Raw genomic sequence first — 128,155 nt, forward strand, 5'->3', positions numbered from 1 at the left:
TGGTAACCACTCACTCATCACCATGGCAACCACTCACTCATCACCATGGCAACCACTCAACTTCATCACCACGGCAACCACTCAACCTCATCACCACGGTAACCACTCACTCATCACCACGGTAACCACTCACTCGTCACCATGGTAACCACTCACTCATCACCATGGCAACCACTCAACTTCATCACCACGGCAACCACTCAACCTCATCACCACGGTAACCACTCACTCATCACCACGGTAACCACTCACTCGTCACCATGGTAACCACTCACTCATCACCATGGCAACCACTCACTCATCGCCATGGCAACCACTCAGTCATCACCATGGCAACCACTCACTCGTCACCACGGCAACCACTCACTCATCACCATGGCAACCACTCACTCATCACCATGGCAACCACTCATCACCACGGCAACCACTCACTCGTCACCATGGTAACCACTCACTCATCACCATGGCAACCACTCACTCATCACCATGGCAACCACTCACTCATCGCCATGGCAACCACTCAGTCATCACCATGGCAACCACTCACTCGTCACCACGGCAACCACTCACTCATCACAATGGCAACCACTCACTCATCACCATGGCAACCACTCATCACCACGGCAACCACTCATCACCACTCATCACCACGGCAACCGCTCACTCGTCACCATGGTAACCACTCACTCATCACCACGGCAACCACTCGCTCATCACCACGGCGACCACTCACTCATCACCATGGCAACCACTCATCACCACTCATCACCATGGTAACCACTCAGTCATCACCACGGCAACCACTCGCTCATCACCACGGCAACCACTCGCTCATCACCACGGCAACCGCTCGCTCGTCACCACGGCGACGACGATGCCCCTAATGTCGTCCCTCTCCCCCCCCCCCCTCTCTCAGGATCGTAAAATCCGTCTGAACCTCCCTCACGACCAGGGGTGTGACCAGGGGTGTGACCAGGGGGGTGACCAGGGGGGTGAGGACCAGGGGTGTGACCAGGGGTGTGACCAGGGGGGTGAGGACCAGGGGGGTGGACGCTTGCCCCTGCTCAAGGACGGGAGGTTGTGCTGGAGGGTGGCGCTTCTCTACCCTGAGCACAGCTTCTGTGAGGTGGTGACAGCCTTCAGTGAAGACTCCTGGTGGGTGGGTGGTGGGTGGGTGGGTGGTGGGTGGGTGGGTGAGTGGGTGGGTGAGTGGGTGGGTGGGTGAGTGAGTGGGTGAGTGGGTGGGTGGGTGGGTGAGTGAGTGAGTGGGTGAGTGAGTGGGTGAGTGGGTGAGTGGTGAGTGGGTGGGTGAGTGGGTGAGTGAGTGAGTGGGTGGGTGAGTGAGTGAGTGAGTGGGTGGGTGGGTGGGTGAGTGAGTGAGTGGGTGGGTGAGTGAGTGGGTGGGTGGGTGGGTGAGTGGGTGGGTGGTGGGTGGGTGGGTGGGTGAGTGGGTGAGTGAGTGGGTGGGTGGGTGAGTGGGTGAGTGAGTGGGTGGGTGGGTGGGTGAGTGGGTGGGTGCGTGAGTGGGTGGGTGGGTGGGTGAGTGGGTGAGTGGGTGGGTGGGTGGGTGGTGAGTGAGTGAGTGGGTGGGTGAGTGGGTGAGTGAGTGGGTGAGTGAGTGGGTGGGTGAGTGAGTGAGTGGGTGAGTGAGTGGGTGGGTGAGTGAGTGGGTGGGTGGGTGAGTGGGTGAGTGGGTGGGTGGGTGAGTGGGTGAGTGGGTGGGTGGGTGGGTGTGTGAGTGGGTGAGTGAGTGGGTGGGTGAGTGGGTGAGTGAGTGGGTGAGTGGGTGGGTGAGTGAGTGAATGGGTGGGGTGAGTGAGTGGGTGGGTGGGTGGGTGAGTGGGTGGGTGAGTGAGTGAGTGAGTGGGTGGGTGAGTGAGTGGGTGGGTGAGTGAGTGGGTGAGTGGGTGGGTGGGTGAGTGGGTGAGTGGGTGGGTGGGTGAGTGAGTGGGTGGGTGGGTGAGTGAGTGGGTGAGTGGGTGGGTGAGTGGGTGGGTGGGTGGGTGAGTGGGTGAGTGGGTGAGTGAGTGGGTGGGTGAGTGGATGGGTGGGTGGGAGAGTGGGTGAGTGAGTGGGTGAGTGGGTGGGTGAGTGGGTGAGTGGGTGGGTGGGTGAGTGGGTGGGTGGGTGAGTGGGTGAGTGGGTGGGTGGGTGAGTGGGTGGGTGGGTGAGTGGGTGAGTGAGTGGGTGAGTGGGTGGGTGAGTGAGTGAGTGGGTGAGTGGGTGGGTGAGTGAGTGAGTGGGTGGGTGGGTGAGTGAGTGAGTGAGTGGGTGAGTGAGTGAGTGGGTGAGTGGGTGAGTGAGTGAGTGGGTGGGTGAGTGGGTGGGTGGGTGGGTGAGTGGGTGGGTGGGTGGGTGAGTGGGTTGGTGGGAGAGTGGGTGAGTGGGTGGGTGAGTGGGTTAGTGGGTGGGTGAGTGGGTGGGTGAGTGAGTGGGTGGGTGGGTGGGTGAGTGGGTGAGTGGGTGGGTGGGTGGGTGGTGAGTGAGTGGGTGGGTGAGTGGGTGGGTGAGTGGGTGGGTGGGTGAGTGAGTGGGTGAGTGGGTGAGTGAGTGAGTGAGTGGGTGAGTGGGTGGGTGGGTGAGTGGGTGGGTGGGTGAGTGAGTGAGTGGGTGAGTGGGTGGGTAGGTGAGTGAGTGGGTGGGTGAGTGGGTGGGTGAGTGAGTGGGTGGGTGAGTGAGTGGGTGAGTGAGTGGGTGGGTGAGTGGGTGGGTGAGTGAGTGGGTGGGTGAGTGAGTGGGTGGGTGGGTGAGTGGGTGAGTGGGTGAGTGAGTGAGTGAGTGGGTGGGTGAGTGGGTGAGTGAGTGGGTGGGTGAGTGGATGGGTGGGTGGGTGAGTGGGTTGGTGGGAGAGTGGGTGAGTGAGTGGGTGAGTGGGTGGGTGAGTGGGTGAGTGGGTGGGTGAGTGGGTGGGTGGGTGGGTGAGTGAGTGGGTGGGTGGGTGAGTGAGTGAGTGGGTGGGTGGTGGGTGGGTGGGTGAGTGGTGGGTGGGTGGGTGGGTGGGTGAGTGGGTGAGTGAGTGAGTGAGTGGGTGAGTGGGTGAGTGGGTGGGTGGGTGAGTGGGTGGGTGGGTGAGTGAGTGAGTGGGTGAGTGGGTGGGTAGGTGAGTGAGTGGGTGGGTGAGTGGGTGGGTGAGTGAGTGGGTGGGTGAGTGAGTGGGTGGGTGAGTGAGTGGGTGAGTGAGTGGGTGGGTGAGTGGGTGGGTGAGTGAGTGGGTGGGTGGGTGGGTGAGTGAGTGGGTGGGTGGGTGAGTGGGTGAGTGGGTGAGTGAGTGAGTGAGTGGGTGGGTGAGTGGGTGAGTGAGTGGGTGAGTGGGTGGGTGAGTGGGTGAGTGGGTGGGTGGGTGAGTGGGTGGGTGGGTGAGTGGGTGAGTGGGTGGGTGGGTGAGTGGGTGGGTGAGTGAGTGGGTGAGTGAGTGGGTGAGTGGGTGGGTGAGTGAGTGAGTGGGTGAGTGGGTGAGTGAGTGGGTGGGTGAGTGGGTGGGTGGGTGGGTGAGTGGGTGGGTGGGTGGGTGAGTGGGTTGGTGGGAGAGTGGGTGAGTGGGTGGGTGAGTGGGTTAGTGGGTGGGTGAGTGGGTGGGTGAGTGAGTGGGTGGGTGGGTGGGTGAGTGGGTGAGTGGGTGGGTGGGTGGGTGGTGAGTGAGTGGGTGGGTGAGTGGGTGGGTGAGTGGGTGGGTGGGTGAGTGAGTGGGTGAGTGGGTGAGTGAGTGAGTGAGTGGGTGAGTGGGTGGGTGGGTGAGTGGGTGGGTGGGTGAGTGAGTGAGTGGGTGAGTGGGTGGGTAGGTGAGTGAGTGGGTGGGTGAGTGGGTGTGAGTGAGTGGGTGGGTGAGTGAGTGAGTGGGTGAGTGAGTGGGTGGGTGAGTGAGTGGGTGAGTGAGTGGGTGGGTGAGTGAGTGGGTGGGTGGGTGAGTGGGTGAGTGGGTGAGTGAGTGAGTGAGTGGGTGGGTGAGTGGGTGAGTGAGTGGGTGGGTGAGTGGATGGGTGGGTGGGTGAGTGGGTTGGTGGGGAGAGTGGGTGAGTGAGTGGGTGAGTGGGTGGGTGAGTGGGTGAGTGGGTGGGTGAGTGGGTGGGTGGGTGGGTGAGTGAGTGGGTGGGTGGGTGAGTGAGTGAGTGGGTGGGTGGTGGGTGGGTGGGTGAGTGGTGGGTGGGTGGGTGGGTGAGTGGGTGAGTGAGTGAGTGAGTGGGTGAGTGGGTGAGTGGGTGGGTGGGTGAGTGGGTGGGTGGGTGAGTGAGTGAGTGGGTGAGTGGGTGGGTAGGTGAGTGAGTGGGTGGGTGAGTGGGTGGGTGAGTGAGTGGGTGGGTGAGTGAGTGGGTGGGTGAGTGAGTGGGTGAGTGAGTGGGTGGGTGAGTGGGTGGGTGAGTGAGTGGGTGGGTGGGTGGGTGGGTGAGTGAGTGGGTGGGTGGGTGAGTGGGTGAGTGGGTGAGTGAGTGAGTGGGTGAGTGGGTGAGTGAGTGGGTGAGTGGGTGGGTGAGTGGGTGAGTGGGTGGGTGGGTGAGTGGGTGGGTGGGTGAGTGGGTGAGTGGGTGAGTGGGTGGGTGGGTGAGTGGGTGGGTGGGTGAGTTGGTGAGTGAGTGGGTGAGTGGGTGGGTGAGTGAGTGAGTGGGTGAGTGGGTGAGTGAGTGAGTGGGTGGGTGGGTGAGTGAGTGAGTGAGTGGGTGAGTGAGTGAGTGGGTGAGTGGGTGAGTGAGTGAGTGGGTGGGTGAGTGGGTGGGTGGGTGGGTGAGTGGGTGGTGGGTGGGTGAGTGGGTTGGTGGGAGAGTGGGTGAGTGGGTGGGTGAGTGGGTGAGTGGGTGGGTGAGTGGGTGGGTGAGTGAGTGGGTGGGTGGGTGGGTGAGTGGGTGAGTGGGTGGGTGGGTGGGTGGTGAGTGAGGTGGGTGGGTGAGTGGGTGGGTGAGTGGGTGGGTGGGTGAGTGAGTGGGTGAGTGGGTGAGTGAGTGAGTGAGTGGGTGAGTGGGTGAGTGGGTGGGTGGGTGGGTGAGTGGTTGGTGGGAGAGTGGGTGAGTGGGTGGGTGAGTGGGTGAGTGGGTGGGTGAGTGGGTGGGTGAGTGAGTGGGTGGGTGGGTGGGTGAGTGGGTGAGTGGGTGGGTGGGTGGGTGGTGAGTGAGAGGGGTGGGTGAGTGGGTGGGTGAGTGGGTGGGTGGGTGAGTGAGTGGGTGAGTGGGTGGGTAGGTGAGTGAGTGGGTGGGTGAGTGGGTGGGTGAGTGAGTGGGTGGGTGAGTGAGTGGGTGAGTGAGTGGGTGGGTGAGTGGGTGGGTGAGTGAGTGGGTGGGTGGGTGGGTGAGTGAGTGGGTGGGTGGGTGAGTGGGTGAGTGAGTGAGTGAGTGGGTGGGTGAGTGGGTGAGTGAGTGGGTGGGTGAGTGGATGGGTGGGTGGGTGAGTGGGTTGGTGGGAGAGTGGGTGAGTGAGTGGGTGAGTGGGTGGGTGAGTGGGTGAGTGGGTGGGTGAGTGGGTGGGTGGGTGGGTGAGTGAGTGGGTGGGTGGGTGAGTGAGTGAGTGGGTGGGTGGGTGGGTGAGTGAGTGAGTGAGTGGGTGGGTGGGTGGGTGGGTGAGTGGGTGGGTGGGTGGGTGAGTGGGTGAGTGGGTGGGTGAGTGGGTGGGTGAGTGAGTGGGTGGGTGGGTGGGTGAGTGAGTGGGTGGGTGGGTGAGTGAGTGAGTGGGTGGGTGGGTGGGTGAGTGGGTGGGTGGGTGGGTGAGTGAGGGGAGGGGTGGGTGGGTGAGTGGGTGGGTGAGTGGGTGGGTGGGTGGGTGAGTGGGTGAGTGAGTGAGTGGGTGGGTGGGAGAGAGGGTGGGTGAGTGAGTGGGTGGTTGGGTGGGTGAGTGGGTGGGTGAGTGGGTGGGTGGGAGAGAGGGTGGGTGAGTGAGTGGGTGGGTGGGTGGGTGAGTGGGTGAGTGGGTGGGTGAGTGGGTGGGTGGAGAGAGGGTGGGTGAGTGAGTGGGTGGGTGGGTGGGTGAGTGGGTGAGTGAGTGGGTGGGTGAGTGGATGAGTGGGTGAGTGGGTGGGTGAGTGGGTGGGTGGGAGAGAGGGTGGAGGGGTGGGTGGGTGGTGAGTGGGTGAGTGGGTGGGTGAGTGGTGGGTGGGAAGGGTGGGTGAGTGAGTGGGTGGGTGGTTGGGTGAGTGGTGAGTGGGTGGGTGAGTGGGGTGGGTGGGAGAGAGGGTGGGTGAGTGAGTGGGTGGGTGGGTGGGTGGGTGAGTGGGTGGGTGAGTGAGTGGGTGAGTGAGTGAGTGGGTGAGTGAATGGGTGGGTGAGTGAGTGGGTGAGTGAATGGGTGGGTGAGTGAGTGGGTGGGTGGGTGAGTGGGTGGGTGGGTGGGTGAGTGGGTGAGTGGGTGGGTGAGTGGGTGGGGTGAGTGAGTGGGTGAGTGAGTGGGTGGGTGAGTGAGTGGGTGGGTGGGTGGGTGAGTGGGTGAGTGGGTGGGTGAGTGGGTGGGTGAGTGAGTGGGTGAGTGAGTGAGTGGGTGAGTGAGTGGGTGAGTGGGTGGGTGGGTGGGTGAGAGTGGGTGAGTGGGTGGGTGAGTGGGTGGGTGAGTGAGTGGGTGAGTGGAGTGAGTGAGTGGGTGAGTGGGTGGGTGGGTGAGTGAGTGGGTGAGTGGGTGGGTGAGTGGGTGGATGAGTGGGTGGGTGGGTGGGTGAGTGGGTGGGTGGGTTGGGTGAGTGAGTGAGTGGAGGTGTGAGTGGAGGATGAGTGGGTGGGTGGGTGGGTGAGTGGGTGGGTGGGTGGGGGAGTGAGTGAGTGGAGTGGGTGGGTGAGTGGGTGAGTGGTGGGTGAGTGGGTGAGTGAGTGGGTGGGTGAGTGGATGGGTGGGTGGGAGAGTGGGTGAGTGAGTGGGTGAGTGGGTGGGTGAGTGGGTGAGTGGGTGGGTGGGTGAGTGGGTGGGTGGGTGAGTGGGTGAGTGGGTGGGTGGGTGAGTGGGTGGGTGGGTGAGTGGGTGAGTGAGTGGGTGAGTGGGTGGGTGAGTGAGTGAGTGGGTGAGTGGGTGGGTGAGTGAGTGAGTGGGTGGGTGGGTGAGTGGGAGTGAGTGGGTGAGTGAGTGAGTGGGTGAGTGGGTGAGTGAGTGAGTGGGTGGGTGAGTGGGTGTGGTGGGTGGGTGAGTGGGTGGGTGGGTGGGTGAGTGGGTTGGTGGGAGAGTGGGTGAGTGGGTGGGTGAGTGGGTTAGTGGGTGGGTGAGTGGGTGGGTGAGTGAGTGGGTGGGTGGGTGGGGGAGTGGGTGAGTGGGTGGGTGGGTGGGTGGTGAGTGGTGGGGTGGTGAGTGGGTGGGTGAGTGGGTGGGTGGGTGGAGTGAGTGGGTGAGTGGGTGAGTGAGTGAGTGAGTGGGTGAGTGGGTGAGTGGGTGGGTGGGTGAGGTGGGTGGGTGGGTGAGTGAGTGAGAGTGGGTGAGTGGGTGGGTAGGTGAGTGAGGTGGGTGGGTGAGTGGGTGGGTGAGTGAGTGGGTGGGTGAGTGAGTGGGTGAGTGAGTGGGTGGGTGAGTGGGTGGGTGAGTGAGTGGGTGGGTGGGTGGGTGAGTGAGTGGGTGGGTGGGTGAGTGGGTGAGTGGGTGATTGAGTGGGTGGGTGAGTGGATGGGTGGGTGGGTGAGTGGGTTGGTGGGAGAGTGGGTGAGTGAGTGGGTGAGTGGGTGGGTGAGTGGGGTGAGTGGGTGGGTGAGTGGGTGGGTGGGTGGGTGAGTGAGTGGGTGGGTGGGTGAGTGAGAGTGAGTGGGTGGGTGGTGGGTGGTGGGTGAGTGGGTGGGTGGGTGGGTGGGTGAGTGGGTGAGTGAGTGAGTGAGTGGGTGAGTGGGTGAGTGGGTGGGTGGGTGAGTGGGTGGAGGGTGAGTGAGTGAGTGGGTGGGTGAGTGAGTGGGTGAGTGAGTGGGTGGGTGAGTGGGTGGGTGAGTGAGTGGGTGGGTGGGTGGGTGAGTGAGTGGGTGGGTGGGTGAGTGAGTGAGTGGGTGAGTGAGTGAGTGAGTGGGTGAGTGGGTGAGTGAGTGGGTGAGTGGGTGGGTGAGTGGGTGAGTGGGTGGGTGGGTGAGTGGGTGGGTGAGTGGGTGAGTGGGTGAGTGGGTGGGTGGGTGAGTGGGTGGGTGGGTGAGTGAGCTGAGTGAGTGGGTGAGTGGGTGGGTGAGTGGGTGAGTGGGTGGGTGAGTGAGTGAGTGGGTGAGTGGGTGAGTGAGTGAGTGGGTGGGTGGGTGAGTGAGTGAGTGAGTGGGTGAGTGAGTGAGTGGGTGAGTGGGTGAGTGAGTGAGTGGGTGGGTGAGTGGGTGGGTGGGTGGGTGAGTGGGTGGTGGGGTGGGTGAGTGGGTTGGTGGGAGAGTGGGTGAGTGGGTGGGTGAGTGGGTGAGTGGGTGGGTGAGTGGGTGGGTGAGTGAGAGGGTGGGTGGGTGGGTGAGTGGGTGAGTGGGTGGGTGGGTGGGTGGTGAGTGAGTGGGTGGGTGGGTGAGTGGGTGGGTGAGTGGGTGGGTGGGTGAGTGAGTGGGTGAGTGGGTGAGTGAGTGAGTGAGTGGGTGAGTGAGTGAGTGGGTGAGTGGGTGAGTGGGTGGGTGAGAGGTTGAGGTGAGTGAGTGGGTGAGTGGGTGAGGTAGGTGAGTGAGTGGGTGGGTGAGTGGGTGGGTGAGTGAGTGGGTGGGTGAGTGAGTGGGTGGAGTGAGTGGGTGGGTGAGTGGAGTGGGTGAGTGAGTGGGTGGGTGGGTGAGTGAGTGAGTGGGTGGGTGGGTGAGTGGGTGGGTGGGTGTGAGTGGGTGGTGAGTGGGTGAGTGAGTGGGTGGGTGAGTGGATGGGTGGGTGGGTGAGTGGGTTGGTGGGAGAGTGGGTGAGGAGTGGGTGAGTGGGTGGGTGAGTGGGTGAGTGGGTGGGTGAGTGGGTGGGTGGGTGGGTGAGTGAGTGGGTGGGTGGGTGAGTGAGTGAGTGAGTGGGTGGGGTGGGGGTGAGTGAGTGAGTGAGTGGGTGGGTGGGTGGGTGGGTGAGTGGGTGGGTGGGTGGGTGAGTGGGTGGGTGGGTGGGTGAGTGGGTGAGTGGGTGGGTGAGTGGGTGGGTGAGTGAGTGGGTGGGTGGGTGGGTGAGTGAGTGGGTGGGTGGGTGAGTGAGTGAGTGGGTGGGTGGGTGGGTGAGTGGGTGGGTGGGTGGGTGAGTGAGTGAGTGAGTGAGTGGGTGGGTGAGTGGGTGGGTGAGTGGGTGGGTGGGTGGGTGAGTGGGTGAGTGAGTGAGTGGGTGGGTGGGAGAGAGGGTGGGTGAGTGAGTGGGTGGGTGGGTGGGTGAGTGGGTGGGTGAGTGGGTGGGTGGGAGAGAGGGTGGGTGAGTGAGTGGGTGGGTGGGTGGGTGAGTGGGTGAGTGGGTGGGTGAGTGGGTGGGTGGGAGAGGGTGGGTGAGTGAGTGGGTGGGTGGGTGGGTGAGTGGGTGAGTGAGTGGGTGGGTGAGTGGATGAGTGGGTGAGTGGGTGGGTGAGTGGGTGGGTGGGAGAGAGGGTGGGTGAGTGAGTGGGTGGGTGGGTGGGTGAGTGGGTGAGTGGGTGGGTGAGTGGGTGGGTGGGAGAGAGGGTGGGTGAGTGAGTGGGAGTGTGGGGTGAGTGGGTGGAGTGGGTGGGTGGGAGAGGGGGAGGGAGAGTGAGTGGGTGGGGTGGTGGGTGGGTGGGTGGGTGGGTGGGTGAGTGGGTGGGTGAGTGAGTGGGTGAGTGAGTGAGTGGGTGAGTGAATGGGTGGGTGAGTGAGTGGGTGAGTGAATGAATGGGTGGGTGAGTGAGTGGGAGGGTGGGTGAGTGGGTGGGTGGGTGGGTGAGTGGGTGAGTGGGTGGGTGAGTGGGTGGGTGAGTGAGTGGGTGGAGTGAGTGGGTGGGTGAGTGAGTGGGTGGGTGGGTGGGTGAGTGGGTGAGTGGGTGGGTGAGTGGGTGGGTGAGTGAGTGGGTGAGTGAGTGAGTGGGTGAGTGAGTGGGTGAGTGGGTGGGTGGGTGGGTGAGTGGGTGAGTGGGTGGGTGAGTGGGTGGGTGAGTGAGTGGGTGAGTGGGTGAGTGAGTGAGTGGGTGAGTGAGTGGGTGGGTGGGTGAGTGGGTGGGTGGGTGAGTGGGTGAGTGGGTGGGTGAGTGAGTGGGTGAGTGAGTGAGTGGGTGAGTGAATGGGTGGGTGAGTGAGTGGGTGAGTGAATGGGTGGGTGAGTGAGTGGGTGGGTGGGTGAGTGGGTGGGTGGGTGGGTGAGTGGGTGAGTGGGTGGGTGAGTGGGTGGGTGAGTGAGTGGGTGAGTGAGTGGGTGGGTGAGTGAGTGGGTGGGTGGGTGGGTGAGTGGGTGAGTGGGTGGGTGAGTGGGTGGGTGAGTGAGTGGGTGAGTGAGTGAGTGGGTGAGTGAGTGGGTGGGTGGGTGAGTGGGTGGGTGGGTGGGTGAGTGGGTGAGTGGGTGGGTGAGTGGGTGGGTGAGTGAGTGGGTGAGTGAGTGAGTGGGTGAGTGAGTGGGTGGGTGGGTGAGTGGGTGGGTGGGTGGGTGAGTGGGTGAGTGGGTGGGTGAGTGAGTGGGTGAGTGAGTGAGTGGGTGAGTGAATGGGTGGGTGAGTGAGTGGGTGAGTGAATGGGTGGGTGAGTGAGTGGGTGGGTGGGTGAGTGGGTGGGTGGGTGGGTGAGTGGGTGAGTGGGTGGGTGAGTGGGTGGGTGAGTGAGTGGGTGAGTGAGTGGGTGGGTGAGTGAGTGGGTGGGTGGGTGGGTGAGTGGGTGGGTGAGTGGTGGGTGAGTGAGTGGGTGAGTGAGTGAGTGGGTGAGTGAGTGGGTGGGTGCGGTGAGTGGGTGGGTGGGTGGGTGAGTGGGTGGGTGAGTGAGTGGGTGAGTGGGTGAGTGGGTGAGTGAGTGAGTGAGTGGGTGAGTGAGTGGGTGGGTGGGTGGGTGAGTGGTGGGTGGGTGGGGGGATGGGTGGAGTGAGTGAGTGGGTGAGTGAGTGGGTGGGTGGGTGGGTGAGTGGGTGGGTGGGTGGGTGGGTGGGTGAGTGAGTGGGTGAGTGAGTGGGTGGGTGAGTGAGTGGGTGGGTGGGTGGGTGAGTGGGTGAGTGGGTGGGTGAGTGGGTGGGTGAGTGGGTGGGTGAGTGAGTGAGTGGGTGAGTGAGTGGGTGGGTGGGTGGGTGGGTGAGTGGGTGGGTGGGTGGGTGGGTGAGTGGGTGAGTGAGTGAGTGGGTGAGTGAGTGGGTGGGTGGGTGGGTGAGTGGGTGGGTGGGTGAGTGAGTGAGGGGGTGAGTGAGTGGGTGGGTGAGTGAGTGGGTGGGTGGGTGGGTGAGTGGGTGAGTGGGTGGGTGAGTGGGTGGGTGAGTGAGTGGGTGAGTGAGTGAGTGGGTGAGTGAGTGGGTGGGTGGGTGAGTGGGTGGGTGGGTGGGTGAGTGGGTGGGTGAGTGAGTGGGTGAGTGGGTGAGTGGGTGAGTGAGTGAGGTGGGTGAGTGAGTGGGTGGGTGGGTGGGTGAGTGGGTGGGTGGGTGGGTGAGTGGGTGAGTGAGTGAGTGGGATGAGTGAGTGGGTGGGGTGGGTGAGTGGGTGGGTGGGGTGGGTGATTGGGTGAGTGAGTGAGTGGGTGGGTGAGTGGGTGGGTGGTGGGTGAGTGGGTGGGTGGGTGGGTGAGTGGGTGAGTGAGTGAGTGGGTGAGTGATTGGGTGGGTGGGTGGGTGAGTGGGTGGGTGGGTGGGTGAGTGGGTGAGTGAGTGAGTGGGTGGGTGAGTGGGTGGGTGGGTGGGGTGAGTGGGTGGGTGGGTGGGTGAGTGGGTGAGTGAGTGAGTGGGTGGGTGAGTGGGTGGGTGGGTGGGTGAGTGGTGGGGTGAGTGAGTGGGTGAGTGGGTGAGTGAGTGAGTGGGTGAGTGAGTGGGTGGGTGGGTGGGTGGGTGAGTGGGTGGGTGGGTGGGTGAGTGGGTGAGGGAGTGAGTGGGTGAGTGAGTGGGTGGGTGGGTGGGTGAGTGGGTGGGTGGGTGGGTGAGTGGGTGAGTGAGTGAGTGGGTGGGTGAGTGGGTGGGTGGGTGGGTGAGTGGGTGGAGTGAGTGGGTGGGTGAGTGAGTTGAACCTTTATCCCCAAACACCCCCCCGTGTCTCTCTCACCCCCGTGTCTCTCTCCCCGTGTCTCTGTGTCTCTCTCTGTCTCCCTGTGTCTGTGTCTCTCTCCCCCCGTGTCTCTCTTCCCCCGTGTCTCTCTCCGTGTCTCTCCCCATGTCTCTCTCTCCCCGTGTCTCTATCTCTGTGTCTCTCTGTGTCTCTCTGTGTGTCTCTCTGTCTCCCTGTGTCTCTCTGTGTCTCTCTCTCCCCGTGTCTCTCTCTCTGTCTCTCTCTCTGTGTCTCTCTCTGTGTCTCTCTTTGTCTCTCACCGTGTGTCTCTCTGTGTCTCTCTGTGTCTCTCTCTGTGTGTCTCTCTCTCTCTGTGTCTCTCTGTGTCTCTCCCTCTCTCTCCTGTGTTCTCTGTGTGTGTCTCTCTCTCTGTGTCTCTCTGTGTCTCTCTCTCCCCGTGTCTCTCTCTATGTCTCTCTGTGTCTCTCTGTGTCTCTCTCTCACCGTGTGTCTACCTCTGTGTCTCTGTGTCTCTCTCTCACCGTGTGTCTCTCTCTGTGTCTCTCTGTGTCTCTCTCTCACCGTGTCTCTCTCTGTGTCTCTCTGTGTCTCTCTCTCACTGTGTGTCTCTCTCTGTCTCTCTGTGTCTCTCTCTCACCGTGTGTCTCTCTCTGTGTCTCTCTCTCACCGTGTCTCTCTCTGTGTGTCTCTGTGTCTCTCTCTCACCGTGTCTCTCTCTGTGTCTCTCTGTGTCTCTCTCTCTGTGTGTCTCTGTGTCTCTCTCTCACCGTGTGTCTCTCTCTGTGTCTCTCTCTCACCGTGTCTCTCTCTCTGTCTCTCTGTGTCTCTCTCTCACCGTGTCTCTCTCTGTGTCTCTCTCTCACCGTGTCTCTCTCTCTGTCTCTCTGTGTCTCTCTCTCACCGTGTCTCTCTCTGTGTCTCTCTGTGTCTCTCTCTCACCGTGTGTCTCTCTCTGTGTCTCTGTGTCTCTGTGTCTCTCTCTGTCTCTCCCCGTGTGTCTCTCTGTCTCTCTCTCTGTGTCTCTCTGTCTCTCTCCCCGTGTGTCTCTCTGTGTCTCTCTCTCCCCGTGTGTCTCTCTGTGTCTCTCTGTGTCTCTCACCGTGTGTCTCTGTGTCTCTCTGTGTCTCTCCCCGTGTGTCTCTCCCCGTGTGTCTCTCTGTGTGTCTCTCTGTGTTTCTCTGTGTCTCTCACCATGTGTCTCTGTGTGTCTCTGTGTGTCTCTCTGTGTGTCTCTGTGTCTCTGTGTCTCTCTGTGTCTCTCTGTGTCTCTCTCTGTGTCTCTCTGTGTCTCTCTGTGTCTCTCACCGTGTGTCTCTGTGTATCTCTCTGTGTCTCTCTGTGTCTCTCTCTCACCGTGTGTCTCTGTGTGTCTCTCACCGTGTGTCTCTCTGTGTCTCTCTCTGTGTGTCTCTCTGTGTGTCTCCCTGTGTCTCCCTGTGTCTCCCTGTGTCTCTCTGTGTCTCTCTGTGTCTCTCTCTCACCGTGTGTCTCTGTGTGTCTCTCACCGTGTGTCTCTGTGTGTCTCTCTCTGTGTGTCTCTCTCTGTGTGTCTCCCTGTGTCTCCCTGTGTCTCTCTGTGTCTCTCTGTGTCTCTCTCTCACCGTGTGTCTCTGTGTGTCTCTCTGTGTGTCTCTCTGTGTCTCTCTCTGTGTCTCTCTCTGTGTGTCTCCCTGTGTCTCTCTGTGTCTCGCTCTGTGTCTCTCTCTGTGTGTCTCTCTGTGTCTCTGTGTGTCTCTCTGTGTCTCTCTCTGTGTGTCTCCCTGTGTCTCTCTGTGTCTCTCTCTGTGTCTCTGTGTCTCCCCGTGTGTCTCTCTCTGTGTGTCTCTCTGTGTCTCTCTCTGTGTGTCTCTCTCTGTGTGTCTCTCTCTGTGTGTCTCTCTGTGTCTCTGTGTGTCTCTCTGTGTGTCTCTCTGTGTCTCTCTCTCTGTCTCTCTGTGTCTCTCTGTGTCTCGCTCTGTGTCTCTCTCTGTGTGTCTCTCTGTGTCTCTGTGTGTCTCTCTGTGTCTCTCTCTGTGTGTCTCTCTGTGTCTCTCTCTGTGTCTCCCTGTGTCTCTCTGTGTCTCGCTCTGTGTCTCTCTCTGTGTGTCTCTCTGTGTCTCTGTGTGTCTCTCTGTGTCTCTCTCTGTGTGTCTCCATGTGTCTCTCTGTGTCTCGCTCTGTGTCTCTCTCTGTGTCTCCCCGTGTGTCTCTCTCTGTGTGTCTCTCTGTGTGTCTCCCTCTGTCTCTCTGTGTCTCTCTCTGTGTGTCTCTGTGTTTCTCTCTGTCTCTCTCTCACCGTGTGTCTCGGTGTCTCTGTGTGTCTCTCTGTGTCTCTGTCTCTCTCTGTGTGTCTCTCTCTCTCCCCGTGTGTCTCTCTCTGTGTCTCTCTGTGTCTCTGTGTGTCTCTCTGTGTCTCTGTGTCTCTCTGTGTGTCTCTCTGTGTGTCTCTCTGTGTCTCTCTCTCCCCGTGTGTGTCTCTGTGTGTGTCTCTCTGTGTCTCTCTCGGTGTCTCTCTCTCTGTGTCTCTCTGTGTCTCTCTGTGTGTCTCTCTGTGTCTCTCTGTGTCTCTCTCTGTGTCTCTGTCTCTCTCTCTCCCCGTGTGTCTCTCTCTGTGTCTCTCTCTCACCGTGTGTCTCTCTGTGTCTCTCACCGTGTGTCTCTGTGTCTCTCTGTGTCTCTCTTGTGTGTCTCTCTGTGTCTCTCTCTGTGTCTCTCTCTCTGTGTCTCTGTGTCTCTCTCTGTGTGTCTCTCTCTGTGTCTCTCTGTGTGTCTCTCTGTGTCTCTGTGTCTCTCTGTGACTCTCTGTGTGTCTCTCTGTGTCTCTCACCGTGTCTCTCTGTGTGTCTCTGTGTCTCTCTGTGTCTCTCTGTGTGTGTTTCTGTGTGTCTCTCTGTGTCTCTCTCTGTGTGTCTCTCTGTGTCTCTGTGTCTCTCTCTGTGTCTCTCTGTGTCTCTCTGTGTGTCTCTCTGTGTGTCTCTCTCTGTGTCTCTCTCTGTGTCTCTCTCTGTGTCTCTCTGTGTCTCGGTGTCTCTGTGTGTCTCTCTGTGTCTCTCTCTCACCGTGTCTCTCTGTGTCTCTCTGTGTCTCTGTGTGTGTCTCTCTGTGTCTCTCTGTGTCTCTCTCTGTGTCTCTGTGTCTCTCTGTATCTCTCACCGTGTGTGTCTCTCTGTGTGTGTCTCTGTGTGTCTCTCTGTGTCTCTCTCTGTGTGTCTCCCCGTGTCTCTGTGTCTCTCTGTGTCTCTGTGTGTGTCTCCCTGTGTGTCTCTCTCTGTGTCTCTCTGTGTGTCTCTGTGTGTCTCTGTGTCTCTCTGTATCTCTCACCGTGTGTGTCTCTCTGTGTGTCTCTCTCTGTGTGTCTCTCTGTGTGTCTCTGTGTGTCTCTGTGTCTCTCTCTGTGTCTCTCTCTGCGTCTCTCTGTGTCTCTCAGTGTCTCTCTCTGTGTCTCTGTGTGTCTCTGTATCTCCCACCGTGTGTGTCTCTCTGTGTCTCTCTGTGTGTCTCTCACCGTGTGTGTCTCTCTGTGTCTCTGTGTGTCTCTCTGTGTCTCTCTGTGTCTCTCACCGTGTCTCTCTGTGTCTCTCTGTGTGTCTCTCTGTGTCTCTCTCTGTGTCTCTGTGTCTCTCTATCTCTCACCGTGTGTGTCTCTCTGTGTGTCTCTCTGTGTCTCTCTCTGTGTCGCTGTGTCTCTCTCTCACCGTGTGTCTCTCTGTGTGTCTCTCTGTGTCTCTGTGTGTGTAGTTTTCAGGAGCAGCTCTCTGTGATGTTTGAGGAGTCACCTCCTTGGGACTTGGAGCATAAATACTGTCTAGCGAACATTCAGGTGACACACACACAGACACTACACACATACACACAGATACACACACACACAGACACACAGACACACACACAGACACACATAAATACTGTCTAGCGAACATTCAGGTGACACACACACACACAGATACAGACACACACAGATACACACACACATACACACATACACACACACATACACACACACACACAGACACACACAGATACACACACACAGACACAGATACACACATACACACACATAAATACTGTCTAGCGAACATTCATGTGACACACACACACACAGATACACTACACACACACAGATACACACAGACACACACAGATACACACACACATACACACACACATACACACACAGATACACACAGACACACAGATACACACACACAGACACAGATACACACATACACACACATAAATACTGTCTAGCGAACATTCAGGTGACACACAGATAGACACACTACACACACATACACACACACAGATACAGACACACACACACTACACACACAGATACAGACACACACACACACTACACACACACAGACACACACACACTACACACACACACAGTACACACAGACACACACAGACACACACACAGACACACACACACAGACACACACACAGACACACACACATACACACACACACAGACACACACACAGACACACAGACACACACAGACACACACACAGACACACACACACAGACACACACACACAGACACACACAGATACACACAGACACACACACACAGACACACACACACAGTCACACACACAGACACACACACACACAGCCATACACACAGACACACACAGACACACACACAGACATACACACAGACACACACAGACACACACACACAGAGACACACACACAGACACACACACACTCAGACAATGGGTGAGTGAGCATATTGTTGAACCTTTCTCCCCCACCGTCTCTCTCTCCCCGTGTCTCTCCCCGTGTCTCTCTCCCCGTGTCTCTCCCCGTGTCTCTCCCCGTGTCTCTCTCTCCCTGTATCTCTCTCCCCGTGTCTCTCTCCCCGTGTCTCTCTCCCCGTGTCTCTCTCCCTGTGTCTCCCCGTGTCTCTCTCCCCGTGTCTCCCCGTGTCTCCGTGTCTCTCACTGTGTCTCTCCCCGTGTCTCTCCCCGTGTCTCTCCCCGTGTCTCTCTCCCCGTGTCTCCCCGTGTCTCTCTCCCCGTGTCTCTCTCCCCGTGTCTCGCTCCCCGTGTCTCTCCCCGTGTCTCCCCGTGTCTCTCTCCCCGTGTCTCTCTCCCCGTGTCTCTCTCCCCGTGTCTCCGTGTCTCTCACCGTGTCTCTCCCCGTGTCTCTCTCCCTGTGTCTCCCCGTGTCTCTCTCCACGTGTCTCCGTGTCTCTCACTGTGTCTCTCCCCGTGTCTCTCCCCGTGTCTCTCCCCGTGTCTCTCTCCCCGTGTCTCTCTCCCCGTGTCTCTCTCCCCATGTCTCCGTGTCTCTCACCGTCTCTCTCCCCGTGTCTCCGTGTCTCTCCCCGTGTCTCCGTGTCTCTCACCGTCTCTCTCCCCGTGTCTCTCTCTCCCCGTGTCTCTCTCTCTGTGTCTCTCTCCCCGTGTCTCTCTCCCCGTGTCTCTCACCGTCTCTCTCCCCGTGTCTCTCTCTCCCCGTGTCTCTCCCCGTGTCTCTCTCCCCGTGTCTCTCTCTCTCCCCGTGTCTCTCCCCGTGTCTCTCTCCCCGTGTCTCTCTCTCTCCCCGTGTCTCTCTCCCCGTGTCTCTCTGTGTCTCTCCCTGTGTCTCTCCCCGTGTCTCTCTCTGTCTCTCTCCCCGTGTCTCTCCCCGTGTCTCTCTCCCCGTGTCTCTCTCCCCGTGTCTCTCTCCCCGTGTCTCTCTCCCCGTGTCTCTCTCCCCGTGTCTCTCTCCCCGTGTCTCTCCCTGTGTCTCTCTCCCCGTGTCTCCCCGTGTCTCTCTCCCCGTGTCTCTCTCCCCGTGTCTCTCTCCCCGTGTCTCTCCCCGTGTCTCTCTCCCTGTGTCTCTCTCCCCGTGTCCCCGTGTCTCTCCCCGTGTCTCTCCCCGTGTCTCTCCCCGTGTCTCTCTCCCCGTGTCTCTCCCCGTGTCTCCCCGTGTCTCTCTCCCCGTGTCTCTCTCCCCGTGTCTCTCCCCGTGTCTCCGTGTCTCTCCCCGTGTCTCCGTGTCTCTCCCCGTGTCTCCGTGTCTCTCCCCGTGTCTCTCTCCCCGTGTCTCTCCCCGTGTCTCCCCGTGTCTCCCCGTGTCTCTCTCCCCGTGTCTCTCCCCGTGTCTCTCCCCGTGTCTCTCCCCGCGTCTCTCTCTCCCCGTGTCTCTCTCCCCGTGTCTCTCTCCCCGTGTCTCCCCGTGTCTCTCTCCCCGTGTCTCTCCCCGTGTGTCTCCCCGTGTCTCCCCGTGTCTCCCTGTGTCTCTTCCCGTGTCTCTCCCCGTGTCTCTTCCCGTGTCTCTTCCCGTGTCTCTCCCCGAGTCTCTCCCCGTGTCCCCCCATGTCTCCCCGTGTCTCCCCGTGTCTCTCTCCCCATGTCTCTCCCCGTGTCTCTCCCCGTGTCTCTCCCCGTGTGTCTCTCCCCGTGTCTCTCCCCGTGTCTCTTCCCGTGTCTCTTCCCGTGTCTCTCCCCGTGTCTCTCTCCCCGTGTCTCCCCGTGTCTCACCGTGTCTCTCCCCGTGTCTCACCGTGTCTCCCCGTGTCTCACCGTGTCTCTCCCCGTGTTCCCCCGTGTCTCCCCGTGTCTCCCCGTGTCTCCCCGTGTCTCTCTCCCCGTGTCTCCCCGTGTCTCTCTCCCCGTGTCTTTCCCCGTGTCTCTCTCCCCGTGTCTCCCCGTGTCTCTCCCCGTGTCTCTCCCCGTGTCTCCCCGTGTCTCTCACCGTGTCTCCCCGTGTCTCTCACCGTGTCTCCCCGTGTCTCCCCGTCTCTCCCCGTGTCTCACTGTGTCTCTCCCTGTGTCCCCCCGTGTCTCCCCGTGTCTCCCCGTGTCTCCCCGTGTCTCTCTCCCCGTGTCTCTCCCCGTGTCTCTCCCCGTGTCTCTCCCCGTGTCTCTCCCCGTGTCTCTCCCCGTGTGTCTCTCCCCGTGTGTCTCTCCCCGTGTCTCCCCGTGTCTCTCTCCCCGTGTCTCTCTCCCCGTGTCTCTCCCCGTGTCTCTCCCCGTGTCTCTCCCCGTGTCTCCCCCCGTGTCTCCCCCCGTGTCTCTCCCCGTGTCTCTCTCTCCCCGTGTCTCTCTCCCCGTGTCTCTCTCTCCCCGTGTCTCTCCCCGTGTCTCTCTCTCTCTCCCCGTGTCTCTCTCCCCGTGTCTCTCTCCCCGTGTCTCCCCGTGTCTCTCTCCCCGTGTCTCTCCCCGCGTCTCTCCCCGTGTCTCCCCGATGTCCAGGTGCTGTTTGTGGACGAGGAGCATGGATTGTGGGAGGTCGACTTGGAGACTTCACTCATCCACACACTCACTCACCCTCGGTACGCAGATACACACACACACAGAGACACACACACACAGATACACACACACAGATACACACACATACACACACACACAGATACACACAGATACACACACACAGATACACACATATACACACACACAGATACACACACAGATACACACACACACAGATACACACAGACAGATACACACACATACACACACACACAGATACACACAGATACACACACACAGATACACACAGATACACACACACAGATACACACACAGATACACACACACACAGATACACACAGATACACACACACAGATACACACACAGATACACACAGATACACACACAGATACACACACACAGATACACAAACACAGATACACACACACAGATACACACAGATACACACACACAGATACACACAGATACACACACACAGATACACACAGATACACACACACAGATACACACACACAGATACACACAGATACACACACAGATACACACACAGATACACACACACAGATACACACACACAGATACACACACACAGATACACACACACATACACACACACATACACACACAGATACACACAGATACACACAGAGACACACACACAGATACACACACATACACACACACAGATACACACACACACAGATACACACAGATACACACACACATACACACACAGATACACACACACACAGATACACACACACAGACACACACACACAGATACACACACACACACAGATACACACAGAGACACACAGACAGATACACACAGATACACAAACACAGATACACACAGATACACAAACACAGATACACACAGATACACACACACAGATGCACGCACACACAGATACACACACAGATACACACACACACACAGATACACACACACACACAGATACACACAGAGATACACTACACACAGATACACACACAGATACACACAGATGCACACAGAGATACACATACACAGATACACAGATACACACACAGATACACTACACACAGATACACTACACACAGATACACTACACACAGATACACACACACAGATACACACACACAGATACACATTGATACACACAGACACACACATAGACACACACACAGACACAGACACACACAGAGACACACACACACAGAGACACACAGAGACACACACAGAGATACACACAGAGATACACACAGAGACACACAGACCGAGACACACACAGAGACACACAGAGACAGAGACACACACAGAGACACACAGAGACAGAGACACACACAGAGACACACAGACCGAGACACACACAGAGACACACAGAGACAGAGACACACACAGAGACACACACAGAGACACACACAGAGACACACACAGAGATACACACAGAGTTGTTGTTGATGTTGATAATGATGTGGTTGTTGTTGTGGTTGTTGTTGATGATGATGTTGTTGATGTTGTTGTTGTTGTGCAGGTTTGTGGTGCGAGCGTGGACCTTGGAGTTTGTGTTGCTGGCCAGGACCGGAGCGTTCCGCTCCAAGTTTCTAGAATCTCGCAGCGTGCACCCAGCCCGGCACGCACACACTGCACAATAACACACACACACTCACACACATACAGTCACACACACATACACATAGATACACACACACACACAGACACACACAGATACACACTCACATACACACATACACAGTGACACACAGAGACACTCACACACACAGTACACACATACATACACACTCACAGTCTCACACACTCACACACACACACTCACAGAGAGACACACACAGAGACACACACACACACACAGACACTCACACACTCACAGAGACACACACACAGACACATACACTCAGTCACACACTCACATACACTCATACACAGAGACACACAGACACTCACACACACACACACTCACAGAGACACACACACATACACACAGACACACACAGTACACACATACATACACACTCACACACACTCACACACACTCTCACATACAGAGACACTCACACACACAGACACTCACAGAGAGACACACACAGTCACACAGTCACACACAGACACACACACAGATACACACTCACACACATAGAGACACTCACAGAGACACAACAACAACAACAACCGCCATTCGCCACTAAGTGGCGGTGACGTCACCACGACGCTTGTGCCAGGCTATGTGCACCCTGAGGCCACGTGAAGTGTCGAACGCCCGCTGGCAGGAGGTCACGGGGCAGACCCAGGTGCCACGGGTCGACTGACTGAGATGACTGGCTGATGCACCACCTGTGCCCCCTACTGTGCCAACCTGCTGTGCTTTAGCCACCCGGCGCTCCGCTCGCTGTTGTGAGCGTCGCTCCTCCGCCCTCCGTTGTTGTTGGAGGGCGACTGCCTCCAACTGCCCAGTAGCGTCCTTCACGAGCCTCCTCCACAGAAGCCGATCTTGACACCGCTGGTACCAGTCATCGGCAAGTCCACTCAGCTCCACGTCCTCCTGTACCACATCACTCCATCTCTTCTCTAGCCCGTGCCGCGCCCGCTTAGCCCCCTCAATCCGGCCAAACAAAAGCTGTTTCGGCATGCGGTGGCTGGGCATGCGGGCTACATGACCCAGCCATCGCAGCCTTGCCTGCCGGAGGAGCTCACCGATGGGACCCTGCCCAGATCTTTCAAGGATTTGTGAGCTCCTCACACAATCCAGTCTGGTTAAACCCAGGATGGATCGTAGGCAGGTCAGCCTAAATGTTTCTAACCGGCGAAGATGTTCCATTAGGGGGGTCCACGTTTCGCAAGCGTAGAGAAGGGAGAGAATGACCGTGGCCGAGAAGACCTGAAGCTTAGTGCGGAGCGACAGACCAGGTAGCTTCCACACAGCGTTACGCAACCGATGAAAAGATATTGCCGCTCGACTGATTCGGAGTGAGACCTCTGCTGTTAAACTGGAGCCAGTCATAAGCACACTGCCCAGGTATGGGAAACTCTCCACTCTCCCCACAACTGCCCCATCACCGATTGGGAGCCGTGGGGGCGGAGTGTCCGATGGTACAAAATACCCAGGCAGGTGCTTAGTTTTGGTGGGGCTGATGGTAAGGCCCCACCTCTTAGTGGCACGCTCCAGTCTCAGCAGCAGCGTCTCCAACTCCTCCTCTGACTGAGCAGCTATTACCAAGTCATCAGCATACATAACGTGGTTGAGCAATAGGGAGCCATCCCTTGACCGCACCCGGGCATCGATTAGCCTCCCATTATATCTGTACCATATGGAGATTCCCCCGGTACAGCTATTGAAGGCTTCACGAACTACGTGGTCAAAATAGATGTTAAATAATGTGGGAGCCAGAGGACATCCCTGTCGCACCCCAAGGTGTACAGGGAATGGCTCTGACTCCCGGCCACGTAGTTTTACCCGGGCCCGCTCACCATCATGAAGGTCCTTAATGATCGTGAGCAGAGGGTCAGGTACTCCAAAAGCACGAAGAACGACCCAGAGCCCAGGCCTACTGATGGTATCATAGGCCTTGACCAGGTCAATAAAGCAGAGATGTAGGTCTTGTTGGAATTCCCTACACCTCTGCTGTAGCAGACGGACAGAAAATATGGCATCTGTGCAGGACCGCCCTTTCCTGAAACCGCATTGGGGCTCCGCAAGCCTCTCCTCAGCGTGCCTGGCAAGGCGATGCTGAATAATCCTTGCCAGGACCTTTCCCGGCACACTGAGGAGTGAGATGCCCCTGTAGTTGTTACAGTCTGTGCGGTCCCCCTTCTTAAAAAGGGGGACCACCAGGGCATCCTTCCAATCCTGCGGAACCCGTCCAGTGGTCCAGACTGTTGTTATGATGTCATATAGGGCAGTCTGTGCACAAACGCCACCCTCCCTCAGCATTTCGCTTGGGAGATCATCTCTGCCCGCTGCCTTTCCTGGTCTCAGACTCCGGATCGCCTTCAATACTTCCTCAGCAGATGGCACCTCAGCCAGCCACTCACAGGGGGTGACTTCATCCAATATTTGAGGCACCGCAGCCTCAGCAGGGTCATCCTCACTTTGTGCCACGATGTTTTCCTGGCTGTGGGATTTTCCCTCCCCCAGGACCTCACTGAAATGCTCAGCAAATCTGCGAACCTGTTCCTGGGGGTCGGAAATTGGATCACCGTTTTTTCCCCTAATGATGGTAATAGGTGTGGCGCTGCAGGTTACTTTTTTGATGGAGTTAAATAGCGATTTGTGATCACGGGCCACTGAGGCAGACTCCATCTCCTCAGCAACCCGCGACCACCACCCATCCTTGCAGCGCCTCACGGCTCTCCGAACCTCCGAGCGAAGGCTGCGGTAAGCCTCCTCATTCTCTGACGTGGGATTCTGTAGCCGATGACAGTGGGCCTGTCGCTTTTTCTCAACCATCCTGAACAACTCCTCTGTCATCCAGGGTGTCTGGGGAGGTCTGGACCGCGTACCCAAAGCAGCCATTGCAGCTGCATGAGTCACAGTCCTAAACCTCGCCCATTTACCCTCGACATCAGGAGGAGTCGGGGACGATGCCAATCCCAGCCGCAAGCGATGATGAAATTCTCGCTTGCAACTTTCATCAGATAACTGAGACCAGGCCACTTTAGGTTGGAATGGGGTCCTGGGTGTACACCCACCACCGGAGTGGAAGAATGGCAGGCGCATCTTACAGATGACTAGTCGATGGTCAGAGGGCAGATCAGCTCCACGGTAGGTCCTGGTGTCAAGGACATGGGCTCGCATTCGCTGGTCCGTCACTATGTAGTCCAGCAGATGTTCTTGCTTGGACCCGGCATGCATCCATGATGTTGTGTGGATGCGCCGATGCCGGAACAGCGTGTTGGTAATTACAAGCCCATGGGCTGCACAAAAATCTAGCAGCCTCCTACCATTGTTATTGAGCTGATCTGGCCCATGCCCTCCAATCACTCCAGACCAGGTGCCAGTATCATGACCAACTCGGGCATTGAAGTCACCCAACATGATGACTCTATCCCGAGGGGCCACTTTAGCCAGCACCTGTGACAGGAGGTCATAGAAGGCATCTGACTCATCGGCTTTGCCTGCATCCCTCCACGGATGTTCATCTTCGGTGGGGGCATAAGTAACCACGACCACCATTCCTCGCCTCCGGTTGATGGGAAGGCGAGCCCAAAGTAGCCTGGGGCTTACAGCTTCCCACACCTCACCGCCACGCTCCCACGCCCCCTTCATTCTTTTGTTCAAAGGAAGACCCACACCCTGTTGTTTGGCAGTCTGCTGCCCCGAGTAGAGGACTGTCCACCCCTCATGGTGGCAGGAGCCAGAGCCGGTCCACCGGACCTCCTGAATGCCGCATAGATCCAGGCGGTACCGGTCCAGCTCCCGACAGAGGAGTGGCAGCCTCTCCTCTGCAGTGAGCGTTCGAACATTCCACGTGGCCACCCGTAGTGGCTTTTCGTTGTTTCTGGAGTAGCCCCGAGGGTAGGTATTCAATCTCCTGGCTCCGCCAATTGGGGTTTGGCCAGGAGACGTCATAGACGCCTGGCCCCCCGGGGCCTCCGGCACAAGCTTAGTTGTTACATATTTCACACACTCACACACACACAGACACACACAGACACACAGACACACACACACACACAGACACACTCACAGACATCTAAATGAGACAGACACACACACACACAGACACTTACACACACAGACACACACTCACAGACACACACACACACAGACACACACAGACACACACTCACAGACACACACACACACAGACACACACTCACAGACACACACACACACAGACACACACAGACACACACACTACACACACACTACGCACACACTCACACAGACACACACACAGTCACACACAGACACACTCACAGACATCTAAATGAGACAGACACACACACAGACACACACACAGACACAGACACACACAGACACACACACACAGACACACAGACACACACTCACACACACAATCACACACAATCACACACACAGACACAGACACACACAGACACACACACACAGACACACACACACACACACAGACACACACACTCACACACACACAGAGACACACACACACAGTCACAGACACACACAGACACACACTCACACACACACAGACACACTCACAGACACACACACAGACACACACACAGTCACACACACACAGACACACACTCACACACACAATCACACACACACACAGACACACTCACAGACACACACACAGACACACTCACACAGACATCTAAATAAGACAGACACACACACAGACACACACACACAGACACACTCACACACACACACAGACACACACACACAGACACACACACAGACACACACACAGACACACACACAGACACACACACACACAGACAGACACACACAGACACACACACACACACAGACACACACACACACAGACACACAGATACACATACACAGACACACACACACACAGACACACAGACACAGAGACACACACACAGACACACACACAGACACACACACACAGACACACACAGACACACACAGACACACACACACACTCACACACTCACACACTCACACACACAGACACACACACACAGACACACACACAGACACACACACACAGACACACACAGACACTCACACACACACAGACACACACACACAGACACACACACTCACACATCTAACGCCTCCACTCTCTCCTCTTGCCATCGCTGCATCATCGACATCGCTGAAAGAGGCTTTCCACTTTTTTCCGTCAGCAAAACATCGCCATAAAGTTGTCAAAACACAGTCTGTGTGAGTCTGTGTCTGTCTGTGTGTGTCTGTGTGTGTGTCTGTGTGTGTCTGTCTGTGTGTGTGTCTGTGTGTCTGTCTGTGTGTGTGTGTGTCTGTGTGTGTGTCTGTGTGTGTCTGTGTGTCTGTGTGTGTTTGTGTGTGTGTCTGTGTGTGTGTGTCTGTGTGTGTGTGTCTGTGTGTGTCTCTGTGTGTGTCTGTGTGTCTGTCTGTGTGTGTCTGTGTGTGTGTGTCAGTGTGTCTGTGTGTGTCTGTGTCTGTGTGTGTGTGTGTCTGCGTGTCTGTGTGTCTGTGTGTCTGTGTGTCTGCGTGTCTGTGTGTGTGTCTGTGTATCTGTGTCTGTGTGAGTGGGTGGGTGAGTGGATGGGTGAGTGAGTGGATGGGTGAGTGGATGGGTGAGTGAGTGTGAGGGTGTGAGTGGGTGGATAGGTGAGTGGGTGGGTGGATGGGTGAGTAGATTGGTGAGTGAATGGGTGATTGGATGGGTGAGTGGGTGAGTGAGTGGGTGAGTGAGTGAGTGAGTGTGGTGAGTGAGTGGGTGGGTGAGTGAGTGGGTGAGTGACTGAGTGACTGAGTGGGTGAGTGACTGAGTGAGTGAGTGAGTGGGTGAGTGGGTGGGTGAGTGAGTGGGTGAGTGGGTGAGTAGGTGAGTGAGTGAGTGGGTGAGTGAGTGGGTGAGTGAGTGGGTGAGTGGGTGAGTAGGTGAGTGAGTGAGTGGGTGAGTGAGTGGGTGAGTGAGTGGGTGGGTGAGTGAGTGGGTGAGTTAGTGGGTGGGTGAGTGGGCGAGTAGATTGGTGAGCAGGTTCAACACCACACACACCGCTCACTCTCCACAGGAGACACAAAGACATGGTCGCGACCACCAATTATTTTATTTCCGTTATCATCAACATCATCATCAACATCATCATCAACATCATCGACATCATCATCATCATCCTGCTTGAAGGCAGTGCAGCCTAGCAGGGTGTCTAGGAGGGTGGGCGACATTATCTAAGTGGTGGTACTCAATGAATAGGATCAATATCTCTGTATGAACATTGTCTATGTGGGTGGTACTCTATGAATAGGATCAATGTCTCTGTAGGACATTGTCTATATGAGTTGTACCTCTAGGAATAGGATGTCCACGTCTCTATGAATAGGATCAAGATCTCTGTATGAACATTGTCTATGTGGGTGGTACTCTATGAATAGGATCAATATCTCTGTATGAACATTGTCTATGTGGGTGATACTCTAGAAATAGGATCAATATCTCTGTATGAACATTGTGTATGAGTGGTACTCTAGGAATAGGATCAATATCTCTGTATGAACATTGTGTATGTGAGTGGTACCTCTAGGAATAGGATCAATATCTCTGTATGAACATTGTCTATGTAAGTGGTACCTCTAGGAATAGGATCAATATTTCTATAGGACATTGTCTATATGAGTGGTACTTCTACAAATAGGATCAATATCTCTATACAAACATTGTCTACATGGGTGGTACTCTATGAATAGGATCAATATCTCTATAGGACATTGTCTATATGGGTGGTACCTCTAGGAATAGGATCAATATCTCTGTATGAACATTGTCTACATGGGTGGTACTCTATGAATAGGATCAATATCTCTATAGGACATTGTCTATATGGGTGGTACCTCTAGGAATAGGATCAATATCTCTATACAAACATTGTCTACATGGGTGGTACTCTATGAATAGGATCAATATCTCTGTATGAACATTGTGTATGAGTGGTACTCTAGGAATAGGATCAATATCTCTGTATGAACATTGTCTATATGGGTGGTACTCTATGAATAGGATCAATATCTCTGTATGAACATTGTCTGAGTGGTACCTCTAGGAATAGGATCAATATCTCTGTATGAACATTGTCTCTATGAGTGGTACCTCTAGGAATAGGATGTCCATGTCTCTATGAATAGGATCAAGATCTCTATACAAACATTGTCTATATGGGTGAAATCTATAAATAGGATGTCCATGTCTCTATGAATAGGATCAAGATCTCTATACAAACATTGTCTATATGGGTGGTACTCTATGAATAGGATCAATGTCTCTGTAGGACATTGTCTATGAGTGGTACCTCTAGGAATAGGATCAAGATCTCTGTATGAACATTGTCTATATGGGTGGTACTCTAGGAATAGGATCAATATCTCTGTATGAACATTGTCTATTAGTACCTCTAGGAATAGGATCAATATCTCTGTATGAACATTGTCTACATGGGTGGTACTCTATGAATAGGATCAATATCTCTGTATGAACATTGTCTATATGGGTGGTACTCTATGACTAGGATCAATATCTCTATACAAACATTGTCTACATGGGTGGTACTCTATGAATAGGGTCAATATCTCTATACAAACATCGCCTATGAGTAGTACCTCTATGAATGGGATGTCCACGTCTCTATGAATAGGATCAATATCTCTATACAAACATTGTCTATATGAGTGGTACTCTAGGAATAGGATGTTCATGTCTCTATGAATAGGATCAAGATCTCTATACAAACATTGTCTATATGGGTGGTACTCTATGAATAGGATCAATGTCTCTGTAGATCATTGTCTATATGAGTGGTACCTCTAGGAATAGGAACAATATCTCTGTATGAACATTGTCTATATGGGTGGTACTCTAGAAATAGGATCAATATCTCTGTATGAACATTGTTTATGAGTGGTACCTCTAGGAATAGGATCAATATCTCTGTATGAACATTGTCTATATGGGTGGTACTCTAGAAATAGGATCAATATCTCTGTATGAACATTGTCTATGAGTGGTACCTCTAGGAATAGGATCAATATCTCTGTATGAACATTGTCTGAGTGGTACCTCTAGGAATAGGATCAATATCTCTATACAAAATTGTCTATGAGTGGTACCTCTAGGAATAGGATGTCCATGTCTCTATGAATAGGATCAAGATCTCTATACAAACATTGTCTATATGGGTGAAATCTATAAATAGGATGTCCATGTCTCTATGAATAGGATCAAGATCTCTATACAAACATTGTCTATGTGGGTGGTACTCTATGAATAGGATCAATGTCTCTGTAGGACATTGTCTATGAGTGGTACCTCTAGGAATAGGATCAATATCTCTGTATGAATATTGTCTATGAGTGGTACCTCTAGGAATAGGATCAATATGTGTATGAACATTGTCTATGAGTAGTACCTCTATGAATAGGATCAATATCTCTGTATGAACATTGTCTATGAGTGGTACCTCTATGAATAGGATCAATATCTCTGTATGAACATTGTCTATATGGGTGGTACTCTATGACTAGGATCAATATCTCTATACAAACATTGTCTATATGAGTGGTACTCTAGGAATGGGATGTCCACGTCTCTATGAATAGGATCAATATCTCTATACAAACATTGTCTATATGAGTGGTACTCTAGGAATAGGATCAATATCTCTATACAAACATTGTCTATATGGGTGGTACCTCTAGGAATAGGATCAATAACTATAGGACATTGTCTATATGAGTGGTACCTCTAGGAATAGGATCAATATCTCTGTATGAACATTGTGTATGAGTGGTACCTCTAGGAATAGGATGTCCACGTCTCTATGAATAGAATCAATATCTGTATGAACATTGTCTATGAGTGGTACTTCTATGAATAGGATCAATATCTCTGTATGAACATTGTCTATATGGGTGGTACTCTATGAATAGGATCAATGTCTCTGTAGGACATTGTCTATATGGGTGGTACTCTAGAAATAGGATCAATATCTCTGTATGAACATTGTTTATGAGTGGTACCTCTAGGAATAGGATCAATATCTCTGTATGAACATTGTCTATATGGGTGGTACTCTAGAAATAGGATCAATATCTCTGTATGAACATTGTCTATGAGTGGTACCTCTAGGAATAGGATCAATATCTCTGTATGAACATTGTCTGAGTGGTACCTCTAGGAATAGGATCAATATCTCTATACAAAATTGTCTATGAGTGGTACCTCTAGGAATAGGATGTCCATGTCTCTATGAATAGGATCAAGATCTCTATACAAACATTGTCTATATGGGTGAAATCTATAAATAGGATGTCCATGTCTCTATGAATAGGATCAAGATCTCTATACAAACATTGTCTATGTGGGTGGTACTCTATGAATAGGATCAATGTCTCTGTAGGACATTGTCTATGAGTGGTACCTCTAGGAATAGGATCAATATCTCTGTATGAACATTGTTTATGAGTGGTACCTCTAGGAATAGGATCAATATGTGTATGAACATTGTCTATGAGTAGTACCTCTATGAATAGGATCAATATCTCTGTATGAACATTGTCTATGAGTGGTACCTCTATGAATAGGATCAATATCTCTGTATGAACATTGTCTATATGGGTGGTACTCTATGACTAGGATCAATATCTCTATACAAACATTGTCTATATGAGTGGTACTCTAGGAATGGGATGTCCACGTCTCTATGAATAGGATCAATATCTCTATACAAACATTGTCTATATGAGTGGTACTCTAGGAATAGGATCAATATCTCTATACAAACATTGTCTATATGGGTGGTACCTCTAGGAATAGGATCAATAACTATAGGACATTGTCTATATGAGTGTTACCTCTAGGAATAGGATCAATATCTCTGTATGAACATTGTGTATGAGTGGTACCTCTAGGAATAGGATGTCCACGTCTCTATGAATAGAATCAATATCTGTATGAACATTGTCTATGAGTGGTACTTCTATGAATAGGATCAATATCTCTGTATGAACATTGTCTATATGGGTGGTACTCTATGAATAGGATCAATGTCTCTGTAGGACATTGTCTATGAGTGGTACCTCTAGGAATAGGATCAATATCTCTATACAAACATTGTCTATATGGGTGGTACTCTAGGAATAGGATCAATATCTCTGTATGAACATTGTGTATGAGTGGTACCTCTAGGAATAGGATCAATATTTCTATAGGACATTGTCTATAAGTAGTACCTCTATGAATGGGATGTCCACGACTCTATGAATAGGATTAATATCTCTGTATGAACATTGTCTATATGGGTGGTAACTCTATGAATAGGATCAATATATCTGTATGAACATTGTCTGAGTGGTACCTCTAGGAATAAGATGTCCATGTCTATGAATAGGATCAATATCTCTATACAAACATTGTCTATGAGTGGTACCTCTAGGAATAGGATCAATATCTCTATACAAACATTGTCTATATGGGTGATACCTCTAGGAATAGGATCAATATCTCTATGAACATTGTCTATATGGGTGATACCTCTAGAAATAGGATCAATATCTCTATGAACATTGTCTATATGAGTGGTACCTCTGAATAGGATCAATATCTCTATACAAACATTGTCTATGAGTGGTACCTCTGAATAGGATCAATATCTCTGTATGAACATTGTCTATATGGGTGGTACCTCTAGGAATAGGATCAATATCTCTATACAAACATTGTCTATATGGGTGGCACACTAGGAATAGGATCAATATCTCTGTATGAACATTGTCTACATGGGTGATACCTCTATGAATAGGATCAATATCTCCATACAAACATCGCCTATGAGTGGTACCTCTAGGAATGGGATCAATATCTCTATACAAACATCGCCTATGAGTAGTACCTCTAGGAATAGGATCAATATCTCTATACAAACATTGTCTATATGGGTGGTGACTACGAATAGGATGTCCACGTCTATATGAATAGGGTCAATATCTCTATACAAACATTGTCTATATGGGTGGTACTCTAGGAATAGGATCAATATCTCTGTATGAACATTGTCTACATGAGTGGTACCTCTATGACTAGGATCAATGTCTCTGTAGGACATTGTCTATATGAGTTGTACCTCTAGGAATAGGATGTCCACGTCTCTATGAATAGGATCAATATCTCTATAGAAACATTGTCTATATGAGTGGTGACTACGAATAGGATGTCCATGTCTCTATGAATAGGATCAATATCTCTATACAAACATTGTCTATATGGGTGGTACTCTATGACTAGGATCAATGTCTCTGTAGGACATTGTCTATATGAGTGGTACCTCTAGGAATAGAATGTCCACGTCTCTATGAATAGGATCAAGATCTCTGTATGAACATTGTCTACATGAGTGGTACCTCTATGACTAGGATCAATATCTCTGTATGAACATTGTCTATATGGGTGGTACTCTAGGAATAGGATCAATATCTCTGTAGGACATTGTCTATATGAGTGGTACCTCTAGGAATAGGATGTCCACGTCTCTATGAATAGGATCAAGATCTCTATACCAACATTGTCTATATGAGTGGTGACTACGAATAGGATGTCCACGTCTCTATGAATAGGATCAATATCTCTATATGAACATTGTGTATGAGTGGTACCTCTAGGAATAGGATCAATATCTCTATATGAACATTGTCTATATGGGTGGTACTCTAGGAATAGGATCAATATCTCTATAAAAAACATTGTCTATATGAGTGGTGACTACGAATAGGATGTCCATGTCTCTATGAATAGGGTCAATATCTCTATACAAACATCGCCTATGAGTAGTACCTGGGGTGTCCACGTCTCTATGAATAGGATGAATCATCACCCCACCCCAACAGTGAACGACTTAGCACACACACACACATGCCCCGTGTCTACGGATATGTCTATGAGCAGCTACTTACCACACACACACATATATATATACATACACCTCTACTCAGAGTGTGTTTAGTACCACTTCGGCAAACTCAATGTCTATGAGCGTACCAGTTGTGAGTCTGTGTGAGTCTGTGTGTGTGTGTGTCTGTGTGAGTCTGTGTGTGTCTGTGTGTGTGTCTGTGTGTGAGTCTGTGTGTTTCTGTGTGTGTCTGTGTGAGTCTGTGTGTGTCTGTGTGTGTCTGTGTGTATCTGTGTGTGTCTGTGTGTGTGTCTGTGTGTGTCTATGTCTCTGTGTGTGTGTCTGTGTGTGTGTGTGTGTGAGTCTGTGTGTTTCTGTGTGTGTGAGTCTGTGTGTGTCTGTGTGTTTCTGTGTGTGTCTGTGTGAGTCTGTGTGTGTCTGTGTGTGTCTGTGTGTGTCTGTGCGAGTCCGTGTGTGTGAGTCTGTGTGAGTCTGTGTGTGTCTGTGTGAGTCTGTGTGTGTCTGTGTGAGTCTGCGTGTGTGTGTGTCTGTGTGTGTGTGTCTGTGTGTGTCTGTGTGTGTCTGTGTGTGTCTGTGCGAGTCCGTGTGTGTGAGTCTGTGTGTGTGTGTGAGTCTGTGTGTGTCTGTGTGAGTCTGTGTGTGTCTGTGTGTGTGTCTGTGTGTGAGTCTGTGTGTGTCTGTGTGTGTGTGTCTGTGTGTGTGTGTGTCTGTGTGTGTCTGTGCGAGTCCGTGTGTGTGTCTGTGTGTGTGTCTGTGTGAGTCTGTGTTTGTGTGAGTCTGTGTGTGTCTGTGTGTGTGTGTGTGTCTGTGTGTGTCTGTGTGAGTCTGTGTGTGTGTGAGTCTGTTTGTGTCTGTGTGTGTCTGTGTGTGTCTGTGTGTGTCTGTGTGTGTGTGTGTCTGTGTGTGTGTGTGTGTGTCTGTGTGTGTCTGTGTGAGTCTGTGTGTGTGTGAGTCTGTTTGTGTCTGTGTGTGTCTGTGTGTGTCTGTGTGTGTCTGTGTGAGTCTGTGTGTGTGTGTGTCTGTGTGTGTCCGTGTGAGTCCGTGTGAGTCTGTGTGTCTGTGTGAGTCTGTGTGTGTCTGTGTGTATCTATGAGTATTGTAGTGTTTGTGAGTATTGTATCTATGAGTAGTGTATCTATGAGTATTGTAGTGTTTGTGAGTAGTGTATCTATGAGTAGTGTATCTATGAGTATTGTAGTGTTTGTGAGTATTGTATCTATGAGTATTGTAGTGTTTGTGAGTAGTTTATCTATGAGTAGTGTATCTATGAGTAGTGTATCTATGAGTAGTGTATCTATGAGTATTGTAGTGTTTGTGAGTAGTGTATCTATGAGTATTGTAGTGTTTGTGAGTAGTGTATCTATGAGTATTGTAGTGTTTGTGAGTAGTGTATCTATGAGTATTGTAGTGTTTGTGAGTAGTGTATCTATGAGTATTGTAGTGTTTGTGAGTAGTGTATCTATGAGTATTGTAGTGTTTGTGAGTATTGTATCTATGAGTATTGTAGTGTTTGTGAGTAGTGTATCTATGAGTAGTGTATCTATGAGTATTGTAGTGTTTGTGAGTATTGTATCTATGAGTAGTGTATCTATGAGTAGTGTATCTATGAGTATTGTAGTGTTTGTGAGTAGTGTATCTATGAGTATTGTAGTGTTTGTGAGTAGTGTATCTATGAGTATTGTAGTGTTTGTGAGTAGTGTATCTATGAGTATTGTAGTGTTTGTGAGTAGTGTATCTATGAGTATTGTAGTGTTTGTGAGTAGTGTATCTATGAGTATTGTAGTGTTTGTGAGTAGTGTATCTATGAGTATTGTAGTGTTTGTGAGTAGTGTATCTATGAGTATTGTAGTGTTTGTGAGTAGTGTATCTATGAGTATTGTAGTGTTTGTGAGTAGTGTATCTATGAGTATTGTAGTGTTTGTGAGTAGTGTATCTATGAGTATTGTAGTGTTTGTGAGTAGTGTATCTATGAGTAGTGTATCTATGAGTAGTGTATCTATGAGTATTGTAGTGTTTGTGAGTAGTGTATCTATGAGTATTGTAGTGTTTGTGAGTAGTGTATCTATGAGTATTGTAGTGTTTGTGAGTAGTTTATCTATGAGTATTGTAGTGTTTGTGAGTATTGTATCTATGAGTAGTGTATCTATGAGTAGTGTATCTATGAGTATTGTAGTGTTTGTGAGTAGTGTATCTATGAGTATTGTAGTGTTTGTGAGTAGTGTATCTATGAGTATTGTAGTGTTTGTGAGTATTGTATCTATGAGTAGTGTATCTATGAGTAGTGTATCTATGAGTATTGTAGTGTTTGTGAGTAGTGTATCTATGAGTATTGTAGTGTTTGTGAGTAGTGTATCTATGAGTATTGTAGTGTTTGTGAGTAGTGTATCTATGAGTATTGTAGTGTTTGTGAGTAGTGTATCTATGAGTATTGTAGTGTTTGTGAGTAGTGTATCTATGAGTATTGTAGTGTTTGTGAGTATTGTATCTATGAGTATTGTAGTGTTTGTGAGTAGTGTATCTATGAGTATTGTAGTGTTTGTGAGTAGTGTATCTATGAGTAGTGTATCTATGAGTAGTGTATCTATGAGTATTGTAGTGTTTGTGAGTAGTGTATCTATGAGTATTGTAGTGTTTGTGAGTAGTGTATCTATGAGTATTGTAGTGTATCTATGAGTAGTGTATCTATGAGTATTGTAGTGTTTGTGAGTAGTGTATCTATGAGTATTGTAGTGTTTGTGAGTAGTGTATCTATGAGTATTGTAGTGTTTGTGAGTAGTGTATCTATGAGTATTGTAGTGTTTGTGAGTAGTGTATCTATGAGTATTGTAGTGTTTGTGAGTAGTGTATCTATGAGTAGTGTATCTATGAGTAGTGTATCTATGAGTATTGTAGTGTTTGTGAGTATTGTATCTATGAGTATTGTAGTGTTTGTGAGTAGTGTATCTATGAGTATTGTAGTGTATCTATGAGTAGTGTATCTATGAGTATTGTAGTGTTTGTGAGTAGTGTATCTATGAGTATTGTAGTGTTTGTGAGTAGTGTATCTATGAGTATTGTAGTGTTTGTGAGTAGTGTATCTATGAGTATTGTAGTGTTTGTGAGTAGTGTATCTATGAGTAGTGTATCTATGAGTAGTGTATCTATGAGTATTGTAGTGTTTGTGAGTATTGTATCTATGAGTATTGTAGTGTTTGTGAGTAGTGTATCTATGAGTATTGTAGTGTATCTATGAGTAGTGTATCTATGAGTATTGTAGTGTTTGTGAGTAGTGTATCTATGAGTATTGTAGTGTTTGTGAGTATTGTATCTATGAGTAGTGTATCTATGAGTAGTGTATCTATGAGTAGTGTATCTATGAGTAGTGTATCTATGAGTATTGTAGTGTTTGTGAGTAGTGTATCTATGAGTATTGTAGTGTTTGTGAGTATTGTATCTATGAGTAGTGTATCTATGAGTAGTGTATCTATGAGTAGTGTATCTATGAGTAGTGTATCTATGAGTATTGTAGTGTTTGTGAGTATTGTATCTATGAGTATTGTAGTGTTTGTGAGTAGTGTATCTATGAGTATTGTAGTGTATCTATGAGTAGTGTATCTATGAGTATTGTAGTGTTTGTGAGTAGTGTATCTATGAGTATTGTAGTGTTTGTGAGTATTGTATCTATGAGTAGTGTATCTATGAGTAGTGTATCTATGAGTAGTGTATCTATGAGTAGTGTATCTATGAGTATTGTAGTGTTTGTGAGTAGTGTATCTATGAGTATTGTAGTGTTTGTGAGTAGTGTATCTATGAGTATTGTATCTATGAGTAGTGTAGTGTTTGTGAGTAGTGTATCTATGAGTATTGTAGTGTTTGTGAGTATTGTATCTATGAGTAGTGTATCTATGAGTAGTGTATCTATGAGTATTGTAGTGTTTGTGAGTAGTGTATCTATGAGTATTGTAGTGTTTGTGAGTAGTGTATCTATGAGTATTGTATCTATGAGTAGTGTAGTGTTTGTGAGTAGTGTATCTATGAGTATTGTAGTGTTTGTGAGTATTGTATCTATGAGTAGTGTATCTATGAGTAGTGTATCTATGAGTATTGTAGTGTTTGTGAGTATTGTATCTATGAGTAGTGTATCTATGAGTAGTGTATCTATGAGTATTGTAGTGTTTGTGAGTAGTGTATCTATGAGTATTGTAGTGTTTGTGAGTATTGTATCTATGAGTATTGTAGTGTTTGTGAGTAGTGTATCTATGAGTATTGTAGTGTTTGTGAGTAGTGTATCTATGAGTATTGTAGTGTTTGTGAGTATTGTATCTATGAGTAGTGTATCTATGAGTAGTGTATCTATGAGTATTGTAGTGTTTGTGAGTAGTGTATCTATGAGTATTGTAGTGTTTGTGAGTAGTGTATCTATGAGTAGTGTATCTATGAGTATTGTAGTGTTTGTGAGTAGTGTATCTATGAGTATTGTAGTGTTTGTGAGTAGTGTATCTATGAGTAGTGTATCTATGAGTATTGTAGTGTTTGTGAGTAGTGTATCTATGAGTAGTGTATCTATGAGTATTGTAGTGTTTGTGAGTAGTGTATCTATGAGTATTGTAGTGTTTGTGAGTAGTGTATCTATGAGTAGTGTATCTATGAGTATTGTAGTGTTTGTGAGTAGTGTATCTATGAGTAGTGTATCTATGAGTATTGTAGTGTTTGTGAGTAGTGTATCTATGAGTATTGTAGTGTTTGTGAGTATTGTATCTATGAGTAGTGTATCTATGAGTAGTGTATCTATGAGTATTGTAGTGTTTGTGAGTAGTGTATCTATGAGTATTGTAGTGTTTGTGAGTATTGTATCTATGAGTATTGTAGTGTTTGTGAGTAGTGTATCTATGAGTATTGTAGTGTTTGTGAGTATTGTATCTATGAGTACATTGGGTATTGCTGAGATCCGTACGGTAGCTTCATTACTGGTACCAAGATCATTTGCTTCCCAGCCATACCTGAAAAACATCATCATCAACATCATCATCAGCAACATCATCATCAACATTATCAACATCGTCATCAGCAACATCATCATCATCATCAGCAGTGCCATCATCATCAACATCATCAACATCATCATCAGCAACATCATCATCAGCAGTGCCATCAACATCATCAGCAACATCATCATCAGCAGTGCCATCAACATCATCAGCAACATCATCATCAGCAGTGCCATCATCATCAACATCATCAACATCATCATCACTGGTCGTGGCCACGCCCAGTGGGAGGAGGGAGTGTGGTGAGTGAGTGAGTGGGTGAGTGAGTGGGTGAGTGGGTGAGTGAGTGGGTGGGTGAGTGAGTGGGTGAGTGAGTGGGTGAGTGGGTGGGTGAGTGAGTGAGTGAGTGGGTGAGTGAGTGGGTGAGTGGGTGGGTGAGTGGGTGAGTGAGTGGGTGGGTGAGTGAGTGGGTGAGTGGGTGAGTGAGTGGGTGAGTAGGTGAGTGGGTGAGTGGGTGAGTGGGTGAGTGAGTGGGTGGGTGAGTGAGTGAGTGAGTGGGTGAGTGAGTGGATGAGTGGGTGAGTGAGTGGGTGAGTGAGTGGGTGGGTGGGTGAGTGAGTGGGTGAGTGAGTGGGTGAGTGGGTGGGTGGTGAGTGAGTGGGTGAGTGAGTGGGTGAGTGGGTGGGTGAGTGAGTGGGTGAGTGAGTGGGTGAGTGGGTGAGTGGGTGGGTGAGTGAGTGGGTGGGTGAGTGAGTGAGTGAGTGGGTGGGTGAGTGAGTGAGTGGGTGAGTGGGTGAGTGGGTGAGTGAGTGAGTGGGTGAGTGAGTGAGTGTGGTGAGTAAGTGAGTAGGTGGTGAGTGAGTGAGTGGGTGGGTGAGTGAGTGGGTGAGTAGGTGAGTGAGTGAGTGAGTGGGTGGGTGAGTGAGTGAGTGGGTGGGTGAGTGGGTGAGTGGGTGAGTGAGTGAGTGGGTGGGTGAGTGAGTGAGTGGGTGGGTGAGTGGGTGAGTGGGTGAGTGAGTGAGTGAGTGGGTGAGTGAGTGGGTGGGTGAGTGAGTGGGTGGTGAGTGGGTGAGTGAGTGGGTGGGTGAGTGGGTGGGTGAGTAGGTGAGTGAGTGAGTGGGTGAGTGAGTGGGTGAGTGAGTGGGTGAGTGAGTGGGTGAGTGAGTGGGTGAGTGAGTGGGTGAGTGAGTGGGTGGGTGAGTGAGTGGGTGGGTGGGTGAGTGGGTGAGTGGGTGAGTGGGTGGGTGGGTGAGTGAGTGGGTGGGTGAGTGAGTGAGTGAGTGGGTGAGTGAGTGGGTGAGTAGGTGAGTGAGTGAGTGGGTGGGTGAGTGGGTGAGTGGGTGAGTGAGTGAGTGAGTGGTGAGTGAGTGGGTGAGTGGGTGGGTGGGTGGGTGAGTGGGTGAGTGGGTGGGTGGGTGGGTGAGTGGGTGAGTGTGTAGGTGAGTGAGTGAGTGAGTGGGTGAGTGAGTGAGTGGGTGAGTGAGTGGGTGGGTGAGTGGGTGGGTGAGTGGGTGGGTGAGTGGGTGGGTGAGTGGGTGAGTGGGTGGGTGGGTGAGTGGGTGAGTGGGTGAGTGGGTGGGTGGGTGGGTGAGTGAGTGGGTGGGTGAGTTGGTGAGTGAGTGAGTGAGTGGGTGAGTGAGTGGGTGGGTGGGTGAGTGAGTGAGTGGGTGAGTGAGTGAGTGAGTGGGTGGGTGAGTGGGTGAGTGGGTGAGTGGGTGGGTGGGTGAGTGAGTGGGTGGGTGAGTGGGTAGGTGAGTGTGTAGGTGAGTGGCTAGGTGAGTGAGTAGGTGAGTGTGTAGGTGAGTGTGTAGGTGAGTGTGTAGGTGAGTGAGTAGGTGAGTGAGTGTTTAGGTGAGTGTGTAGGTGAGTGTGTAGGTGAGTAGGTGAGTATGTGAGTGTGTAGGTGAGTGGCTAGGTGAGTGTGTAGGTGGGAGTGTAGGTGAGTGAGTGAGTGGGTGAGTGTGTAGGTGAGTGAGTGAGTGAGTTGGTGAGTGAGTGGGTGAGTGAGTGGGTGGGTGAGTGGGTGGGTGAGTGGGTGAGTGAGTGAGTGGGTGAGTGAGTGGGTGGGTGAGTGGGTGGGTGAGTGGGTGGGTGAGTGGGTGAGTGGGTGGGTGGGTGAGTGGGTGGGTGGGTGAGTGGGTGGGTGGGTGGGTGAGTGGGTGGGTGGGTGAGTGAGTGGGTGGGTGAGTGGGTGAGTGAGTGAGTGGGTGACTGAGTGGGTGGGTGGGTGAGTGAGTGAGTGGGTGAGTGGGTGGGTGGGTGAGTGAGTGAGTGGGTGAGTGAGTGGGTGAGTGAGTGAGTGAGTGGGTGAGTGAGTGGGTGAGTGAGTGAGTAGGTGAGTGAGTGTGTAGGTGAGTGAGTAGGTGAGTGTGTAGGTGAGTGGCTAGGTGAGTGTGTAGGTGAGTGTGTAGGTGAGTGAGTAGGTGAGTGTGTAGGTGAGTGAGTGCGTAGGTGAGTGTGTAGGTGAGTGAGTGTGTAGGTGAGTGAGTGTGTGGTTGAGTGAGTGTGTAGGTGAGTGTGTAGGTGAGTGTGTAGGTGAGTGAGTGTGTAGGTGAGTGAGTGTGTAGGTGAGTGTGTAGGTGAGTGTGTATGAGTGAGTGGGTGAGTGTGTAGGTGGGTGTGTAGGTGAGTGTGAAGGTGAGTGTGTAGGTGAGTGAGTAGGTGAGTGGCTAGGTGTGTAGGTGAGTGAGTAGGTGAGTGGCTAGGTGTGTAGGTGAGTGAGTAGGTGAGTGAGTAGGTGAGTGGCTAGGTGTGTAGGTGAGTGAGTAGGTGAGTGGCTAGGTGTGTAGGTGAGTGAGTGAGTGTGTAGGTGAGTGAGTAGGTGAGTGGCTAGGTGTGTAGGTGAGTGAGTAGGTGAGTGGCTAGGTGTGTAGGTGAGTGGGTGAGTGTGTAGGTGAGTGTGTAGGTGAGTGAGTGAGTGTGTAGGTGAGTGAGTGGCTAGGTGAGTGATGTACCAGACACTAAGTAGTACTGCTGGGAGGAGGCTGAGTTGCCACCTTGCTTCACCTGGGGCAGTGTGTAGGTGAGTGTGTAGGTGAGTGTGTAGGTGAGTGTGTAGGTGAGTGTGTAGGTGAGTGTGTAGGTGAGTGAGTGGGTGAGTGAGTAGGTGAGTGAGTGTGTAGGTGAGTGAGTAGGTGAGTGAGTGAGTGTGTAGGTGAGTGTGTAGGTGAGTGTGTAGGTGAGTGAGTAGGTGAGTGTGTAGGTGAGTGAGTAGGTGAGTGTGTAGGTGAGTGAGTGAGTGTGTAGGTGAGTGAGTGTGTGGGTGAGTGTGTAGGTGAGTGTGTAGGTGAGTGAGTGAGTGTGTAGGTGAGTGTGTAGGTGAGTGTGTAGGTGAGTGAGTAGGTGAGTGTGTAGGTGAGTGTGTAGGTGAGTGAGTGAGTGTGTAGGTGAGTGTGTAGGTGAGTGAGTGAGTGGGTGAGTGATGTACATGACACTAAGTAGTACTGCTGGGAGGAGGCTGAGTTGCCACCTTGCTTCACCTGGGGCAGTGTGTAGGTGAGTGTGTAGGTGAGTGTGTAGGTGAGTGAGTGTGTAGGTGAGTGTGTAGGTGAGTGTGTAGGTGAGTGAGTGTGTAGGTGAGTGTGTAGGTGAGTGTGTAGGTGAGTGAGTGTGTGTGTAGGTGAGTGTGTAGGTGAGTGAGTGTGTAGGTGAGTAGGTGAGTGTGTAGGTGAGTGTGTATGTGAGTGTGTAGGTGAGTGTGTAGGTGAGTGAGTGTGTAGGTGAGTGTGTAGGTGAGTGAGTGAGTGTGTAGGTGAGTGAGTGAGTGTGTAGGTGAGTGTGTAGGTGAGTGAGTGTGTAGGTGAGTGTGTAGGTGAGTGTGTAGGTGAGTGTGTAGGTGAGTGTGTAGGTGAGTGTGTAGGTGAGTGAGTGAGTGGGTGAGTGATGTACCAGACACTAAGTAGTACTGCTGGGAGGAGGCTGAGTTGCCACCTTGCTTCACCTGGGGCAGTGTGTAGGTGAGTGTGTAGGTGGGTGAGTAGGTGAGTGTGTAGGTGAGTGTGTAGGTGAGTGAGTGAGTGTGTAGGTGAGTGTGTAGGTGAGTGAGTGAGTGTGTAGGTGAGTGTGTAGGTGAGTGTGTAGGTGAGTGTGTAGGTGAGTGTGTAGGTGAGTGTGTAGGTGAGTGTGTAGGTGAGTGTGTAGGTGAGTGTGTAGGTGAGTGTGTGAGTGAGTGAGTAGGTGAGTAGGTGAGTGTGTAGGTGAGTGTGTGAGTGAGTGAGTAGGTGAGTAGGTGAGTGTGTAGGTGAGTGTGTAGGTGGGTGAGTAGGTGAGTGTGTAGGTGAGTGTGAGTGAGTGGGTGAGTGTGTAGGTGAGTGTGTAGGTGAGTGAGTGAGTGTGTAGGTGAGTGTGTAGGTGAGTGTGTAGGTGAGTGAGTGAGTGTGTAGGTGAGTGTGTAGGTGAGTGTGTAGGTGAGTGAGTGGGTGAGTGTGTAGGTGAGTGTGTAGGTGAGTGTGTAGGTGAGTGAGTGAGTGTGTAGGTGAGTGAGTAGGTGAGTAGGTGAGTGTGTAGGTGAGTGAGTGAGTGTGTAGGTGAGTGAGTGGGTGAGTGTGTAGGTGAGTGTGTAGGTGAGTGAGTGAGTGTGTAGGTGAGTGTGTAGGTGAGTGAGTAGGTGAGTGTGTAGGTGAGTGTGTAGGTGAGTGAGTGAGTGGGTGAGTGATGTACCAGACACTAAGTAGTACTGCTGGGAGGAGGCTGAGTTGCCACCTTGCTTCACCTGGGGCAGTGTGTAGGTGAGTGTGTAGGTGAGTGAGTGAGTGTGTAGGTGAGTGAGTGTGTGGGTGAGTGTGTAGGTGAGTGTGTAGGTGAGTGAGTGAGTGTGTAGGTGAGTGTGTAGGTGAGTGTGTAGGTGAGTGAGTAGGTGAGTGTGTAGGTGAGTGTGTAGGTGAGTGAGTGAGTGTGTAGGTGAGTGTGTAGGTGAGTGAGTGAGTGGGTGAGTGATGTACCAGACACTAAGTAGTACTGCTGGGAGGAGGCTGAGTTGCCACCTTGCTTCACCTGGGGCAGTGTGTAGGTGAGTGTGTAGGTGAGTGAGTGAGTGTGTAGGTGAGTGAGTGTGTGGGTGAGTGTGTAGGTGAGTGTGTAGGTGAGTGAGTGTGTGTGTAGGTGAGTGTGTAGGTGAGTGAGTGTGTAGGTGAGTAGGTGAGTGTGTAGGTGAGTGTGTATGTGAGTGTGTAGGTGAGTGTGTAGGTGAGTGTGTAGGTGAGTGTGTAGGTGAGTGTGTAGGTGAGTGAGTGTGTAGGTGAGTGTGTAGGTGAGTGTGTAGGTGAGTGAGTGTGTAGGTGAGTGTGTAGGTGAGTGTGTAGGTGAGTGAGTGTGTGTGTAGGTGAGTGTGTAGGTGAGTGAGTGTGTAGGTGAGTAGGTGAGTGTGTAGGTGAGTGTGTATGTGAGTGTGTAGGTGAGTGTGTAGGTGAGTGTGTAGGTGAGTGAGTGTGTAGGTGAGTGTGTAGGTGAGTGAGTGAGTGTGTAGGTGAGTGAGTGTGTAGGTGAGTGTGTAGGTGAGTGTGTAGGTGAGTGAGTGAGTGTGTAGGTGAGTGAGTGAGTGGGTGAGTGATGTACCAGACACTAAGTAGTACTGCTGGGAGGAGGCTGAGTTGCCACCTTGCTTCACCTGGGGCAGTGTGTAGGTGAGTGTGTAGGTGAGTGAGTGAGTGTGTAGGTGAGTGTGTAGGTGAGTGTGTAGGTGAGTGTGTAGGTGAGTGAGTGAGTGGGTGAGTGATGTACCAGACACTAAGTAGTACTGCTGGGAGGAGGCTGAGTTGCCACCTTGCTTCACCTGGGGCAGTGTGTAGGTGAGTGTGTAGGTGGGTGAGTAGGTGAGTGTGTAGGTGAGTGTGTAGGTGAGTGAGTGAGTGTGTAGGTGAGTGTGTAGGTGAGTGTGTAGGTGAGTGTGTAGGTGAGTGTGTAGGTGAGTGTGTAGGTGAGTGAGTGAGTGTGTAGGTGAGTGTGTAGGTGAGTGAGTGAGTGTGTAGGTGAGTGTGTAGGTGAGTGTGTAGGTGAGTGTGTAGGTGAGTGTGTAGGTGAGTGTGTAGGTGAGTGTGTGAGTGAGTGAGTAGGTGAGTAGGTGAGTGTGTAGGTGAGTGTGTAGGTGAGTGTGTGAGTGAGTGAGTAGGTGAGTAGGTGAGTGTGTAGGTGAGTGTGTAGGTGAGTGAGTGAGTGGGTGAGTGATGTACCAGACACTAAGTAGTACTGCTGGGAGGAGGCTGAGTTGCCACCTTGCTTCACCTGGGGCAGTGTGTAGGTGAGTGTGTAGGTGAGTGTGTAGGTGAGTGTGTAGGTGGGTGTGTAGGTGAGTGTGTAGGTGGGTGTGTAGGTGAGTGTGTAGGTGAGTGAGTGAGTGTGTAGGTGAGTGTGTAGGTGAGTGTGTAGGTGAGTGTGTAGGTGAGTGAGTGAGTGTGTAGGTGAGTGAGTGAGTGGGTGAGTGATGTACCAGACACTAAGTAGTACTGCTGGGAGGAGGCTGAGTTGCCACCTTGCTTCACCTGGGGCAGTGTGTAGGTGAGTGTGTAGGTGAGTGTGTAGGTGAGTGTGTAGGTGAGTGTGTAGGTGAGTGTGTAGGTGAGTGTGTAGGTGAGTGAGTGTGTAGGTGAGTGTGTAGGTGAGTGTGTAGGTGAGTGAGTGAGTGTGTAGGTGAGTGTGTAGGTGAGTGTGTAGGTGAGTGTGTAGGTGAGTGGCTAGGTGAGTGAGTGATGTACCAGACACTAAGTAGTACTGCTGGGAGGAGGCTGAGTTGCCACCTTGCTTCACCTGGGGCAGTGTGTAGGTGAGTGTGTAGGTGAGTGTGTAGGTGAGTGTGTAGGTGAGTGTGTAGGTGAGTGTGTAGGTGAGTGATGTACCAGACACTAAGTAGTACTGCTGGGAGGAGGCTGAGTTGCCACCTTGCTTCACCTGGGGCAGTGTGTAGGTGAGTGTGTAGGTGAGTGTGTAGGTGAGTGTGTAGGTGAGTGTGTAGGTGAGTGTGTAGGTGAGTGTGTAGGTGAGTGTGTAGGTGAGTGTGTAGGTGAGTGTGTAGGTGAGTGTGTAGGTGAGTGTGTAGGTGAGTGTGTAGGTGAGTGTGTAGGTGAGTGATGTACCAGACACTAAGTAGTACTGCTGGGAGGAGGCTGAGTTGCCACCTTGCTTCACCTGGGGCAGTGTGTAGGTGAGTGTGTAGGTGAGTGTGTAGGTGAGTGTGTAGGTGAGTGTGTAGGTGAGTAGGTGAGTGTGTGGGTGAGTGAGTGAGTAGGTGAGTGAGTGTGTAGGTGAGTGTGTAGGTGAGTGTGTAGGTGAGTGTGTAGGTGAGTGTGTAGGTGAGTGTGTAGGTGAGTGTGTAGGTGAGTGTGTAGGTGAGTGTGTAGGTGAGTGTGTAGGTGAGTGAGTGTGTAGGTGAGTGATGTACCAGACACTAAGTAGTACTGCTGGGAGGAGGCTGAGTTGCCACCTTGCTTCACCTGGGGCAGCTGCCCCGAGGCTTGTGGGAGGAACGCCGCTGCAAGAGCGGAGAGCAGACAGCCGGGTCACGTGACGTGTGTCACGTGGGTGTGACGTGTGTGTGTGTCACGTGGGTGTGTGTGACGTGTGTGTGAGTGTGTGTGTCGTGTGTGTGTGTGACGTGTGTCAGGTGGGTGTGTCACGTGGGTGTGTGACGTGTGTGAATGACGTGTGTGTGACGTGTGTGTGTGTGTCACGTGTGTGTGTGACGTGGGTGTGACGTGGGTGTGACGTGGGTGTGACGTGTGTGTGTGTCACGTGGGTGTGTCACGTGGGTGTGACGTGGGTGTGTGTCACGTGGGTGTGTGTGACGTGTGTGTGAGTGTGTGTGTCGTGTGTGTGTGTGACGTGTGTCAGGTGGGTGTATCACGTGGGTGTGTGACGTGTGTGAATGACGTGTGTGTGACGTGTGTGTGTGTGTCACGTGTGTGTGTGACGTGGGTGTGACGTGGGTGTGACGTGGGTGTGACGTGTGTGTGTGTCACGTGGGTGTGTCACGTGGGTGTGACGTGGGTGTGTGTCACGTGGCTGTGTGTGACGTGTGTGTGAGTGTGTGTGTCGTGTGTGTGTGTGACGTGTGTCAGGTGGGTGTATCACGTGGGTGTGTGACGTGTGTGAATGACGTGTGTGTGACGTGTGTGTGTGTGTCACGTGTGTGTGTGACGTGGGTGTGACGTGGGTGTGACGTGGGTGTGACGTGTGTGTGATGTGTGTGTGTCACGTGGGTGTGACGTGGGTGTGACGTGTGTGACGTGTGTGACGTGTGTGTGTGTGACGTGTGTGTGTCACGTGGGTGTGTGTGACGTGTGTGTGTGTGTCACGTGTGTGTGTGTGTGACGTGTGTGTGTGTGTGACGAATGTGTGACGTGTGTGTGACGTTTGTGTGACGTGTGTGTGACGTGTGTGTGTGTGTAACGTGTGTGTGACGTGTGTGTGACGTGTGTGTGACGTGTGTGTGACGTGGGTGTGACGTGTGTGTGTGACGTGTGTGTGACGTGTGTGTGACGTGTGTGTGTGTGACGTGTGTGTGTGTGACGTGTGTGTGACGTGGGTGTGACGTGTGTGTGACGTGTGTGTGACGTGTGTGTGACATGTGTGTGACGTGTGTGTGTGACGTGTGTCACGTGGGTGTGTGTGACGTCTGTGTGTGTCACGTGGGTGTGACGTGTGTGTGACGTGTGTGTGTGTGTGACGTGTGTGTGTGTGACGTGTGTGTGTGTGTGACGTGTGTGTGTGTGTGACGTGTGTGTGACGTGTGTGTGACGTGTGTGTGAGACGTGTGTGTGTGTAACGTGGGTGTGATGTGTGTGTGTGTGTGACGTGTGTGTGTGTGACGTGTATGTGTGTGACGTGTGTGTGTGTGACGTGTGTGTGTGTGTGTGACGTGTGTGACGTGTGTGACGTGTGTGTGACGTGTGTGTGTGTGTGTGACGTGTGTGTGTGACGTGTGTGTGTGTGTGACGTGTGTGTGTGTGTGACGTGTGTGTGTGACGTGTGTGTGTGACGTGGGTGTGACGTGTGTGTGTGTGTGTGACGTGTGTGTCTGACGTGTGTGTGTGTGAGGTGTGTGTGACGTGTGTGTGTAACGTGTGTGTGACGTGTGTGTGTGACGTGTGTGTGACGTGTGTGTGTAACGTGTGTGTGTGACGTGTGTGTGTCACGTGTGTGTGACGTGTGTGTGTGACGTGTGTGTGTGACGTGTGTGTGACGTGGGTGTGACGTGTGTGTGACGTGTGTGTGTGTGACGTGTGTGTGTGTGTGACGTGTGTGTGTGTCACGTGGGTGTGACGTGTGTGTGACGTGTGTGTGTGTCACGTGGGTGTGTGTCACGTGGGTGTGACGTGTGTGTGACGTGTGTGTGTGTAACGTGTATGTGTGTGACGTGTGTGTGTGTGACGTGTGTGATGTGTGTGTGACTGTGTGTGTGTGTGTGACGTGTGTGTGTGACGTGTGTGTGTGACTGTGTGTGTGTGACGTGTGTGTGTGTGTGACGTGTGTGTGTGTGACGTGTGTGTGACGTGTGTCACGTGGGTGTGTGTGTGACGTGTGTGTGTGACGTGTGTGTGACGTGTGTGTGTGTGACGTGTGTGTGACGTGTGTCACGTGGGTGTGTGTGTGACGTGTGTGTGACGTGTGTGTGTGACGTGTGTGTGACATGGGTGTGACGTGTGTGTGACGTGTGTCACGTGGGTGTGTGTGTAACGTGTGTGTGACGTGTGTGTGACGTGTGTGTGACGTGGGTGTGACGTGTGTGTGTGTGACGTGTGTGTGACGTGTGTGTGACGTGTGTGTGACGTGTGTGTGACGTGTGTGTGTGTGACGTGTGTGTGTGACGTGTGTGTGTTTGACGTGGGTGTGTGACGTGTGTGACGTGGGTGTGACATGTGTGTGACGTGTGTGTGTGACGTGTGTGTGACGTGTGTGTGACGTGTGTGTGTGATGTGTGTTACGTGGGTGTGTGTGACGTCTGTGTGTGTCACGTGGGTGTGACGTGTGTGTGACGTGTGTGTGACGTGTGTGTGTGTGTGACGTGTGTGTGTGACGTGTGTGTGTGTGACGTGTGTGTGTGTGACGTGTGTGTGACGTGTGTGACGTGTGTGTGAGACGTGTGTGTGTGTAACGTGGGTGTGATGTGTGTGTGACGTGTGTGTGTGTGACGTGTGTGTGTGACGTGTATGTGTGTGTGTGTGTGACGTGTGTGTGTGTGTGACGTGTGTGTGTGTGTGACGTGTGTGACGTGTGTGACGTGTGTGTGTGTGTGACGTGTGTGTGACGTGTGTGTGACGTGTGTGTGTGTGTGATGTGTGTGTGTGACGTGTGTGTGTGACGTGTGTGTGTGACGTGGGTGTGATGTGTGTGTGTGTGTGACGTGTGTGTCTGACGTGTGTGTGTGACGTGTGTGTGTGTGACGTGTGTGTGACATGTGTGTGTGTAACGTGTGTGTAACGTGTGTGTGACGTGTGTGTGTGACGTGTGTGTGTGACGTGTGTGTGACGTGTGTGTGTGACGTGTGTGTGACGTGTGTGTGTAACGTGTGTGTGTGACGTGTGTGTGTGTGTGTCACGTGTGTGTGACGTGTGTGTGTGACGTGTGTGTGTGACGTGTGTGTGACGTGGGTGTGACGTGTGTGTGTGACGTGTGTGTGTGTGTGACGTGTGTGTGTGTGTGACGTGTGTGTGTGACGTGTGTGTGTGTGTGACGTGTGTGTGTGTGTGACGTGTGTGTGTGTGACGTGTGTGTGTGTGTGTGTCACGTGGGTGTGACGTGTGTGTGACGTGTGTGTGACGTGTGTGTGACGTGTGTGTGTGTCACGTGGGTGTGACGTGTGTGTGACGTGTGTGTGTGTAACTTGTATGTGTGTGACGTGTGTGTGTGTGTGTGTGTGACGTGTGTGACGTGTGTGTGACTGTGTGTGTAACGTGTGTGTGTGACGTGTGTGTGTGTGTCACGTGTGTGTGACGTGTGTGTGTGACGTGTGTGTGTGACGTGTGTGTGACGTGGGTGTGACGTGTGTGTGTGACGTGTGTGTGTGTGACGTGTGTGTGTGTGTGACGTGTGTGTGTGTCACGTGGGTGTGACGTGTGTGTGACGTGTGTGTGACGTGTGTGTGACGTGTGTGTGTGTCACGTGGGTGTGTGTCACGTGGGTGTGACGTGTGTGTGACGTGTGTGTGTGTAACTTGTATGTGTGTGACGTGTGTGTGTGTGTGACGTGTGTGACGTGTGTGTGACTGTGTGTGTGACGTGTGTGTGTGTGTGACGTGTGTGTGTGTGTGTGTGACGTGTGTGTGTGACGTGTGTGACATGTGACGTGTGTGTGTGACGTGTGTGACGTGTGTGTGTGTGACGTGTGTGTGTGTGTGACGTGTGACGTGTGTGTGTGAAGTGTGTGACGTGTGTGTGTGTGTGTGACATGTGTGACGTGTGTGTGTGACGTGTGTGACGTGTGTGTGTGACGTGTGTGTGTGTGACGTGTGTGTGTGACGTGTGTGACGTGTGTGTGACGTGTGTGTGTGTGACGTGTGTGTGTGTGACGTGTGTGTGTGACGTGTGTGTGAGTGACGCGTCTTTGTGACGTGTGTTTGTGACTGTGTGTGTGACGTGTGTGTGCAGTGTGTGTGTGTGACATGTGTGTGTGACGTGTGTGACGTGTGTGTGAGTGACGTGTGTGTGAGTGTGTGTGTGTGACGTGTGTGTGTGTGACGTGTGTGACGTGTGTGTGACGTGTGTGTGTGTGACGTGTGTGTGAGTGTGTGTGTGTGACGTGTGTGTGTGTGACGTGTGTGACGTGTGTGTGACGTGTGTGTGTGTGACGTGTGTGTGACGTGTGTGTGACGTGTGTGTGTGTGTGACGTGTGTGTGAGTGTGTGTGTGACATGTGTGTGTGACGTGTGTGTGTGACGTGTGTGTGTGACGTGTGTGTGTGTGTGTGAGGTGTGTGTGTGACGTGTGTGTGTGTGACGTGTGTGTGTGACGTGTGTGTGTGACGTGTTTGTGTGACGTGTGTGTGTGACGTGTGTGTGTGACGTGTTTGTGTGACGTGTGTGTGTGTGACGTGTGTGTGTGACGTGTGTCACGTGGGTGTGACGTGTGTGTGTGACGTGTGTGTGTGTGACGTGTGTGTGTGTGTGACGTGTGTGTGTGACGTGTGTGTGTGACGTGTGTCTGTGTGACGTGTGTCTGTGTGACGTGTGTGTGTGACGTGTGTGTGTGACGTGTGTGTGTGTGTGACTTGTGTGTGTGTGTGTCACGTGGGTGTGACGTGTGTGTGTGTGTGACATGTGTGTGTGACGTGTGTGACGTGTGTGTGTGAGACGTGTGTGTGAGTGTGTGTGTGTAACTTGTATGTGTGTGACGTGTGTGTGTGTGTGACGTGTGTGACGTGTGTGTGACTGTGTGTGTGACGTGTGTGTGTGTGTGACGTGTGTGTGTGTGTGACGTGTGTGTGTGACGTGTGTGACATGTGACGTGTGTGTGTGACGTGTGTGACGTGTGTGTGTGTGACGTGTGTGTGTGTGTGACGTGTGACGTGTGTGTGTGAAGTGTGTGACGTGTGTGTGTGTGTGTGACATGTGTGACGTGTGTGTGTGACGTGTGTGACGTGTGTGTGTGACGTGTGTGTGTGTGACGTGTGTGTGTGACGTGTGTGACGTGTGTGTGACGTGTGTGTGTGTGACGTGTGTGTGTGTGACGTGTGTGTGTGACGTGTGTGTGAGTGACGCGTCTTTGTGACGTGTGTTTGTGACTGTGTGTGTGACGTGTGTGTGCAGTGTGTGTGTGTGACATGTGTGTGTGACGTGTGTGACGTGTGTGTGACGTGTGTGTGTGTGTGTGACGTGTGTGTGAGTGTGTGTGTGTGACGTGTGTGTGTGTGACGTGTGTGACGTGTGTGTGACGTGTGTGTGTGTGACGTGTGTGTGACGTGTGTGTGACGTGTGTGTGTGTGTGACGTGTGTGTGAGTGTGTGTGTGACATGTGTGTGTGACGTGTGTGTGTGACGTGTGTGTGTGACGTGTGTGTGTGTGTGTGTGTGTGAGGTGTGTGTGTGACGTGTGTGTGTGTGACGTGTGTGTGTGACGTGTGTGTGTGACGTGTTTGTGTGACGTGTGTGTGTGACGTGTGTGTGTGACGTGTTTGTGTGACGTGTGTGTGTGTGACGTGTGTGTGTGACGTGTGTCACGTGGGTGTGACGTGTGTGTGTGACGTGTGTGTGTGTGACGTGTGTGTGTGTGTGACGTGTGTGTGTGACGTGTGTGTGTGTGACGTGTGTCTGTGTGACGTGTGTCTGTGTGACGTGTGTGTGTGACGTGTGTGTGTGACGTGTGTGTGTGTGACTTGTGTGTGTGTGTGTCACGTGGGTGTGACGTGTGTGTGTGTGTGACGTGTGTGTGTGACGTGTGTGACGTGTGTGTGTGAGACGTGTGTGTGAGTGTGTGTGTGTGACGTGTGTGACGTGTGTGACGTGTGTGTGTGTGACGTGTGTGTGTGTGACGTGTGTGTGACATGTGTGTGTGTGTGTGACGTGTGTGTGACGTGTGTGTGTGACTGTGTGACGTGTGTGTGTGACGTGTGTGTGTGACGTGTGTGTGACGTGTGTGTGTGACGTGTGTGTGTGACTGTGTGTGTGTGTGACGTGTGTGTGACGTGTGTGTGACGTGTGTGTGTGACGTGTGTGTGTGACATGTGTGTGTGTGTGACGTGTGTGTGACGTGTGTGTGTAACGTGTGTGTAACGTGTGTGTGACGTGTGTGTGTGACGTGTGTGTGTGACGTGTGTGTGACGTGTGTGTGTGACGTGTGTGTGACGTGTGTGTGTAACGTGTGTGTGTGACGTGTGTGTGTGTGTCACGTGTGTGTGACGTGTGTGTGTGACGTGTGTGTGTGACGTGGGTGTGACGTGTGTGTGTGACGTGTGTGTGTGTGTGACGTGTGTGTGTGTGTGACGTGTGTGTGTGACGTGTGTGTGTGTGTGACGTGTGTGTGTGTGTGACGTGTGTGTGTGTGTGTGACGTGTGTGTGTGTGTGTCACGTGGGTGTGACGTGTGTGTGACGTGTGTGTGACGTGTGTGTGACGTGTGTGTGTGTCACGTGGGTGTGACGTGTGTGTGACGTGTGTGTGTGTAACTTGTATGTGTGTGACGTGTGTGTGTGTGTGTGACGTGTGTGACGTGTGTGTGACTGTGTGTGTAACGTGTGTGTGTGACGTGTGTGTGTGTGTCACGTGTGTGTGACGTGTGTGTGTGACGTGTGTGTGTGACGTGTGTGTGACGTGGGTGTGACGTGTGTGTGTGACGTGTGTGTGTGTGACGTGTGTGTGTGTGTGACGTGTGTGTGTGTCACGTGGGTGTGACGTGTGTGTGACGTGTGTGTGACGTGTGTGTGTCACGTGGGTGTGTGTCACGTGGGTGTGACGTGTGTGTGACGTGTGTGTGTGTAACTTGTATGTGTGTGACGTGTGTGTGTGTGTGTGTGACGTGTGTGACGTGTGTGTGACTGTGTGTGTGACGTGTGTGTGTGTGTGACGTGTGTGTGTGTGTGACGTGTGTGTGTGACGTGTGTGACATGTGACGTGTGTGTGTGACGTGTGTGACGTGTGTGTGTGTGACGTGTGTGTGTGTGTGACGTGTGACGTGTGTGTGTGAAGTGTGTGACGTGTGTGTGTGACGTGTGTGACGTGTGTGTGTGACGTGTGTGACGTGTGTGTGTGACGTGTGTGTGTGTGACGTGTGTGTGTGTGACGTGTGTGTGTGACGTGTGTGACGTGTGTGTGACGTGTGTGTGTGTGACGTGTGTGTGTGTGACGTGTGTGTGTGACGTGTGTGTGAGTGACGCGTCTTTGTGACGTGTGTTTGTGACTGTGTGTGTGACGTGTGTGTGCAGTGTGTGTGTGTGACATGTGTGTGTGACGTGTGTGACGTGTGTGTGACGTGTGTGTGTGTGTGACGTGTGTGTGAGTGTGTGTGTGTGACGTGTGTGTGTGTGACGTGTGTGACGTGTGTGTGACGTGTGTGTGTGTGACGTGTGTGACGTGTGTGTGACGTGTGTGTGACGTGTGTGTGACGTGTGTGTGTGTGTGACGTGTGTGTGAGTGTGTGTGTGACATGTGTGTGTGACGTGTGTGTGTGACGTGTGTGTGTGTGTGTGTGAGGTGTGTGTGTGACGTGTGTGTGTGACGTGTGTGTGTGACGTGTGTGTGTGACGTGTTTGTGTGACGTGTGTGTGTGACGTGTGTGTGTGACGTGTTTGTGTGACGTGTGTGTGTGTGTGTGTGACGTGTGTGTGTGACGTGTGTCACGTGGGTGTGACGTGTGTGTGTGACATGTGTGTGTGTGACGTGTGTGTGTGTGTGACGTGTGTGTGTGACGTGTGTGTGTGTGACGTGTGTCTGTGTGACGTGTGTCTGTGTGACGTGTGTGTGTGACGTGTGTGTGTGTGACTTGTGTGTGTGTGTCACGTGGGTGTGACGTGTGTGTGTGTGTGACGTGTGTGTGTGTGACGTGTGTGACGTGTGTGTGTGAGACGTGTGTGTGAGTGTGTGTGTGTGACGTGTGTGTGTGTGACGTGTGTGACGTGTGTGACGTGTGTGTGTGACGTGTGTGTGTGTGACGTGTGTGTGTGTGACGTGTGTGTGACATGTGTGTGTGTGTGTGACGTGTGTGTGACGTGTGTGTGTGACTGTGTGACGTGTGTGTGTGACGTGTGTGTGTGACGTGTGTGTGACGTGTGTGTGTGACGTGTGTGTGTGACTGTGTGTGTGTGTGACGTGTGTGTGACGTGTGTGTGACGTGTGTGTGTGACGTGTGTGTGACATGTGTGTGTGACGTGTGTGTGACGTGTGTGTGTGACGTGTGTGTGACGTGTGTGTGACGTGTGTGTGACGTGTGTGTGTGTGACGTGTGTGTGTGACGTGTGTGTGACGTGTGTGTGTGACGTGTGTGTGACATGTGTGTGTGACGTGTGTGTGTGACGTGTGTGTGACGTGTGTGTGACGTGTGTGTGTGACGTGTGTGTGACGTGTGTGTGACGTGTGTGTGTGACGTGTGTCACGTGGGTGTGTGTGACGTCTGTGTGTGTCACGTGGGTGTGACGTGTGTGTGACGTGTGTGTGACGTGTGTGTGTGTGTGACGTGTGTGTGTGACGTGTGTGTGTGTGACGTGTGTGTGTGTGACGTGTGTGTGACGTGTGTGTGACGTGTGTGTGAGATGTGTGTGTGTGTAACGTGGGTGTGATGTGTGTGTGACGTGTGTGTGTGTGACGTGTGTGTGTGTGACGTGTATGTGTGTGTGTGTGTGACGTGTGTGTGTGTGTGACGTGTGTGTGTGTGTGACGTGTGTGACGTGTGTGACGTGTGTGTGTGTGTGTGTGTGACGTGTGTGTGTGACGTGTGTGTGTGACGTGTGTGTGTGTGACGTGTGTGTGTGACGTGTGTGTGTGACGTGGGTGTGACGTGTGTGTGTGTGACGTGTGTGTCTGACGTGTGTGTGTGACGTGTGTGTGACATGTGTGTGTGTAACGTGTGTGTGACGTGTGTGTGACGTGTGTGTGACGTGTGTGTGTAACATGTGTGTGTGACGTGTGTGTGTGTGTGTCACGTGTGTGTGACGTGTGTGTGTGACGTGTGTGTGTGACGTGTGTGACGTGGGTGTGACGTGTGTGTGTGACGTGTGTGTGTGTGACGTGTGTGTGTGTGACGTGTGTGTGACGTGTGTGTGACGTGTGTGTGACGTGTGTGTGACGTGTGTGTGTGTCACGTGGGTGTGTGTCACGTGGGTGTGACGTGTGTGTGACGTGTGTGTGTGTAACGTGTATGTGTGTGACGTGTGTGTGTGTGACGTGTGTGATGTGTGTGTGACTGTGTGTGTGTGTGACGTGTGTGTGTGACGTGTGTGTGTGACTGTGTGTGTGTGACGTGTGTGTGTGTGACGTGTGTGTGTGTGTGACGTGTGTGTGACGTGTGTCACGTGGGTGTGTGACGTGTGTGTGTGACGTGTGTGTGACGTGTGTGTGACGTGTGTCACGTGGGTGTGTGTGTGACGTGTGTGTGACGTGTGTGTGTGACGTGTGTGTGACGTGGGTGTGACGTGTGTGTGACGTGTGTGTGACGTGTGTCACGTGGGTGTGTGTGTGACGTGTGTGTGACGTGTGTGTGACGTGTGTGTGACGTGTGTGTGACGTGGGTGTGACGTGTGTGTGTGTGACGTGTGTGTGACGTGTGTGTGACGTGTGTGTGACGTGTGTGTGTGTGACGTGTGTGTGTGTGACGTGTGTGTGACGTGGGTGTGACATGTGTGTGACGTGTGTGTGTGACGTGTGTGTGACGTGTGTGTGACGTGTGTGTGACGTGTGTGTGTGACGTGTGTGACGTGTGTGTGTGTGACGTGTGTGTGTGTCACGTGTGTGTGACATGTGTGTGTGTGTGTGACGTGTGTGTGACGTGTGTGTGTGACTGTGTGACGTGTGTGTGTGACGTGTGTGTGTGACGTGTGTGTGACGTGTGTGTGTGACGTGTGTGTGTGACTGTGTGTGTGTGTGACGTGTGTGTGACGTGTGTGTGACGTGTGTGTGTGACGTGTGTGTGTGACATGTGTGTGTGTGTGACGTGTGTGTGACGTGTGTGTGTGACGTGTGTGTGACGTGTGTGTGACGTGTGTGTGTGTGACGTGTGTGTGTGTGACGTGTGTGTGACGTGGGTGTGACGTGTGTGTGACGTGTGTGTGTGACGTGTGTGTGACGTGTGTGTGACGTGTGTGTGTGACGTGTGTCACGTGGGTGTGTGTGACGTCTGTGTGTGTCACGTGGGTGTGACGTGTGTGTGACGTGTGTGTGACGTGTGTGTGTGTGTGACGTGTGTGTGTGACGTGTGTGTGTGTGACGTGTGTGTGTGTGACGTGTGTGTGACGTGTGTGTGACGTGTGTGTGACGTGTGTGTGAGACGTGTGTGTGTGTGACTTGTGTGTGTGTGTGTGTGACGTGTGTGTGACGTGTGTCACGTGGGTGTGTGACGTGTGTGTGTGACGTGTGTGTGTGTGACGTGTGTGTGTGTGACGTGTGTGTGACGTGTGTCACGTGGGTGTGTGTGTGACGTGTGTGTGACGTGTGTGTGTGACGTGTGTGTGACGTGGGTGTGACGTGTGTGTGACGTGTGTGTGACGTGTCACGTGGGTGTGTGTGTGACGTGTGTGTGACGTGTGTGTGACGTGTGTGTGACGTGTGTGTGACGTGGGTGTGACGTGTGTGTGTGTGACGTGTGTGTGACGTGTGTGTGACGTGTGTGTGTGTGACGTGTGTGTGTGTGACGTGTGTGTGACGTGGGTGTGACATGTGTGTGACGTGTGTGTGTGACGTGTGTGTGACGTGTGTGTGACGTGTGTGTGACGTGTGTGTGTGACGTGTGTGACGTGTGTGTGTGTGTGACGTGTGTGTGTGTCACGTGTGTGTGACATGTGTGTGTGTGACGTGTGTGTGACGTGTGTGTGTGACTGTGTGACGTGTGTGTGTGACGTGTGTGTGTGACGTGTGTGTGACGTGTGTGTGTGACGTGTGTGTGTGACTGTGTGTGTGTGTGACGTGTGTGTGACGTGTGTGTGACGTGTGTGTGTGACGTGTGTGTGTGACATGTGTGTGTGTGTGACGTGTGTGTGACGTGTGTGTGTGACGTGTGTGTGACGTGTGTGTGACGTGTGTGTGACGTGTGTGTGTGTGACGTGTGTGTGTGTGACGTGTGTGTGACGTGTGTGTGACGTGTGTGTGACGTGTGTGTGTGACGTGTGTGTGACGTGTGTGTGACGTGTGTGTGTGACGTGTGTCACGTGGGTGTGTGTGACGTCTGTGTGTGTCACGTGGGTGTGACGTGTGTGTGACGTGTGTGTGACGTGTGTGTGTGTGTGACGTGTGTGTGTGACGTGTGTGTGTGTGACGTGTGTGTGTGTGACGTGTGTGTGACGTGTGTGTGACGTGTGTGTGACGTGTGTGTGTGTGACGTGTGTGTGTGTGACATGTGTGTGACGTGGGTGTGACGTGTGTGTGACGTGGGTGTGACGTGTGTGTGTGTGACGTGTGTGTCTGACGTGTGTGTGTGTGACGTGTGTGTGACATGTGTGTGTGTAACGTGTGTGTGACGTGTGTGTGACGTGTGTGTGACGTGTGTGTGTAACATGTGTGTGTGACGTGTGTGTGTGTGTCACGTGTGTGTGACGTGTGTGTGTGACGTGTGTGTGTGACGTGTGTGACGTGGGTGTGACGTGTGTGTGTGACGTGTGTGTGTGTGACGTGTGTGTGTGTGACGTGTGTGTGACGTGTGTGTGACGTGTGTGTGACGTGTGTGTGTGTCACGTGGGTGTGTGTGACGTGTGTGTGACGTGTGTGTGTGTAACGTGTATGTGTGTGACGTGTGTGTGTGTGTGACGTGTGTGATGTGTGTGTGACTGTGTGTGTGTGTGACGTGTGTGTGTGACGTGTGTGTGACTGTGTGTGTGTGACGTGTGTGTGTGTGACGTGTGTGTGTGTGTGACGTGTGTGTGACGTGTGTCACGTGGGTGTGTGTGTGACGTGTGTGTGTGACGTGTGTGTGACGTGTGTGTGACGTGGGTGTGATGTGTGTGTGACGTGTGTGTGTGACGTGTGTGACGTGTGTGTGTGTGACGTGTGTGTGTGTCACGTGTGTGTGACATGTGTGTGTGTGTGTGACGTGTGTGTGACGTGTGTGTGTGACTGTGTGACGTGTGTGTGTGACGTGTGTGTGTGACGTGTGTGTGACGTGTGTGTGTGACGTGTGTGTGTGACTGTGTGTGTGTGTGACGTGTGTGTGACGTGTGTGTGACGTGTGTGTGTGACGTGTGTGTGTGACATGTGTGTGTGTGTGACATGTGTGTGACGTGTGTGTGTGACGTGTGTGTGACGTGTGTGTGACGTGTGTGTGTGTGACGTGTGTGTGTGACGTGTGTGTGACGTGGGTGTGACGTGTGTGACGTGTGTGTGTGACGTGTGTGTGACGTGTGTGTGACGTGTGTGTGTGACGTGTGTCACGTGGGTGTGTGTGACGTCTGTGTGTGTCACGTGTGTGTGACGTGTGTGTGACGTGTGTGTGTGACGTGTGTGTGTGACGTGTGTGTGTGTGACGTGTGTGTGTGTGACGTGTGTGTGACGTGTGTGTGACGTGTGTGTGAGACGTGTGTGTGTGTGACTTGTGTGTGTGTGTGACGTGTGTGTGACGTGTGTCACGTGGGTGTGTGACGTGTGTGTGTGACGTGTGTGTGACGTGTGTGTGTGTGACGTGTGTGTGACGTGTGTCACGTGGGTGTGTGTGTGACGTGTGTGTGACGTGTGTGTGACGTGTGTGTGACGTGGGTGTGACGTGTGTGTGACGTGTGTCACGTGGGTGTGTGTGTAACGTGTGTGTGACGTGTGTGTGACGTGTGTGTGACGTGTGTGTGACGTGTGTGTGACGTGGGTGTGACGTGTGTGTGTGTGACGTGTGTGTGACGTGTGTGTGACGTGTGTGTGACGTGTGTGTGTGTGACGTGTGTGTGTGTGACGTGTGTGTGACGTGGGTGTGACATGTGTGTGACGTGTGTGTGTGACGTGTGTGTGACGTGTGTGTGACGTGTGTGTGTGACGTGTGTGACGTGTGTGTGTGTGACGTGTGTGTGACGTGTGTGTGTGACGTGTGTGTGACGTGTGTGTGTGACTGTGTGACGTGTGTGTGTGACGTGTGTGTGTGACGTGTGTGTGACGTGTGTGTGTGACGTGTGTGTGTGTGACGTGTGTGTGTGACTGTGTGTGTGTGTGACGTGTGTGTGACGTGTGTGTGACGTGTGTGTGTGACGTGTGTGTGTAACATGTGTGTGTGTGTGACGTGTGTGTGACGTGTGTGTGTGACGTGTGTGTGACGTGTGTGTGACGTGTGTGTGACGTGTGTGTGTGTGACGTGTGTGTGTGTGACGTGTGTGTGACGTGGGTGTGACGTGTGTGTGACGTGTGTGTGTGACGTGTGTGTGACGTGTGTGTGTGACGTGTGTCACGTGGGTGTGTGTGACGTCTGTGTGTGTCACGTGGGTGTGACGTGTGTGTGACGTGTGTGTGACGTGTGTGTGTGTGTGTGTGTGTGACGTGTGTGTGTGACTTGTGTGTGTGTGACGTGTGTGTGTGTGACGTGTGTGTGACGTGTGTGTGACGTGTGTGTGAGACGTGTGTGTGTGTAACGTGGGTGTGATGTGTGTGTGACGTGTGTGTGTGTGACGTGTGTGTGTGTGACGTGTATGTGTGTGTGTGTGTGACGTGTGTGTGTGTGTGACGTGTGTGTGTGTGACGTGTGTGACGTGTGTGACGTGTGTGTGTGACGTGTGTGTGTGTGATGTGTGTGTGTGTGTGACGTGTGTGTGTGTGACGTGTGTGTGTGACGTGTGTGTGTGACGTGGGTGTGACGTGTGTGTGTGTGACGTGTGTGTCTGACGTGTGTGTGTGTGACGTGTGTGTGACATGTGTGTGTGTAACGTGTGTGTGACGTGTGTGTGACGTGTGTGTGACGTGTGTGTGTAACATGTGTGTGTGACGTGTGTGTGTGTGTGTCACGTGTGTGTGACGTGTGTGTGTGACGTGTGTGTGTGACGTGTGTGACGTGGGTGTGACGTGTGTGTGTGACGTGTGTGTGTGTGACGTGTGTGTGTGTGACGTGTGTGTGACGTGTGTGTGACGTGTGTGTGACGTGTGTGTGTGTCACGTGGGTGTGTGTCACGTGGGTGTGACGTGTGTGTGACGTGTGTGTAACGTGTATGTGTGTGACGTGTGTGTGTGTGACGTGTGTGATGTGTGTGTGACTGTGTGTGTGTGTGACGTGTGTGTGTGACGTGTGTGTGTGACTGTGTGTGTGTGACGTGTGTGTGTGTGACGTGTGTGTGACGTGTGTCACGTGGGTGTGTGTGTGACGTGTGTGTGTGACGTGTGTGTGACGTGTGTGTGTGACGTGTGTGTGACGTGTGTGTGACGTGGGTGTGACGTGTGTGTGACGTGTGTGTGACGTGTGTCACGTGGGTGTGTGTGTGACGTGTGTGTGACGTGTGTGTGACGTGTGTGTGACGTGGGTGTGACGTGTGTGTGTGTGACGTGTGTGTGACGTGTGTGTGACGTGTGTGTGACGTGTGTGTGTGTGACGTGTGTGTGTGTGACGTGTGTGTGACGTGGGTGTGACATGTGTGTGACGTGTGTGTGTGACGTGTGTGTGACGTGTGTGTGACGTGTGTGTGACGTGTGTGTGTGACGTGTGTTACGTGGGTGTGTGTGACGTCTGTGTGTGTCACGTGGGTGTGACGTGTGTGTGACGTGTGTGTGACGTGTGTGTGACGTGTGTGTGACGTGTGTGTGTGTGACGTGTGTGTGACGTGTGTGTGACGTGTGTGACGTGTGTGTGAGACGTGTGTGTGTGTAACGTGGGTGTGATGTGTGTGTGACGTGTGTGTGTGTGACGTGTGTGTGTGTGTGTGACGTGTATGTGTGTGTGTGTGACGTGTGTGTGTGTGTGACGTGTGTGTGTGTGTGTGTGACGTGTGTGACGTGTGTGACGTGTGTGTGACATGTGTGTGTGACGTGTGTTTGTGACGTGTGTGTGTGTGTGTGTGTGATGTGTGTGTGTGACGTGTGTTTGTGACGTGTGTGTGTGACGTGGGTGTGACGTGTGTGTGTGTGTGTGACGTGTGTGTCTGACGTGTGTGTGTGACGTGTGTGTGTGTGACGTGTGTGTGACATGTGTGTGTGTAACGTGTGTGTGACGTGTGTGTGTGACGTGTTAGTGTGACGTGTGTGTGACGTGTGTGTGTGACGTGTGTGTGACGTGTGTGTGTAACGTGTGTGTGTGACGTGTGTGTGTGTGTCACGTGTGTGTGACGTGTGTGTGTGACGTGTGTGTGTGACGTGTGTGTGACGTGGGTGTGACGTGTGTGTGTGACGTGTGTGTGTGTGACGTGTGTGTGTGTCACGTGGGTGTGACGTGTGTGTGACGTGTGTGTGACGTGTGTGTGTGTCACGTGGGTGTGTGTCACGTGGGTGTGACGTGTGTGTGACGTGTGTGTAACTTGTATGTGTGTGACGTGTGTGTGTGTGTGACGTGTGTGACGTGTGTGTGACTGTGTGTGTGACGTGTGTGTGTGACGTGTGTGTGTGTGTGACGTGTGTGTGTGACGTGTGTGACATGTGACGTGTGTGTGTGACGTGTGTGTGTGTGACGTGTGTGTGTGTGTGTGTGACGTGTGACGTGTGTGTGTGAAGTGTGTGACGTGTGTGTGTGTGACGTGTGTGTGTGACGTGTGTGACGTGTGTGTGTGACGTGTGTGTGTGTGACGTGTGTGTGTGTGACGTGTGTGTGTATGTGACGTGTGTGACGTGTGTGACGTGTGTGTGACGTGTGTGTGTGACGTGTGTGTGTGACGTGTGTGTGTGACGTGTGTGTGTGACGTGGGTGTGACGTGTGTGTGTGTGTGTGACGTGTGTGTCTGACGTGTGTGTGTGTGACGTGTGTGTGACATGTGTGTGTGTAACGTGTGTGTGACGTGTGTGTGACGTGTGTGTGTAACGTGTGTGTGTGACGTGTGTGTGTGTGTCACGTGTGTGTGACGTGTGTGTGTGTGTCACGTGTGTGTGACGTGTGTGTGTGACGTGTGTGTGTGACGTGTGTGACGTGGGTGTGACGTGTGTGTGTGACGTGTGTGTGTGTGACGTGTGTGTGTGTCACGTGGGTGTGACGTGTGTGTGACGTGTGTGTGACGTGTGTGTGTCACGTGGGTGTGTGTCACGTGGGTGTGACGTGTGTGTGACGTGTGTGTGTGTAACGTGTATGTGTGTGACGTGTGTGTGTGTGACGTGTGTGATGTGTGTGTGACTGTGTGTGTGTGTGACGTGTGTGTGTGACGTGTGTGTGTGACTGTGTGTGTGTGACGTGTGTGTGTGTGTGACGTGTGTGTGTGTGTGACGTGTGTGTGACGTGTGTCACGTGGGTGTGTGTGTGACGTGTGTGTGTGACGTGTGTGTGACGTGTGTGTGTGTGACGTGTGTGTGACGTGTGTCACGTGGGTGTGTGTGTGACGTGTGTGTGACGTGTGTGTGTGACATGTGTGTGACGTGTGTGTGACGTGTGTGTGACGTGTGTCACGTGGGTGTGTGTGTGACGTGTGTGTGACGTGTGTGTGTGTGACGTGTGTGTGACGTGTGTGTGACGTGTGTGTGACGTGGGTGTGACGTGTGTGTGTGTGACGTGTGTGTGTGTGACGTGTGTGTGACGTGTGTGTGACGTGTGTGTGTGTGACGTGTGTGTGTGACGTGTGTGTGACGTGGGTGTGACATGTGTGTGACGTGTGTGTGTGACGTGTGTGTGACGTGTGTGTGACGTGTGTGTGACGTGTGTTACGTGGGTGTGTGTGACGTCTGTGTGTGTCACGTGGGTGTGACGTGTGTGTGACGTGTGTGTGTGACGTGTGTGTGTGTGACGTGTGTGTGTGTGACGTGTGTGTGTGTGACGTGTGTGTGACGTGTGTGACGTGTGTGTGAGACGTGTGTGTGTGTAACGTGGGTGTGATGTGTGTGTGACGTGTGTGTGTGTGACGTGTGTGTGTGACGTGTATGTGTGTGTGTGTGACGTGTGTGTGTGTGTGACGTGTGTGTGTGTGTGACGTGTGTGACGTGTGTGACGTGTGTGTGACGTGTGTGTGTGTGTGACGTGTGTGTGTGACGTGTGTGTGTGTGTGTGATGTGTGTGTGTGACGTGTGTGTGTGACGTGTGTGTGTGACGTGGGTGTGACGTGTGTGTGTGTGTGACGTGTGTGTCTGACGTGTGTGTGTGACGTGTGTGTGTGTGACGTGTGTGTGACATGTGTGTGTGTAACGTGTGTGTGACGTGTGTGTGTGACGTGTGTATGTGACGTGTGTGTGACGTGTGTGTGTGACGTGTGTGTGACGTGTGTGTGTAACGTGTGTGTGTGACGTGTGTGTGTGTCACGTGTGTGTGACGTGTGTGTGTGACGTGTGTGTGTGACGTGTGTGTGACGTGGGTGTGACGTGTGTGTGACGTGTGTGTGACGTGTGTCACGTGGGTGTGTGACGTGTGTGTGACGTGTGTGTGTGACGTGTGTGTGACGTGTGTGTGACGTGTGTGTGACGTGGGTGTGACGTGTGTGTGTGTGACGTGTGTGTGTGACGTGTGTGTGATGTGTGTGTGACGTGTGTGTGTGTGACGTGTGTGTGTGTGACGTGGGTGTGACATGTGTGTGACGTGTGTGTGTGCCGTGTGTGTGACGTGTGTGTGACGTGTGTGTGACGTGTGTTACGTGGGTGTGTGTGACGTCTGTGTGTGTCACGTGGGTGTGACGTGTGTGTGACGTGTGTGTGTGACGTGTGTGTGTGTGACGTGTGTGTGTGTGACGTGTGTGTGACGTGTGTGACGTGTGTGTGTGTAACGTGGGTGTGATGTGTGTGTGACGTGTGTGTGTGTGACGTGTGTGTGTGACGTGTATGTGTGTGTGTGTGACGTGTGTGTGTGTGTGACGTGTGTGTGTGTGTGACGTGTGTGACGTGTGTGACGTGTGTGTGACGTGTGTGTGTGTGTGTGACGTGTGTGTGTGACGTGTGTGTGTGTGTGTGATGTGTTTGTGTGACGTGTGTGTGTGACGTGTGTGTGTGACGTGGGTGTGACGTGTGTGTGTGTGTGACGTGTGTGTCTGACGTGTGTGTGTGACGTGTGTGTGTGTGACGTGTGTCTGACATGTGTGTGTGTAACGTGTGTGTGACGTGTGTGTGACGTGTGTGTGTGACGTGTGTGTGACGTGTGTGTGTGTGACGTGTGTGTGACGTGTGTGTGTAACGTGTGTGTGTGACGTGTGTGTGTGTGTGTGTCACGTGTGTGTGACGTGTGTGTGTGACGTGTGTGTGTGACGTGTGTGTGACGTGGGTGTGACGTGTGTGTGTGACGTGTGTGTGTGTGTGACGTGTGTGTGTGTGACGTGTGTGTGTGTCACGTGGGTGTGACGTGTGTGTGACGTGTGTGTGACGTGTGTGTGACGTGTGTGTGTGTCACGTGGGTGTGTGTCACGTGGGTGTGACGTGTGTGTGACGTGTGTGTGTGTAACTTGTATGTGTGTGACGTGTGTGTGTGTGTGACGTGTGTGACGTGTGTGTGACTGTGTGTGTGACGTGTGTGTGTGTGTGTGACGTGTGTGTGTGTGTGACGTGTGTGTGTGACGTGTGTGACATGTGACGTGTGTGTGTGACGTGTGTGACGTGTGTGTGTGTGACGTGTGTGTGTGTGTGTGACGTGTGACGTGTGTGTGTGAAGTGTGTGACGTGTGTGTGTGTGACGTGTGTGTGTGACGTGTGTGACGTGTGTGTGTGACGTGTGTGTGTGTGACGTGTGTGACGTGTGTGTGACGTGTGTGTGTGTGACGTGTGTGTGTGTGACGTGTGTGTGTGTGACGTGTGTGCGAGTGACGCGTCTTTGTGACGTGTGTTTGTGACTGTGTGTTTGTGACTGTGTGTGTGACGTGTGTGTGCAGTGTGTGTGTGTGTGACATGTGTGTGTGACGTGTGTGACGTGTGTGTGACGTGTGTGTGTGTGACGTGTGTGTGAGTGTGTGTGTGTGACGTGTGTGTGTGTGACGTGTGTGACGTGTGTGTGACGTGTGTGTGTGTGACGTGTGTGACGTGTGTGTGACGTGTGTGTGTGTGTGACGTGTGTGTGAGTGTGTGTGTGACATGTGTGTGTGACGTGTGTGTGTGACGTGTGTGTGTGTGTGAGGTGTGTGTGTGACGTGTGTGTGTGTGACGTGTGTGTGTGACGTGTGTGTGTGACGTGTGTGTGTGACGTGTTTGTGTGACGTGTGTGTGACGTGTGTGTGACGTGTGTGTGAGACGTGTGTGTGTGTAACGTGGGTGTGATGTGTGTGTGACGTGTGTGTGACGTGTGTGTGTGTGTGACGTGTATGTGTGTGTGTGTGTGATGTGTGTGTGTGTGACGTGTGTGTGTGTGTGTGTGACGTGTGTGACGTGTGTGACGTGTGTGTGACGTGTGTGTGTGTGACGTGTGTGTGTGACGTGTGTGTGTGACGTGTGTGTGTGTGACGTGTGTGTGACGTGTGTGTGTGACGTGGGTGTGACGTGTGTGTGTGTGTGTGACGTGTGTGTCTGACGTGTGTGTGTGTGACGTGTGTGTGACATGTATGTGTGTAACGTGTGTGTGACGTGTGTGTGTGACGTGTGTGTGACGTGTGTGTGTGACGTGTGTGTGTAACGTGTGTGTGTGTGACGTGTGTGTGTGTGTGTGACGTGTGTGTGTGACGTGTGTGTGTGACGTGTGTGACGTGGGTGTGACGTGTGTGTGTGACGTGTGTGTGTGTGACGTGTGTGTGTGACGTGTGTGTGTGTGTGTGTCACGTGGGTGTGACGTGTGTGTGACGTGTGTGTGACGTGTGTGTGACGTGTGTGTGTGTCACGTGGGTGTGTGTCACGTGGGTGTGACGTGTGTGTGACGTGTGTGTGTGTAACGTGTATGTGTGTGACGTGTGTGTGTGTGACGTGTGTGATGTGTGTGTGACTGTGTGTGTGTGTGACGTGTGTGTGTGATGTGTGTGTGTGACTGTGTGTGTTTGACGTGTGTGTGTGTGTGACGTGTGTGTGTGTGACGTGTGTGTGACGTGTGTCACGTGGGTGTGTGTGCTGACGTGTGTGTGTGACATGTGTGTGACGTGTGTGTGTGTGTGACGTGTGTGTGACGTGTGTCACGTGGATGTGTGTGTGACGTGTGTGTGACGTGTGTGTGTGACGTGTGTGTGACGTGGGTGTGACGTGTGTGTGACGTGTGTGTGACGTGTGTCACGTGGGTGTGTGTGTAACGTGTGTGTGACGTGTGTGTGACGTGTGTGTGACGTGGGTGTGACGTGTGTGTGTGTGACGTGTGTGTGACGTGTGTGCGACGTGTGTGTGACGTGTGTGTGTGACGTGTGTGTGTGTGACGTGTGTGTGACGTGTGTGTGACGTGGGTGTGACATGTGTGTGACGTGTGTGTGTGACGTGTGTGTGACGTGTGTGTGACGTGTGTGTGACGTGTGTGTGTGACGTGTGTGTGTGTGTGAGGTGTGTGTGTGACGTGTGTGTGTGTGACGTGTGTGTGTGACGTGTGTGTGTGACGTGTTTGTGTGACGTGTGTGTGATGTGTGTGTGACGTGTGTGTGAGACGTGTGTGTGTGTAACGTGGGTGTGATGTGTGTGTGACGTGTGTGTGTGTGACGTGTGTGTGTGTGTGTGACGTGTATGTGTGTGTGTGTGTGACGTGTGTGTGTGTGTGACGTGTGTGTGTGTGTGTGACGTGTGTGACGTGTGTGACGTGTGTGTGACGTGTGTGTGTGTGAAGTGTGTGTGTGACGTGTGTGTGTGTGACGTGTGTGTGTGTGACGTGTGTGTGTGACGTGTGTGTGTGACGTGGGTGTGACGTGTGTGTGTGACGTGTGTGTCTGACGTGTGTGTGTGTGACGTGTGTGTGACATGTGTGTGTGACATGTGTGTGTGTGTAACGTGTGTGTGACGTGTGTGACGTGTGTGTGACGTGTGTGTGTAACGTGTGTGTGTGACGTGTGTGTGTGTGTCACGTGTGTGTGACGTGTGTGTGTGACGTGTGTGTGTGACGTGTGTGACGTGGGTGTGACGTGTGTGTGTGACGTGTGTGTGTGTGACGTGTGTGTGTGTGACGTGTGTGTGATGTGTGTGTGACGTGTGTGTGATGTGTGTGTGACGTGTGTGTGTGTCACGTGGGTGTGTGTCACGTGGGTGTGACGTGTGTGTGACGTGTGTGTGTGTAACGTGTATGTGTGTGACGTGTGTGTGTGTGACGTGTGTGATGTGTGTGTGACTGTGTGTGTGTGTGACGTGTGTGTGTGACGTGTGTGTGTGACTGTGTGTGTGTGACGTGTGTGTGTGTGTGTGACGTGTGTGTGTGTGACGTGTGTGTGACGTGTGTCACGTGGGTGTGTGTGTGACGTGTGTGTGACGTGTGTGTGTGTGACGTGTGTGTGACGTGTGTCACGTGGGTGTGTGTGTGACGTGTGTGTGTGACGTGTGTGTGACGTGGGTGTGACGTGTGTGTGACGTGTGTGTGACGTGTGTCACGTGGGTGTGTGTGTAACGTGTGTGTGACGTGTGTGTGACGTGTGTGTGACGTGTGTGTGACGTGTGTGTGTGTGACGTGTGTGTGACGTGTGTGTGACGTGTGTGTGACGTGTGTGTGTGTGACGTGTGTGTGTGTGACGTGTGTGTGTGACGTGTGTGTGACGTGTGTGTGACGTGTGTGTGACGTGTGTTACGTGGGTGTGTGTGACGTGTGTGTGACGTGTGTGTGTGACGTGTGTGTGACGTGCGTGTGACGTGTGTGTGACGTGTGTGTGTGACGTGTGTGTGTGTGACGTGTGTGTGTGTGACGTGTGTGTGTGACGTGTGTGTGACGTGTGTGACGTGTGTGTGAGACGTGTGTGTGTGTAACGTGGGTGTGATGTGTGTGTGACGTGTGTGTGACGTGTGTGTGTGTGACGTGTATGTGTGTGTGTGTGACGTGTATGTGTGTGTGTGTGACGTGTGTGTGTGTGTGACGTGTGTGTGTGTGTGACGTGTGTGACGTGTGTGACGTGTGTGTGACGTGTGTGTGTGTGTGTCGTGTGTGTGTAACGTGTGTGTGTGACGTGTGTGTGTGTGTCACGTGTGTGTGACGTGTGTGTGTGACGTGTGTGTGTGACGTGGGTGTGACGTGTGTGTGTGTGACGTGTGTGTCTGACGTGTGTGTGTGACGTGTGTGTGTGTGACGTGTGTGTGACATGTGTGTGTGTAACGTGTGTGTGACGTGTGTGTGTGACGTGTGTGTGTGTGACGTGTGTGTGACGTGTGTGTGTGACGTGTGTGTGACGTGTGTGTGTAACGTGTGTGTGTGACGTGTGTGTGTGTGTCACGTGTGTGTGACGTGTGTGTGTGACGTGTGTGTGTGACGTGTGTGTGACGTGGGTGTGACGTGTGTGTGTGTGACGTGTGTGTGTGACGTGTGTGTGTGTGTCACGTGGGTGTGACGTGTGTGTGACGTGTGTGTGACGTGTGTGTGACGTGTGTGTGTGTCACGTGGGTGTGTGTCACGTGGGTGTGACGTGTGTGTGACGTGTGTGTGTGTAACTTGTATGTGTGTGACGTGTGTGTGTGTGTGTGACGTGTGTGATGTGTGTGTGACTGTGTGTGTGACGTGTGTGTGTGTGTGTGACGTGTGTGTGTGTGTGACGTGTGTGTGTGACGTGTGTGACATGTGACGTGTGTGTGACGTGTGTGACGTGTGTGTGTGTGACGTGTGTGTGTGTGTGACGTGTGACGTGTGTGTGTGAAGTGTGTGACGTGTGTGTGTGTGACGTGTGTGTGTGACGTGTGTGACGTGTGTGTGTGACGTGTGTGTGTGACGTGTGTGTGTGTGACGTGTGTGACGTGTGTGTGACGTGTGTGTGTGTGACGTGTGTGTGTGTGACGTGTGTGTGTGTGACGTGTGTGTGAGTGACGCGTCTTTGTGACGTGTGTTTGTGACTGTGTGTGTGACGTGTGTGTGCAGTGTGTGTGTGTGACATGTGTGTGTGACGTGTGTGACGTGTGTGTGACGTGTGTGTGTGTGACGTGTGTGTGAGTGTGTGTGTGTGACGTGTGTGTGTGTGACGTGTGTGACGTGTGTGTGACGTGTGTGTGTGTGACGTGTGTGACGTGTGTGTGACGTGTGTGTGACGTGTGTGTGTGTGACGTGTGTGTGAGTGTGTGTGTGACATGTGTGTGTGACGTGTGTGTGTGACGTGTGTGTGTGTGTGAGGTGTGTGTGTGACGTGTGTGTGTGTGACGTGTGTGTGTGACGTGTGTGTGTGACGTGTTTGTGTGACGTGTGTGTGTGACGTGTGTGTGTGTGACGTGTTTGTGTGACGTGTGTGTGTGTGACGTGTGTGTGTGACGTGTGTCACGTGGGTGTGACTTGTGTGTGTGACGTGTGTGTGTGTGACGTGTGTGTGTGTGTGTGTGACGTGTGTGTGTGACGTGTGTGTGTGTGTGACGTGTGTCTGTGTGACGTGTGTCTGTGTGACGTGTGTGTGTGACGTGTGTGTGTGACGTGTGTGTGACTTGTGTGTGTGTGTGTGTCACGTGGGTGTGACGTGTGTGTGTGACGTGTGTGTGTGACGTGTGTGTGAGTGTGTGTGTGTGACGTGTGTGTGTGTGACGTGTGTGACGTGTGTGACGTGTGTGTGTGTGACGTGTGTGTGTGACGTGTGTGTGACATGTGTGTGTGTGACGTGTGTGACGTGTGTGTGACTGTGTGACGTGTGTGTGTGACGTGTGTGTGTGACGTGTGTGTGACGTGTGTGTGTGACGTGTGTGTGTGTGACTGTGTGTGTGTGTGTGACGTGTGTGTGACGTGTGTGTGACGTGTGTGTGTGACGTGTGTGTGTGACATGTGTGTGTGTGTGTGTGACGTGTGTGTGACGTGTGTGTGTGACGTGTGTGTGACGTGTGTGTGTGACTGTGTGTGTGTGTGTGACGTGTGTGTGTGTGTGACGTGTGTGACGTGTGTGACGTGTGTGTGTGACGTGTGTGTGTGACTGTGTGTGTGTGACGTGTGTGTGTGTGACGTGTGTGTGTGACGTGTGGGCGCGGCGTGTGTGTGACGTGTGACGTGTGTGTGTGTGACGTGTGTGTGTGTGACGTGTGTGTGACGTGTGTGTGACGTGTGATGTGAGTGTGTGACGTGTGAGTGACGTGTGTGTGTGACGTGTGTGACGTGTGTGTGAGTGTGACGTGTGTGTGTGTGTAACGTGTGTTTGTGACGTGTGTGTGTGTGTGATGTGTGTGAATGACGTATGTGTGACGTGTGTGTGTGTGACGTGTGTGGGTGACGTGTGTGTGTGTGTGACGTGTGTGAATGACGTATGTGTGACGTGTGTGTGTGTGACGTGTGTGTGTAACGTGTGTGTGTGTGTGTGACGTGTGTGTGTGATTTGTGCGTGTGTGACGTGTGTGTGTCGTGTGTGTGTGTGACGTGTGTGACGTGTGTGTGTGTGACGTGTGTGTGTGTGTGACGTGTGTGACGTGTGTGTGACTGTGTGTGTGTGTGACGTGTGTGTGACGTGTGTGACGTGTGTGTGACGTGTGTGACGTGTGTGTGTTTGTGACTTGTGTGTGACGTGTGTGTGACGTGTGTGTGTGTGACGTGTGTGTGTGACGTGTGTGTGTGACATGTGTGAATGACGTATGTGTGATGTGTGTGTGTGTCACGTGTGTGTGACGTGTGTGTGTGACGTGTGTGTGTGACGTGTGTGTGTGTGTGTGTGACGTGTGTGTGTGTGACGTGTGTGTGTGACGTGTGTGACGTGTGTGTGACTGTGTGTGTGTGACGTGTGTGTGTGACGTGTGTGACGTGTGACGTGTGTGTGTGACGTGTTTGTGTGTAGTGTGTGTGTGACGTGTGTGTGACGTGTGTGTGACGTGTGTGTGTGTGACGTGTGTGAGTGACGTGTGACGTGTGTGTGTAGTGTGTGACGTGTGTGTGACGTCTGTGTGTGATATGTGTGTGTGATATGTGTGTGTGACGTGTGTGTGTGACGTGTGTGTGACGTGTGTGTGTGACGTGTGTGTGTGACGTGTGTGACGTGTGTGTGTAACGTCTGTGTGACGTGTGTGTGACGTGTGTGACGTGTGTGTGTGACGTGTGTCACGTGGGTGTGACGTGTGTGTGTGTGACGTGTGTGTGTGACGTGTGTGTGTGACGTGTGTGTGTGTGACGTGTGTGTGACGTGTGTGTGTGTGACGTGGGTGTGACGTGTGTGTGTGTGACGTGTGTGTGTGACGTGTGTGTGTGACGTGTGTGTGTGTGTGACGTGTGTGTGACGTGTGTGTGACATGTGTGTGTGTGTGTGTAACGTGTGTGTGACGTGTGTGTGTGACGTGTGTGTGACGTGTGTGTGACGTGTGTGTGACGTGGGTGTGACGTGTGTGTGACGTGTGTGTGTGTGTGTGACGTGTGTGTGTGTGTGTCACGTGGGTGTGACTTGTGTGTGACGTGTGTGTGACGTGTGTGTGACGTGTGTGTGTGTCACGTGGGTGTGTGTCACGTGGGTGTGACGTGTGTGTGACGTGTGTGTGTGTAACGTGTATGTGTGTGACGTGTGTGTGTGTGACGTGTGTGACGTGTGTGTGACTGTGTGTGTGTGTGACGTGTGTGTGTGTGTGTGTGTGACGTGTGTGTGACGTGTGTGTGTGTGACGTGTGTGTGTGACGTGTGTGTGTGTGTGACGTGTGTGTGACGTGTGTGTGACATGTGTGTGTGTGTGTAACGTGTGTGTGACGTGTGTGTGTGACGTGTTTGTGTGACGTGTGTGTGACGTGTGTGTGACGTGTGTGTGACGTGGGTGTGACGTGTGTGACGTGTGTGTGTGTGTGTGACGTGTGTGTGTGTGTGTCACGTGGGTGTGACGTGTGTGTGACGTGTGTGTGACGTGTGTGTGACGTGTGTGTGTGTCACGTGGGTGTGTGTCACGTGGGTGTGACGTGTGTGTGACGTGTGTGTGTAACGTGTATGTGTGTGACGTGTGTGTGTGTGACGTGTGTGACGTGTGTGTGACTGTGTGTGTGTGTGACGTGTGTGTGTGTGACGTGTGTGTGTGACGTGTGTGACGTGTGACGTGTGTGTGTGACGTGTGTGACGTGTGTGTGTGTGACGTGTGTGTGTGTGTGTGACGTGTGTGTGTGTGTGACGTGTGTGACGTGTGACGTGTGTGTGTGACGTGTGTGACGTGTGTGACGTGTGTGTGTGTGATGTGTGTGTGTGACGTGTGTGTGACGTGTGTGTGTGACGTGTGTGTGTGACGTGTGTGCGTGGCGTGTGTGACGTGTGACGTGTGTGTGTGTGACGTGTGTGTGACGTGTGTGTGTGTGACGCGTCTTTGTGACGTGTGTTTGTGACTGTGTGTGTGACGTGTGTGTGCAGTGTGTGTGTGTGACATGTGTGTGTGTGACGTTTGTGACGTGTGTGTGACGTGTGTGTGTGTGTGTGACGTGTGTGTGAGTGTGTGTGTGACGTGTGTGTGTGTGACGTGTGTGACGTGTGTGTGACGTGTGTGTGTGTGACGTGTGTGACGTGTGTGTGACGTGTGTGTGACGTGTGTGTGTGTGACGTGTGTGACGTGTGTGTGTGACGTGTGTGTGTGTGTGACGTGTGTGACGTGTGTGTGACTGTGTGTGTGTGTGACGTGTGTGACGTGTGTGTGACATGTGTGACGTGTGTGTGACGTGTGTGACGTGTGTGTGTTTGTGACTTGTGTGTGACGTGTGTGTGACGTGTGTGTGTGTGACGTGTGTGTGTGTGACGTGTGTGTGTGACGTGTGTGTGTGACGTGTGTGAATGACGTATGTGTGATGTGTGTGTGTGTGTGTGACGTGTGTGTGTGACGTGTTTGTGTGATTTGTGTGTGTATGACGTGTGTGTGACTTAGGTGTGTGTGACGTGTGTGACGTGTGTGTGTGTGACGTGAGTGTGTGTGACGTGTGTGTGTCGTGTGTGTGTGTGACGTGTGTGACGTGTGTGACGTGTGTGTGTGACGTGTGTGTGTGTGACGTGTGTGTGTGTGTGTGACGTGTGTGACGTGTGTGTGACTGTGTGTGTGTGACGTGTGTGTGTGACGTGTGTGACGTGTGACGTGTGTGTGTGACGTGTGTGACGTGTGTGTGACGTGTGTGTGTGTGACGTGTGTGTGTGTAGTGTGTGTGTGTGTGACATGTGTGTGACGTGTGTGTGACGTGTGTGTGTGTGACATGTGTGTGTGTGACGTGTGTAACGTGTGTGTGACGTGTGTGTGTGTGACGTGTGTGTGAGTGTGTGTGTGACGTGTGTGTGTGTGACGTGTGTGACGTGTGTGTGACGTGTGTGTGTGTGACGTGTGTGTGACGTGTGTGTGACGTGTGTGTGTGTGACGTGTGTGTGAGTGTGTGTGTGTGTGACATGTGTGTGTGACGTGTGTGTGTGACGTGTGTGTGTGTGAGGTGTGTGTGTGACGTGTGTGTGTGACGTGTGTGTGTGACGTGTGTGTGTGACGTGTTTGTGTGACGTGTGTGTGTGACGTGTGTGTGTGACGTGTTTGTGTGACGTGTTTGTGTGACGTGTGTGTGTGACGTGTGTGACGTGTGTCACGTGGGTGTGACGTGTGTGTGACGTGTGTGTGTGTGTGACGTGTGTGTGTGTGACGTGTGTGTGTGTGACGTGTGTGTGTGACGTGTGTCTGTGTGACGTGTGTCTGTGTGACGTGTGTCTGTGTGACGTGTGTGTGTGACGTGTGTGTGTGTGACTTGTGTGTGTGTGTGTCACGTGGGTGTGACGTGTGTGTGTGTGACGTGTGTGTGTGACGTGCGTGTGTGACGTGTGTGTGTGTGACGTGTGTGTGACGTGGGTGTGACGTGTGTGTGTGACGTGTGTGTGTGACGTGTGTGTGTGTGACGTGTGTGTGTGACGTGTGTGACGTGTGTGTGACGTGTGTGTGTGTGACGTGTGTGTGTGTGACGTGTGTGTGAGTGACGCGTCTTTGTGACGTGTGTTTGTGACTGTGTGTGTGACGTGTGTGTGCAGTGTGTGTGTGTGACATGTGTGTGTGACGTGTGTGTGTGTGACGTGTGTGTGAGTGTGTGTGTGTGACGTGTGTGTGTGTGACGTGTGTGACGTGTGTGTGACGTGTGTGTGTGTGACGTGTGTGACGTGTGTGTGACGTGTGTGTGACGTGTGTGTGTGTGTGACGTGTGTGTGAGTGTGTGTGTGTGACATGTGTGTGTGACGTGTGTGTGTGACGTGTGTGTGTGTGTGTGAGGTGTGTGTGTGACGTGTGTGTGTGACGTGTGTGTGTAACGTGTGTGTGTGTGACGTGTTTGTGTGATGTGTGTGTGTGACGTGTGTGTGTGACGTGTTTGTGTGACGTGTGTGTGTGTGACGTGTGTGTGTGACGTGTGTCTGTGTGACGTGTGTCTGTGTGACGTGTGTGTGTGTGACGTGTGTGTGTGACGTGTGTCTGTGTGACGTGTGTCTGTGTGACTTGTGTGTGTGTGTCACGTGGGTGTGACGTGTGTGTGTGTGACGTGTGTGTCTGACGTGTGTGTGTGAGACGTGTGTGTGAGTGTGTGTGTGTGACGTGTGTGTGTGTGACGTGTGTGACGTGTGTGTGTGTGTGACGTGTGTGTGTGACGTGTGTGTGACATGTGTGTGTGTGTGACGTGTGTGTGACGTGTGTGTGTGACTGTGTGACGTGTGTGTGTGACGTGTGTGTGTGACGTGTGTGTGACGTGTGTGTGTGACGTGTGTGTGTGACTGTGTGTGTGTGTGACGTGTGTGTGACGTGTGTGTGACGTGTGTGTGTGACGTGTGTGTGACATGTGTGTGTGTGTGTGACGTGTGTGTGACGTGTGTGTGTGACGTGTGTGTGACGTGTGTGTGTGACGTGTGTGTGTGACTGTGTGTGTGTGTGACGTGTGTGTGTGTGACATGTGTGACGTGTGTGACGTGTGTGTGTAACGTGTGTGTGTGACTGTGTGTGTGTGACGTGTGTGTGTGTGACGTGTGTGTGACATGTGTGTGTGTGTGACGTGTGTGTGTGTGACGTGTGTGTGACATGTGTGTGTGTGTGACGTGTGTGTGACGTGTGTGTGTGACATGTGTGTGTGACGTGTGTGACGTGTGTGTGACGTGTGTGTGTGTGTGTGACGTGTGTGTGAGTGTGTGTGTGTGACGTGTGTGTGTGTGATGTGTGTGACGTGTGTGTGACGTGTGTGTGTGTGACGTGTGTGACGTGTGTGTGACGTGTGTGTGACGTGTGTGTGTGTGTGACGTGTGTGTGAGTGTGTGTGTGTGACATGTGTGTGTGACGTGTGTGTGACGTGTGTGTGTGTGTGAGGCGTGTGTGTGACGTGTGTGTGTGTGTGACGTGTGTGTGACGTGTGTGTGACGTGTGTATGTGACTGTGTGACGTGTGTGTGTGCGACGTGTGTGTGTGTGACGTGTGTGTGTGACGCGTCTTTGTGACGTGTGTGTGTGACGTGTGTGTCGTGTGTGTGTGACGTGTGTGTGTGTGTGTGACGTGCGTGTGACGTGTGTGTGTGACGTGTGTGACGTGTGTGTGTGACGTGTGTGTGACGTGTGTTTGTGACGTGTGTGTGTGACGTCTGTGTGACGTGTGTGTGACGTGTGTGTGACGTGTGTGACGTGTGTGTGTGACGTGTGTGTGACGTGTGTGTGACGTGTGTGTGTGTGACGTGTGTGTGTGACGTGTGTGTGACGTGGGTGTGTGACGTGTGTGTGTGACATGTGTGTGTGTGACGTGTGTGTGTGACGTGTGTGTGTGACGTGTGTGTGACGTGTGTCACGTGGGTGTGACGTGTGTGTGACGTGTGTGTGACGTGTGTCACGTGGGTGTGACGTGTGTGTGTGTGACGTGTGTGTGTGACGTGTATGTGACGTGTGTGTGTGTGACGTGTGTGTGTTTGTGTGACGTGTGTGTGACGTGTGTGTGACGTGTGTGTTTGTGTGACGTGTGTGCGCGGCGTGTGTGACATGTGTGTGTGTGCGACGTGTGTGTGACGTGTGTGTGACGTGTGACGTGAGTGTGTGACGTGTGTGTGTGACGTGTGTGTGTGACGTGTGTGACGTGTGTGTGTGACGTGTGTGTGACGTGTGTGAGTGACGTGTGTGACTATGTGTGTGACGTGTGTGAGTGACGTGTGTGTGTTACGTGTGTGTGTGACGTGTGTGTGTGTGACGTGTGTGTGTGTGTGTGACGTGTGTGTGTGACGTGTGTGTGTGACGTGTGTGTGACGTGTGTGTGTGTGACGTGTGTGTGAGACGTGTGTGTGTGTGACGTGTGTGTGTGTGTGTGACGTGTGTGTGTGTGACGTGTGTGTGACGTGTGTGTGACGTGTGTGTGACGTGTGTTTGTGACTTGTGTGTGACGTGTGTGTGACGTGTGTGTGTGACGTGTGTGTGTGTGATGTGTGTGTGACGTGTGTGTGTGTGACGTGTGTGTGATGTGTGTGACGGGTGTGTGTGTGTGACTGTGTGACGTGTGTGTGTGTGACGTGTGTGTGTGACGTGTGTGTGTGTGTGACGTGTGTGCGCGGCGTGTGTGACATGTGTGACGTGTGTGACGTGTGTGTGTGACGTGTGTGTGTGACGTGTGTGTGTGACGTGTGTGTGACGTGTGTGGATGACGTGTGTGTGTGACGTGTGTGTGTGTGACTGTGTGTGTGTGTGACGTGTGTGTGACGTGTGTGAATGACGTGTGTGTAACGTGTGTGTGTGTGACGTGTGTGTGTGATTTGTGTGTGTGTGACTTAGGTGTGTGTGACGTGTGTGTGACGTGTGTGTGACGTGTGTGTGTGACGTGTGTGTGACGTGTGTGTGATGTGTGTATGTGACTGTGTGACGTGTGTGTGTGCGACGTGTGTGTGTGTGACGTGTGTGTGTGACGCGTCTTTGTGACGTGTGTGTGTGACGTGTGTGTCGTGTGTGTGTGACGTGTGTGTGTGAGGTGCGTGTGACGTGTGTGTGTGACGTGTGTGTGACGTGTGTGTGTGACTGTGTGACGTGTGTGTGTGATGTGTGTGTGTGACGTGTGTGTGTGTGTGTGACGTGTGTGTGTGACGCGTCTTTGTGACGTGTGTGTTTGTGACTGTGTGTGTGTGTGACGTGTGTGTGTGTGACGTGTGTGTGTGTAGTGTGTGTGTGTGACGTGTGTGTGTGACGTGTGTGTGACGTGTGTGTGTGACGTGTGTGTGTGTGACGTGTGTGTGTGACGTGTGTGCGCGGCGTGTGTGACATGTGTGACGTGTGTGTGTGTGACGTGTGTGTGTGTCGTGTGTGTGACGTGTGTGTGTGTGACGTGTGTGACGTGTGTGTGACATGTGTGACGTGTGTGTGTGTGACGTGTGTGTGTGTCGTGTGTGTGACGTGTATGTGTGTGTGACGTGTGTGTGACGTGTGACGTGAGTGTGACGTGTGTGACGTGTGACGTGAGTGTGACGTGTGCGTGACGTGTGTGTGTGACGTGTGTGTGTGACGTGTGTGAATGACGTGTGTGACGTGTGTGTGTGTGACGTGTGTGTGTGTGACGTGTGTGTGTGACGTGTGTGTGACGTGTGTGTGACGTGTGTGTGACGTGTGTGACGTGTGTTTGTGACTTGTGTGTGACGTGTGTGTGACGTGTGTGTGTGACGTGTGTGTGTGTGATGTGTGTGTGACGTGTGTGTGTGTGACGTGTGTGTGATGTGTGTGACGGGTGTGTGTGTGTGACTGTGTGACGTGTGTGTGTGTGACGTGTGTGTGTGACGTGTGTGTGTGTGTGACGTGTGTGCGCGGCGTGTGACATGTGTGACGTGTGTGACGTGTGTGTGTGTGACGTGTGTGTGTGACGTGTGTGTGTGTGACGTGTGTGTGACGTGTGTGGATGACGTGTGTGTGTGACGTGTGTGTGTGACTGTGTGTGTGTGTGACGTGTGTGTGACGTGTGTGAATGACGTGTGTGTAACGTGTGTGTGTGTGACGTGTGTGTGTGATTTGTGTGTGTGTGACTTAGGTGTGTGTGACGTGTGTGTGACGTGTGTGTGACGTGTGTGTGTGACGTGTGTGTGACGTGTGTGTGACGTGTGTATGTGACTGTGTGACGTGTGTGTGTGCGACGTGTGTGTGTGTGACGTGTGTGTGTGACGCGTCTTTGTGACGTGTGTGTGTGACGTGTGTGTCGTGTGTGTGTGACGTGTGTGTGTGTGTGACGTGCGTGTGACGTGTGTGTGTGACGTGTGTGTGACGTGTGTGTGTGACTGTGTGACGTGTGTGTGTGATGTGTGTGTGTGACGTGTGTGTGTGTGACGTGTGTGTGTGTGACGCGTCTTTGTGACGTGTGTGTTTGTGACTGTGTGTGTGTGCCGTGTGTGTGTGTGACGTGTGTGTGTGTAGTGTGTGTGTGTGACGTGTGTGTGTGACGTGTGTGTGTGACGTGTGTGTGTGACGTGTGTGTGTGACGTGTGTGTGTGACGTGTGTGTGTGTGACGTGTGTGTGTGACGTGTGTGCGCGGCGTGTGTGACGTGTGTGCGCGGCGTGTGTGACGTGTGTGTGTGTGACATGTGTGTGTGTCGTGTGTGTGACGTGTGTGTGTGACGTGTGTGACGTGTGTGTGTGACATGTGTGACGTGTGTGTGTGTGACGTGTGTGTGTGTCGTGTGTGTGACGTGTGTGTGTGTGTGACGTGTGTGTGACGTGTGACGTGAGTGTGACGTGTGTGACGTGTGACGTGAGTGTGACGTGTGCGTGACGTGTGTGACGTGTGACGTGTGTGTGTGACGTGTGTGAATGACGTGTGTGACGTGTGTGTGTGTGACGTGTGTGTGTGTGACGTGTGTGTGTGACGTGTGTGTGTGTGAGACGTGTGTGTGTGATTTGTGTGTGTGTGATGTGTGTGTGACGTGTGTGTGACGTGTGTGTTTGTGACTGTGTGTGTGACGTGTGTGTGTGTGACTGTGTGTGACGTGTGTGTGACGTGTGTGTGTGACGTGTGTGCGTGGCGTGTGTGACATGTGTGACGTGTGTGTGTGTGACGTGTGTGTGTGACGTGTGTGTGTGACGTGTGTGAATGACGTGTGTGTGACGTGTGTGTGATTTGTGTGTGTGTGACGTGTGTGTGACGTGTGTGTGTGACGTGTGTGTGACGTGTGTGCGTAGTGTGTGACGTGTGTGTGTGTGACGTGTGTGTGTGACTTGTGTGTGACGTGTGTGTGACGTGTGTGTGTGACGTGTGTGTGACGTGTGTGTGTGACTTAGGTGTGTGTGACGTGTGTGACGTGTGTGTGTGACGTGTGCGTGTGACGTGTGTGTGTGTGACGTGTGTGACGTGTGTGTGTGACGTGTGTGTGTGACGTGTGTGTGACGTGTGTGTGACGTGTGTGTGTGACGTGTGTGTGACGTGTGTGTGACTGTGTGACGTGTGTGTGACGTGTGTGTGTGTGACGTGTGTCACATGTGTGTGACGTGTGTGACGTGTGTGTGACGTGTGTGTGACGTGTGTGTGTGTGATGTGTGTGTGTGACGTGTGTGTGACGTGTGTGTGTGTGTGACGTGTGTGTGTGTGACGTGTGTGTGTGACGTGTGTGTGTGTGTGACGTGCGTGTGACGTGTGTGTGTGACGTGTGTGTGACGTGTGTGTGTGACTGTGTGACGTGTGTGTGTGATGTGTGTGTGTGACGTGTGTGTGTGTGACGTGTGTGTGTGTGACGCGTCTTTGTGACGTGTGTGTTTGTGACTGTGTGTGTGTGACGTGTGTGTGTGTGACGTGTGTGTGTGTAGTGTGTGTGTGTGACGTGTGTGTGTGACGTGTGTGTGTGACGTGTGTGTGTGACGTGTGTGTGTGACGTGTGTGTGTGTGACGTGTGTGTGTGACGTGTGTGCGCGGCGTGTGTGACATGTGTGACGTGTGTGTGTGTGACATGTGTGTGTGTCGTGTGTGTGACGTGTGTGTGTGACGTGTGTGACGTGTGTGTGTGACATGTGTGACGTGTGTGTGTGTGACGTGTGTGTGTGTCGTGTGTGTGACGTGTGTGTGTGTGTGACGTGTGTGTGACGTGTGACGTGAGTGTGACGTGTGTGACGTGTGACGTGAGTGTGACGTGTGCGTGACGTGTGTGACGTGTGACGTGTGTGTGTGACGTGTGTGAATGACGTGTGTGACGTGTGTGTGTGTGACGTGTGTGTGTGTGACGTGTGTGTGTGACGTGTGTGTGTGTGAGACGTGTGTGTGTGATTTGTGTGTGTGTGATGTGTGTGTGACGTGTGTGTGACGTGTGTGTTTGTGACTGTGTGTGTGACGTGTGTGTGTGTGACTGTGTGTGACGTGTGTGTGACGTGTGTGTGTGACGTGTGTGCGTGGCGTGTGTGACATGTGTGACGTGTGTGTGTGTGACGTGTGTGTGTGACGTGTGTGTGTGACGTGTGTGAATGATGTGTGTGTGACGTGTGTGTGTGATTTGTGTGTGTGTGACGTGTGTGTGACGTGTGTGTGTGACGTGTGTGTGACGTGTGTGCGTAGTGTGTGACGTGTGTGTGTGTGACGTGTGTGTGTGACTTGTGTGTGACGTGTGTGTGACGTGTGTGTGTGACGTGTGTGTGACGTGTGTGTGACTTAGGTGTGTGTGACGTGTGTGACGTGTGTGTGTGACGTGTGCGTGTGACGTGTGTGTGTGTGTGACGTGTGTGACGTGTGTGTGTGACGTGTGTGTGTGACGTGTGTGTGACGTGTGTGTGACGTGTGTGTGTGTGACGTGTGTGTGACGTGTGTGTGACTGTGTGACGTGTGTGTGACGTGTGTGTGTGTGACGTGTGTCACATGTGTGTGACGTGTGTGACGTGTGTGTGACGTGTGTGTGACGTGTGTGTGTGTGATGTGTGTGTGTGACGTGTGTGTGACGTGTGTGTGTGTGACGTGTGTGTGTGTGACGTGTGTGTGTGTGAGGTGTGTCACATGTGTGTGACGTGTGTGACGTGTGTGTGACGTGTGTGTGTGACGTGTGTGACGTGTATGTGTGTGACGTGTGTGACGTATGTGTGTGACGTGTGTGTGTGACGTGTGTGTGACGCGTGTGTGACGTGTGTGTGACGTGTGTGTGACGTGTGACGTGTGTGTGTGACGTGTGACGTGTGTGTGTGACGTGTGTGTGTGACGTGTGTGTGTGTGACGTGTGTGTGTGTGACGTGTGTGTGTGTGTGTGTGACGTGTGTGTGTGTGGCAAAACAACCCCCTACCTCCTCGCGGTGCCGGACGGGCAACTCTGTCGTGGACAGTGCTGTGGGGGGAGGTCCAATTTCGATTGGCTCCTCCCCTCATGGCATATGTGTCCACCACAGGGGCTAAACGGGGCTTTGGACGGGTGCAAGGGGCTGGTAACCCCTCCACCTTCAATTAATTGCCACTAAACCACGAGTTAAACTGAAATATATAACTAATAAGCTTGTGCCGGAGGCCCCGGGGGGCCAGGCGTCTATGACGTCTCCTGGCCAAACCCCAATTGGCGGAGCCAGGAGATTGAATATCTACCCTCGGGGCTCCTCCAGAAACAACGAAAAACCACTACGGGTGGCCACGTGGAATGTTCGAACGCTCACTGCGGAGGAGAGGCTGCCACTCCTCTGTCGGGAGCTGGACCGGTACCGCCTGGATCTATGTGGCATTCAGGAGGTCCGGTGGACCGGCTCTGGCTCCTGCCACCATGAGGGGTAGACAGTCCTCTACTCGGGGCAGCAGACTGCCAAACAACAGGCTGTGGCTCTTCTTTTGAACAAAAGAATGAAGGGGGCGTGGGAGCATGGCGGTGAGGTGTGGGAAGCTGTAAGCCCCAGGCTACTTTGGGCTCGCCTTCCAATCAACCGGATGCGAGGAATGGTGGTCGTGGTTACTTATGCCCCCACCGAAGATGAACATCCGTGGAGGGATGCAGGCAAAGCCGATGAGTCAGATGCCTTCCATGACTTCCTGTCACAGGTGCTGGCTAAAGTGGCCCCTCGGGATAGAGTCATCATGTTGGGTGACTTCAATGCCCGAGTTGGTCATGATGCTGGCACCTGGTCTGGAGTGATTGGAGGGCATGGGCCAGATCAACTCAATAACAACGGTAGGAGGCTGCTGGATTTTTGTGCAGCCCATGGGCTTGTAATTGCCGACATCGGCGCATCCACACAACATCATGGATGCATGCCGGGTCCAAGCAAGAACATCTGCTGGACTACATAGTGACGGACCAGCGGATGCGAGCCCATGTCCTTGACAACAGGACTTACCGTGGAGCTGATCTGCCCTCTGACCATCGACTAGTCATCTGTAAGATGCGCCTGCCATTCTTCCACTCCGGTGGTGGGTGTACACCCAGGACCCCATTCCAACCGAAAGTGGCCTGGTCTCAGTTATCTGATGAAAGTTGCAAGCGAGAATTTCATCATCGCTTGCGGCTGGGATTGGCATCGTCCCCGACTCCTCCTGATGTCGAGGGTAAATGGGCGAGGTTTAGGACTGTGACTCATGCAGCTGCAATGGCTGCTTTGGGTACACGGTCCAGACCTCCCCAAAGACCCGGGCTGACAGAGGAGGTGTTCAGGATGGTTGAGAAAAAGCAACAAGCCCACTGTCATCGGCTACAGAATCCCACGTCAGAGAATGAGGAGGCTTACCGCAGCCTTTGCTTGGAGGTTCAGAGAGCCGTGAGGCGCTGCAAGGATGGGTGGTGGTCGCGGGTTGCTGAGGAAATGGAGTCTGCCTCAATGGCCCGCGATCACAAATCTCTATTTAACTACATCAAAAAAGTAACCTGCAGCGCCACACCTATTACCATCATTAGGGGAAAAAACGGTGATCCAATCTCCGACCCCCAGGAACAGGTTTGCAGATTTGCTGAGCATTTCTGAGGTCCTGGGGGAGGGAAAATCCCTCAGCCAGGAAAATATCGAGGCACAAAGTGAGGATGACCCTGCTGAGGCTGTGGTGCCTCAAATATTGGAAGAAGTCACCCCCTGTGAGTGGCTGGCTGAGGTGCCATCTGTTGAGGAAGTACTGAGTGCGATCCGGAGTCTGAGACCAGGAAAGGCAGCGGGCAGAGATGATCTCCCAAGCGAAATGCTGAGGGAGGGTGGCGTTTGTGCACAGACTGCCCTATATGACATCATAACAACAGTCTGGACCACTGGACGGGTTCCGCAGGATTGTAAGGATGCCCTGGTGGTCCCCCTTTTTAAGAAGGGGGACCGCACAGACTGTAACAACTACAGGGGCATTTCACTCCTCAGTGTGCCGGGAAAGGTCCTGGCAAGGATTATTCAGCATCGCCTTGCCAGGCACGCTGAGGAGAGGCTTGCGGAGCCCCAATGCGGTTTCAGGAAAGGGCGGTCCTGCACAGATGCCATATTTTCTGTCCGTCTGCTACAGCAGAGGTGTAGGGAATTCCAAAAAGACCTACATCTCTGCTTTATTGACCTGGTCAAGGCCTATGATACCATCAGTAAGCCTGGGCTCTGGGTTGTTCATCATGCTTTTGGAGTACCTGACCCTCTGCTCACGATCATTAAGGACCTTCATGATGGTGAGCGGGCCCGGGTAAAACTATGTGGCCGGGAGTCAGAGCCATTCCGTGTACACCTTGGGGTGCGACAGGGATGTCCTCTGGCTCCCACATTATTTAACATCTATTTTGACCACGTAGTTCGTGAAGCCTTCAATAGCTGTACCGGGGGAATCTCCATATGGTACAAATATAATGGTAGGCTGATCGATGCCCGGGTGCGGTCAAGGGATGGCTCCCTATTGCTCAACCATGTTATGTATGCTGATGATTTGGTAATAGCTGCTCATTCAGAGGAGGAGTTGGAGACGCTGCTGCTGAGACTGGAGCGTGCCACTAAGAGATGGGGCCTTACCATCAGCCCCACCAAAACTAAGCACCTGCCTGGGTATTTTGTACCATCGGACACTCCACCCCCACAACTCCAAATTGGTGATGGGGCAGTTGTGGAGCGAGTGGAGAGTTTCCCATACCTGGGCAGTGTGCTTATGACCGGCTCCAGTTTAACAGCAGAGGTCTCACTCCGAATCAGTCGAGCGGCAATATCTTTTCATCGGTTGCGTAACGCTGTGTGGAAGCTACCTGGTCTGTCGCTCCGCACTAAGCTTCAGGTCTTCTCGGCCACGGTCATTCCCTCCCTTCTCTACGCTTGCGAAACGTGGACCCCTCTAAGGGAACATCTTCGCCGGTTAAAAACATTTAGGCTGGCCTGCCTACGATCCATCCTGGGTTTGGCCAGACTGGATTGTGTGAGGAGCTCACAAATCCTTGAAAGATCTGGGCAAGGTCCCATCGGTGAGCTCCTCCGGCGGGCAAGGCTGCGATGGTTGGGTCATGTAGCCCGCATGCCCAGCCACCGCATGCCGAAACAGCTTTTGTTCGGCCGGATTGAGGGGGCTAAACGGGCGCGGCACGGGCTAGAGAAGAGATGGAGTGATGTGGTACAGGAGGACGTGGAGCTGAGTGGACTTGCCGATGACTGGTACCAGCAGTGTCAAGATCGGCCTCTGTGGAGGAGGCTCGTGAAGGACGCTACTGGGCAGTTGGAGGCAGTCGCCCTCCAACAACAACGGAGGGCGGAGGAATGACGCTCACAACAACGAGCGGAGCGCCGGGTGGCTAAAGCACAGCAGGTTGGCACAGAAGGGGGCACAGGTGGTGCATCAGCCAGTCATCTCAGTCAGTCGACCCGTGGCACCTGGGTCTGCCCTGTGACTTCCTGCCAGCGGGCGTTCGACACTTCACGTGGCCTCAGGGTGCACATAGCCTGGCACAAGCGTCGTGGTGACGTCACCGCCAATTAGTGGTGAATGGCGGTTGTTGTTGTTGATGTGTGTGTGTGATGTGTGTGTGTGACGTGTGTGTGTGTGACGTGTGTGTGTGTGACGTGTGTGTGTGACGTGTGTGTGTGTGACGTGTGTGTGTGTGACGTGTGTGTGTGTGACGTGTGTGTGACGTGTGTGTGTGTGACGTGTGTGTGTGTGACGTGTGTGTGTGTGACGTGTGTCTGACGTGTGTCTGACGTGTGTGTGTGACGTGTGTGTGTGTGACGTGTGTGTGATGTGTGTGTGTGACGTGTGTGTGTGACATGTGTGTGTGATGTGTGTGACGTGTGTGTGATGTGTGTGTGATGTGTGTGTGTGACATGTGTGTGTGACATGTGTGTGTGACGTGTGTGACGTGTGTGTGTGTGACCTGTGTGTGTGACGTGCGTGTGTGTCTGTGTGACGTGTGACGTGCGTGTGTGACGTGTGTGTGTGTGTGTGTCTGTGTGACGTGTGTGTGACGTGTGTGTGTGTGACGTGTGTGTGACGTGTGTGTGTGACGTGTGTGTGTGACGTGTGTGTGTGTGTGTGTGACGTGTGTGTGTGTGACGTGTGTGTGCCGGACGGGCAACTCTTTCGTGGACAGTGCTGTGGGGGGAGGTCCAAATCCGATTGGCTCCTCCCCTTATGGCGTCTGTGACCACCACAGGGGCTAAACGGGGGCTCTGGACGGGTGCGAGGGGCTGGTAACCCCTCCACCTTCAATTAATTATAACTAAACCACGAATTAAACTGAAATATATAACTAATAAGCTTGTGCCGGAGGCCCCGGGGGGGGCAGGCGTCTATGACGTCTCCTGGCCAAACCCCAATTGGCGGAGCCAGTAGATTGAACATCTGCCCTCGGGGCTCCTCCAGAAACAACGAAAAACCACTACGGGTGGCCACGTGGAAAGTTCGAACGCTCACTGCGGAGGAGAGGCTGCCACTCCTCTGTCGGGAGCTGGACCGGTACCGCCTGGATCTCTGTGGCATTCAGGAGGTCCGGTGGACCGGTTCTGGCTCCTGCCACCATGAGGGGTGGACAGTCCTCTACTCGGGGCAGCAGACTGCCAAACAACAGGGTGTGGGTCTTCTTCTGAACAAAAAAATGAAGGGGGTGTGGGAGCGTGGCGGTGAGGTGTGGGAAGCTGTAAGCCCCAGGCTACTTTGGGCTCGCCTTCCAATCAACCGGAGGCGGGGAATGGTGGTCGTGGTTACTTATGCCCCCACCGAAGAAGAACATCCGTGGAGGGATGCAGGCAAAGCCGATGAGTCAGATGCCTTCTATGACCTCCTGTCACAGGTGCTGGCTAAAGTGGCCCCTCGGGATTGAGTCATCTTGTTGGGTGACTTCAATGCCCGAGTTGGCCATGATGCTGGCACCTGGTCTGGAGTGATTGGAGGGCTGGCCTGCCTACGATCCATCCTGGGTTTAACCAAACTGGATTGTGTGAGGAGCTCACAAATCCTTGAAAGATCTGGGCAAGGTCCCATCGGTGAGCTCCTCCGGCAGGCAAGGCTGCGATGGCTGGGTCATGTAGCCCGCATGCCCAGCCACCGTATGCCGAAACAGCTTTTGTTCGGCCGGATCGAGGGGGCTAAACGGGCGCGGCACGGGCTAGAGAAGAGATGGAGTGATGTGGTACAGGAGGACGTGGAGCTGAGTGGACTTGCCGATGACTGGTACCAGCGGTGTCAAGATCGGCCTCTGTGGAGGAGGCTCGTGAAGGACGCTACTGGGCAGTTGGAGGCAGTCGCCCTCCAACAACAACGGAGGGCGGAGGAACGACGCTCACAACAACGAGCGGAGCGCCGGGTGGCTAAAGCACAGCAGGTTGGCACAGTAGGGGGCACAAGTGGTGCATACTTCACGTGGCCTCAGGGTGCACCTAGCCTGGCACAAGCGTCGTGGTGACGTCACCGCCACTTAGTGGCGAATGGCGGTTGTTGTTGTTGTTGTATCTGTGTGTGTGACGTGTGTGTGACGTGTGTGTGACGTGTGTGTGTGTGTGACGTGTGTGTGTGTGTGACGTGTGTGTGTGTGTGACGTGTGTGAAGTGTGCGTGTGACGTGTGTGACGTGTAATGTGTGATGTTTTTAAAGTGTGTGTGACGTGTGTGACGTGTGTGTGACGTGTAATGTGTGAAGTGTGTGTGTGTGACGTGCGCGTGATGTGTGTGACGTGTGTGTGTGACGTGTGTGACGTGTGTGTGTGTGATGTGTAATGTGAGACGTGTGTGAAGTGTGTGACGTGTGTGTGACGTGTGTGACGTGCGTGTGTGTGACGTGTAATGTGTGACGTGTGTGAAGTGTGTGACGTGTGTGACGTGTGTGTGTGACGTGTGTGACGTGTGTGTGTGTGTGCGCGTGTCCTCACCGTAGGGCAGCGTGCCCACGCCCCCCGGTGGCCCCAGCGTGTACCCCAGCGGTGCCGGGTACGAGTACGCAGAAGCCGCCGCGGCCGCGGCCGCCTGAGAGTACGCGGCCACCGCCGCCGCGGTCGGGAGGTACGCGGACCCCGCTGCGGCGGCCGGGAGGTACGCGGACCCTGCTGCGGCGGCCGGGAGGTACGCGGATCCCGCTCCGGCGGCCGGGAGGTACGCGGACCCCGCTGTGGCGGCCGGGAGGTACGCGGATCCCGCCCCGGCGGCCGGGAGGTACCCGGAGCCCGCCCCGGCGGCCGGGAGGTACCCGGAGCCCGCTCCGGCGGCTGGGAGGTACGCGGACCCCGCTGCGGCGGCCGGGAGGTACGCGGACCCCGCCGCGGCGGCCGGGAGGTACGCGGACCCCGCCGCGGCGGCCGGCGAGTAGACGCCGGCCGGGGAGTAGGCGGAGGCCGGCGAGTAGAGGGCCGGGGAGTAGGCGGAGGCCGGCGAGTAGAGGGCCGGGGAGTACATGGAGGCCGGCGAGTAGAGGCCGGTCGAGGAGGCCGGCGTGTAGGCGCCGGCGGAGGAGTAGGCGACGCTGACAGGGGAGTAGGCGGATCCTGACGGGGGTGGTGGCGGTGGCGGTGGTGGGATTTGTGTGAAACGCGGAGACACACCGGCGTGTGTGTGTGTGACGTGTGTGTGACGTGTGTGTGACGTGTGTGTGACGTGTGTGTGACGTTTGTGTGTGACGTGCGTGTGTGTGACACGCAACAACAACCCCCTACCTACTCGTGGTGCCGGACGGCAACGCTGTGGTGGGCAGTCCCGTGGGGGGAGGGCCAACTTAACTACGGCTAAACCACGATGTCAAATATCTCATTAATAAGCTTGTGCCGGAGGCCCCGGGGGGCCAGGCGTCTATGACGTCTCCTGGCCAAACCCCCAAATTGGCGGAGCCAGGAGATTGAATCTCTCTACCCTCGGGGCTCCTCCAGAAACAACGAAAATCCACTTCGTGTGGCCACGTGGAATGTTCGAACGCTCACTGCGGAGGAGAGGCTGCCACTCCTCTGTCGGGAGCTGGACCGGTACCGCCTGGATCTATGCAGCATTCAGGAGGTCCGGTGGACCGGCTCTGGCTCCTGCCACCATGAGGGGTGGACAGTCCTCTACTCGGGGCAGCAGACTGCCAAACAACAGGGTGTGGCTCTTCTTTTGAACAAAAGAATGAAGGGGGCGTGGGAGCGTGGCGGTGAGGTGTGGGAAGCTGTAAGCCCAAGGGTACTTTGGGCTCGCCTTCCCATCAACCGGAGGCGAGGAGTGGTGGTCGTGGTTACTTATGCCCCCACTGAAGACGAACATCCGTGGAGGGATGCAGGCAAGGCCGATGAGTCAGATGCCTTCCATGACCTCCTGTCACAGATGCTGGCTAAAGTGGCCCCTCGGGACAGAGTCATCTTGTTGGGTGACTTCAATGCCCGAGTTGGTCATGATGCTGGCACCTGGTCTGGAGTGATTGGAGGACATGGGCCAGATCAACTCAATAACAACGGTAGGAGGCTGCTAGATTTTTGTGCAGCCCATGGGCTTGTAATTACCAACACGCTGTTCCGGCATCGGCGCATCCACACAACATCATGGATGCATGCCGGGTCCAAGCAAGAACATCTTCTGGACTGCATAGTGACGGACCAGCGGATGCGAGCCCATGTCCTTGACACCAGGACCTACCTGGTGTCAAAGGAGAGTGGCGTTTGTGCGCAGGCTGCCCTATATGACATCATAACAACAGTCTGGACCACTGGACGGGTTCCGCAGGATTGGAAGGATGCCCTGGTGGTCCCCCTCTTTAAGAAGGGGGACCGCACAGACTGTAACAACTACAGGGGCATCTCACTCCTCAGTGTGCCGGGAAAGGTCCTGGCAAGGATTATTCAACATCGCCTTGCCAGGCACGCTGAGGAGAGGCTTGCGGAGCCCCAATGCGGTTTCAGGAAAGGGCGGTCCTGCACAGATGCCATATTTTATGTCCGTCTGCTACAGCAGAGGTGTAGGAATTCCAACAAGACCTACATCTCTGCTTTATTGACCTGGTCAAGGCCTATGATACCATCAGTAGGCCTGGGTTCTGGGTTGTTCTTCATGCTTTCGGAGTCCCTGACCCTCTGATCATGATCATTAAGGACCTTCATGATGGTGAGCTGGGGCCTGGGTAAAACTACGTGGCCGGGAGTCAGAGCCATTCCCTGTACACCTTGAGGTGCGACAGGGATGTCCTCTGGCTTCTACATTATTTAACATATTCTTCGACCACGTAGTTCGTGAAACCTTCAATAGCTGTACCGGAGGAATTTCCATCTGGTACAGATACAATGGGAGGCTGATGGATGCCCGGGTGCGGACAAGGGATGGCTCCCTATTGCTCAACCATGTATGTATGATCTGGTAATTGCTGCTCATTCAGAGGAGTTGAAGGCGCTGCTGCTGAACCTGGAGCTTGCCACTAAGAGATGGGGCCTTACCATCAGCTCCACCAAAACTAAGCACCTGCCTGGGTATTTTGTACCATCGGACACTCCACCCCCACAACTCCCAATCGGTGATGGGGCAGTTGTGGAGAGAGTGGAGAGTTTCCCATACCTGGGCAGTGTGCTTATGACCGGCTCCAGTTTAACAGCAGAGGTCTCACTCCGAATCAGTCGAGCGGCAATATCTTTTCATAATAAAGGTTTTTGGGTTAGATCGCGTTTATTTATAAATGTGTCGTAACCCTCCACCACCCGACACGGCCAATCAGCAAAAAAAGTGTCACGTTGACAAAAGACAAATAATTCACTACTTCAGCCCACCGGTGTGTTGAAGGGTTAATCCACATTTACAGTTTGAGTACGACGTTTCGCTGGTAAATACATCCAGCATCATCAAGCAATTCGCCAGAATGGTAAAGCCCTTGCTTGCTCCCGGTTTTTATATAGAGCAGCAGGGCGACGTCATCACTTAACTCATATCAGGTGCAGTGATTAGAGGCGGAGGGGGGGGGGGTATTGTAATTATATAATCGATTAGTAATCAGTCATTGGTCATGATTAGTAATGAGTTGTAGATTAGTAATTCTTTAAATGTAATGTGTATTATTTAATAATACGCTTCCAGGCCGCACTAAGCCGGTAGCTCTCAGAGCGATTAAAGTTATTCTTGTTCCTCTCAATTTCAATAGATTCTCTAATTAGTCTTTGCCAGTAATAATTAGTTTTACACACCACTGCAACATTGTCAAAATCAATGGAGTGTCCTTGTTGACAAGCATGTTCTGCCACTGCCGACAGTTGTGTTTGAGATAATTTAATATTTCTCTGATGTTCTTTTAGTCTTACGCTGATGTTACGTCCCGTCTGCCCAATGTAGCAGCTGCCACATGAACAATTAATCCGATATACACCTGTTGATAGTTTAGGTAATGCATCTTTAGTGCAAGATACTAGTTTTTGAATTTTGTGTACTGTACCAAATCTTACTGTAATGTTTTGCTTTTGCAGAACACGGGCTAATTTGTCAGTTACTCCTGAGATATATGGAATTTTTATTGTTTTAACAATCTGGTCGCTTTCAGTAGTATTGCTTTGCGATCGTGATTTGGCATTCAGTGCTCTGTTAATTTGAGCATTATTGTAGCCATTCTGTCGTAGTGCGTCTTTAACGTGTTTAATCTCTCTCACTAGACTCTCACCATCTGACACTGTTTTGGCCCGATGTACGAGCATCTTGATAAGAGAGGATTTCTGAGCTGGATGATGATGTGATTCTGCATTCAGATAGGCATCAGTTTGCGTTTGCTTTCCGCAAACGCTGTGTGTTATTTTACCGTTTAGGCCATGTCCAAGCAAAATATCTAGGAATGGGAGTGTGTTATTCACCTCCATTTCCATGGTGAACTGGATGGCCGGGTTTTGTGCATTGAGATGATTTAGAAAATCATTAAGTGTATCTTTACCATGTGGCCAGACAACCAAAGTGTCATCCACATACCTAAACCAAAAAGGATGGTTTTAATGTGCTCGAGGCAAGTGCTCTTATTTCAAAGTTTTCCATGTACAAATTTGCTATAGCAGGGGATAAAGGAGAACCCATTGCTGCTCCTTCCTTTTGTTTAAAGAAATCCCCTCTCCATAAGAAGTGTTATTTAAACAATGGCCAGCATGTTTCGGAATATCTTTTTGTAAACCGGTATTCTTTACTAGTGTATCAAGTAATTTAAGCGATTCGTCCACTGGAACCTTAGTGAATAGAGAAATCACATCAAAACTTACCAGAATATCATCAGGAGTAAGTTTAATATCTTTAATCACATTCACAAGATGTTCTGAATTTTTTTATGAATGAAGATGTCTTACCGATGTAGGGCTGTATTTGTTTGGTTATATATTTTGCTAATTGATATGTGGCAGAGCCAATTGTACAAAATATATAACCAAACAAATACAGCCCTACATCGGTAAGACATCTTCATTCATAAAAAAATTCAGAACATCTTGTGAATGTGATTAAAGATATTAAACTTACTCCTGATGATATTCTGGTAAGTTTTGATGTGATTTCTCTATTCACTAAGGTTCCAGTGGACGAATCGCTTAAATTACTTGATACACTAGTAAAGAATACCGGTTTACAAAAATATATTCCGAAACTTGCTGGCCATTGTTTAAATAACACTTACTTCTTATGGAGAGGGGATTTCTTTAAACAAAAGGAAGGAGCAGCAATGGGTTCTCCGTTATCCCCTGCTATAGCAAATTTGTACATGGAAAACTTTGAAATAAGAGCACTTGCCTCGAGCACATTAAAACCATCCTTTTGGTTTAGGTATGTGGATGACACTTTGGTTGTCTGGCCACATGGTAAAGATACACTTAATGATTTTCTAAATCATCTCAATGCACAAAACCCGGCCATCCAGTTCACCATGGAAATGGAGGTGAATAACACACTCCCATTCCTAGATATTTTGCTTGGACATGGCCTAAACGGTAAAATAACACACAGCGTTTACAGAAAGCAAACGCACACTGATGCCTATCTGAATGCAGAATCACATCATCATCCAGCTCAGAAATCCTCTCTTATCAAGACGCTCGTACATCGGGCCAAAACAGTGTCAGATGGTGAGAGTCTAGTGAGAGAGATTAAACACGTTAAAGACGCACTACGACAGAATGGCTACAATAATGCTCAAATTAACAGAGCACTGAATGCCAAATCACGATCGCAAAGCAATACTACTGAAAGCGACCAGATTGTTAAAACAATAAAAATTCCATATATCTCAGGAGTAACTGACAAATTAGCCCGTGTTCTGCAAAAGCAAAACATTACAGTAAGATTTGGTACAGTACACAAAATTCAAAAACTAGTATTTTGCACTAAAGATGCATTACCTAAACTATCAACAGAAGGTGTATATCGGATTAATTGTTCATGTGGCAGCTGCTACATTGGGCAGACGGGACGTAACATCAGCGTAAGACTAAAAGAACATCAGAGAAATATTAAATTATCTCAAACACAACTGTCGGCAGTGGCAGAACATGCTTGTCAACAAGGACACTCAATTGATTTTGACAATGTTGCAGTGGTGTGTAAAACTAATTATTACTGGCAAAGACTAATTAGAGAATCCATTGAAATTGAGAGGAACAAGAATAACTTTAATCGCTCTGACAGCTACCGGCTTAGTGCGGCCTGGAAGCGTATTATTAAATAATACACATTACATTTAAAGAATTACTAATCTACAACTCATTACTAATCATAACCAATGACTGATTACTAATCGATTATATAATTACAATACCCCCCCCCCCCTCCGCCTCTAATCACTGCACCTGATATGAGTTAAGTGATGACGTCACCCTGCTGCTCTATATAAAAACCGGGAGCAAGCGAGGGCTTTACCATTCTGGCGAATTGCTTGATGATGCTGGATGTATTTACCAGCGAAACGTCGTACTCAAACTGTAAATGTGGATTAACTCTTCAACACACCGGTGGGCTAAAGTAGTGAACTATTTGTCTTTTGTCAACGTGACACTTTTTTTGCTGATTGGCTGTGTCGGGTGGTGGAGGGTTACGACACATTTATAAATAAACGCGATCTAACCCAAAAACCTTTATTATGAATAATATTGGTCGCGAAAGCCTACGTGTTAAACTGGCAATATCTTTTCATCGTTTGCGTAACGCTGTGTGGAAGCTACCTGGTCTTTAACTGCGCACTAAGCTTCAGGTCTTCTCGGCCCTAAGCTTCAGGTCTTCTCGGCCACGGTCATTCCCTCCCTTCTCTACGCTTGCAAAACGTGGACCCCCCTAATGGAACATCTTCACCGGTTAGAAACATTTAGGCTGCCCTACCTCCGATCCATCATGGGTTTAACCAGGCTGGATTGTGTGAGGAGCTCACAAATCCTTGAAAGATCTGGGCAAGGTCCCATCGGTGAGCTCCTCCGGCAGGCAAGGCTATGTTGGCTGGGTCATGTAGCCCGCATGCCCAGCCACCGCATGCCGAAACAGCTTTTGTTCGGCCGGATCGAGGGGGCTAAACGGGCGCAGCACGGGCTAGAGAAGAGATGGAGTGATGTGGTACAGGAGGACGTGGAGATGAGTGGACTTGCCGATGACCGGTACCATCGGTGTCAAGATCGGCCTCTGTGGAGGAGGCTCGTGAAGGACGCTACTGGGCAGTTGGAGGCAGTCGCCCTCCAACAACAACGGAGGGCGGAGGAGCGACGCTCACAACAACGAGCGGAGCGCCGGGTGGCTAAAGCACAGCAGGTTGGTACAGTAGGGGGCACAGGTTGTGCATCAGCCAGTCATCTCAGTCATCTCAGTCAGTCGACCCATGGCACCTGGGTCTGCCCCGTGACCTCCTGCCAGCGGGCGTTCGACACTTCACGTGGCCTCAGGGTGCACATAGCCTGGCACAAGCGTCGTGGTGACGTCACCGCCACTTAGTGGCGAATGGCGGTTGTTGTGACGTGTGTGTGACGTGTGTGTGACGTGTGTGTGTGACGTGTGTGTGTGACGTGTGTGTGAGGTGTGTGTGTGTGTGACGTGTGTGTGACGTGTGTGTGTGTGACGTGTGTGTGTGTGAGACGTGTGTGTGACTGTGTGTGTGATGTGTGACGTGTGTGTGTGTGTGACGTGTGTGTGCGTGTGACGTGTGTGTGTGTGACGTTTGTGTGTGTGATGTGTGTGCGTGACGTGTGTGACGTGTGTGATGTTTGTGTGTGTGTGTGTGTGACGTGTGTGTGATGTGTGTGTGACGTGTGTGTGTGACGTGTGTGTGACGTGTGTGTGTGTGACGTGTGTGTGACGTGTGACGTTTGTGTGACGTGTGATGTTTGTGTGACGTGTGTGTGACGTGTGTGTGTGACGTGTGTGTGTGTGACGTGTGTGACGTGTGTGTGTGTAGTGTGTGTGTGTGACGTACCTGTGAAGTACGTCGCTGGAGCTGTGGCAGACACAGAGACAGTCAGACAGAGAGAGACAGTCAGAGAGAGACAGACAGAGAGAGAGAGACAGACAGAGACAGACAGAAAGAGACAGTCAGAGAGAGACAGTCAGACAGTCAGAGATAGACAGAGAGAGACAGACAGAGAGAGACAGTCAGAGAGAGACAGACAGACAGAGAGACAGACAGAGAGAGAGACAGACAGAGACAGACAGAGACAGACAGAGAGAGACAGACAGAGACAGTCAGAGAGAGACAGACAGAGAGAGACAGACAGAGACAGACAGAGACAGACAGAGAGAGACAGAGAGATAGACAGAGACAGACAGAGACAGACAGAGGGAGACAGTCAGACAGAGAGACAGAGAGAGACAGACAGAGACAGAGAGAGACAGACAGAGAGAGACAGAGACAGACAGAGACAGACAGAGCGAGAGAGACAGACAGAGACAGACAGAGAGAGACAGACAGACAGAGAGAGACAGAGACAGACAGAGACAGACAGAGACAGACAGAGAGAGAGACAGAGACAGACAGAGACAGACAGAGAGAGACAGACAGACAGAGACAGACAGAGACAGACAGAGCGAGAGAGACAGACAGAGACAGACAGAGAGAGACAGACAGAGAGAGACAGAGACAGACAGAGACAGACAGAGACAGACAGAGAGAGAGACAGAGACAGACAGACAGACAGAGACAGACAGACAGAGCGAGAGAGACAGAGAGAGACAGTCAGACAGAGACAGACAGAGACAGACAGAGATACAGAGGTAAAGTCACGTAGATAAAACTAAACAAAAACCAATCAAATCACGACGTTTCCGAGGCAACACAAGCCTCCGTCTTCAGGTGGAGTAGTCGACGCAGAACGTCTGTGTCAGGAGCACAGTTCAGAGACGACCGGGGTTATATACAGGCCAAGGGAGGCGGGGGGAGGAGTCAATAAGGGGGGCGTGGCTGGGTGGGAGGGCTGGGCTAAGCAGCCCTTTTGATAGGCTGCTGGGGTAACAGCCACTTGGCACTGCACGAGGGGTGGGTAAACCCCACCTTTTAGTCACACTGCGTGGGGGGGGTCCCGGGGACGAGGAAGAGACCTGCTGCTTTTTTGTGAAAGCGGCGGCAAAAACGGCCGTTCAATTACAAGGTCGCTGAAGTTTGATGCGTAACCACTGAGGAGCGGAAATGGCCGTGCAAAAACACGTGGAAAGGCAGCCGACGTTTTTACTTGATTTGTGACATCTTTCCAGCGGTTGCTCAATGTGAAACCGTCCTCTCGGTTGAAGTTGTGTCTGTGTTTTGTTTAATCTGGATGGCCTCGTGGACAAATCTCTGATGATAACCGGGAGGGTTTGCAGAGCAGCTTGGTATCGGAGAAAACAATATCGTCAATCACCCACAGCGTTGTAGCAGTGATCAGCCGCGGCAGAAGAATTGGTTCTGCCGTGTTTCGAATCTGATTTGTGTGCTCGCGAATTTGGTCAGGGATATGTCGCTTCGTCTCCCCGATATAGCAGTCACCGCAGGTACAACTCAATTTGTAAACACCGGGAGTACTGTAAGTCAGGAATGGCATCCTTTACTGACGGGATAAAATCACGGATTTTATGCACTGTATTGAACTGGACCTGGATCTTGTGTTTGTTTAGAATTTTGGAAATCTTTTTAGTAACGCCTGCTATGTATGGTTTTGACCGGAGTATCAAGCGGTTATCATCAGAGATTTATCCACGAGGCAATTCAGATCTACAAACACAGACACAATTTCAACCGAGAAGATGTATTCAAATTAAGCAACCATTGGAAAGATGTTCTAAATCGAACTAAACATTAAACTCATTTCAATGGTACAGTATATTTTTCAAGTAGTGGTACCCCAAGCTTTCGCAGCTCTTATAAATTCCCTTTTCACACCATCAATAGGTAAACTCCCCCTCCCCCCCCCCCCCGCCAAACCTACCGGTTATCATCAGAGATTTGTCCACGAGGCCATCCAGATTTACAAACACAGACACAACTTCAACCGAGAGGACGGTTTCACATTGAGCAACCGCTGGAAAGATGTCACAAATCAAGTCAAACGTCGGCTGCCTTTCCACGTGTTTTTGCACGGCCTTTTCCGCTCCTCAGTGGTTACGCATCAAACTTCAGCGACCTTGTAATTGAACGGCCGTTTTTGCCGCCGCTTTCACAAAAAAGCAGCAGGTCTCTTCCTCGTCCCCGGGACCCCCCCACGCAGGGTGACTAAAAGGTGGGGTTTACCCACCCTTGTGCAGTGCCAAGTGGCTGTTACCCCAGCAGCCTATCAAAAAGGGCTGCTTAGCCCAGCCCTCCCACCCAGCCACGCCCCCCTTATTGACTCCTCCCCCCACCTCCCTTGGCCTGTATATAATCCCGGTCGTCTCTGAACTGTGCTCCTGACACAGACGTTCTGCGTCGGCTACTCCACCTGAAGACGGAGGCTTGTGTTGCCTCGGAAACGTCGTGATTTGATTGGTTTATTTTGTTTTATTTTATCTACGTGGCTTTACCGAATAAAACCAAAAACTATAAATCCTTGCAGTCACGAACGTTTCAAATCTAGAATTGTCTATGAAGCTCTATATGTATGACTAAGTAAGTTATATAACTAAGCTATATAAGTTATCTATCTAACTAACTACGTTAACTAAGTTATATAACTAAGTTGTCTAAGTTGTCACCTGCCAGGTAGCCGCTGTCTAAGTTGCGTATATAAGTTATATAAGTTAACTTAGTTAGATAACTAAGTTATATTAGTTGTCTATACAAGTTATATAAGTTAACTTAGTTATATAACTAAGTTATATAAGTTGCATATATAAGTTATATAAGTTAACTTAGTTATATACCTAAGTTATCCAAATTGTCTATATAAGTTATATAGGTTAACTTAGTTAGTTATATCACTAGGTTATATAAGTTGTCTATACAAGTTATATAACTTAAGTTAGCTATGTTACTTAGTTATATAACTAAGTTATATAAGTTGTCTATATAAGTTATATAAGTGAACTTAGTTAGTTATATAAGTTATATAAGTTGTCTATACAAGTTATATAAGTTAACTAAGTAAATTTCGATTTAAAGCTTTCGTGACTGCAATGATTCAACTTCTTTGGTTCTTTCGGTAAAGTCACGTAGAATGATAATAAAATAATAAATTGATCAAATAAAATAACACAATAATATTCTCACAACGTTTCGGCCACAACACAAGCGGCCTTCATCAGGTGGCCGAAACGTCGTGAGAATATTATTGTGTTATTTTATTTTATCAATTTATTATTTTATTATCATTCTACGTGACTTTACCGAAAGAACCAAAGAAGGTTAACTAAGTAAGTTATATAAGTAATATAATTAAGTTGTCTAAGTTGTTACCTGCCAGGTAGCCGCTGTCTAAGTTGTCTATACAAGTTATATAAGTAAGTTATAAAGTTAACTTAGTAATTTAACTAGTTATATTACTAGTTATATAAAGTTTTTACCTGCCAGGTAGGCGCTGTCTGAGTTGTCTATAAAAGTTATAAAGTTATATAACTAAGTAAGTTATAAAGTTAACTAAGTTATAAAGTTAACTTAGTAATACAAGTAGTTATATTACTAGTTATATAAAGTTGTTACCTGCCAGGTAGCCGCTGTCTGAGTTGTCTATACAAGTTATACAAGTTATATAAGTTATATAACTAAGTTATAAAGTTATATAACTAGTAATATAACTAGTAATATAAGTAGTTATATTACTAGTTATATAAAGTTGTTACCTGCCAGGTAGCCGCTGTCTGAGTTGTCTATACAAGTTATAAAGTTATATAACTAAGTTATAAAGTCATATAACTAGTAATATAAGTAGTTATATTACTAGTTATATAAAATAACACAATAATATTCTCACGACGTTTCGGCCACAACACAAGAGGCCTTCATCAGGTGAAGGGAGCGAGACTGTCTGGTAGGACAGCGCTGGAGTGAGAGAGCCACGTTCAGATCACGGCTTTTAAGCTGTGTGAGAGGAACAAAGAGCCTTAGAGTCGCGGCATCTCTTCAGAAAGGTGAGAGACTGTTCCTCTCACACAGCTTAAAATCCGTGATCTGAACGTGGCTCTCTCACTCCAGCGCTGTCCTACCAGACAGTCTCGCTCCCTTCACCTGATGAAGGCCTCTTGTGTTGTGGCCGAAACGTCGTGAGAATATTATTGTGTTATTTTATTTTATCAATTTATTATTTTATTCTCATTCTACGTGACTTTACCGAAAGAACCAAAGAAGATGAATCATTGCAGTCACGAAAGCTTTAAATCGAAATTTAGTTATATAAAGTTGTTACCTGCCAGGTAGCCGCTGTCTGAGTTGTCTATACAAGTTATATAAGTTATATAACTAAGTTATAAAGTTATATAACTAGTAATATAACTAGTAATATAAGTAGTTATATTACTAGTTATATAAAGTTGTTACCTGCCAGGTAGCCGCTGTCTAAGTTGTCTATACAAGTTATACAAGTTATATAAGTAATATAAGTAAGTTATAAAGTTATATAACTAGTAATATAACTAGTTATATAAGTAGTTATATTACTAGTTATATAAAGTTGTTACCTGCCAGGTAGCCGCTGTGCCCGAGGCTGGAGGGTGGAGGAGGGGGAGGGGCCGGGGCCCTGAGCGGGGTCGCGACCCCCACGCCCGGGGTCACGACCCCGCCGTGACCCCGCCCACCGTGGGGCGGGGGCTGGGGGGCCCCGCCCACCGTAGCTCCGCCCCCCGGCAGGGCCCAGGTGGGCGGGGCCATGGGGGGGAGAGGGGGGAGGGAGGAGGAGGACTTCGTCTGTGGCGGGGGGAGTGGGGGGGAGTGGGGGGAGTGGGGGGGGTAGTGGGGGGGTGAGTGGGGGGTAGTGGGGGGGGAGGTGGGGGGAGTGGGGGGGTAGTGGGGGGGGGTGAGTGGGGGGTGAGTGGGGGGTGAGTGGGTGGGGGTGAGAGATATTGAGATATAAACATTAGAATTCAATTTGACACTGAGACATTTGGTATGTACTGTGTGTGTGTGTACTGTGTGTGTGTACTGTGTGTGTGTGTACTGTGTGTGTGTACTGTGTGTGTGTACTGTGTGTGTGTGTACTGTGTGTACTGTGTGTGTGTACTGTGTGTACTGTGTGTGTGTACTGTGTGTGTGTGTACTGTGTGTACTGTGTGTGTGTACTGTGTGTGTACTGTGTGTGTGTGTGTACTGTGTGTACTGTGTGTGTGTACTGTGTGTACTGTGTGTGTGTACTGTGTGTGTGTGTACTGTGTATGTGTACTGTGTGTGTGTACTGTGTGTGTACTGTGTGTGTGTACTGTGTGTGTACTGTGTGTGTGTGTGTACTGTGTGTACTGTGTGTGTGTACTGTGTGTGTACTGTGTGTGTACTGTGTGTGTGTACTGTGTGTACTGTGTGTGTGTACTGTGTGTACTGTGTGTGTGTACTGTGTGTGTGTGTACTGTGTGTGTGTACTGTGTGTGTGTACTGTGTGTGTACTGTGTGTGTGTACTGTGTGTGTACTGTGTGTGTGTGTGTACTGTGTGTACTGTGTGTGTGTGTGTACTGTGTGTGTGTACTGTGTGTGTGTGTACTGTGTGTGTGTGTACTGTGTGTGTGTACTGTGTGTGTACTGTGTGTGTGTACTGTGTGTGTACTGTGTGTGTGTGTGTACTGTGTGTGTGTACTGTGTGTGTACTGTGTGTGTACTGTGTGTGTGTACTGTGTGTGTGTACTGTGTGTGTACTGTGTGTGTACTGTGTGTGTGTACTGTGTGTGTACTGTGTGTACTGTGTGTGTGTACTGTGTGTGTACTGTGTGTGTACTGTGTGTGTGTACTGTGTGTGTATACTGTGTGTGTGTACTGTGTGTGTACTGTGTGTGTGTACTGTTTGTACTGTGTGTGTGTACTGTGTATGTGTACTGTGTGTACTGTGTGTGTGTACTGTGTGTGTACTGTGTGTGTGTACTGTGTGTGTGTACTGTGTGTGTGTACTGTGTGTGTACTGTGTGTGTACTGTGTGTGTGTACTGTGTGTGTGTACTGTGTGTGTACTGTGTGTGTACTGTGTGTGTGTACTGTGTGTGTGTACTGTGTGTGTGTACTGTGTGTACTGTGTGTGTGTACTGTGTGTGTGTACTGTGTGTGTGTGTACTGTGTGTGTGTACTGTGTGTGTGTGTACTGTGTATGTGTACTGTATGTGTGTACTGTGTGTGTACTGTGTGTGTGTGTGTACTGTGTGTGTACTGTGTGTGTGTGTGTACTGTGTGTGTGTACTGTGTGTGTGTACTGTGTGTGTACTGTGTGTACTGTGTGTGTGTGTACTGTGTGTGTGTACTGTGTGTGTGTACTGTGTGTGTGTGTACTGTGTGTGTGTGTACTGTGTGTGTACTGTGTGTGTGTGTACTGTGTGTGTGTACTGTGTGTGTACTGTGTGTGTGTACTGTGTGTGTACTGTGTGTGTGTACTGTGTGTGTACTTTGTGTGTGTACGGTGTGAGTGTGTACTGTGTGTGTGTACTGTGTGTGTGTACTGTGTGTGTGTACTGTGTGTGTGTACTGTGTGTGTACTGTGTGTACTGTGTGTGTGTACTGTGTGTGTGTACTGTGTGTGTGTACTGTGTGTGTGTACTGTGTGTACTGTGTGTGTGTACTGTGTGTGTACTGTGTGTGTGTACTGTGTGTGTGTACTGTGTGTGTACTGTGTGTGTGTACTGTGTGAGTGTGTACTGTGTGTGTGTGTGTACTGTGTGTGTGTGTACTGTGTACTGTGTGTGTGTACTGTGTGTGTGTACTGTGTGTGTGTACTGTGTGTGTGTACTGTGTGTGTGTGTACTGTGTGTGTGTGTACTGTGTACTGTGTGTGTGTACTGTGTGTGTGTGTGTACTGTGTGTGTGTACTGTGTGTGTACTGTGTGTGTGTACTGTGTGTGTACTGTGTGTGTGTACTGTGTGTGTACTGTGTGTGTGTACTGTGTGTGTGTACTGTGTGTACTGTGTGTGCACTGTGTGTGTACTGTGTGTGTGTACTGTGTGTGTGTACTGTGTGTGTACTGTGTGTGTGTACTGTGTGTGTACTGTGTGTATACTGTGTGTGTGTACTGTGTGTACTGTGTGTGTGTACTGTGTGTGTGTACTACTACACGTGTGTACTACATGCAGTAGATGTGTACATGTATACAACACGTGTACATGTACTACAACATGTGTACTACTACATGTTAACAACATGTGTACCACAACATGTGTACTGCATGTACTACAACATGTGTACTACAACATGTTAACAACATGTTAACAACATGTGTACTACAACATGTTAACAACATGTGTACTACAACATGTGTACTACAACATGTTAACAACATGTGTACTACAACATGTTAACAACATGTTAACAACATGTGTACCACAACATGTGTACTACAACATGTGTACTACAACATGTACTACATGTTAACAACATGTGTACAACATGTTAACAACATGTGTACAACAACATGTGTACTACAGCATGTACTACAACATGTTAACAACATGTGTACAACATGTGTACTACAACATGTACTACATGTTAACAACATGTGTACTACAACATGTGAACAACATGTTAACAACATGTGCACAACATGTTAACAACATGTGTACAACATGTTAACAACATGTTAACAACATGTGCACAACATGTTAACAACATGTGTACAACATGTTAACAACATGTTAACAACATGTGTACAACATGTTAACAACATGTGTACTACAACATGTTAACAACATGCGTACAACATGTGTACAACATGTTAACAACATGTGTACAACATGTTAACAACATGTGTACAACATGTTAACAACATGTTAACAACATGTGTACAACATGTTAACAACATGTGTACTACAACATGTTAACAACATGTTAACAACATGTGTACAACATGTTAACAACATGTTAACAACATGTGTACTACAACATGTGCACAACATGTTAACAACATGTGTACAACATGTTTACAACATGTTAACAACATGTTAACAACATGTGTACCACAACATGTGTACAACATGTTAACAACATGTTAACAACATGTGTACTACAACATGTTAACAACATGTTAACAACATGTGTACTACAACATGTTAACAACATGTTAACAACATGTTAACAACATGTGTACTACAACATGTGTACAACATGTTAACAACATGTTAACAACATGTGTACTACAACATGTGTACAACATGTTAACAACATGCGTACAACATGTTTACAACATGTTAACAACATGTTAACAACATGTGTACCACAACATGTGTACAACATGTTAACAACATGTTAACAACATGTGTACTACAACATGTGTACAACATGTTAGCAACATGTGTACTACAACATGTTAACAACATGTTAACAACATGTTAACAACATGTGTACAACATGTGCACTACAACATGTGTACTACATGTACTACAACATGTTAACAACATGTGTACAACATGTTAACAACATGTGTACTACAACATGTTAACAACATGTTAACAACATGTGTACTACAACATGTTAACAACATGTTAACAACATGTGTACTACAACATGTTAACAACATGCGCACTACAACATGTTAACATGTTAACAACATGTGTACTACAACATGTTAACAACATGTTGACAACATGTGTACTACAACATGTGTACTACAACATGTTAACAACATGTTAACAACATGTGTACAACATGTTAACAACATGTTAACAACATGTTAACAACATGTTAACAACATGTGTATAACATGTTAACAACATGTTAACAACATGTGTACTGCATGTTAACAACATGTTAACAACATGTGTACTATAACATGTTAACAACATGTTAACAACATGTTAACAACATGTGTACTACAACATGTGTACTACAACATGTTAACAACATGTGTACAACATGTGTACAACATGTTAACAACATGTGTACAACATGTTAACAACATGTTAACAACATGTTAACAACATGTGTACAACATGTTAACAACATGTTAACAACATGTGCACAACATGTTAACAACATGTGTACTACAACATGTTAACAACATGTTAACAACATGTGTACAACATGTTAACAACATGTTAACAACATGTGTACTACAACATGTTAACAACATGTTAACAACATGTGTACTACAACATGTTAACAACATGTTAACAACATGTTAACAACATGTGTACTACAACATGTGTACAACATGTTAACAACATGTTAACAACATGTGTACTACAACATGTGTACAACATGTTAACAACATGCGTACAACATGTTTACAACATGTTAACAACATGTTAACAACATGTGTACCACAACATGTGTACAACATGTTAACAACATGTTAACAACATGTGTACTACAACATGTGTACAACATGTTAGCAACATGTGTACTACAACATGTTAACAACATGTTAACAACATGTTAACAACATGTGTACAACATGTGCACTACAACATGTGTACTACATGTACTACAACATGTTAACAACATGTGTACAACATGTTAACAACATGTGTACTACAACATGTTAACAACATGTTAACAACATGTGTACTACAACATGTTAACAACATGTTAACAACATGTGTACTACAACATGTTAACAACATGCGCACTACAACATGTTAACATGTTAACAACATGTGTACTGCAACATGTTAACAACATGTTAACAACATGTGTACTACAACATGTGTACTACAACATGTTAACAACATGTGTACAACATGTGTACAACATGTTAACAACATGTGTACAACATGTTAACAACATGTTAACAACATGTTAACAACATGTGTATAACATGTTAACAACATGTTAACAACATGTGTACTGCATGTTAACAACATGTTAACAACATGTGTACTACAACATGTTAACAACATGTGTACTACAACATGTGTACTACAACATGTTAACAACATGTGTACAACATGTGTACAACATGTTAACAACATGTGTACAACATGTTAACAACATGTTAACAACATGTTAACAACATGTTAACAACATGTGTACAACATGTTAGCAACATGTGTACAACATGTTAACAACATGTGTACTACAACATGTTAACAACATGTTAACAACATGTGTACAACATGTTAACAACATGTTAACAACATGTGTACTACAACATGTTAACAACATGTTAACAACATGTGTACTACAACATGTGTACAACATGTTAACAACATGTGTACTACATGTTTACAACATGTTAACAACATGTGTACTACATGTACTACAACATGTTAACAACATGTTAACAACATGTGTACTACATGTACTACAACATGTTAACAACATGTTAACAACATGTGTACTACAACATGTTAACAACATGTTAACAACATGTGTACTACAACATGTGTACAACATGTTAACAACATGTGTACTACAACATGTTAACAACATGTTAACAACATGTGTACTACAACATGTGTACAACATGTTGTTAACAACATGTTGTACATGTTAACAACATGTTGTAGTACAACATGTTAACAACATGTTAACAACATGTTAACAACATGTGTACTACACGCCGCGTGCCGCGTGACTCACCGGAGGGGGCCGTGCACCCCCCCTGCTGCGGGGCGCCGCGGGGGCGGGGCCCCCCGAGGCCCCTCCCCCCGAGGCCCCTCCCCCCGAGGCTCCTCCCCCCGAGGCTCCTCCCCCTCCGCCCGAGGCCCCTCCCCCCGTGGGGAAGAGGGCGTCGAGGGCTGTGAGAGCGGCCTGGGCCTTGGCCACTTTCTTGTTGGGCCCAGAGCCCTGGAAGGCCTGGCCATCAACCTCCACCTGGCAACCACATACACACACATCACAGTCACACACATCACAGTCACACACACACACAAACACACACACACAACACACGTCACACACAACACACACACACACGTCACACACACGTCACACACACATCACACTTGTTGGGCCCAGAGCCCTGGAAGGCCTGGCCATCAACCTCCACCTGGCAACCACATACACACACATCACAGTCACACACGTCACACACACGTCACACACAACACGTCACACACACGTCACACCAAGACGTCACACACACGTCACACACACACACACAGTCACACACACACAAACACACACGTCACACTTGTTGGGCCCAGAGCCCTGGAAGGCCTGGCCATCAACCTCCACCTGGAATATAAACACACACAACACACATCACAGTCACACACACACAGTCACACACACACACATCACAGTCACACACACACAACATGTCACACACACACAACACACACACAACACACGTCACACACACAAACACGTCACACTTGTTGGGCCCAGAGCCCTGGAAGGCCTGGCCATCAACCTCCACCTGGCAACCACATACAACACACACATCACAGTCACACACGTCACACACACGTCACACACACACACGTCACACACAACACGTCACACACACGTCACACCAAGACGTCACACACACGTCACACACACACACACAGTCACACACACACACACAAACACACACAGTCACACTTGTTGGGCCCAGAGCCCTGGAAGGCCTGGCCATCAACCTCCACCTGGCAACCACATACACACACATCACAGTCACACACATCACAGTCACACACACACACACACAAACACACACACACAACACACGTCACACACAACACACACACACACGTCACACACACGTCACACACACATCACACTTGTTGGGCCCAGAGCCCTGGAAGGCCTGGCCATCAACCTCCACCTGGCAACCACATACACACACATCACAGTCACACACGTCACACACACGTCACACACAACACGTCACACACACGTCACACCAAGACGTCACACACACGTCACACACACACACACAGTCACACACACACAAACACACACGTCACACTTGTTGGGCCCAGAGCCCTGGAAGGCCTGGCCATCAACCTCCACCTGGAATATAAACACACACAACACACATCACAGTCACACACACACAGTCACACACACACACATCACAGTCACACACACACAACATGTCACACACACACAACACACACACAACACACGTCACACACACAAACACGTCACACTTGTTGGGCCCAGAGCCCTGGAAGGCCTGGCCATCAACCTCCACCTGGCAACCACATACAACACACACATCACAGTCACACACGTCACACACACGTCACACACACACACGTCACACACAACACGTCACACACACGTCACACCAAGACGTCACACACACGTCACACACACACACACAGTCACACACACACACACAAACACACACAGTCACACTTGTTGGGCCCAGAGCCCTGGAAGGCCTTGCCATCAACCTCCACCTGGAGCACACAAACACACACACACACACGTCACACCAAGACGTCACACCAAGACGTCACACCAAGACGTCACACCAAGACGTCACACCAAGACGTCACACACACACAGTCACACTTGTTGGGCCCAGAGCCCTGGAAGGCCTTGCCATCAACCTCCACCTGGCAACCACACACACACACACAACACACAACACACACAACACACACACACACGTCACACACACACACACGTCACACCAAGACGTCACACACACACGTCACACACACACACGTCACACACATGTCACACTTGTTGGGCCCAGAGCCCTGGAAGGCCTTGCCATCAACCTCCACCTGGAGCACACAAACACACGTCACACACACACGTCACACACACATCACACACACACATCACACACACACACAACACGTCACACACACACACGTCACACACACATCACACACACGTCACACACAACACGTCACACTTGTTGGGCCCAGAGCCCTGGAAGGCCTTGCCATCAACCTCCACCTGGCAACCACATACAACATGTCACACACACACACACACGTCACACACGTCACACCAAGACGTCACACCAAGACGTCACACCAAGACATCACACACACAACACACACACACGTGACACCAAGACGTGACACCAAGACGTCACACCAAGACGTCACACACACAACACACACACACACATCACACACACACGTCACACCAAGACGTCACACACACACAGTCACACTTGTTGGGCCCAGAGCCCTGGAAGGCCTTGCCATCAACCTCCACCTGGAGCACACAACACGTCACAGTCACACACACACAGTCACACACACACACGTCACAGTCACACACACGTCACACCAAGACGTCACACACACGTCACACATCACACACACACGTCACACCAAGATGTCACACTTGTTGGGCCCAGAGCCCTGGAAGGCCTTGCCGTCAACCTCCACCTGGAATATAAACACACACAAACACACACACACACAACATGTCACACACACACACAACACACACACGTCACACCAAGACGTCACACACACGTCACACTTGTTGGGCCCAGAGCCCTGGAAGGCCTTGCCGTCAACCTCCACCTGGAATATAAACACACACAAACACACACACACAACATGTCACACACACACACAACACACACACACGTCACACTTGTTGGGCCCAGAGCCCTGGAAGGCCTTGCCATCAACCTCCACCTGGAATATAAACACACACACACACAACATGTCACACACACGTCACACACACACACACACAGTCACACACACATCACACAACACGTCACACACACAAACACGTCACACTTGTTGGGCCCAGAGCCCTGGAAGGCCTTGCCGTCAACCTCCACCTGGCAACCACACACAGTCACACACAACATGTCACACACACACACGTCACACACACACAACACACACGTCACACACACACATCACACACACACACTCACACACACACGTCACACACACACACGTCACACACACGTCACACCAAGACGTCACACTTGTTGGGCCCAGAGCCCTGGAAGGCCTTGCCGTCAACCTCCACCTGGCAACCACACACAGTCACACACACACACAACACACACGTCACACACACACACACACAGTCACACTTGTTGGGCCCAGAGCCCTGGAAGGCCTTGCCGTCAACCTCCACCTGGAGCACACACAACACGTCACACCAAGACGTCACACACACACAACACACATCACAGTCACACACACACGTCACACACACACACACGTCACACACACACACACAACATGTCACACACACACAGTCACACACACACACGTCACACCAAGACGTCACACTTGTTGGGCCCAGAGCCCTGGAAGGCCTTGCCGTCAACCTCCACCTGGCAACCACACGTCACACACACACGTCACACCAAGACATCACACACACACACACAGTCACACACACACACACACAAACACACACAAACACACACACACACACACGTCACACACACACAACACGTCACACACACACACGTCACACACAAACACGTCACACTTGTTGGGCCCAGAGCCCTGGAAGGCCTTGCCATCAACCTCCACCTGGCAACCACACAACATGTCACACACACAACATGTCACACACACACATCACACACACACAGTCACACACACACACACGTCACACCAAGACGTCACACACACACACACACATCACACACACGTCACACACACACGTCACACACACACACACCTCACACACACACACATACGTCACACTTGTTGGGCCCAGAGCCCTGGAAGGCCTTGCCATCAACCTCCACCTGGAGCACACACAACACAACACACGTCACACCAAGACGTCACACACACGTCACACACATATCACACACACACACACATCACACACACGTCACACACGTCACACACACGTCACACCAAGACGTCACACACACACACAACACGTCACACTTGTTGGGCCCAGAGCCCTGGAAGGCCTTGCCATCAACCTCCACCTGGCAACCACATACAACACACGTCACACCAAGACGTCACACCAAGACGTCACACCAAGACGTCACACCAAGACGTCACACTTGTTGGGCCCAGAGCCCTGGAAGGCCTTGCCGTCAACCTCCACCTGGCAACCACACACACACACAAAGACACGTCACACCAAGACGTCACACACTACACACACACACGTCACACCAAGACGTCACACATCACACACGTCACACACACAGTCACACACACACACACACACACGTCACACACACAGTCACACACACACACACGTCACACACACAGTCACACACACACACACACGTCACACACACGTCACACACAAACACGTCACACTTGTTGGGCCCAGAGCCCTGGAAGGCCTTGCCGTCAACCTCCACCTGGCAACAACACACAGTCACACACAACATGTCACACACACACACACGTCACACACACACAACACACACGTCACACACACACATCACACACACACACTCACACACACACACACACAGTCACACACACACAGTCACACACACACACACAGTCACACTTGTTGGGCCCAGAGCCCTGGAAGGCCTTGCCGTCAACCTCCACCTGGAGCACACACAACACACACACGTCACACCAAGACGTCACACCAAGACGTCACACCAAGACGTCACACACACACGTCACAGTCACACACACACACACAACACGTCACACACACACACGTCACACACACACACATCACACACACACATCACACACACACGTCACACTTGTTGGGCCCAGAGCCCTGGAAGGCCTTGCCGTCAACCTCCACCTGGCAACCACACACAACACACACACATGTCACACACACACACACACACGTCACACACACACACGTCACTCACACACACAAACACGTCACACTTGTTGGGCCCAGAGCCCTGGAAGGCCTTGCCATCAACCTCCACCTGGAATATAAACACACACAAACACACAACATGTCACACACACACATCACAGTCACACACACACACAGTCACACACGTCACACCAAGACGTCACACACACACACACACAGTCACACACGTCACACACACACACGTCACACCAAGACGTCACACACACACCCACACGTCACACTTGTTGGGCCCAGAGCCCTGGAAGGCCTTGCCATCAACCTCCACCTGGAATATAAACACACACAACACACACACACGTCACACACACGTCACTCACACACACGTCACACACACGTCACACACACACAACATGTCACACACACACAAACACGTCACACTTGTTGGGCCCAGAGCCCTGGAAGGCCTTGCCGTCAACCTCCACCTGGAATATAAACACACACAAACACACACACACACGTCACAGTCACACACAGTCACACACACGTCACACACACACCCACACGTCACACTTGTTGGGCCCAGAGCCCTGGAAGGCCTTGCCGTCAACCTCCACCTGGCAACCACACAACACGTCACACCAAGACGTCACACCAAGACGTCACACACACACACGTCACACACACACACAGTCACACACACACACAACATGTCACACACACACGTCACACTTGTTGGGCCCAGAGCCCTGGAAGGCCTTGCCGTCAACCTCCACCTGGCAACCACACACGTCACACACACACAGTCACACACACACACACACGTCACACCAAGACGTCACACACACGTCACACCAAGACGTCACACTTGTTGGGCCCAGAGCCCTGGAAGGCCTTGCCGTCAACCTCCACCTGGAATATAAACACACACACACACATCACAGTCACACACACACACAGTCACACACACAGTCACACACACACACACGTCACACACACACACGTCACTCACACACACAAACACGTCACACTTGTTGGGCCCAGAGCCCTGGAAGGCCTTGCCATCAACCTCCACCTGGAATATAAACACACACAAACACACACACACACGTCACACCAAGACGTCACACACACACACACACAGTCACACACACACACACGTCACACCAAGACGTCACACACACGTCACACACGTCACACTTGTTGGGCCCAGAGCCCTGGAAGGCCATGCCGTTAACCTCCACCTGGCAACCACACACACACACACATGTCACACCAAGACGTCACACCAAGACGTCACACCAAGACGTCACACCAAGACGTCACACACACGTCACACACGTCACACTTGTTGGGCCCAGAGCCCTGGAAGGCCTTGCCGTCAACCTCCACCTGGCAACCACACACACACACACACGTCACACCAAGACGTCACACACACACACGTCACACCAAGACGTCACACACGTCACACACACACGTCACACACACACACACATCACACACACGTCACACACACACACACGTCACACACACACGTCACACACGTCACACCAAGACGTCACACCAAGACGTCACACACACACGTCACAAACACGTCACACTTGTTGGGCCCAGAGCCCTGGAAGGCCTTGCCGTCAACCTCCACCTGGCAACCACACGTCACACACACATACGTCACACACACACACACAACATGTCACACACACGTCACACACACGTCACACACACACGTCATACACACGTCACTCACACACACACAACACACGTCACACACGTCACACACACAACACGTCACACACACACGTCACACACACACGTCACACACGTCACACACACACGTCACACACACGTCACACACACACGTCACACACACACGTCACACACACGTCACACACACACACGTCACACACACGTCACACACACGTCACACGTCAACACGTCACATACACACACACACACACGTCACACACACACACACGCTAAGCACACGTCACACGTCAACACGTCACATGCCAAGCAAGCGGGTGAGTGATCTGGTGAGTGAGTGGCTGAGTGATCTGGTGAGTGATCTGGTGAGTGATCTGGTGAGTGATCTGGTAAGTGATCTGATGAGTGATCTGGTGAGTGATCTGATGAGTGATCTGTTGAGTGAGTGGCTGGGTGAGTGAGTGGCTGAGTGATCTGGTGAGTGATCTGGTGAGTAACCTGGTGAGTGATCTGGTGGGTGATCTGGTGAGTGTTCTGGTGAGTGATCTGGTGAGTGAGTGATCTGGTGAGTGATCTGGTGAGTGATCTGGTGAGTATTCTGGTGAGTGAGTGGCTGAGTGAGTAGTCTGGTGAGTAGTCTGGTGAGTGATCTGGTGAGTAGTCTGGTGAGTAGTCTGGTGAGTAGTCTGGTGAGTGACCTGGTGAGTGATCTGGTGGGTGATCTGGTGAGTGATCTGGTGAGTGATCTGGTGAGTGAGTGATCTGATGAGTGAGTGGCTCAGTGATCTGGTGAGTGATCTGGTGAGTGATCTGGTGAGTGATCTGGTGAGTATTCTGGTGAGTGAGTGGCTGAGTGAGTAGTCTGGTGAGTAGTCTGGTGAGTGATCTGGTGAGTAGTCTGCTGAGTAATCTGGTGAGTAGTCTGGTGAGTGACCTGGTGAGTAATCTGGTGAGTAGTCTCGTGAGTGACCTGGTGAGTGATCTGGTGAGTAACCTGGTGAGTAGTCTGGTGAGTAGTCTGGTGAGTAGTCTGGTGAGTAGTCTGGTGAGTAGTCTGGTGAGTAATTTGGTGAGTAGTCTGGTGAGTGACCTGGTGAGTGATCTGGTGAGTAGTCTGCTGAGTAATCTGGTGAGTAGTCTGGTGAGTGACCTGGTGAGTAATCTGGTGAGTAGTCTCGTGAGTGACCTGGTGAGTGATCTGGTGAGTAACCTGGTGAGTAGTCTGGTGAGTAGTCTGGTGAGTAATTTGGTGAGTAGTCTGGTGAGTGACCTGGTGAGTGATCTGGTGAGTAGTCTGGTGAGTAGTCTGGTGAGGAGTCTGGTGAGTGACCTGGTGAGTGATCTGGTGAGTGATCTGGTGAGTGATCTGGTGAGTGATCTGATGAGTGATCTGTTGAGTGAGTGGCTGGGTGAGTGAGTGGCTGAGTGATCTGGTGAGTGATCCGGTGAGTAACCTGGTGAGTGATCTGGTGGGTGATCTGGTGAGTGATCTGGTGAGTGATCTGGTGAGTGAGTGATCTGGTGAGTGAGTGGCTGAGTGATCTGGTGAGTGATCTGGTGAGTGATCTGGTGAGTATTCTGGTGAGTGAGTGGCTGAGTGAGTAGTCTGGTGAGTAGTCTGGTGAGTGATCTGGTGAGTAGTCTGCTGAGTAATCTGGTGAGTAGTCTGGTGAGTGACCTGGTGAGTAATCTGGTGAGTAGTCTGGTGAGTGACCTGGTGAGTGATCTGGTGAGTAACCTGGTGAGTAGTCTGGCGAGTAGTCTGGTGAGTGATCTGGTGAGTGATCTGGTGAGCGAGCTGGTGAGTGATCTGATGAGTGATCTGGTGAGTGATCTGGTGAGTGATCTGTTGAGTGAGTGGCTGGGTGAGTGAGTGGCTGAGTGATCTGGTGAGTGATCTGGTGAGTGATCTGGTGAGTGATCTGGTGAGTGAGTGGCTGAGTGATCTGGTGAGTGATCTGGTGAGTGATCTGGTGGGTTATCTGGTGAGTGAGTGATCTGCTGAGTGAGTAGTCTGGTGAGTAGTCTGGTGAGTAACCTGGTGAGTATTCTGGTGAGTAGTCTGGTGAGTGATCTGGTGAGTGAGTGGCTGAGTGAGTAGTCTGGTGAGTAGTCTGGTGAGTGATCTGGTAAGTAGTCTGCTGAGTAATCTGGTGAGTAGTCTGGAGAGTGACCTGGTGAGTGATCTGGTGAGTAGTCTGGTGAGTAGTCTGGTGAGTAGTCTGGTGAGTGACCTGGTGAGTGACCTGGTGAGTGATCTGGTGAGTGATCTGGTGAGTGATTTGGTGAGTAACCTGGTGAGTGATCTGGTGAGTGATCTGGTGAGTGATCTGTTGAGTGAGTGGCTGGGTGAGTGAGTGGCTGAGTGATCTGGTGAGTGATCTGGTGAGTGATCTGGTGAGTGATCTGGTGAGTGATCTGGTGAGTGATCTGTTGAGTGATCTGTTGAGTGAGTGGCTGAGTGATCTGGTGAGTGATCTGTTGAGTGAGTGGCAGAGTGATCTGGTGAGTGATCTGGTGAGTGGCTGAGTGAATGAGTGGCTGAGTGAGTGGCTGAGTGAGTGAGTGATCTGGTGAGTGAGCAGGTGAGTGAGTAATCTGGTGAGTAGTCTGGTGAGTAATCTGGTGAGTGATCTGGTGAGTGATCTGGTGAGTGATCTGTTGAGTGAGTGGCTGAGTGATCTGGTGAGTGATCTGGTGAGTGATCTGGTGGGTGATCTGGTGAGTAACCTGGTGAGTAGTCTGGTGAGTAGTCTGGTGAGTGATCTGGTGAGTAACCTGGTGAGTAGTCTGGTGAGTGATCTGGTGAGTGATCTGGTGAGTAGTCTGGTGAGTGATCTGGTGAGCAACCTGGTGAGTAGTCTGGTGAGTAACCTGGTGAGTAATCTGGTGAGTAATCTGGTGAGTGATCTGGTGAGTAGTCTGGTGAGTAACCTGGTGAGTAATCTGGAGAGTAATCTGGTGAGTGATCTGGTGAGTAGTCTGGTGAGTGATCTGGTGAGTAGTCTGGTGAGTGGCTGAGTGAGTGAGTGGCTGAGTGAGTGGCTGAGTGATCTGGTGAGTGAGTGACTGAGTGAGTAGTCTGGTGAGTGAGTAATCTGGTGAGTGATCTGGTGAGTAGTCTGGTGAGTAGTCTGGTGAGTAGTCTGGTGAGTGATCTGGTGAGTAGTCTGGTGAGTAGTCTGGTGAGTGACCTGGTGAGTGATCTGGTGAGTAACCTGGTGAGTGATCTGGTGAGTAGTCTGGTGAGTAACCTGGTGAGTGATCTGGTGAGTAGACTGGTGAGTGATCTGGTGAGTAACCTGGTGAGTAGTCTGGTGAGTGATCTGGTGAGTAGTCTGGTGAGTAACCTGGTGAGTAACCTGGTGAGTGATCTGGTGAGTGATCTGGTGAGTACCTGCATGGTGAACTTTTTGTCATAGCCGGTCCCGGCCTCCCCCAGCAGCTGGTGAGTAGACTGGTGAGTGAGTAACCTGGTGAGTAACCTGGTGAGTGATCTGGTGAGTAACCTGGTGAGTAACCTGGTGAGTAGTCTGGTGAGTAACCTGGTGAGTAGTCTGGTGAGTAGTCTGGTGAGTAGTCTGGTGAGTAATCTGGTGAGTGATCTGGTGAGTAGTCTGGTGAGTAACCTGGTGAGTAGTCTGGTGAGTGATCTGGTGAGTAGTTTGGTGAGTAGTCTGGTGAGTAATCTGGTGAGTGATCTGGTGAGTAGTCTGGTGAGTAACCTGGTGAGTAACCTGGTGAGTGATCTGGTGAGTGATCTGGTGAGTACCTGGTGAGTAGTCTGGTGAGTGAGTAATCTGGTGAGTGATCTGGTGAGTAGTCTGGTGAGTGATCTGGTGAGTGATCTGGTGAGTAGTCTGGTGAGTAGTCTGGTGAGTGATCTGGTGAGTAACCTGGTGAGTAGTCTGGTGAGTGATCTGGTGAGTACCTGGTGAGTAGTCTGGTGAGTAAGTAATCTGGTGAGTGATCTGGTGAGTAACCTGGTGAGTGATCTGGTGAGTAGTCTGGTGAGTGAGTGGCTGAGTGATCTGGTGAGTAACCTGGTGAGTGGTCTGGCGAGTAGTCTGGTGAGTGATCTGGTGAGTGATCTGGTGAGCGAGCTGGTGAGTGATCTGATGAGTGATCTGGTGAGTGATCTGGTGAGTGATCTGTTGAGTGAGTGGCTGGGTGAGTGAGTGGCTGAGTGATCTGGTGAGTGATCTGGTGAGTGATCTGGTGAGTGATCTGGTGAGTGAGTGGCTGAGTGATCTGGTGAGTGATCTGGTGAGTGATCTGGTGGGTTATCTGGTGAGTGAGTGATCTGCTGAGTGAGTAGTCTGGTGAGTAGTCTGGTGAGTAACCTGGTGAGTATTCTGGTGAGTAGTCTGGTGAGTGATCTGGTGAGTGAGTGGCTGAGTGAGTAGTCTGGTGAGTAGTCTGGTGAGTGATCTGGTAAGTAGTCTGCTGAGTAATCTGGTGAGTAGTCTGGAGAGTGACCTGGTGAGTGATCTGGTGAGTAGTCTGGTGAGTAGTCTGGTGAGTAGTCTGGTGAGTGACCTGGTGAGTGACCTGGTGAGTGATCTGGTGAGTGATCTGGTGAGTGATTTGGTGAGTAACCTGGTGAGTGATCTGGTGAGTGATCTGGTGAGTGATCTGTTGAGTGAGTGGCTGGGTGAGTGAGTGGCTGAGTGATCTGGTGAGTGATCTGGTGAGTGATCTGGTGAGTGATCTGGTGAGTGATCTGTTGAGTGATCTGTTGAGTGAGTGGCTGAGTGATCTGGTGAGTGATCTGTTGAGTGAGTGGCAGAGTGATCTGGTGAGTGATCTGGTGAGTGGCTGAGTGAATGAGTGGCTGAGTGAGTGGCTGAGTGAGTGAGTGATCTGGTGAGTGAGCAGGTGAGTGAGTAATCTGGTGAGTAGTCTGGTGAGTAATCTGGTGAGTGATCTGGTGAGTGATCTGGTGAGTGATCTGTTGAGTGAGTGGCTGAGTGATCTGGTGAGTGATCTGGTGAGTGATCTGGTGGGTGATCTGGTGAGTAACCTGGTGAGTAGTCTGGTGAGTAGTCTGGTGAGTGATCTGGTGAGTAACCTGGTGAGTAGTCTGGTGAGTGATCTGGTGAGTGATCTGGTGAGTGATCTGGTGAGTAGTCTGGTGAGTGATCTGGTGAGCAACCTGGTGAGTAGTCTGGTGAGTAACCTGGTGAGTAATCTGGTGAGTAATCTGGTGAGTGATCTGGTGAGTAGTCTGGTGAGTAACCTGGTGAGTAATCTGGAGAGTAATCTGGTGAGTGATCTGGTGAGTAGTCTGGTGAGTGATCTGGTGAGTAGTCTGGTGAGTGGCTGAGTGAGTGAGTGGCTGAGTGAGTGGCTGAGTGATCTGGTGAGTGAGTGACTGAGTGAGTAGTCTGGTGAGTGAGTAATCTGGTGAGTGATCTGGTGAGTAGTCTGGTGAGTAGTCTGGTGAGTAGTCTGGTGAGTGATCTGGTGAGTAGTCTGGTGAGTAGTCTGGTGAGTGACCTGGTGAGTGATCTGGTGAGTAACCTGGTGAGTGATCTGGTGAGTAGTCTGGTGAGTAACCTGGTGAGTGATCTGGTGAGTAGACTGGTGAGTGATCTGGTGAGTAACCTGGTGAGTAGTCTGGTGAGTGATCTGGTGAGTAGTCTGGTGAGTAACCTGGTGAGTAACCTGGTGAGTGATCTGGTGAGTGATCTGGTGAGTACCTGCATGGTGAACTTTTTGTCATAGCCGGTCCCGGCCTCCCCCAGCAGCTGGTGAGTAGACTGGTGAGTGAGTAACCTGGTGAGTAACCTGGTGAGTGATCTGGTGAGTAACCTGGTGAGTAACCTGGTGAGTAGTCTGGTGAGTAACCTGGTGAGTAGTCTGGTGAGTAGTCTGGTGAGTAGTCTGGTGAGTAATCTGGTGAGTGATCTGGTGAGTAGTCTGGTGAGTAACCTGGTGAGTAGTCTGGTGAGTGATCTGGTGAGTAGTTTGGTGAGTAGTCTGGTGAGTAATCTGGTGAGTGATCTGGTGAGTAGTCTGGTGAGTAACCTGGTGAGTAACCTGGTGAGTGATCTGGTGAGTGATCTGGTGAGTACCTGGTGAGTAGTCTGGTGAGTGAGTAATCTGGTGAGTGATCTGGTGAGTAGTCTGGTGAGTGATCTGGTGAGTGATCTGGTGAGTAGTCTGGTGAGTAGTCTGGTGAGTGATCTGGTGAGTAACCTGGTGAGTAGTCTGGTGAGTGATCTGGTGAGTACCTGGTGAGTAGTCTGGTGAGTAAGTAATCTGGTGAGTGATCTGGTGAGTAACCTGGTGAGTGATCTGGTGAGTAGTCTGGTGAGTGAGTGGCTGAGTGATCTGGTGAGTAGTCTGGTGAGTAACCTGGTGAGTAACCTGGTGAGTGATCTGGTGAGTAGTCAGGTGAGTAGTCTGGTGAGTAACCTGGTGAGTAACCTGGTGAGTGATCTGGTGAGTGATCTGGTGAGTAGTCTGGTGAGTAGTCTGGTGAGTGATCTGGTGAGTAACCTGGTGAGTAGTCTGGTGAGTGATCTGGTGAGTACCTGGTGAGTAGTCTGGTGAGTAAGTAATCTGGTGAGTGATCTGGTGAGTAACCTGGTGAGTGATCTGGTGAGTAGTCTGGTGAGTGAGTGGCTGAGTGATCTGGTGAGTAGTCTGGTGAGTAACCTGGTGAGTAACCTGGTGAGTGATCTGGTGAGTAGTCAGGTGAGTAGTCTGGTGAGTAACCTGGTGAGTAACCTGGTGAGTGATCTGGTGAGTGATCTGGTGAGTGATCTGGTGAGTACCTGCATGGTGAACTTCTTGTCATAGCCGGTCCCGGCCTCCCCCAGCAGCTGGTGAGTAGACTGGTGAGTGATCTGGTGAGTAGTCTGGTGAGTAGTCTGGTGAGTAACCTGGTGAGTGATCTGGTGAGTGATCTGGTGAGTAGTCTGGTGAGTAACCTGGTGAGTAACCTGGTGAGTAACCTGGTGAGTGATCTGGTGAGTAACCTGGTGAGTAACCTGGTGAGTAGTCTGGTGAGTAACCTGGTGAGTGATCTGGTGAGTAGTCAGGTGAGTAGTCTGGTGAGTAACCTGGTGAGTAACCTGGTGAGTGATCTGGTGAGTAGTCAGGTGAGTAGTCTGGTGAGTAACCTGGTGAGTAACCTGGTGAGTGATCTGGTGAGTAGTCTGGTGAGTGACCTGGTGAGTAGTCTGGTGAGTAACCTGGTGAGTGATCTGGTGAGTAACCTGGTGAGTGATCTGGTGAGTAACCTGGTGAGTAGTCTGGTGAGTAACCTTGTGAGTAGTCTGGTGAGTAGTCTGGTGAGTAGTCTGGTGAGTAACCTGGTGAGTAACCTGGTGAGTAAGCTGGTGAGTAGACTGGTGAGTGAGTAACCTGGTGAGTAACCTGGTGAGTGATCTGGTGAGTAACCTGGTGAGTAACCTGGTGAGTAGTCTGGTGAGTAACCTGGTGAGTAGTCTGGTGAGTAGTCTGGTGAGTAGTCTGGTGAGTAATCTGGTGAGTGATCTGGTGAGTAGTCTGGTGAGTAACCTGGTGAGTAGTCTGGTGAGTGATCTGGTGAGTGATCTGGTGAGTAGTCTGGTGAGTAACCTGGTGAGTAATCTGGAGAGTAATCTGGTGAGTGATCTGGTGAGTAGTCTGGTGAGTGATCTGGTGAGTAGTCTGGTGAGTGGCTGAGTGAGTGAGTGGCTGAGTGAGTGGCTGAGTGATCTGGTGAGTGAGTGACTGAGTGAGTAGTCTGGTGAGTGAGTAATCTGGTGAGTGATCTGGTGAGTAGTCTGGTGAGTAGTCTGGTGAGTAGTCTGGTGAGTGATCTGGTGAGTAGTCTGGTGAGTAGTCTGGTGAGTGACCTGGTGAGTGATCTGGTGAGTAACCTGGTGAGTGATCTGGTGAGTAGTCTGGTGAGTAACCTGGTGAGTGATCTGGTGAGTAGACTGGTGAGTGATCTGGTGAGTAACCTGGTGAGTAGTCTGGTGAGTGATCTGGTGAGTAGTCTGGTGAGTAACCTGGTGAGTAACCTGGTGAGTGATCTGGTGAGTGATCTGGTGAGTACCTGCATGGTGAACTTTTTGTCATAGCCGGTCCCGGCCTCCCCCAGCAGCTGGTGAGTAGACTGGTGAGTGAGTAACCTGGTGAGTAACCTGGTGAGTGATCTGGTGAGTAACCTGGTGAGTAACCTGGTGAGTAGTCTGGTGAGTAACCTGGTGAGTAGTCTGGTGAGTAGTCTGGTGAGTAGTCTGGTGAGTAATCTGGTGAGTGATCTGGTGAGTAGTCTGGTGAGTAACCTGGTGAGTAGTCTGGTGAGTGATCTGGTGAGTAGTTTGGTGAGTAGTCTGGTGAGTAATCTGGTGAGTGATCTGGTGAGTAGTCTGGTGAGTAACCTGGTGAGTAACCTGGTGAGTGATCTGGTGAGTGATCTGGTGAGTACCTGGTGAGTAGTCTGGTGAGTGAGTAATCTGGTGAGTGATCTGGTGAGTAGTCTGGTGAGTGATCTGGTGAGTGATCTGGTGAATAGTCTGGTGAGTAGTCTGGTGAGTGATCTGGTGAGTAACCTGGTGAGTAGTCTGGTGAGTGATCTGGTGAGTACCTGGTGAGTAGTCTGGTGAGTAAGTAATCTGGTGAGTGATCTGGTGAGTAACCTGGTGAGTGATCTGGTGAGTAGTCTGGTGAGTGAGTGGCTGAGTGATCTGGTGAGTAGTCTGGTGAGTAACCTGGTGAGTAACCTGGTGAGTGATCTGGTGAGTAGTCAGGTGAGTAGTCTGGTGAGTAACCTGGTGAGTAACCTGGTGAGTGATCTGGTGAGTGATCTGGTGAGTAGTCTGGTGAGTAGTCTGGTGAGTGATCTGGTGAGTAACCTGGTGAGTAGTCTGGTGAGTGATCTGGTGAGTACCTGGTGAGTAGTCTGGTGAGTAAGTAATCTGGTGAGTGATCTGGTGAGTAACCTGGTGAGTGATCTGGTGAGTAGTCTGGTGAGTGAGTGGCTGAGTGATCTGGTGAGTAGTCTGGTGAGTAACCTGGTGAGTAACCTGGTGAGTGATCTGGTGAGTAGTCAGGTGAGTAGTCTGGTGAGTAACCTGGTGAGTAACCTGGTGAGTGATCTGGTGAGTGATCTGGTGAGTGATCTGGTGAGTACCTGCATGGTGAACTTCTTGTCATAGCCGGTCCCGGCCTCCCCCAGCAGCTGGTGAGTAGACTGGTGAGTGATCTGGTGAGTAGTCTGGTGAGTAGTCTGGTGAGTAACCTGGTGAGTGATCTGGTGAGTGATCTGGTGAGTAGTCTGGTGAGTAACCTGGTGAGTAACCTGGTGAGTAACCTGGTGAGTGATCTGGTGAGTAACCTGGTGAGTAACCTGGTGAGTAGTCTGGTGAGTAACCTGGTGAGTGATCTGGTGAGTAGTCAGGTGAGTAGTCTGGTGAGTAACCTGGTGAGTAACCTGGTGAGTGATCTGGTGAGTAGTCAGGTGAGTAGTCTGGTGAGTAACCTGGTGAGTAACCTGGTGAGTGATCTGGTGAGTAGTCTGGTGAGTGACCTGGTGAGTAGTCTGGTGAGTAACCTGGTGAGTGATCTGGTGAGTAACCTGGTGAGTGATCTGGTGAGTAACCTGGTGAGTAGTCTGGTGAGTAACCTTGTGAGTAGTCTGGTGAGTAGTCTGGTGAGTAGTCTGGTGAGTAACCTGGTGAGTAACCTGGTGAGTAGTCTGGTGAGTGATCTGGTGAGTGATCTGGTGAGTAGTCTGGTGAGTAACCTGGTGAGTAATCTGGAGAGTAATCTGGTGAGTGATCTGGTGAGTAGTCTGGTGAGTGATCTGGTGAGTAGTCTGGTGAGTGGCTGAGTGAGTGAGTGGCTGAGTGAGTGGCTGAGTGATCTGGTGAGTGAGTGACTGAGTGAGTAGTCTGGTGAGTGAGTAATCTGGTGAGTGATCTGGTGAGTAGTCTGGTGAGTAGTCTGGTGAGTAGTCTGGTGAGTGATCTGGTGAGTAGTCTGGTGAGTAGTCTGGTGAGTGACCTGGTGAGTGATCTGGTGAGTAACCTGGTGAGTGATCTGGTGAGTAGTCTGGTGAGTAACCTGGTGAGTGATCTGGTGAGTAGACTGGTGAGTGATCTGGTGAGTAACCTGGTGAGTAGTCTGGTGAGTGATCTGGTGAGTAGTCTGGTGAGTAACCTGGTGAGTAACCTGGTGAGTGATCTGGTGAGTGATCTGGTGAGTAGTCTGGTGAGTAACCTGGTGAGTGATCTGGTGAGTAGACTGGTGAGTGATCTGGTGAGTAACCTGGTGAGTAGTCTGGTGAGTGATCTGGTGAGTAGTCTGGTGAGTAACCTGGTGAGTAACCTGGTGAGTGATCTGGTGAGTGATCTGGTGAGTACCTGCATGGTGAACTTTTTGTCATAGCCGGTCCCGGCCTCCCCCAGCAGCTGGTGAGTAGACTGGTGAGTGAGTAACCTGGTGAGTAACCTGGTGAGTGATCTGGTGAGTAACCTGGTGAGTAACCTGGTGAGTAGTCTGGTGAGTAACCTGGTGAGTAGTCTGGTGAGTAGTCTGGTGAGTAGTCTGGTGAGTAATCTGGTGAGTGATCTGGTGAGTAGTCTGGTGAGTAACCTGGTGAGTAGTCTGGTGAGTGATCTGGTGAGTAGTTTGGTGAGTAGTCTGGTGAGTAATCTGGTGAGTGATCTGGTGAGTAGTCTGGTGAGTAACCTGGTGAGTAACCTGGTGAGTGATCTGGTGAGTGATCTGGTGAGTACCTGGTGAGTAGTCTGGTGAGTGAGTAATCTGGTGAGTGATCTGGTGAGTAGTCTGGTGAGTGATCTGGTGAGTGATCTGGTGAGTAGTCTGGTGAGTAGTCTGGTGAGTGATCTGGTGAGTAACCTGGTGAGTAGTCTGGTGAGTGATCTGGTGAGTACCTGGTGAGTAGTCTGGTGAGTAAGTAATCTGGTGAGTGATCTGGTGAGTAACCTGGTGAGTGATCTGGTGAGTAGTCTGGTGAGTGAGTGGCTGAGTGATCTGGTGAGTAACCTGGTGAGTGGTCTGGCGAGTAGTCTGGTGAGTGATCTGGTGAGTGATCTGGTGAGCGAGCTGGTGAGTGATCTGATGAGTGATCTGGTGAGTGATCTGGTGAGTGATCTGTTGAGTGAGTGGCTGGGTGAGTGAGTGGCTGAGTGATCTGGTGAGTGATCTGGTGAGTGATCTGGTGAGTGATCTGGTGAGTGATCTGGTGAGTGAGTGGCTGAGTGATCTGGTGAGTGATCTGGTGAGTGATCTGGTGGGTTATCTGGTGAGTGAGTGATCTGCTGAGTGAGTAGTCTGGTGAGTAGTCTGGTGAGTAACCTGGTGAGTATTCTGGTGAGTAGTCTGGTGAGTGATCTGGTGAGTGAGTGGCTGAGTGAGTAGTCTGGTGAGTAGTCTGGTGAGTGATCTGGTAAGTAGTCTGCTGAGTAATCTGGTGAGTAGTCTGGAGAGTGACCTGGTGAGTGATCTGGTGAGTAGTCTGGTGAGTAGTCTGGTGAGTAGTCTGGTGAGTGACCTGGTGAGTGACCTGGTGAGTGATCTGGTGAGTGATCTGGTGAGTGATTTGGTGAGTAACCTGGTGAGTGATCTGGTGAGTGATCTGGTGAGTGATCTGTTGAGTGAGTGGCTGGGTGAGTGAGTGGCTGAGTGATCTGGTGAGTGATCTGGTGAGTGATCTGGTGAGTGATCTGGTGAGTGATCTGTTGAGTGATCTGTTGAGTGAGTGGCTGAGTGATCTGGTGAGTGATCTGTTGAGTGAGTGGCAGAGTGATCTGGTGAGTGATCTGGTGAGTGGCTGAGTGAATGAGTGGCTGAGTGAGTGGCTGAGTGAGTGAGTGATCTGGTGAGTGAGCAGGTGAGTGAGTAATCTGGTGAGTAGTCTGGTGAGTAATCTGGTGAGTGATCTGGTGAGTGATCTGGTGAGTGATCTGTTGAGTGAGTGGCTGAGTGATCTGGTGAGTGATCTGGTGAGTGATCTGGTGGGTGATCTGGTGAGTAACCTGGTGAGTAGTCTGGTGAGTAGTCTGGTGAGTGATCTGGTGAGTAACCTGGTGAGTAGTCTGGTGAGTGATCTGGTGAGTGATCTGGTGAGTGATCTGGTGAGTAGTCTGGTGAGTGATCTGGTGAGCAACCTGGTGAGTAGTCTGGTGAGTAACCTGGTGAGTAATCTGGTGAGTAATCTGGTGAGTGATCTGGTGAGTAGTCTGGTGAGTAACCTGGTGAGTAATCTGGAGAGTAATCTGGTGAGTGATCTGGTGAGTAGTCTGGTGAGTGATCTGGTGAGTAGTCTGGTGAGTGGCTGAGTGAGTGAGTGGCTGAGTGAGTGGCTGAGTGATCTGGTGAGTGAGTGACTGAGTGAGTAGTCTGGTGAGTGAGTAATCTGGTGAGTGATCTGGTGAGTAGTCTGGTGAGTAGTCTGGTGAGTAGTCTGGTGAGTGATCTGGTGAGTAGTCTGGTGAGTAGTCTGGTGAGTGACCTGGTGAGTGATCTGGTGAGTAACCTGGTGAGTGATCTGGTGAGTAGTCTGGTGAGTAACCTGGTGAGTGATCTGGTGAGTAGACTGGTGAGTGATCTGGTGAGTAACCTGGTGAGTAGTCTGGTGAGTGATCTGGTGAGTAGTCTGGTGAGTAACCTGGTGAGTAACCTGGTGAGTGATCTGGTGAGTGATCTGGTGAGTACCTGCATGGTGAACTTTTTGTCATAGCCGGTCCCGGCCTCCCCCAGCAGCTGGTGAGTAGACTGGTGAGTGAGTAACCTGGTGAGTAACCTGGTGAGTGATCTGGTGAGTAACCTGGTGAGTAACCTGGTGAGTAGTCTGGTGAGTAACCTGGTGAGTAGTCTGGTGAGTAGTCTGGTGAGTAGTCTGGTGAGTAATCTGGTGAGTGATCTGGTGAGTAGTCTGGTGAGTAACCTGGTGAGTAGTCTGGTGAGTGATCTGGTGAGTAGTTTGGTGAGTAGTCTGGTGAGTAATCTGGTGAGTGATCTGGTGAGTAGTCTGGTGAGTAACCTGGTGAGTAACCTGGTGAGTGATCTGGTGAGTGATCTGGTGAGTACCTGGTGAGTAGTCTGGTGAGTGAATAATCTGGTGAGTGATCTGGTGAGTAGTCTGGTGAGTGATCTGGTGAGTGATCTGGTGAGTAGTCTGGTGAGTAGTCTGGTGAGTGATCTGGTGAGTAACCTGGTGAGTAGTCTGGTGAGTGATCTGGTGAGTACCTGGTGAGTAGTCTGGTGAGTAAGTAATCTGGTGAGTGATCTGGTGAGTAACCTGGTGAGTGATCTGGTGAGTAGTCTGGTGAGTGAGTGGCTGAGTGATCTGGTGAGTAGTCTGGTGAGTAACCTGGTGAGTAACCTGGTGAGTGATCTGGTGAGTAGTCAGGTGAGTAGTCTGGTGAGTAACCTGGTGAGTAACCTGGTGAGTGATCTGGTGAGTGATCTGGTGAGTAGTCTGGTGAGTAGTCTGGTGAGTGATCTGGTGAGTAACCTGGTGAGTAGTCTGGTGAGTGATCTGGTGAGTACCTGGTGAGTAGTCTGGTGAGTAAGTAATCTGGTGAGTGATCTGGTGAGTAACCTGGTGAGTGATCTGGTGAGTAGTCTGGTGAGTGAGTGGCTGAGTGATCTGGTGAGTAGTCTGGTGAGTAACCTGGTGAGTAACCTGGTGAGTGATCTGGTGAGTAGTCAGGTGAGTAGTCTGGTGAGTAACCTGGTGAGTAACCTGGTGAGTGATCTGGTGAGTGATCTGGTGAGTGATCTGGTGAGTACCTGCATGGTGAACTTCTTGTCATAGCCGGTCCCGGCCTCCCCCAGCAGCTGGTGAGTAGACTGGTGAGTGATCTGGTGAGTAGTCTGGTGAGTAGTCTGGTGAGTAACCTGGTGAGTGATCTGGTGAGTGATCTGGTGAGTAGTCTGGTGAGTAACCTGGTGAGTAACCTGGTGAGTAACCTGGTGAGTGATCTGGTGAGTAACCTGGTGAGTAACCTGGTGAGTAGTCTGGTGAGTAACCTGGTGAGTGATCTGGTGAGTAGTCAGGTGAGTAGTCTGGTGAGTAACCTGGTGAGTAACCTGGTGAGTGATCTGGTGAGTAGTCAGGTGAGTAGTCTGGTGAGTAACCTGGTGAGTAACCTGGTGAGTGATCTGGTGAGTAGTCTGGTGAGTGACCTGGTGAGTAGTCTGGTGAGTAACCTGGTGAGTGATCTGGTGAGTAACCTGGTGAGTGATCTGGTGAGTAACCTGGTGAGTAGTCTGGTGAGTAACCTTGTGAGTAGTCTGGTGAGTAGTCTGGTGAGTAGTCTGGTGAGTAACCTGGTGAGTAACCTGGTGAGTAAGCTGGTGAGTAGACTGGTGAGTGAGTAACCTGGTGAGTAACCTGGTGAGTGATCTGGTGAGTAACCTGGTGAGTAACCTGGTGAGTAGTCTGGTGAGTAACCTGGTGAGTAGTCTGGTGAGTAGTCTGGTGAGTAGTCTGGTGAGTAATCTGGTGAGTGATCTGGTGAGTAGTCTGGTGAGTAACCTGGTGAGTAGTCTGGTGAGTGATCTGGTGAGTAGTTTGGTGAGTAGTCTGGTGAGTAATCTGGTGAGTGATCTGGTGAGTAGTCTGGTGAGTAACCTGGTGAGTAACCTGGTGAGTGATCTGGTGAGTGATCTGGTGAGTACCTGGTAAGTAGTCTGGTGAGTGAGTAATCTGGTGAGTGATCTGGTGAGTAGTCTGGTGAGTGATCTGGTGAGTGATCTGGTGAGTAGTCTGGTGAGTAGTCTGGTGAGTGATCTGGTGAGTAACCTGGTGAGTAGTCTGGTGAGTGATCTGGTGAGTACCTGGTGAGTAGTCTGGTGAGTAGTCTGGTGAGTAACCTGGTGAGTGATCTGGTGAGTAGTCAGGTGAGTAGTCTGGTGAGTAACCTGGTGAGTAACCTGGTGAGTGATCTGGTGAGTGACCTGGTGAGTACCTGCATGGTGAACTTCTTGTCATAGCCGGTCCCGGCCTCCCCCAGCAGCTGGTGAGTAGTCTGGTGAGTAGTCTGGTGAGTAACCTGGTGAGTGATCTGGTGAGTGATTTGGTGAGTAGTCTGGTGAGTAACTTGGTGAGTAACCTGGTGAGTGATCTGGTGAGTAACCTGGTGAGTAACCTGGTGAGTAGTCTGGTGAGTAACCTGGTGAGTAACCTGGTGAGTGATCTGGTGAGTAGTCAGGTGAGTAGTCTGGTGAGTAACCTGGTGAGTAACCTGGTGAGTGATCTGGTGAGTAGTCTGGTGAGTAACCTGGTGAGTGATCTGGTGAGTAACCTGGTGAGTGATCTGGTGAGTGATCTGGTGAGTAACCTGGTGAGTAGTCTGGTGAGTAACCTTGTGAGTAGTCTGGTGAGTAGTCTGGTGAGTAGTCTGGTGAGTAACCTGGTGAGTAACCTGGTGAGTAACCTGGTGAGTGATCTGGTGAGTGACCTGGTGAGTAGACTGGTGAGTGATCTGGTGAGTAACCTGGTGAGTAACCTGGTGAGTAGTCTGGTGAGTGATCTGGTGAGTGATCTGGTGAGTAGTCTGGTGAGTAACCTGGTGAGTGATCTGGTGAGTAACCTGGTGAGTAGACTGGTGAGTAGTCTGGTGAGTAACCTAAGTGAGTAGTCTGGTGAGTAGTCTGGTGAGTAACCTGGTGAGTAGTCTGGTAAGTGATCTGGTGAGTAGTCTGGTGAGTGATCTGGTGAGTGATCTGGTGAGTAGTCTGGTGAGTGATCTGGTGAGTAACCTGGTGAGTGATCTGGTGAGTAACCTGGTGAGTAACCTGGTGAGTGATCTGGTGAGTAACCTGGTGAGTGATCTGGTGAGTAGACTGGTGAGTGAGTAACCTGGTGAGTGATCTGGTGAGTGATCTGGTGAGTGATCTGGTGAGTAACCTGGTGAGTGATCTGGTGAGTAGTCTGGTGAGTAACCTGGTGAGTGATCTGGTGAGTGATCTGGTGAGTAGTCTGGTGAGTGATCTGGTGAGTAACCTGGTGAGTAGACTGGTGAGTAACCTGGTGAGTAACCTGGTGAGTAACCTGGTGAGTGATCTGGTGAGTGACCTGGTGAGTACCTGCATGGTGAACTTCTTGTCATAGCCGGTCCCGGCCTCCCCCAGCAGCTGGTATTTGAGTCCCCGACGCTTCTCGTTGAGCTCCATGATGGGGTTCTTGCCGCTGGCTGTGAGGAGCGGTCCACTGCCTCCTGACCCCTTGGGGGCTGAGCCCACCGCTGGAGCCCCCAGCTGGGGGGAGGGGGGGAGAGGGGGTGGGTGGGTGAGTGGGTGAGTGAGTGAGTGGGTGAGTGGGTAGGTGGGTTAGTGGGTGAGTGAGTGGGTGAGTGAGTGGGTGAGTGGGTGAGTGGGTGAGTGGGTGGGTGGGTGGGTGAGTGGGTGGGTGGGTGGGTGAGTGGGTGAGTGAGTGAGTGGGTGAGTGGGTGGGTGAGTGGGTGAGTGAGTGAGTGGGTGAGTGGGTGGGTGGGTGAGTGGGTAAGTGGGTGGGTGAGTGAGTGGGTGAGTGAGTGAGTGAGTGGGTGGGTGAGTGGGTGAGTGAGTGGGTGAGTGTGTGAGTGAGCGGGTGAGTGAGTGGGTGAGTGGGTGAGTGAGTGGGTGAGTGAGTGAGTGGGTGGGTGGGTGTGTGGGTGGGTGGGTGAGTGAGTGAGTGGGTGAGTGGGTGAGTGAGTGGGTGGGTGAGTGAGTGGGTGAGTGGGTAGGTGGGTGGGTGGGTAGGTGAGTGGGTGAGTGGGTAGGTGAGTAGGTGAG

General features: G+C 51.4%; 2 protein-coding genes and 1 long non-coding RNA gene across 3 annotated transcripts in view; 1 reads left to right on the top strand and 2 right to left on the bottom strand.

The window, feature by feature from the left end:
* LOC142922932 (uncharacterized) overlaps positions 1-21,468 on the top strand; it is a 22,118-nt gene extending 650 nt beyond the window's left edge. The window contains exons 2-5 of the long non-coding RNA XR_012940432.1: positions 917-1,155; positions 15,695-15,776; positions 19,150-19,229; positions 20,689-21,468. This is a non-coding gene — a long non-coding RNA (uncharacterized LOC142922932). The remainder of the gene's footprint in view (positions 1-916; positions 1,156-15,694; positions 15,777-19,149; positions 19,230-20,688) is intronic.
* Positions 21,469-37,503: 16,035 nt separating this feature from the next.
* LOC142922933 (uncharacterized) lies at positions 37,504-98,808 on the bottom strand. The gene is made up of 5 exons (XM_076063871.1): positions 98,607-98,808; positions 93,967-93,987; positions 86,492-87,100; positions 45,069-45,158; positions 37,504-37,708 (listed from the first exon to the last, which is right to left on the bottom strand). The coding sequence occupies exons 1-5, from the start codon at positions 98,794-98,796 to the stop codon at positions 37,629-37,631; spliced, it is 990 nt and encodes a 329-aa protein (XP_075919986.1). The 5' UTR covers positions 98,797-98,808; the 3' UTR covers positions 37,504-37,628.
* A 5,893-nt stretch (positions 98,809-104,701) lies between these two features.
* On the bottom strand, positions 104,702-120,551 carry LOC142922931 (uncharacterized; the record flags this gene model as incomplete). Its single annotated transcript, XM_076063870.1, has 2 exons — positions 104,702-104,860; positions 118,189-120,551. A coding segment is annotated over one exon (1,073 nt), but the record flags the coding sequence as incomplete, so codon positions are not given.
* Between the last annotated feature and the right edge of the window lie 7,604 nt (positions 120,552-128,155).

Source organism: Petromyzon marinus, unplaced genomic scaffold (genome assembly GCF_048934315.1).
Source record: "Petromyzon marinus isolate PM22_M1 ecotype Great Lakes invasive population unplaced genomic scaffold, UKy_Petmar_22M1.pri1.0 PM_Scaffold_220, whole genome shotgun sequence".
In the NCBI taxonomy this organism is placed as follows: Eukaryota; Metazoa; Chordata; class Hyperoartia; order Petromyzontiformes; family Petromyzontidae; genus Petromyzon; species Petromyzon marinus.

Bases quoted from the DNA above. Each gene is read 5' to 3' on its own strand.
- LOC142922933 (XM_076063871.1), bottom strand. From the start codon at position 98,796: ATGGCCCCGCCCACCTGGGCCCTGCCGGGGGGCGGAGCTACGGTGGGC. The intron at 93,988-98,606 runs GTAACAACTTTA...TGTCTGCCACAG, and splicing joins GCACAGCGGCTACCTGGCAG to CTCCAGCGACGTACTTCACA. The intron at 87,101-93,966 runs GTACGTCACACA...CACCCCCGTCAG, and splicing joins TCCAGCGACGTACTTCACAG to GATCCGCCTACTCCCCTGTC.